General features: G+C 39.0%; 3 protein-coding genes and 2 pseudogenes across 3 annotated transcripts; all 5 read left to right on the top strand.

Moving 5' to 3' along the window:
• Nucleotides 1–26,087: 26,087 nt before the first annotated feature.
• LOC134576760 (formyl peptide receptor 2-like) lies at nt 26,088–27,143 on the top strand (annotated as a pseudogene).
• Nucleotides 27,144–30,559: 3,416 nt separating this feature from the next.
• On the top strand, nt 30,560–36,283 carry LOC134576758 (N-formyl peptide receptor 3-like; annotated as a pseudogene).
• Nucleotides 36,284–46,610: 10,327 nt separating this feature from the next.
• Nucleotides 46,611–47,807, top strand: LOC134576757 (formyl peptide receptor-related sequence 1-like). The gene has a single exon (XM_063435468.1). The coding sequence runs from the start codon at nt 46,611–46,613 to the stop codon at nt 47,667–47,669; it is 1,059 nt and encodes a 352-aa protein (XP_063291538.1). The 3' UTR covers nt 47,670–47,807.
• A 1,587-nt stretch (nt 47,808–49,394) lies between these two features.
• Nucleotides 49,395–51,803, top strand: LOC134577165 (formyl peptide receptor 2-like). The gene is made up of 2 exons (XM_063435835.1): nt 49,395–49,541; nt 50,474–51,803. Exons 1-2 carry the CDS (start codon nt 49,465–49,467, stop codon nt 51,543–51,545), a joined length of 1,149 nt encoding a protein of 382 aa, XP_063291905.1. The 5' UTR covers nt 49,395–49,464; the 3' UTR covers nt 51,546–51,803.
• An 18,824-nt stretch (nt 51,804–70,627) lies between these two features.
• LOC134577178 (chemerin-like receptor 1) lies at nt 70,628–138,551 on the top strand. The gene is made up of 2 exons (XM_063435847.1): nt 70,628–70,758; nt 136,981–138,551. The coding sequence occupies exon 2, from the start codon at nt 137,002–137,004 to the stop codon at nt 137,923–137,925; it is 924 nt and encodes a 307-aa protein (XP_063291917.1). The 5' UTR covers nt 70,628–70,758; nt 136,981–137,001; the 3' UTR covers nt 137,926–138,551.
• Nucleotides 138,552–144,179: the final 5,628 nt, after the last annotated feature.

Genomic DNA, 144,179 nt, shown 5'->3' with positions numbered 1-144,179 from the left:
TACTTAATAATTTCTCCACAAGTGCAAATAAAGAATTCTAATTTAACATAGATTCACTAGTTACTCCTGATTGTTAATTTTGTTTAAATTATAAAACAAATATTGAGAGGAGTGAAATGTAGTTTAGAAGCTTCAATTCTGGAGAAATTCAGAGAACACGTATTTCCCACTACTGTAAACAACCCAGTCTGCTGCTGTTCACATGTATACTTTTTTCTCTAATGGTGTACCTAAACCTACCCCTAAATTTGTACCTAATCCAACCTCAAATCCAATCCTTAATGCAACCCCTTATCCAACCCTTAAGCCTACCTATAATTCAGCCCAAAATCCAATCTGTAATACGACCCATTATTTAACCGTTAATCCAACCTCTTTTCCTACCTCTAATTCTACACTCTCCTGATCTCTAGTCATCTTAAACAAACACACAAACAATAGTTGCTACCATGTCCTTGCATTCAAGACCAGTGAGTTTCTTTAACACTCTTGGCCAGTGGCAGAACTACCACAGTCGCAGGGGTCACAGCTACAACTAGGTCCGGCACTCCTGGGTGCCCAGCAGCTCTGTCGACCTCTGCAGATTTATCTTCTGTGTGAGAGAGATCTGGATCCTCTTCATGTGCGCCAGACTCCAGGTGCCTGCTGGCAGGCTGTGAGCAGGGTCCAAAGGCCTGCTGTCTCAGTGGGTGTGCGATTACTTACCCTGACTGCCTGATAACAGCCCTCTACAAGGCGGCCTTAGCTCCGGTGTGAGCGTTAGCCAGGTTTTGGTCGCCCCCTGTCCGGCTGTTAGTGTGAGTGGGGTCTGGTTCCCCTTGGGCTTGGCCCCATTAGCACAGGCTGCAACTTATCATGCAGGAACCCACAAGAAGACTTCAAGCTCATCCAGAGTGGCATCTACAGCATTGTGTAAAAGGTAAACACTTAGCATGGGGCAAGAGGAGAGGGTAATCATCACTGTGGGAAATCTGTGCCTAGGACAGTGTGTGACAGAGAGCTATATGTAAAGGCCATCCATAAAGTCACATAAAGAAATACTGTCCCATTAGCAAAGCAATGGAAGACCAGGGAGGGCACAGGGGAAGCCTGCTGAGATCAGAGGGTGCCAGGGACAGGGTTACTTGGATCTGGATTGTGAAATTGTCTGACACAAACAGAACAAGGCAGGATCTCTGTGCATGCGTCTTAGTGTATGCATCTGTGCATATGTGTCAGTGTTTGCGTGTATCAGTGAATGTATCTGTGCATGTGCATCAGTGTTTGTGTGTGTCAGTTTTTGTCTGTGTAAGTGTATAGCTTCAAACAGCCTACATATATTATATAAGTTAGATTTTAATTTATATTGTAGTGACAGAACTCTCAATAAATGTTTTGAATCTATATATGCAGGATTTCCTTTTAACCAAACAAATATTAAATAAACTGCAGGGATAAAATCAGCTTACAAGACATTTTAAAAAACCAGACATAAACTCAAACTCACAGAAATATAAGTAATTGAGAGCAATATATCTCACTGCTCTCCATAACAAAAGAACATATTGTTTCAGTCTTTTAACTTCTAACAATGCATGGGGAATTTGATATGTTTTACAGTAGATGTAACAGGAGGGAGGAATTATATATCTCATTATTTTCATGTTACAGGAACAAACTGGCACAACATATTCATAGAACTGTACAATTTGTCCAAAACAGTTGTAAGCAATAACAACACTTTGTGATTAACTGGGAACTAACTTACAGAACACTCTGTCCCGACTCCAGCCCTAATAACAACTATATCTCAATAAAGTCAATATGGAGGTTGGAGTCTGTGGTTGCCTTTTACCTCATAAGTTTAAATCAATTTTGAGCCATTATTAAGTCATGACCAAGACGCTCTCGTACAAACTTCCTGAATGCTGCTGGGTAGCTTGCTCATAATGTCTGCACGAGACACATGATAAATATTCCAGCAACAATGGAGCCCCCAAACTGTAGATATCTCAGTGGAAGTTAGAACTGGGATTCGTAGCACATGCAGCCTGTGATAGTGTTGAAGAAGAGCAAGACAGAAGGTAGTGCTAATCATCACACAACTCGCCCTGCTACCCCAACACTAGACCATTAGACACAAGGGTAAGCAATGCAGTACCTCTCCACCCCTCCCTCTCTCTTCAGGTAGTAGGTGAGCTGGAGGAGAAGAAAGGTCATTTCAGCTGAATGTAGTTATAATTACTATATGTATATTAGCATGTGTGTTAGTGGAAGTGTGTGTTAGTCGAAGTGTGTGTTAGTGGAAGTGTGTGTTAGTGGAATTGTGTGTTAGTGGAAGTGTGTGTTAGTTGGAGTTTCAGTATAATTGTTAGCATATATGTGCACCCAGGGGCAAAGAAATGGCATCAAAGATTAGAAACTTAATGAGATGTAGGTTACTAGCTGGTCCACAATGAAGCCATTACCTTGCATTGAAGTCCTAATTCATTTTAGCTGTTATTTGATAGTGGGATCTAAGTAACAGACAATGCAAACCAATCTACAACAAAAACAACTTGTTTTGCTCTGTCAGGATACTTTGTGTTAAAGATTATGCGTGAAGAAACATTAAATCTTCTTTACATTGTAAAAATATATTCCAGAATGAACAGTATTTCCAGGATAGAGACACAAGAAATACGCAGAGTAACTGTGAAAATTAGACAGAGGTTATAAATAACCTTAGCAAGTAGTGTTGTCGCGAACCTGAAATTTTCGGTTCGCGAACGGCGAACGCGAACTTCCGCAAATGTTCGCGAACCGGCGAACCGCGCGAACCGCCATTGACTTCAATGGGCAGGCGAATTTTAAAACCAACAGGGACTCTTTCTGGCCACAAAAGTGATGGAAAAGTTGTTTCAAGGGGACTAACACCTGGACTGTGGCATGCCGGAGGGGGATCCATGGCAAAACTCCCATGGAAAATTACACAGTTGATGCAGAGTCTGCTTTTAATCCATAAAGGGCAGAAATCACCTAACATTGACACCTGTCCTCAAAGCCCCTGATACACACTGACACAGAGCAGAATAGAGACTGTTCCCCGTCCTCAGAGACCATGATACACACTGACACAGAGCAGAATAGAGACTGTTACCCCTACATAGGGTCACTTGGCAGATATGGCGGGGTCGTGGGAGGGGGAGGATGACTTTCACCTCTTCCCCTGTTAGATTCCCGTTGTGCTGTGACATCACCCTTATACGCTGTGTAAAGCATACTATTTAATTTGATCAGCATGGCCACTTGAGTTTTTATAGTTTTCACGCTGCTTGTAGTTTATATATGGTTCACAAAAATCAAACAAACGATAAAGTAAACATGTAAGGATTCAGAATATTCTTTCAAACCCTTACACATTGTGTGTACGTATTTTTTGTCTTAAGTTTGTGGCTTTAAAGAGGTTCACATTGTTTCTATGATGTGCATAACATGTTCTTGTAAATGTTTGTTAAATTTTTCCTGGAATTGTAATTTTTCAATCTGAATAAAGATAGTCAAATCCCTGATACACACTGACACAGAGCAGAATAGGGACTGTTCCCCCTACATAGGGTCACATGGCAGATATGGATTGACACCTATCCTAATGATCCCTGATACACACTGACACAGAGCAGAATAGAGACTGTTCCCCCTACATAGGGTCACTTGGCAGATATGGATTGACACCTGTCCTCAAAACCCCTGATACACACTGACACAGAGCAGAATAGGGACTGTTCCCCCTACATAGGGTCACTTGGCAGATATGGATTGACACCTGTCCTCAAAACCCCTGATACACACTGACACAGAGCAGAATAGGGAATGTTCCTCCTACATAGGGTCACTTGGCAGATATGGATTGACACCTGTCCTCAAAACCCCTGATACACACTGACACAGAGCAGAATAGAGACCGGGGGTCTAGTAGCGTGGACACCCAGCACAGGTTGTTCTCCTTCAGCCTTTTTATACGAGGGTCCCTCAACAGGCACAACAGCATGAAAGACTCCATTTGCACAAGGTTGGATGCCGAGCTACTCATTTCCCGTTCCTCCTCCTCACTGATGTCATTGAAGGTATGTTCTTCCCCCCAGCCACGTACAACACCATGGGTACCAGATAGGTGACAACGAGCACCCTGGGATGCCTGTTGTGTTTGGTCTTGCTCCTCCTCCTCCTCCTCAAAGCTACATTCCTCCTCTGACTCCTCTTCCTCACAATCCTCTTCCAGCGTTGCCACAGGTCCAGCAAGCAATGCTGATAAGGCTGTTTCTGGTGGTGATGGTGACCACAACTCTTCCTCTTCCTCTTCACGCTCATCTACAGCCTGATCCAGCACTCTTCGCAGGGCACGCTCCAGGAAGAAAACAAATGGTATGATGTTGCTGATGGTGCCTTCGTTGCGACTGACTAGGTTTGTCACCTCCTCAAAAGGACGCATGAGCCTACAGGCATTGCGCATGAGCGTCCAGTAACGTGTCAAAAAAATTCCCAGCTCCCCAGAGGCTGTCCTAGCACATACAAATATTAATTAACAGCTTTTTCTTGTTGGAGCAGGCGGTCGAACATTAGGAGTGTTGAATTCCAACGTGTAGGGCTGTCGCAAATCAAGCGCCTCACTGGCATGTTGTTTCGCCGCTGGATATCGCCGCTGGAGCCATGGCCGTGTAGGAACGCCTGAAATGGCCACACACCTTCCTGGCCTGCTTCAGGACGTCCTGTAAGCCTGTGTACTTATGCACAAAGCGTTGTACGATCAGATTACACACATGTGCCATGCACGGCACATGTGTCAACTTGCCCAACTTCAATGCCGCTATCAAATTTTTTCCGTTGTCACACACCACTTTGCCGATATCCAGTTGCTGCGGAGTCAGCCACTTTTCCACCTGTGCGTTCAGGGCGGACAGGAGTGCTTGTCCGGTGTGACTCTCTGCTTTCAAGCAAGTCAAACCCAAGACGGCGTGACACTGCCGTATCCGGGATGTATAATAGTACCTGGGGAGCTGGGGGGGTGCCGTTGATGTGGAGCAAGACGCAGCAGCACAAGAGGACTCAGCCGAGGAGGTTATGGAAGAGGATGGAGTAGGAGGAGTAAAGGAGGTGGCAGCAGGATTGCCTGCAATTCGTGGCGGTGTCACCAACTCCTCTGCAGAGCCACGCATTCCTTGATTGTCAGCAGGTTTACCCAATGCGCAGTGTAGGTGATATACCTGCCCTGACCATGCTTTGCAGACCAGGTATCAGTGGTCAGATGGACCCTTGCCCCAACACTGTGTGCCAGACATGCCATGACATCCTTTTGCACAATCGAGTACAAGTTGGGGATTGCCTTTTGTGAAAAGAAATTCCGGCCGGGTACCTTCCACTGCGGTGTCCCAATAGCTACAAATTTTTTGAACGCCTCAGACTCAACCAGATTGTATGGTAAAAGCTGGCGGGCTAATAGTTCGGACAAGCCAGCTGTCAGACGCTGGGCAAGGGGGTGACTTGGTGACATTGGCTTCTTACACTCAAACATGTCCTTAACAGACACATGACTGTGGGCAGATTAGCGGGAACTGCTCAAGGCGGGAGACGGAGTGGCGGATGGTTGAGAGGGGGCAAGGAGGACAGCAGTGGTTGACGTGGCTGAAGATGCTGGACCAGGAGGAGGATGGCGGCTTAGAGTAGGCGTGCTGCTTGTACTCATGTGTTGATCCCATAGGCGTTTGTGATGTGAGATCATGTGCCTACGCAAAGCAGTTGTACCTAGGTGGGTGTTGGACCTCCCACGACTCAGTTTCCTTTGGCACAGGTTGCAAATGGCATCACTGTTGTCAGAGGCAGACACACAAAAAAAATGCCACACTGCTGAGCTCTGCAATGACGGCATTCTGGTGGTGAACACAGCATGCGTTGATTGGCGTGCTGTCGGGCTGACCCCGGGTGCCGATGCATGCTGTCTGACTGTGCCACTAGCTCCTTGCGACGAACCCCCCCTGCTTCCAACTCGTCTCCTCCTCCTCCTCTCTGTCTCCCCATCTGAACTTTTGCCCTGTTCTTCTTCTTGCCGAGCGGGCACCCACGTGACATCCATGGACGCATTGTCATCATCAACCGCTTCGCTTGTATCTGACAACTCAGAAAAGGAAGCAGCAGCGGGTACAACATCATCATCATCACACCGTACCTCCATGTGTTTAATGCTGCCTGCCTGAGACATATCCCTGTTATCTACATCCTCTAGCAATAATGGTTGCGCATCACTCATTTCTTCAAACGGGTGTGTGAATAACTCCTCTGACATACCAAGTAAAGCGGCTGTGGTGCTAGTTTTGGTGGTGGTGGCAGGTGGGTGAGTGGTATCTTGAGAGGTGCCTGAAGCTAAGCTGGAGGAGGATGGTGCGTCAAGGTTCCGAGCGGAGGCTGTACAAGATTGGGTGTCCTGTGTTAGCCAGTCAACTATGTCCTCAGAACTTTTCAAGTTCAGGGTACGTGGCTTCTGAAAACTGGGCATTATTCTAGGGCAAAAGGGAATCACAGCACCACGACCATGACGGCCCCTGCGGGGTGGCCTGCCTCTGCCTGTCATTTTTTGGGGGATTAGTGGTACTATGCGTGCAAGCTACTGTGAGACCAGATATGATTGGCAATGTGAACTGTAACAGTTCTGCAGAGCACACACTGTAGGCCTGACACACCCGCTTGAAGACAAGTAACTGCTATTCAATCTATAACAGTGAAAAATAAATTTTGGTTTTAAAAGCACGCTATAGAGACACCAGATATGATTGGCAATGTGCACTGGAACAGTTCTGGGGAGCACACGCTGAAGGAAGGCCTGACAGAGCCGCTTGAAGGACACTGACTGGCTGCTATTAGCTTACACTGGAAACCTTTTTTCTTTGTAAAAGCACGCTATAGAGACACCAGATATGAGTGGCAACTGTCAAAGTACGCTGGCAGGGTTGTGCAGGGCACACGCTGAAGGAAGGCCTGACAGAGCCGCTTGAAGGACACTGACTGGCTGCTATTAGCTTACACTGGAAACCTTTTTTCTTTGTAAAAGCACGCTATAGAGACACCAGATATGAGTGGCAACTGTCAAAGTACGCTGGCAGGGTTGTGCAGGGCACACGCTGAAGGAAGGCCTGACAGAGCCGCTTGAAGGACACTGACTGGCTGCTATTAGCTTACACTGGAAACCTTTTTTCTTTGTAAAAGCATGCTAAAGAGACACCAGATATGATTGGCAACTGTCAAAGCACGCTGGCACAGGTCTGCAGAGCACACGCTGAAGGAGGCCTGACACCCAGACGCTTGCAGACAACTAACTGCTCTTCTATTACAGTGAAATTTTTTTATTTATTTTAAATCTAAAGCTTAAGCTATTGTAAAAACAGATATGAGTGGTGGCACTGGGCAAGAGGGCACAGTATCCACTGTGAACGTCACACAGAAGCTGGCAGGCAGGCAACTGCTCTTCTATTACAGTGGAAACAAAATTTTGGTTTTAAAAGCACGCTATAGAGACACCAGATATGAGTGGCAACTGTCAAAGTACGCTGGCAGGGTTGTGCAGGGCACACGCTGAAGGAAGGCCTGACAGAGCCGCTTGAAGGACACTGACTGGCTGCTATTAGCTTACACTGGAAACCTTTTTTCTTTGTAAAAGCACGCTATAGAGACACCAGATATGAGTGGCAACTGTCAAAGTACGCTGGCAGGGTTGTGCAGGGCACACGCTGAAGTAAGGCCTGATAGAGCCGCTTGAAGGACACTGACTGGCTGCTATTAGCTTACACTGGAAACCTTTTTTCTTTGTAAAAGCACGCTAAAGAGACACCAGATATGATTGGCAACTGTCAAAGCACGCTGGCACAGGTCTACAGAGCACACGCTGAAGGAGGCCTGACACCCAGACGCTTGCAGACAACTAACTGCTCTTCTATTACAGTGAAAAAAAAATATTTCTTTTAAATCTAAAGCTTAAGCTATTGTAAAAACAGATACGAGTGGTGGCACTGGGAAAGAGGGCACAGTATCCACTGTGAAACTCACACAGAAGCTGGCAGGCAGGCAACTGCTCTTCTATTACAGTGAAAAAAAATATTTCTTTTAAATCTAAAGCTTAACCTATTGTAAAAACAGATATGAGTGGTGGCACTGACTGTGCAAATGGGCAAGGCATCCAGCCTGACACAGAAGCTGGCAGGCAGGACACTGCTCTTCTATTACAGTGAAAAAAAATATTTCTTTTAAATCTAAAGCTTAACCTATTGTAAAAACAGATATGAGTGGTGGCACTGGGCAAGTGGGCACAGTATCCAATGTGAACCTCACACAGAAGCTGGCAGGCAGGCACCTGCAATTACATTACACAGGAAAAAAAGGGCTTTTTGGGGTGCTGTCCTTACAGCAGAGATCAGATGAGTCCTTCAGGATTGTAGTGGACACTGAATACCCTAGCCTAGCTATCAATTTCCCTATCTAATCAGCAGCAGCTAAACTTTCCCTCCTCTCACTAAGCATGCAGCTTCAGAATGAATCGAAAATGGATGCTGGGAGGGAGGTTGGAGGGTGTGGAAGGGAGGGAGTGCTGCTGATTGGCTGGAATGTGTCTGCTGACCAAGAGGCACAGGGTCAAAGTTTGCCCAATGATGACGAATAGGGGGCGGATCAAACTGCGCATGTGTCCGCCCGCCGCGGCGAACGCGAACACGCTAAGTTCGCCGGGAACTGTTTGCCGGCGGACAGTTCGGTAAATCACTATTAGCAAGCCCCGGGCACACATAATTATCTTAAAATGACATATAAAATGTAGTCTTGTGTAGGAAAAATGAAATCTGTTTACTTTAAAAAATGTTCTCATCAAATACAGACTCATAACGCCCACATGACAAGGTTTAAAAAAATGGATGTCACCAAAGTCACTGACACCACACTCATCCCATTGTTATTAGAGCATTTTTAAGGGATTGATCCTGATACCAGCACCTTATTACTACTAACAATTGAATGCCAACATCGATTGATGCTTTTGTTCTTTTGAACTTGTGGGGTTGGAGCAAAACAGCCAGCTGATGGTAGTTTACATTCTGCCAAATCCATAAGAGACCAAAATGGCTGGATCCCTCCTTCATCTGGTTTTTATTCAGTGTATTCCTAAAGTAGGCTGGCCTGTTATGTCACTGCCATAAGCACATGACTTAAGGAAACCATATAATGGCCTACACACTGCCCCCAGTGGTGCCTCTAAAGCATTAACCTCATTATGCTTTATTTTATGTTATAAATCATTATAATAATATCATTACAATAAAGTGCCAACAAATTCCACAGCGCTTTACAATATCATTAAGGTTTTTTTTTTTTAAAACAAATTAGACAAACCATGACAAATTTACCCACGATAATAGGTTGATAAGGACCCTGCTCAAAAGAGCTTACAATCTTTTGGAGATGGTATATAATAACACAATAGGAAGAGAAGCTTGAGGGATGGGAACCAAATGACCAAGGGAGGGACAGTGGCAGAATTGGAAAATGAGAGTGCAGTGTAGAATGAACCCACTAATTAAATATAGTGAGTAGTGATAGTTACCCTTGGAGTCTATAGGCTATTCTGAAACGGTTGTTTTTTTGGAACTTCTTAAAGGATTGAAGCATTTAGGAGAGTCTGATGGGGGAGGAAGACTGCCCTGAGAAGTCCTGTTAGCATGAGTTAGCAGTACGGGTATGAGCAGCAAACAGGAAAAAGTCACCAACGGAGCGGCTGAGAAGCAGTGTACCTATGAAAGCAGATCTGCAGTGCAACTGCATAGAGCTGTGAAGTGCATGGACATAGACACTGCTGACACTAGAGAACACCGTTTCTACTTTCATCAAGTGATCTCCAGGTTTAACACCTTCCATAATGTTCTTCCTTAAAGTCTTTGCAGTCACATTCTGTTGGAATTATTGCATTTTCAGAGTATCGGTTTTCTTGTTCTTATTAACAATTGATTCATGCAAAACTTCTATTACAGGCTTAATGGAACATGCCTTGGTGTCATGGAGTAACACTTCAGGGTTAAGTTCTCAGCAGTGAGGAGCCTGACTCCACCCCCCTCTGACACAGCTCTGACAGTATTTAGGGAGACTGGGCCAGAGGGAGGGGGCTTGGTGATTGATTGTTTGAGCTAACGTGTGAGCTCCCTCCTGGAAGCTCCATAGGTTCAGCTACTGGGAAACTTGGACCAGACAAACCCTTCCAGCCTTTGGGCAAATGCAAGGATTGCTGCAAGCCATAAAGGATTACTGGAGAAAGGAAACTTTGCTACTTTACAAGTGGACAATATGTCTGGACTATTGGAGGACTACCCATATAAACCTTAAGTATATCTTTCAGCTAATTGATTACAAAATCATTTATTCTATGAACTGTTTCTTGCATTGCAAATACTTCCACTGCTGCAAGTTACTAATCATGAAGGACAACTCCCATCATGCTTATTCACTATGAACTGTTCTTGCTTTGCAACTATTCCCAGCTAATTGATTATTGTTCCTATTGAAGATTATTCTCATGAACTAATGTTACTTAATGCATCTCTGAAGAAATACTTAATACTGAACTTTGTGTTGTTGAATTACTTGCAATTCTTATTATTGGATTATTGCCTAAATGCAATTCATTTAAGTTTAACTCTTATTAAAACTTTGGTTGAATCAAGTTACCAGTGATTCTCTCTTTTCTTAAAGCTACAGTATTGATACTTAAGGATTATCCATTTCTTTACTATTGTAATTAGGGAGTTTACAAGCTGCAGTTGAGTTCCAACCCAAATCACCCCAAGTAGCGTAACAGAATCACCAAGCCTCTAACAGAATCACCAAGCCTCTAACAGAATCACCAAGCCTCTAACAGAATCACCAAGCCCCTAACAGAATCACCAGGCCTGAAAATGGAACCAGCAGAAGTGAATTCCCAAATTACCTCATTAACCCACAGAGTTGAAATACTCACACAAGGCATGCAGGATTTGCAAATTGCTAATGAGAGACTTCTTTCTTATATTAGATAAATGCAAAATAAAGTTACACATTCTTCAAGTGACCCTGCTGTCTGCAATCCTGGAAAGTTTTATGGAGATCGCTCTAATTCATTTTGGAAAAAAACAAATCCACCTTTGCGCATATCTACTAAACCCTTGCAACCAAGTGAAGCTATGGAAGTTGGGTTTATCAGGGGACCTTTATCTATAGAAGAAAAAACAAGAAGATGAAATTTAAATCTCTGAATCAACTGGTTACAGACTCATAACCCCTGCATTCGTTGGACTCCCTTCTCTATCACCTTTGACTCAGGATACTGTAAGGATAATTGTCTCCCACAGATTCCTACACTTCGTTTAAGTCAAGAAAAATTAAGACCTGGATCTCGTAACAAAAAAGCTGATGCTCTCTCCAGAATTCCATTTAAGCCTGCTTCAGAAAAGAGAACCTTTTCAAAATTATCAAACGATAAAATTATTGGACTTACAACTACTATATGGGATGAACTAAAACAATTATCTCACAAAGAACTTGAACTACCTTCTACTCCTAAATTGTGCAAAAAAGATGGAATCTTTTATTTCAAAAATAGAATTTACATTCCTCCAAAACTCTGAAAGAACCTCTTAAAATTAATTCATGATTCTCACCTTGCTGGACATCCTGGAATGAAAAAGACACTTGAACTCTCTACTAGACAATATTGGTGGCCTCGTCAAGACAAAGCCATTGAATCCTATGTTAAGTCTTGTCCAGTATGTCAAAGGTCCAAAGTGGAACGTCACCTTCCTTCATTGTTTAATCAATCAAAGAGAAACCTTGAAGGTTCTATGTCGTTATATAAAAGAAATAATGATAGTAAAAGGAGAACTCATCCTAAATATAAAACTGGTGATACTGTTTGGCTATCTTCAAAAAATATTTCTAGTAACCGTCCTTCTAAAAGTCCTCTTTTTCTTGGACCTTTTCAAATTGAATCCATTGTTAATGAGAATGCTGTAAAATTGAAACTTCCTCCATCACTTAAATTGCACCCTGTTTTTCATGTTTCACTCCTAAAGTCTTTTCTCCCAGATCCCTTCCATAGGGAACAATTGTGGAAGCCTGACCCCATTGAAGTACAAGGAGAATTGGAATATGAAATAGAGAAAATTCTTGACTCCAGACTTCATAGAGGTAACCTACAGTACCTTATTAAATGGAAGGGTTATGGAGAAGAAGATAACACATGGGAGGATTCCTCTGAAATACATGCATCGAAGTTGATTACTGCCTTTCACAGGAGATACCCTCATACACCGAGGTAATAGCACCCGGAGAGTGCTCCTTAGGTGGGGGGTCCTGTCATGGAGTAACACTTCAGGGTTAAGTTCTCAGCAGTGAGGAGCCTGACTCCACCCCCCTCTGACACAGCTCTGACAGTATTTAGGGAGACTGGGCCAGAGGGAGGGGGCTTGGTGATTGATTGTTTGAGCTAACGTGTCAGTCCCCTCCTGGTAGCTCCATAGGTTCAGCTACTGGGAAACTTGGACCAGACAAACCCTTCCAGCCTTTGGGCAAATGCAAGGATTGCTGCAAGCCATAAAGGATTACTGGAGAAAGGAAACTTTGCTACTTTACAAGTGGACAATATGTCTGGACTATTGGAGGACTACCCATATAAACCTTAAGTATATCTTTCAGCTAATTGATTACAAAATCATTTATTCTATGAACTGTTTCTTGCATTGCAAATACTTCCATTGCTACAAGTTACTAATCATGAAGGACAACTCCCATCATGCTTATTCACTATGAACTGTTTCTTGCTCTGCAAATATATTCATTGCTACAAGTTACTAATCTCATGAAGGACAACTCCCATCATGCTTATTCACTATGAACTGTTCTTGCTTTGCAACTATTCTCAGCTAATTGATTATTGTTCCTATTGAAGATTATTCTCATGAACTAATGTTACTAAATGCATCTCTGAAGAAATACTTAATACTGAACTTTGTGTTGTTGAATTACTTGCAATTCTTATTATTGGATTATTGCCTAAATGCAATTCATTTAAGTTTAACTCTTATTAAAACTTCGGTTGAATCAAGTTACCAGTGATTCTCTCTTTTCTTAAAGCTACAGTATTGATACTTAAAGATTCTCCATTTCTTTACTATTGTAATTAGGGAGTTTACAAGCTGCAGTTGAGTTCCAACCCAAATCACCCCAAGTAGCGTAACACTTGGTATGAAATGTCCTCTAAGTGTTTTTCAATACATTTTTCTACAAATGAGCAGAATTTGCAAAAAAAATAATAAAAATGCAATTCTGTTCCCATCTCCATATTATTTACTGTTCTTGCCTCTTCGGACACGTTGCTTTTTCTCAACATGTTACGTTCTGCACTTTCCTTCCTTCTCTTCATTCACACATACTATTATGGACCATTTTTGTGGGTTTAATCTTCCCTGGATTTGATATTTACATTTTTTTAACACATTTTCCTTTTCAATCCTCTTTCCCATGCTGGTATCTTTCAATGACTCATAGACAGTCTTCCACAACGCTCTGAATCCACATGCACTGTTAGGGTATACATGGGTATAGGGTATATGGTATAGAGTCATGATTTCTTCCTCTGTCAATCAGTTCTCACTTTTAAATGTGTGAAAGTTGAGTTCCAGTTAAACCTGCCATGGGTTATACATTCAAATTCTAGTTAAATGAGAACACTATTAAAACATGCACTATTCCTCGAACACTGAGTTGGGAACAACTACCCTATTAGATTTTCAGTTCTTATGAGCATGGACTTCAGTTCCTTCTACATCTGTTATATTATCTTAAATGACTGCTCTTCACAACACAATGTTTATGCAATTGATAGCTTTTGACCTGAATAATTTGTTATAATTTCTTGCATTCTAATTTCTTTCTAATAAAAAAATATGAGTCTTTCTTCATCTTGGCCATCACTCCTCTGCCTCTACCTCTCCCATTCAGAAATACTTCCTCCTTACTTGATAATGTTTAGCTATACATGAGGTCACAGTTTGTTGGTGCTGGACAAGGAACATCATGTGGTTAATAATAAGTTATATAAAGTGAAAGTAGTCGATCTGGGCAGGTTAGCATTTAAAAGTGCACTTAATGCATTTACACTTGATGCAATTGTAAGTTAGTTCACTGCTAGTTTTTTTTTTTCTAAGCTAATTCTTTTATTAATGTTGTTCAAAGGTTTTTTGTTAGAATAATAAGCCCATCATAAGCCCATCCCACAGAACACCTTCAGATCCTGAACAGCCTGGGGATTTGCAGCATATATGGGAATTTCAAACGTAGCTCTATTTTATTTAAATTAATTTAAATTTATTGTGTTTGTATATATTTTTCATAAACTATGTGTTTACAAAGAAAATCTCAGAAACACACTGAAGGAATAAAAAGATCGGGGAGTTAGGTAATAGAACATCTAAGCACAATAACTGTGGACTGTTATGATTAAGATGGCCAGCATCAGCAGGCAGGCCAAGATGATTTGGGTGATATACGGGTTGTGACTGTACAGCTTGGTGGTCAGTCTCTGTCCCAGTATTGTGAGCTTTTATATATTTTATTTTTAATAGAGCAGGCACACCAAATCATGACATGTTATAACCAGTGTGGACCACGCATTCCTAGTACCAAGCTCATATTTTCTTATTCTCTTGCCGAATATGTTTAATCTCCTGTAATAAGCACACACTTCAAGATAACATTGGAATCTGAGGGAAGCTACGATAGAGGTATGTAGGCAGTAATAGACAAAAAGTCATACTTCAATAGATGTGAGGGAAGATTAGAAACTCAAGAAGACAGGTGGTCTACAAGTAGATGTATGTTTTAGGACCCAATAACATTAAAATGAATCTGTAAACATTTTCAATAAAATCATTTTGCCTCCAGAACAGCATTTTAGTGTTTACGGTATATTTTAAAGTTTTTTAGTTTAGTTACTTTTTATTTTAATTAAAATGCTCTGAATTAGTTGTTTTAGAGCTAACAATAATGTTGCATTTATGATTTTCTCTTTTTAGTGTTTTGATGTTTTGTAGTTTAGTCGCTTTGTTGTTTTAATCAAAATGCAATTAATTTGTTTATTTTAGTAATAGCAATAATGTTGCATTCATGATTTTCTCTTTTTACAAATGACAGATCTTTCTGAAATGGCAACACCTGACCCTCTCACCACCAACAGTACAATAAATGACACCCTAATGGATGATTACTCAGGAGATAGTTTACTGTACTTCCTTAGAGTACTATCCTTCACATGGCTCAGCATAACTTGCATCTTATTGATTGTTGGGAATGGACTGGTTATCTGGATCACTGGATTCAAGATGAAGAAGCCGTCTTCATGCTCTTGATAACAGTGAGGTCTATGGAACGAAAACTGGCCCTTTGGTCAAGTGATGTGTAAACATATATATACTATCAGACACCTAAACATGACTGTTAGCACTTCTTTCTTAAAGCTTATTAGTGTTGACCATTGCATCTGTATTCGATATCCAGTGTGGTTCAAATATCATAGGACATCCAGATTAGCATCAATCATTTCCATGATGACTTGGCTGTTAGAAAAGCAGCAATATTCCTTTAAAAGGTAGTCAGGAACCAGATGAAGTTAAAAACTCTTTATTACACATAAAACAAAGTAATAAAGTGTTAAAAATGCTTATTTTTTCTACTCCTTCTAATTCCATCCACTCCCCACTACCCTTCTCTTTTACCATACCAAGTTTTAGTCATTTTAATTATGCTAATTAGTTCTGGTTATGTGACCTGTGATATCACAGAACAAGTGTTTTTGAATCCTCCCCCCCCTCCCCCCCGCTCACTCCCTTTTTAAGTAGCTTAGGTCCTGTAAAACACTTTTGAGAAAGCCTTTTGCCAGGTGAAACGTGTTAAGTTTATTTATTTTTATCTACCTCACTTTGAGTGTATTATTTCTTGTTTTATATTTTAATACTAATTACCTTTAAATAAAAGTATTTTTTTATTGGACCAACCTTTGCTGCTATTCTGCTTGAACTACCATATCCGTGGTGGGGATTGTTCCATCTAAGCCTGAGGGATAGAGCAGTCCACATCTGCTCTTTTAAATGTGAGTAAATTTCTTACCACTTTAATTGTATTCCGTGCTTTATGGTACACACTATTTTTTTTTTTTTTTTTGTTGCTTTTTCCCATATTTCTCGAGGGAAAAGACTACCATCTATACGTACAAGTGGGCACTACACTATCCTAAGCCCATAACTGCAGAGCTGCTTATGTTTCTACCATTTGAGTGACCACAACCACCAAGAACCACACTATATCCATATTGTCGGGGATTGTTCTGCCCAGGCATTCAAGTTGGAGCTAAAATTTTAGCTCCAGGAAATTGTGAGTGTGTTTCTTTTGTTTTATTCTATTTAATTGGACAGTGACACACTACGCTATTTTTTCTTTTCTTTTTCTCCCTGCTTTTCATATATATTTTTAACCCCTTAAGGACACATGACATGTGTGACATGTCATGATTCCCTTTTATTCCAGAAGTTTGGTCCTTAAGGGGTTAAAGGACACTTTAGGCGCTGCACCACTCCTTGTTCTTTCGTAAAACAAAGTAAAGCTATAAAGACACTTGGACAATGCGTTTTGACCAAACTCAGAGTCTTCCTCAGGTGAATATCTAAGTAAAACAGTACCCCCCATGTTCTATGGGGCTTTGAAAACTAACAGGGTCAAATATAGCAACTTCTCCTTTTCAAACACATTTTGTTTATTGGTTATGTTGCCTTTGAGACTGTATAGCAGCCCAGGAATGAAAATTAACCCTGTCATGACATATCATTTCAAAAAGTAGACAACCCAGAGTATTTCAAATGGGGTATGTCAAGTCATTTTTAGTAGATACTTAATCACAAACGCTGCCCAAATTTAGCATTCATGTTTGTTTTTTGCATTTTTCACAAATAAACTGCCCTTTCACCAATTATATCATCAGCATTATACATTTTACTGCTCTAGAACACTAATATTTACGTTCATCAATGTCTCATGAGTAAAACAGCACTCTGCATGTACATTTTTATGGGGTTTTTCAATGTTACAGGGTCAAATATAGGGCCTGCCTATTTCATTTTTCACGCTTTGAAATTTGCCAGACTGGTTATGTTGCCTTTGAGACCGTATGGCAGCCAAGGAATGAGAATTACCCCCATCGTGGCATACCATTCACAAAAGTAGACACCCCATGGTATTCAAAATGGGGTATGTACAGTCTTTTTTAGTAGCCACTTAGTTACAAACTCTTGCCGAAGTTAGTTTTTCATACTTATTTTGCATTTTTCCTACAAAAATTGTGCTTTCACTGATGATATCATCATCATTACAAGGTTTAGTATTACTCATATTTGTGATCAGCAAAGTCTCATGAGTACAATGGTACCCTATATGTATAGGTTGTATGGTGTTTTTGGAAAGTTACAGGGTTAAATAGGGCTTCCAAATGCAATTCTCATGGCTTTCTGTCTGGGTTGTCAGCTAGGTCCCTCAAATTATAATTAGTACAAAAGTTTTATAATTCTAAGTGTATTTGTGTATTTTGATAACTCCTCCCCCCCTGCTATCAGTCAGATATCTAGTCATGTTACTTCCTGGTTGTTTAGCTCAGTGGAACTAAACGCAAAGGCAGCAATTGCCCAGAACACCTGCCTTGTCAAGACTCCTCATTGAGATGCATTGTGTAGTCTGCGATTGGACAGCAACAGAAGGTCTGGGTGTGCTTAGAAGGGGATGGCTTGCAAAGGCTGCAGAGACGAGAACTGCAGCTTTTGCAAGCTTTGTTTAGATACACTCCTATGAAAGAGTGGATAAATAAATGCCTGCTTGTATTCATTTTGGGATATATGTACCATACAGGATTTTTAAAAAAAAAATTTATTTGGTAGTGGAGTATCCTTTTAAATTAAATATTCAGTCATTTTCTGTTTTGTTTTTACTTTAAAAGAAGGTGCCAGAAAACAGAATAATGTGTGGAAATTCGGCATTGTTCATTAAGATAAAAAAGGAATTGAAAAGTGTTAGAGTAACTATTTAAATATGTCCCCCATGTTGATCTGACAATTAAAAACTTCCCTTTTGTCTTTCTAAACATAAAAGCAGGAAAATGTACAACCAGGGTATTCAGTATATATCTTATATCTCCACCTTGTCTATAGGATCTTTCGGTTTGTCCTGAACCCTGTACTTTGTGTGCTTTGGTGCCCTCTACTGTTACTTTTTATGTAATAATATTCTTTATTATTTTAATCTTAATAATTTGGTATAGCAAACAGAAAATTGACAAGATATATTATGAAACAAGTCTTAAACTACGTATAACTCACATGACATTCTTATTAAACTCCAGAAATATAGTTAAGTATGAGTATAAGTGTTCCAAGTTACATCTTATTTTATATCTTGTGTATACATATTGCCCTATGATGGTCTTTTATACTTGTACCTTGCAGATATCAATTCAAGAACTACTGTATACCATTGTGTGCGCAAACCACCTTTTTCTCTGTACCCATTCGTCTATGTAAGTGTTTTTTGGTGACATAACACTGGGGTGAGTTTAGACGCACTGGGATATATTATTTGCTATTTTTTATACTATACATCTGATTGGACTCTGAGCGCTATTTTTTCATCTTTTGTATTTATTAAGTATGACTTTGCTTTTGGTTTTCTGTTATTTCAAAATTGAATTAATATTTCGTTAAACTTTCATATATCTGGCAAAGTAAACACATGAAACCATAACATCTGCTTTAATGTTTTAATTCAAATCACTTTCTTTAATCACTACATTGTCTATTTTCCTAAAAGATCTGTATTATGAGTTCTGTTTTATTTAGCATTTAGTATTACTTGTGTTTTGTTATTTGTATTTTATTAGTTGGCCAGACAAGTTTGCTTCATTCTGTTAATATAATCTTTGTGGCTTCAAATGGCAGAACTACGTTAGAAATGGAAACACTCCCCCAATCTCTTCTCAGCACCAACACAATTATTAATGGCATCATACTAGCTATATAATCAGAATGTGTTAAATGTATTTATAGAAATACCATCATGGAAGACGTTATATTGCATAATTTTAAAGCATAACATCATTCGTCTTGGGGACTGTGGAGAATATATTAAATGAAAAGGATGTGTTCATTGTATGAATTCTGAACGTGGCAACGACTTTACATTCATTAGAGTATTATCTGTCCTTAGAACAAAACATAATATTAAAGTATCATTTTATTACAGTAATTTCTTTAAACAAGAGAAGGAAAAGCAAACAAACAAATTAAACTGTGGATAACAATGCAAAATAAAATATGTTATTTAATTTCATTCTTTTTTTCTTGTTATTATTTGTAATAAAAGTCTTTTAGTGCCACATCTGAAAGTGAAATGAGTCGCAACAAGGTACAAAATGTTTTTTTCCAGCTTTGCACTAATCCAATATTTTGATTAACCCCTTAAAGGACCACTCTAGTGCCAGGAAAGCATACTCATTTTCCTGGCACTAGAGTGCCCTGAGGGTGCCCCCACCCTCAGGGACCCCCTCCTGCCGGGCTCTGGAAAGGGGAAAGGGGTTAAATCTTACCTTTTTCCAGCGCTGGGCGGAGAGATCTCCTCCTGCTCTCCTCCTCCGATCCTCCTCTTCTCCTCCCCGTCGGCTGAATGCGCACGCGCGGCAAGAGCTGCGCGCGCATTCAGCCGGTCACATAGGAAAGCATTCATAATGCTTTCCTATGGACGCTGGCGTGCTCTCACTGTGAAAATCACAGTGAGAAGCACGCAAGCGCCTCTAGTGGCTGTCAATGAGACAGCCACTAGAGGACATAGGGGGAAGGCTTAACCCATTCATAAACATAGCAGTTTCTCTGAAACTGCTATGTTTATGAAAAAATGGGTTAACCCTAGAAGGACCTGGCACCCAGACCACCTCATTAAGCTGAAGTGGTCCGGGTGCCTAGAGTGGTCCTTTAAGGACATAACTTCTGGAATAAAAGGGAATTGTGCTGGAATATTTTCGTCATGTGTCCTTAAGGGGTTAAGAAGAAAAAAACAAAAACAAATGATGGCAGAGATATAGACAAATGATACCCTGCAAGGCATGCCATTGAATAGCAGTGCATTTTTTAATGGAGGGCCAACCAGTAAAATCAAGCTCATTGTATCATGTTTCACCGAAGACCCCAGACAACAGGAGAACCACGTGAATGTATTACATCAATCAAATATCTCAATAAAAGCAGTATGTATAACCAGTGCCAAGAACCTGGACCTGGAATGGAGGTAAAAACTGGAGTGTTTGAAATACAAATGTCTCCATTAAATATGATGCTTAATTTTACATTTTTACATTTTTTTAAATGTAAAAAATGAGTTTAAGGTATCTCTGATAAGGGATGAATGCTAAAGACACATACGGGAAATCCTAAACAGGTTCTGTGTTGAATGGGAGCCATGACATAAATCAGACTAAATGTAGATACCTGGGAACTAAATGTCAGGAAAAGTATACAGAGAATTGGATAAAATGTGTCTCATTCTTGATCCCCAGCATTTTATTTAGTAGACTTCCATGTTTAAATTAACAACAAAGGATTTAAGGGATTTAAATAAATACAGTTTAAATAAGTAATAAGGATAAACCTAATTAAATGTCTGCTTGGTAGAAACCTGGTAGAAACGTTTATACAGAAAATCCCGGATATTTTTAGAAACTGTAACAATAAGGAATTTTCATGACCATGAATGGTTAAAGTTGAATGGTATCTTCCAAGAAAATCACTCTACTGTAGACCAATGACATCAATTGGATGAAAGTTAAAAAAAAAAAGCAAACAAAACAGTTTTTTTGATATCTAACAGTTGAATAATTTTATGCACAAGCATTGCTCTATCCTCTGGAGTCCATTGCCTATGTACTTATAAAACTGCTCTAATATTGAAAAAAGGACCTATCGGAGAATCTGAAAAGAGACAGCTACCAAGCAGGTAAGAAATAATGAAGTTTAAGACTACTAATAAACAACATGCTTGTTTTTTAATAATTCACTTGTATCTGTTTTTCTGTATTACATTTAAAGGCAAGGTGAATGGTCATCTGTTCAAAAGAGCTCTGTGTTTTTTATTTTTTTTTCCTGGACACCTTAGCTTTAACTATATTGGCTCCATACCTAATTCTACTCAGAATTAAATATTTATAGAGCCTGAACAATTGACAGTGGTTGAAAACTAGATCCACTGCTGTCATCTAGATCAGTGGTTCCCAGCCCAGTCCTCAAGTACCCCCTAACAGTCCAGGATTTATGGATGACCCAGTTGTGTCTAAGGTGTTTTTAGAAGGAAAAAAAAGAAAACTTAACACACAAGAGGGTAATCTCTAAATCCTGGACTGGTAGGGGACACTCGAGGACTGGGTTGGGAACCCCTGATCTAGATCAACTGATGGCCCTTTATTGCCATATTACTATTCAGAAATTGTGGGGTCCAGGTAATTGAGTGGACTTTGCTTAGTGTAAGATGCTAGCTGTGAATGTGCCATTGGGGGGTACTTCCAAACAGTTTGCTCTGGCTTACAATACATTTAACTTCAAGCACCCTCCATACATTACATTATATTTAAAATGTATATTGTAGTCATAGAACACTCAATAAATGCTGTGAATCTATGTATGCATGAATTCCTTGTAACCAAATGAATACTAAATAAACTGCAGAGATAAAGTCAGCTTACAAGACATTTAAAATACTAGACATAAACTTAAACTCACAAAAATAATTGAGAGCAATAGATCTCGCTGCTACCAGGAACTACAGAACAGATTGTACAGAACAGATTGTTTCAGTCTTTTAACTCCTAAAAATGCAGTGGGAATTGGAGATGTTTTACAGTAGCTGTAACAGGAGGGAAAATTATATATCTCATTGTTTTCATGCAACTGGCACTTTAAGATATTCATCTGTGACCGTTCGATAGGAAAGTGATAAGCAAGGACAACTCTTTTAACCTCAGTACAGTACAGTATCTTTTATTACTAGCTTTTATTCGTTAGTATTATTCAAGGTATATTTTCTATTTATGTTCACTAAATGGTTTATCAACTAAACAGTGTATTGTTTTCTGATTGACTTACAACTGAATTAAAGGAACACTCTGTCTTCACTCCAGCACCCATAACAATTATATCTCATTGAAGCCATTATGGAAGTTGGACTCTGTGGGTGTTTTTTACCTTATGGGCTTGAATAATTTTTGAGCCATGGTTAATTCATGATCAAGTCAGTTTCATACAATCATCCTGGGTGCTGGGTAGCTTGCTCAGGAGGTCTACATGAGACACTCTATCAATTCTCCAACAACAATGGAGCCCCCGAAGTGTAGATATTTCAGGGGAACTTAGTGCTGGGATATAGTGACACATGCAGTATGTACTATTATTGAAGGGGAGCAATACAGAAGGTTCTGCAGGTCAGCACACAACTCGCCCTGCTACCTCAAAACTGGACACAAGGGACAGCAGCCTGACCTATCTTGTGAGGTAGTAGGTAAGTTGGAGCAGAAGGTATGATAATACAATTGAATGTAGTTGTAGTTAGTGTATGTATGTTAGCATGAGTGTTAGTCGACGATTGTGCCTGTTTGAGTTTTAGTATGAATGTTTTTGTACGTGCACACCCAGATCCCCTTAGATACTGGGATCTAAGAAGCAAACATTACAACGCAATGTACAAAAAAAACAACAACCACTCTTTGCTCTGCCACGATACTTTGTTTAGCTGGTCATTCTTGTAGAAACATTAATTCTCCTTTCCATTGTTTAAATACATTCCAAAATGAACAGTATTTCCAGGATAAAGACACGAGAAATATGCAGAGCAACTGTGAAAACAAGACAGACGTTATAACCTTAGAAAGCTCTGAGCAAACATTATAATCTTAAAATGACATGAAAAAAATGGAATAGTGGGTAAGCAAAATTAAAACCATTTACTTTTGAACATTTTCTCATCAAATACAAACTCATAATGCCCACACGACTAGGTCTAAAAAATGGATGTCAACAAAGTTTATGATATCACACTCATCACTGAGGAAAAAAAAGAATACACTTAGCATATGCAATAAATTAATTATTTTTGTGTAAAGTTGTAAAATTGTAAAGTTTATATTTTTATTACGGAAATTTTTTAGGGGTCGATCCTGAAGCAGTTGAGTGCCAATATCGTTTAATGTATTGTCCCCTCTGATGAGCCAGATTGGCGAAACGTGCGTCAAGGGTTCTGACAAGCACTCTTCGTATCCAGTGTATCACCAGTGAGCTCACGTTCGGCTTATAATGGCAGAAATGTACTAATACCTCTCCTCATATATTGAAGGAGTTTAAGCATGCGTGGGATAGGCATAAGGCTATTCTAGATATAAGATAAGGCCAGGGACTAATTAAAGTATTTAGAAAATTGGGCAAACTAGATGGGCCGAATGGTTCTTATCTGCCGTCACATTGTTTCTATGTTTCTATATAAGAGGAAAAAACGGCTATAATTACAATCTCCGGCTTTCTTTCATAGTATCTATTCTAGGGGTGGGAGGCATTTCTTATACATCCATTAAGGAGTAACAGGAATTTTGTGTTAAGGAGTGCCCTCGAAAGCACAGAATTAATATTTGCTTAACCTCTCCGTGTCATCACTCCTATTGCTACAGACATGTATTGGCTACATTGTTTGGCAGCAACTATTGGCTAATACAATGTTGGTTTTTTGTTCCTACTACATTGCTAGACTTTTTTACTCACACTATCTCTAGTAAGACCATTTATCTCATAGCAGTCAGAATATGCCCCTTAAACAATAGATTGATGGTGACTGCTCAAACAAGCTTACAATCTAGAGAAGGTGGGGGATAAAATCAGAATAGGAAGGGCAGTTTGAGGAATTGGAACGAAGTGACAGGGTGGGATAGTGGCAGAATTGAAAGGTGAGAGTAAAGTGGAGAATTAACCCACTAATTAAGTTGAGTGAGTAGTGATAGTTACCTTTGGAGTCCATAGGCTATTCTTAAAAGGTTGTTTGTTAGGAATTTCTGCAAGGATTGAAAATGTTATGGGGGAGGATGACTGTTCCTAAGAATGAAGTTCACCCAAGAAGTCCTGTAGTCCAGTGAGTACAGGTATGAACAGCAGACAAGGGAATGTGGAGCTGTCGAGATGTGTTGTACCTGTGAAAACAGATCTGTAGTGCAACTGGAAAACATTTTTCATTCACACATGCTATGGTGGGACATTTTTAGTGAGATTAGTATGTCCTGGATTTGATAGTTGAATTTTTTTGAAAAAAGCACCACATCTTCAATATTCTTTCCCATGTTGGTATCTATCAACAACTCTGCCTATAGACAGTCCTCTAAAACCTTCTGACTTCACATGCACAGTTAGGGTATACAAGTATACATGCTGGCTTAATATAGGGTAAAGGAAAGCTGCTATAGGAAATATCTGTCAATCATAAGCCCAGTTCTCAATTTTGAATTATGAGTTCCATTGAAGTCTGCCATGGTTTCTACTTTCAAATTCTATTTCAATGAGAACACTAATAAAACATGGACTACAGGTGGTCCTCATTTTTACGACCTACCTGTTTTGTGACGGCTCGTACTTACAGCCAGTTCTCTAGCATGGGGGTAAGTGCGTGCCTTCGTGGGGATTAAAAGGATTTCCTGCTCTTCTGCATTTGTGTATGTTCAGAGAAATTTCCCTGAACATAGACAAACGCACCAGAGCAGGGAATCTCTCAACTCCTCACTTACCGACCAATTTGTTCTATGACCGGGTCGTAAGAACGGAACCCAATTGGTAAGTGAAGAGTACCTGCATTCCTCAAAGACTGCATTAGAAACAACTACTCACGAAGTTAAAAATAAGTTACATATTACAAACAGTGAAATCAGCCAATCTTGGCAGGTAAGTATTTAAAAGAGCAAATCATGCACCTACACCTTTTTTTTTGCAATTGTAAGTTCCATTCACTTTCTCATAATGGTATCTGCTATTGCTACTGCTATTTTTATAGGAAATATATTTTATTAATCTTCTTCTAATATTAATCAAGATTTTACTCTAAACCCACCGTTTTGCTTCATAAGCCCATCCCATAAGAAGGGAATTTCAAATGTATCTCTATTTTTTATTTGTTCATTTGAATTTATTGTCCTTGCATATATTTCTCATAAACTATGTATTTACAAAGAAAATCTCAGATACACACTAAAAGAATAAAAATATCTCGGAGTTGAATAATAGAACATCTGAACACAATAACTGTGGACTGTTATTTAGAAGGCCAAACCAGTGTCAGAAGACCAGGATGAGTAAGCCTAAGGTATGCACCAAAGTGCTTGCATATTTGTAGAGCGATCATTGTCTTTCATACATGGGAAATGATATGTATTTGAAAAGAGCCTATATCATGGAAAAATCACGTGGTATGATTGTATAGCTTGGCGGTTAATCCCTGTCCTGGTTTTGTGAGCTTTTATTTTAGTTTTCAAATCTTGACATGTTATAATCAGTGTGGACCACGCATTCCCAGTACCAAGCTCGTATTTTCCTATTCTCTTGCTGAATGTGTTTTATATTCAGCAATAAGCACGTTTCCAGAAAAACATTGGAATCTGAGGGAAGCTGAGATAGAGGTAAGTAGGCATTAAAATTTTAAAAAGTAGTATCTCAATACATCTGAGGGAAGATTAGAAACTCAAGGAGACTTAGGTTATGAGGTGGTTCACAAGTAGGTGTATGTTTCAGGTCTTAATAACATTAAAATAAATCTCTTAAATCTCTCAATAAAATTATGTTGCCACCAAAGAAAACTTTTAGTGTTTTGATGTTTTGTAGTTTAGTCGCTTTGTTGTTTTAATCAAAATGCAATGAATTTGTTTATTTTAGTAATAGCAATAATGTTGCATTCATGATTTTCTCTTTTTACAAATGACAGATCTTTCTGAAATGGCAACACCTGACCCTCTTACCACCAACAGTACAATAAATGACACCCTAATGGATGATTACTCAGGAGATAGTTTACTGTACTTCCTTAGAGTACTATCCTTCATGTGGCTCAGTATAACTTGCATCTTAGGGATTGTCAGGAATGGACTGGTTATCTGAATCACTGGATTCAAGATGAAGAAGACGATTAATATTATATGGTTGCTTAACCTGGGAATAGATGACTTCACTTTTGATATCTTCTTAGTGCTATTGATAACAGTGAGGGCTATGGAAGGACACTGGCCCTTAGGTCAAGTGATGTGTAAACTTATACATACTATCAGACACCTAAACATGACTGTTAGCACTTCTTTCTTGATGCTTATCAGTGTTGACCGTTGTATCTCTATTCTACACCCAGTGTGGTCCAAAAATCATAGGACACCCAGATTGGCAGCAGTAATTTCCACAGTGACTTGGCTGTTATGTTTAGTACTTAGTTCCCCATATTGTGTTTTCATTGATGTTATATCTGGAATTAATGGTGCTGTGTACTGTATTGAAATCTATTCTCAGGAATATGAAAAGTTCTATCTGAGATACAAGGCTATGGTTCTAACTAAACTTGTATCAATGTTTGTAATTCCATTTTCTATCATTCTAGTGTGCTATGGCCTCATTATGATCCGACTAAGAAGAAGGAAAATACATCTTGGGTCTAACAGGCCTTTCAGAGTCATTGTTTCTATTGTTTTATGTTTCTTCTGCTGTTGGTTTCCTTTCCACTTTTGGCCTTTGTTACAATTTTTGGATATTGAAATAAGTTGGTCTGTAGATATTACTATGTCTTATCTAGTATATTGCCTGGCTTATTTCAATAGCTGTCTTAATCCCATTCTGTATGTCTTTGTTGGTCGTGACTTCAAACAAAGTTTGAGAAAGTCAATTCCTTTTCTTATGAAAAGCACATTCAGAGAGGGGTGCGACATAAATTATTTTCAGCAACATGATCAGATGACAAGAAGAATTGAACTGGCAACTTACAGCGCATAATTTGTTCCGGAAATAATCTTTTCTATATTGTGAATATAAATAACTGTATTGAAAGTAATAATAAAAAAAAAACACTAAAAATCAAATGCATACTGGAGCACTCTCTCTATTATGTTATTGATTGTGAATGAGCTTGCAACAGTTATGCATAACACCATCTTTTGGTTGTAAATAATCTGCAACAGTTATGTGACGCTACACATGTTGGTTGTGAACAAGCTTGCAAGAGGTACTTGTATTAACTGAATAGAAAAGCTCATTAATTAACATATTATGCCATTACGCAGGTAAATATATATATCATACTAGTGTTTGTCTTCCCAAACCATTTTATATATTTTTTTATTTTGTTAATATGATTATGTTGTTTATTGCCTGTTATCCCAACAATGCAATACGTATCATGTTGCTTGTGCATTTTACCATTTGTTTAGTAGAGAGTATATAAATTAATAAACATGGACTGGCAGGGGAGGGGTTAACAGTGGGTAAGAAGGTTAGCTGTCATTTACTGACAGTGGAGGGTTTAACAGTGGGTAAGGAGGTTGGTTGCCAGTGAAGGGGTTGACAGTGGGTAAGGAGGTTGGCTGACTAGGACTTGCATGGAAGGGGTTAACAGTAAATATTGAGGTTGGCTGACAGGGAAGGGGTTAACAGTGAGTAGTGAGGTTGACTGACAGTGAAGGGGTTAACAGTGGGTAGGGAGGGTGGCTAACAGTGGGTGGAAGAGAATGTGTTATTTACATTACATTGAGGGAGGGAGAGGAGCACATATGGGCTCTAGGCATGTCTGTGCAGTGAGCATCTCTTACAGTAGCTAAGACATACCTCTGTTTTCATTGGCTGCAAAAGGTATGTTTCTTTCAGAGACTGGGAATCAGGAACATGTTGAAATTTGAGAGGGGCTGCCTAAGGAGGCTGGTTTACACTGCTGAAAACAGCAAAACATTTTACAGCACTGCAGGAAAACTACACAAAATTAAAAGAAAAGAAACTAAACATAGGTATTTTTGAGCTTATTATTTACGCTTTACTTGTTTAGCTGCCTGGAGTATCCCTTTAACTATCTACCCTAACTGGGCTCCATCACAGAACTTCCATGGTAGTAGAGAAATTGAGCATTTATAGATCTTTTATGATCCCTTCTGAACCTCAGGGAGGTCACCCTCCTGCTGCAAACAGGAGGGCAGTTTAAAATATATTTAAACATTTGTTCTTGAGACTACAGGTCTTGCACTGTGAGTTTGTATTAGTGTTTATGTGCTTCTGGTAAAATGTGTACCTGTCTGACAGTGTGTGCATATTTCTGCCAGTGTGCATATGTGCCTGGTAGTGTGACATGCATATATATGTCTTACAGTGTTTATACATGTATGTTTCTTGGAATGTGTGTATATGTCTGACTGTGAGTGTTTGTGTGTATGTGTCTATCAGAATGTGTATGTGTTTGGAAGTGTGTGCATGTGTCTTATAATGTGTCTGGAATGCATGTCTGTGGGTGTGCTATCTGTTTAGAAGTGTGTCTGTTTGTGTGTGTGTGTATATGTTTGTGTGTGTGTGTGTGTGTGTGTGTGCGTGCATGTGTTGGGAGTGGGGAGTGTTTGAAATGTGCAGAAGGGGTGGGGTGGCTAGTTGTAATTGGCCTAAAGAGTTCTGATAGCAGCCCTGTAACTGTAGTATCACATCAATAATGCAAGATTAAATATCTCAAGTTATCTGTAAATCAGTTCTGTGACATACTAAACATCAATCACCCGCTTAAAAAAAAAAAAAATCCCTTTTCTGTAAAAATACATCACATTTTCTCATGAGTTGTCAGTCTGAACTAATGCTTTAGGAGTGGATCTGGGAACATTAAATCACCCAACATTTGGCCAGGTAGGAAGCATTTAACGTTGCTGTCAACAAATATTTATATGGAGAGAGAACTTAACAAATAGGTGTTTTAAGATGAAAACATTGACACTTGCTATTTTAAATATGTATTTTTTTTATGTGTAATAACCTTGCACATTCTGGTTTAATGAAGTAAATTCATATAATACCAATCAAAGAGTTTTATAATTCACTTCCAACAAAAAAAATGATATTAGAGAGTTTTGCAGCATTCTATATGAACTCTCTATCTAGAACTAATTTAACTCTTGCACTGCCTTAGTGAGAGTGACAAAGCATTGGTCTCGGTGCAGAATACAATATAATATAATATATATAAATATATATATCAGTGTAAATGATACCAGGTAGAAAACTCCATTTGTTCTGGTTTCTCATTGACATCCATGCAGACATTGCTAAAATGTGAGTTTATTCATAAATATGTGCAAATAAAATTGGATGAGTGAAGCATTTAGTTAACTATTTCTGAAGCCATTGCCTCTCCACCTAATGCTGCATTTTTAATAATTTTTTTTAAAATATAATTTTATTTAAGCAGAATGAAAAATTAACAAAGTAACAAATAAAAAGCACAAATTAAATTAAATTATTACATGTGTAGTATAATTTTGAAAAAAGGAAAATAGAAAAATAAAATAATACTATAAAAACCACAATCAAAAGCAATAATCAGTCGAGCAAATACATAACAACCATACAAATCCATACAAAACGATACTCTTGTGTTGTATTGTTAGTGTATAACAGCATTGTTACAACATTAGAGTTGCAATGTTCATCGTTCCTCTGCCTGCTTCTTTTACATGTAATAGAATATTAATACATCGTAGAGTTGGATCGGTAGTGATAGATAATATGTAGGCAATATGAATGAGTCTGGACGAAACCATAGAGTTCAATATTGTACAGCAATATTTTCCTTATGCCACTTGATGTGTATTATATTTAGGTGACATAGTGATGGTAAGAAATTGTGTAAAAAAAAAAATCATTATATGAGAAGTTATGTCTGATCATTCCAACATTCACTATTACTGTTACTGGACTAAAAGATAATTGTCTTTGAATTCTTGATCATCTTTGGTAATTCCATAGCGTAAATCCCAAAGGCAGTGTCAACTGTTAACTGTAAACACCATAGATATCAATCAATAGCAACATTATGAATGTTGTTCCAAGAGGTACAAGGAAAAAATACAGAAACATAGAGGGAACATAGAACGAAAATAAATCAAGTGGAAATGAATTCACTAGATAAACACAATGAAGACATTTACCATAAGGAATCTAGAAAACGCCCCTGTTCACTTGCTGTCTTGACTTGTCACAATCATATAATAGCTTTTGGAAATTGATTAAGAATTTCTAGGGTATGCGTTTCTTATTATTTCCCCAAAAGAATGCAGTCTCAATTAATTTCATAATAATGACTTTAGGTTTTTTTTCCCTCTGGAATTGTACTAAAAGCACAATTTTAATGAGCATTTTATATTAATTATATAACAATTTTACGAGGCATGATTTTAATATTTTCTTCTGTTACAAAAAACAGAGTTGTGCGGAAAATGGAAACATCTGACCCTTCTCTACTCTACGCCATTTCGACTATAACTACCCCTGCACTGGGGAATAATTCAGATTATAACGCTTCTATTAAATACAGAATAATTCAAATAGTACTCATCACATGCTATAGCATAACCTCCATTTTTGGGATTGTGGGAAATGGACTGGTCATATGGACTATTGTATTCAACATGAAAAAGACGGTTAATACAATATGGTTTCTGAACCTGGGACTGGCTGACTTCACCACTGATATCTTCTTACCTCTCCTGATAACAGAATGGATTATGGAAGAACACTGGCCATTTGGTCAGATAATGTGTAAACTTGTATATACTGCGGAATTTTTAAACACGTTTGTCAATACCTCTTTCTTGATGCTCATCAGTATTGATTATTGTATCTCCATCCTTTACCCAGTATGGTCTGAAAATCACAGAACTCCAAGACTAGCAGCAAATGTATCCATATGCATCTGGCTGTTCTGTCTGACCCTCAGCTGCCCATATCTTAAATATTATGACCTCGAACCTGACGAAGATTCGGATACTTATATCTGTAATGATGTATATTCCAGTGACTCTGACGAGGACATTCAAAGGAATAAGACTATTCTAATAATACGCTTTGTATTTATGTTTGCAATACCATTTTTAATCATTCTAGTTTGTTGTGGCCTCATTATAATTCATCTAAGGCGAAGAAGACATCTTTCTCGGTCTCATAAACCATTCAAAGTCATTATTTCAGTTGTACTTTGCTTTTTCTGTTGCTGGTTTCCTTTCCATTTTTGTCCTTTGTTAGATATCATGGACCTTAATATTGACTGGAATGTAATTATAATCATGATTTTTCTTGTATATTGCTTGACGATTCTCAAAAGCTGTATTAAACCTCTTATTTATGTTTTTATTGGTTGTAACTTCAGAAAATGCTTTACTAAGTCATTTCCACGCCTTCTGAAAAGTACATTCAGAGAGAGGTTCGACTAAAATCGTGAGCAAAGATATGAGAAAACAGTCAGTGAAATTGAATTGAAAAATCATTGTCCATGATTTATACTAAAGATGGTTTCTCTTCTGTAACAGATGGTTTCAGATCTAGAAGTATACGAATAAAACAACATGTGTGTTATCTTAACAGTAATTATAAGCAAAAATAAAAATTATGTACATTTTGTGGTCTCACAGTGTTGGTTGTAATCTGTAACCGATAGGTATTTTCGATTGTAAAATAATGACACCATTTAAAATATTTACATGGCAACAGAAAAATAAACAAACAAAAAAAAAGTGCATGTGAAGAAAAAAAAAGAATCAGGATGGTGTACTACAATTTAAGTAATGGCATAAAATGGCAACATTTGAAGTGAGTGCTCGCCAAATTAGGAAACAGCTAATTCTTACTTAAAGGACAACTGGCATCTCAATTTTCCTTTTAATATAATAATTCTTTCATCAAGTTGTAAAATAAATGGATTTATATATAAAATCTTTCTACTATATCACAGAATCCTTCAGCCATATACATGCACATTGTGTAGTACAATGTTTTAAAACCGTCAGTTAGTCTCTATGGTCTTCCTCGGTACTTTGCAGGCAAGGTCATAGAGACTAACTGTTGGTTTTCAACACTGCCTGACCCATGATTCATCCATATGACTGAAGGTCATTGTATATAAAAGGTAGGGAGACAGATAATACTCTTACTGAGATCCAGTGGTACACCAAAGTTTAGTGTTTTTTAAAGTGCAGGAATTAAAATACAACCTAACAGTCTCTACTCCAAAGTTGTGTTGGCACTTTAGAGAAGAGGCTGAGTTGAAACACCACATTTGGTGACGCTGCTCAATGACGTACTGTAGACTGATTCATGTCGTGGTGGATGAGATTGTTCCCCGGGCATGCCGTTTGTTCTTGAAGCCATGCTATTACAGCTCCTTTGTAGCTTTTTTCCAAAATTGCTCTGAACAATTTAGTCTGAATTGTCTCCCACGGTCAGACACAACACTTTGATAAATCGTGATGGTTGGCTCTTTATTCGCATTTGGCTACTACTGGACATACACTAAAGGGAGAAAAAACATGATTTTACAAACCTCAGTTTTTATTTTTTTAAATATTATTTATATTAATAAAGGAGGATTTTATAGCATGTTGGGGGTCTTCTCTATTCGGCTGAAAAGAATGCTGTTTCTGTTGATTTGGGTTTCGTCCACATAGTGTTTTGCAGAAAATGATTTGGATAAATGCAAAGTGCACGAAAATCGGCCAATCAGTGAAATATAAATAGTATGCATATTCTTTGCAGTAAACAGTTTTGGGCTATTTCACAGATCGGTGAGAGGAAGTAACCAACAGAGTGAATAGCAGTAAAAAAAAAACAAAAACTATATTTGTATATTTATATATTATATATAACATATAATTTATGCAAAATTTATAAATATAAAAATATAGATTTTTTTTTTACTGCTCTTCCTTCCCCCCCCCCCCTCTATTAGTCACATCTCACTTGATCTGTGAATGAAATCAGCATTTAGTGGATGTCTAGCAGCCATCAGTCATCTTTTTTTGGTACCTTGAATGGAACTGTGACTCAAGAAGCAAAGGTAACTGTGCTACCATTGTCTGTTTCATTTATCTCATCCTTTGGTTGTATGGCGACTTGCAGTGATGGAATTCGAATGACCTGCTGATCGTTTGAAACAAAATGCCCAAGTCTAATATTCACAGATATATATATATATATTCTCGTAAAATATTGCAGAATTATTCTTTTACATTTCTTTGCTAATTGTTCTCTTGTTTTTTAGTAATTTATCTTGCTGCACATGTTATACCATACTTTATGTGTTTCCCAATAGAGCAATGAAGAGTCTCCACTCCTCCAACATGGGATGTAGGCACAGATCTTCTGCCACTGCACCCAGTAAAGCCCAATGTCAGAGACATACAGAACCCAATATAGCTCCTTACTTACTTTGCACTAGTTAATGCGGCAGACCTCAGAATGACGACAGATCTGCTTAAAAGGGCGCTATTGGCACCCAGAACATCTCATCTCATTGAAATGGTCTGGATGCAGTGTCCCTGCCCACTTAGCCCTGCAATGTAAAACATTGCAGTTTAAAGAAAGACTGCCTTTAGTGGCCATCTACCACATAGCCACGAGAGGCAATTTCTGCAGTTCTATGGAGTTTGACTCTTTAAAACGACGCTAGATGTTTTGCATGAGGATATGTAGGGTCTTCAAGCATTGCGGCAATGCTTTCTTATTAAGAAGGCCTAATGCACATTTTGGTGCCCACCATCAGCTGACATCGTCGAAGAAAAAGTCCAACCCAGTATTAACGGATGTCAACTGTGGAATCATATAAATTAAACAAATGTTTTAAATAATTTTGCAGTCAAGTAAAGAGGGGGTCGGGGTGGGGAGAGGAGGGGGTGCAGGGGCAGAGGAACACTTTAGTGTTAGGAATACATCTTTGTATTCCTAACACTAAAGTGATCCTTTAAAGGAACACTATAGTCACCTAAATTACTTTAGCTAAATAAAGCAGTTTTAGTGTATAGATCATTCCCCTGCAATTTCACTGCTCAATTCACTGTCATTTAGGAGTTAAATCACTTTGTTTCTGTTTATGCAGCCCTAGCCACACCTCCCCTGGCTATGATTGACAGAGCCTGCATGAAAAAAACAACTGGTTTCACTTTCAAACAGATGTGATTTACCTTAAATAATTGTATCTCAATCTCTAAACTGAACTTTAATCACATACAGGAGGCTCTTGCAGGGTCTAGCAAGCTATTCACATAGCAGGGGATAAGAAAACCTTAATTAAACAGAACTTGCAATAAAGAAAGCCTAAATAGGGCTCTCTTTACAGGAAGTGTTTATGGAAGGCTGTGCAAGTCACATGCAGGGAGGTGTGACTAGGGTTCATAAACAAAGGGATTTAACTCCTAAATGGCAGAGAATTGAGCAGTGAGGCTGCAGGGGCATGTTATATACACCAAAACTGCTGCATTAAGCTAAAGTTGTTCAGGTGACTATAGTGTCCCTTTAAGCAACATATCTCTCTATTAGAAAGACTAACAGAACCGGTTACTATGTTCATCATTTTAGTTGCTAAATAGGACATGGATAGTATTGAGTTAATATAATAAAACACTGATAGTGGATGCAGTGGAAGTGGGGGTTAGTATACAACTCACTATTTGCTCCTGACAGCTACTGGTCCTGTAAGATATTGGTCAGTTTAGCCTCATTTAGCCTAACAGACATTTCTTTGTACAAGAGATAACGATGCTTTGTGCCAGTTTGATGGGGAAGTGATAAGCAACTCTTAACAGCAATGAAGACAGGATATATTTATGTGTATCAATTGATATTATGGTTTAAAATATATGTTATCGGGGGCGTGTCCGAGCAGCGCATGTGAGCGGACGTGCGGGACGAGTGCTCTCCAGAACAGCGACCTTTACAGCCTGATTTAGCCACAAAAACACCCCGAAAACGAGCCGACTAACGAGGGGACACACCACAAGCCGACATGTCATCGAGATCAACGAAAAAATATGAACAACAAAAGCTAAACTCACACTTCGGAGTGCAAAATTCACTAGACCATGATGTCCAAGATGGCGCCGACGGGCCCACCTCACCGGCTCCTGACTCCGACATAGGAGACCATACTGCAGATCAGGCTGAATTTTCCAACCCAGCAACTGACCTCTCGGTGAGAACAATAATGCAGGAGCTGAAAGCTTCCTTTAAAGCAGACATCCAGCAAATGACTGCAGAAATAAAGGCCGACATAAACAACATCGGCGAAAGAACGGCAAAACTTGAAGAGCGCACGGATGAACTTATCGACGCCCACAACTCCATGGCTTAGGCCTACTCCTCGCTCAAAACAAAACTTCAATCTCTGGAGGAGAAAATGGCAGACCATGAAGATAGGAGCAGAAGAAATAATGTCCGCATTAGAGGCATACCTGAATCTATCCAGACCTCTGATCTCCCTCGGTATGTACAGGATTTATTTAAATCACTGATACCCTCTTTAAACACCCTGGACCTGATGCTGGATAGAACACACAGACTACCTAAACCTAAACACCTACCTCCAGCTACCACTAGAGACGTAATTACAAGAATACATTTCTATACAGTAAAAGATAAGATCATGCAGGCTTCCAGAAACCTGTCAAAATGGCCGGAATCCTACCAACACATCAAAATTTTCACAGACCTATCCTCTGCTACTATGCTCAAACGACGTACCTTCGCACCTATAACCACTGCACTGCGAACTGCCAACATCCCTTATAAATGGGGATTCCCCACCAAACTACTTGTGAAGAGGAACGGAGTGGACAGAGCCATCACCGATCTTAAAGAAGGCAAGCGTCTCCTGCAAGAATGGCAAGTACCGCTTCCCCCCGCGGGTGCAGACCATCCAACCGCTACTGGTGCCTCCGCACCGCAACCGCTGACCAAGGAATGGTCACAGGCCCATAAGACCCACGGACACTCCACGAACTCTAAAGCTCCGACTACCTGATCCTGCTGAGGTCAAGCAGACAAGATTCACCGGAGAAAGTCATACCACCTTGACCTCTGATACTGTAACGTATAATGCTTTAATGCACCAATACTTACGGATTTAATTGCTTTATAGCTATTTTATATGTATACTCCTTGCTTTTCCCCCCCTAACCAATGGCTAATTCAATGTTTATTTTGTTACGCTGTTATGGGCGAGATGTAACCCGCTCCTTGTTAACTTACTTAACTGATTTGTTAGACTGTATAACTTTTATACAAATGTCACTATCGAATCACCCCCAAGGCCTACTAATGGCCATGTTTATCCGTTGCTTTAAGCAGCTGCATGTCACCTCCAGTGACATACGGAATGTTGTACATAGTTTTACCCCAGTTATCCCTACACTCGAATCCAAGGGCACATTAAATATGAACCATAGATTATCTACTACTGTTATGGCACAACTAATAGGCATCCACAGGTCCAGTATAATAATATCCTGGAGGGAACGAAAAATAAGATGGAAAGGGAAGGCAGCGAACCTACGCCTTCGCAGTAGCACACCTTTTATCCGACCTTATGTCGATTAAAATATTATCTCTAAATACCAAAGGACTTAACTCCCCAAATAAAAGGAGACTAGCCCTACTTGAAGCCAAAAAGTGTAAAGCCCTTATAGCATACTACCAAGAAACGTACTTCACCTGGAAAGGCAGACCAAAATTTAACTCTAAAGACTACCCTCATGACTTTCACACTTGTTATAAATCCAAAAAACGTGGTGTGTCGACACTGATAAGTAAAGATGCTGCATTCACGTTAATACGCAAGATCAGCGATAAAAAGGGCCGTTACCTAATCATTCAATGCCTCATTAATAACAATCCTTATACCCTAATCAATGTGTACAGTCCCAATACCAATCAACATGAATTCCTGCTTATGGTTTTAGCACTCGCAGATTTGTACAAATATGGAGAGATAATCATAGGTGGTGACACTAATTTTTTGATTGACAGTAACATGGACTCCTCCTCCACAGCCGATATCTCAGCGGCCTCTCTCACCCATAGAGCAGCACTGACATCTAAGATATGTGACACCCTGGCGGCCCACCAACTGGTTGACCCATGGCGCATCCAGCACCCCGCAGAGGTGGACTTCACCTGCCACACTGCGGCACACAATAGCTATTCCCGAATTGATAGGTTTCTGGTTCCAGCCACTTATATGCCTAACATAGAAGAAACCACCATTGGGTTGATTACGTGGTCAGACCATGCACCTACCACAATGAGCCTAAGAGCACCCTTCCCTAGCAAAGGCACAGGTTCCTGGAGACTCAACGAGTCGCTCCTGACAGACCCAACCGTTATCACACAAATAAAGGTTGACCTCACCAATTATTTTAACGAAAACACAAACAATGAGACCTCGGTAGACCAAATTTGGTTAGCGCATAAAGCGTGTATCCGAGGAAGCTTCATAAAACAGGCAAGTCGAGCCAAAAAACTGAGAACCGCAGAATACAGTGCCCTCATAACTGAAATTGCCCAATTAACGCATTCCAACAAACGCAACCCCAATCCTAAGACGCATACACATCTTCTACAACTGCAATCCAAACTTAGAAATATAGAAATGGCCAAAACAACTTATGCTCTCCGTAAGGTTAAACACAACTTTTTTGCCAATGGGAATAAAGCGGGCGCTAAACTAGCAGCGCAGCTCAAACGTAGAATGACGGCCTCTAGAATAGCTTATCTAGAAGACAAGAAAGGAGACCGCATCATCGACCCACAGGGTATAGTTTCAAAATTTGCAAACTACTACGGGGACCTATATAACTTAGCGACCGACCCCAATGTCGCTCTACCAAACCCACAACTCATTCAAGACTTCTTGGGCGACTTAGACCTGCCCAGCCTGACAGATGCAGACAGAGAAACCCTACAAGGCCCATTCACCCTAGAAGAACTGACCGAAGCCATAGCTCACTTGCCTACTCATAAATCTCCAGGCCCAGATGGCCTCCCCAACGCATATTATCAAACCTTTACCTCTCTCCTTTCTCCGCACCTCTTAAAGGTCATGAATGAGAGTTCACAACAAGGCACCCTACCGAAAGAAATGCTACTAGCCCATATCTCGACCCTCCCGAAACCAGGAAAGCCCCCGACACAATGTAAAAATTTCAGACCTATCTCCCTTCTGAACTGTGACGCTAAACTCTATGCGAAACTCCTTAGCAATCGACTAGCACCACTACTACACAAACTCATACATAATGACCAGTCAGGTTTTGTGAAGGGACGACAAGGCTCAGACAACACTAGAAAAATCCTCAACGTAATAGATGCCATACAGAGACAGGGATCAGAGGGTCTCTTCTTGGCGCTGGACGCCGAGAAAGCCTTCGATCGCCTCAACTGGAAGTACATGACCGAAGTCCTGAAAAAGTTTAACTTCCCGGAGAACGTCATAACAAGTATTATGGCCCTGTACAGTTGCCCAGCGGCCAGAGTGTCCCACAATGGCTTCTTATCCCAACCGTTCACAATCACAAACGGCACCCGACAAGGGTGTCCACTATCTCCCCTCCTCTACATTTTATCCCTAGAACCCCTAGCTCATAAAATCCGGACCCACCCTGACATCCACGGAATTACCATAAACGACAGAAAATACAGCCTGGCGCTTTTCGCCGATGATATTTTTATAACCCTCTCTAAACCACAACAGGCTTTACCCCCACTTATGGCTCTTTTAAAAAGTTTTGGTGACATCTCCCATTACCGCTTAAATCAGGATAAAACACAGGCATTACCAGTAGGAATGCCGAAATTAAAGGTAGACTCACTAAGGGACCGCTTCCACTTTGACTGGAGATTAACATTCATTACATACCTAGGGATGAAGATAGCATCCACTATATCTAAAACGATAACGCTTAACTACAATACCCTAGCCCTTGTGTGTAAAACGGAACTAAATAAATGGAAACATGTCATGCTCTCATGGTTGGGAAAAATTAACGCATATAAAATGATGATCCTCCCCCGTATCCTTTATTTTTTTAGAATGTTACCCCTGAAACTCCCCGCCCAATACTGTAAAGATTTACAGAAAATGTGTAATACATTCATTTGGGCAGGTAAAAAGCCTAGGGTGCCGATACGACTTCTCCAACTTGCACCCAAACTAGGAGGTGTGGGCCTGCCGAACATTGGTCAATACTATAAAGCTGCTGCACTAACCGGTGGTGTCCTCCTCCATGCCCAGCCCAACCTCTTACAATGGACAGACATGGAGAAAGCACATTGTCCAAACTCACCCCTCATTGAATATATGTGGACACCTCGCTGTCTTCGGACACGGAGACCCATGCTCTTTCCGACTACCTCCCATACCATTAATACATGGGACAAGTTCCTCTCGAGCTTAGGCCACCACGAAAAATTCCATCCAAAAGCACCCATTTCAATTGTTAAATCTGTGTCACAAAACATCCCACTTCACCTCTGGACCAATGCAGGGATCACTCACATATCTCAACTAGTGAGGAATAAAGAAATGATTCCCTTCCCTGAACTGCAGACCCATTGGCAATTACCAAGCAGGGCCATCTTCTCCTACCTACAACTGAAGAGTATCATACTAGCATACATGCCACATAGCGGCACCACACCTGACTCCAGTTGGGTTACCCCTACTCTACTCTTAAACAGGTGCTGGTCCGCACCGACGAAACCAAAGACCCTAGCACTATGCTATAAAGCATGGCAAGAGATTGCACCCTCGCCACCCCTATCCCACAAAACCCAATGGGAGGCGGATTGTAATGAAACCCTTACACAAAACGAATGGCTGAAAGCCCTAAACGGACTCTCTAAACAGACCCGTTGTTACTCTCACATAGAAGCTCATAGGAAATTAATGTACCGCTGGTACATAACCCCACAACGTCTCCATCGCATATTCCCCAACACACCACCCACTTGCTGGAGGTGTAGCAATGCCCTGGGTACATTAAAGCATATTTGGTGGTCCTGCGAAACTATCCAACCCCTATGGACACAAGCCCGTACCATATTAGATGAACTGAATATTCCGAACTTTCCCTTGACCCCCACAGTGTGCCTACTCCTGCTCCTACCCCCGCAGTTAAATCCAGGTGAAAAACAAATCACTGCACTTACACTGATGGCGGCAAGGAGCCTCTTAGCACAATGCTGGAAATCCCAGCAATGTCCATCCATACCTCAACTACGAGCAAAGTTGGATCAATTCTACTATTCTGAAAAATTATCCCTCGACACAGTAGAACGCAAGCAACGATTCAACGACACGTGGCATATATGGGAAACCACATACCACAACAAACAGATGACCCAACCAACCATGCTCACATCACCTCCCACATACCCTTAAAACAATAAAATTCCATCTCACACACTACTGCATACTCTACAAATCAAATAGCCAACCTGGCTGCCAGCCTGTAAATAAATCCTCTGATTACTACTGGCTCCCTACATTAGTGATGCCCTACCCTTCCTAGTTATCCAAGTTCTACTCCTTCACCGAGAACCACTCTCACCCCCCAAACTTAACTGTCCCACAAGGTACTAACTGAAGATCATAAGGTTACTCTACCACATAAAATGTAATGGTACACTAATAAGCTCACCTCTGAAGTTTGGGACAATGAATGTAACATGTAATTATGCTGAAATTGATCACGACATCGGATGAGACTGTAACATACCTGTTATATTGTTACTAACAATGTTGCCGCTAACTACAACACTTGCAAATGTTCCTTCACAATGTACCTTAATGATGTTTCTATCTGTGAACCATGTAACCAATGATGACCCCTCCCTACTCTTCTTTCTGTATCCCTGATATTATTTCAAAATGCAATAAAAATCTAAATTTGAAAAATATATGTTATCTATTTATGTTTTACAGGGTCTTATTCACTAAACAGTGATTTCAGGTCACCTAATTATAACATTCAGGAAAATACAAAATGGAAAAATAGCTGATTTGAACAATTAGCTATTTTTTCTCTAAATCGGATAAAGTGCATTTTTAGCACAATTAACTGTTTACATAGAAATATAGAAACATAGAATGTGTTTTGTTAATGAATAGACTTGTTAATTCAGATTAAGCCAAAATACGATTTGTCTGAGCTTTGGGCAATCAGTGAATTACATGAAATTCCTAATTCTGAATGCCGTATAAACCGAATCATGATGCAAATGAAACGGACAATGGATAAACACTTTTTCTTATTATTTAATTTTAAGTGATTTGTGATCATTTATCCACTAGCAGTACTAGCTAAAAAAAAAAAAAAAAAACCTCACCATTGCCTTTTTTTTAATCAAATATTTTTATTTTATTTTTAATAGTCATGTCATTTATTTTGGATTTTTATTTGCCCTTTTTTTGAGGTTTAAGAAAAGATGATTTAAGAATAAAGATGGTAATTATTACATTTTCTTTGATAGATATTAAATGTATGCCCCCCTACCAGATGTAGAATATAGAATCTCTGAATTGTGGTTCAGGTTGCTAGAGGCTTGTATAACACTAGACACCCTATTGGGGGTGCGAACTTGGTTATACTTTCGGGGGCACAACAATATGTTCTACACCCCTATTGTCACCGATACCCCCAAAACCTAAAGTCTATGAGTGGGAGGTAGGTGAGGAACAAAGGCATGTTGAGTTGTTGTCAGTAAGGACTGTATACAATTTTTACTGCCTGCCATATTTATATGTTTGTTTTTTTAATTATGTAAGCATTTTTTTAAATTTAAATAAAGAAAAAAATTGCATCTTTATTACAATTGCAAAATTTCGAATTCAGTGATTTTTTTTTATGTTAATACTTTGGTTCCATGCCTGCCTTCCCATTTTATCTTAGGGAAATATATGGACAATGACAGATTGCAGGAGAACCCTGATAATGGACAACAACTCAAATAGCTTGCCCACTAGAGGGTCTTAGCTTTGGTCTCAAGCAAGTTCGAACTATTTTTGGCCAATATAGAAAGATCCATAACACTTAAACATTTTTTAAAAATCACCATTTTATTAGATACACCCTGACGAAAATGTGCATGTATTTAAAGGACCACTCCACATCCCAAAAGCACTTCAGCTTGATGAAGTGCTTATTGGGTGAAGAGCACCCTAATTAAACCTTAGTTTATAGAAGTTCTGATTTCTATGAGAAATCAACCGGCTGTCAATCAATCAGCCAGGGAACAATAACTTCCTACTTCCTCCTCCCCGAGCTTACAAAAGTAGCAGGCATTCTCACAGACCTCTGAAAGTGTAGAGTGGTCCTTTAATTATGCATTTTTTTTAATTTAATTTTTGCATATGTCTATAAACAGCCTGCAAAAGCTGAAGATCTCTTGTCTGTAGACTTTGCAAACCCTTCCCTTCTACCCCCGCCCAGACTTTCTGTGCCTTTCAAATCTGAGGCTTCCCAAAGCAGGTCAAAGAGAAGTCTTTGCAAGGCAGCTGGTCTGGGCATTTACTGCCTCTTGAGTTTATCTCCACTGAGCTAAACAACCAGGAAGTAACAGGACTGGTTGTCTGATTGACACTTTTTGTAAAATAAAATAATGGATGTATTTTTCACATATGAAGCACTTCAAGAAGCTAAATTGCTTTTGGGCAATGGTAACTCAATTCGAATCCACTTCATCAATTCAAAATCAGCGCAGGGAGAGAAGAGCAGACTTCACAAAATTCTCGACCGCCGTCAGATCAGTATAATCCTAAAAAATGATAAAAACATATACATAAAGTATAGACAGGAAATATGAGCTTTAGTGTAAAATGTTTAAACTATTTTTCTCAACACAGAAATAACACTTACAAAAATAGGGTAAGCTCATAGTGAACGTGTGTTTCACAATCACATTAAAGTTAAAAACTATTGCAACAACAGCAAAAAAAATACGTAGGAGATTAGCAAGCAGATTTGATGTTAATTTTAGAAAGAAGAAATGCACACTTGTGAAAATAAATAGCATTCTCCTCTGTTACTGACAGACACTGCTCTTCCACATGTGATCATCACTCACAAACTCGTAATTTACATTTTGAGAGTGGATCAGAGAACAGTAAGCCGGCCAACAATTGGGAAGGTAAGAACACACACTTCATACTCTAGTTTAATCGGTGAAATACATAAAAGCAAAAACTTAAGCAAACAATAAATAGTTGAAGCAAGGACACTTGCAGGGGATGTTTTTGGATTCTAGATTGCATTCCTAGCACTTTATTTATTGTAAGACACTTTCTAGAATTTTTTTAGCTCTTCATCTGGTTTAATATATTTAAAGGATAACTGTCACCTGAAAACAAATTTTTATTAATCCTTTCAAGTTTTGAAGAAAAATTATTATTTTTTCAAATGTATGTAAAAACTGTTTTAAATAAATGTAGAAAAAATAGAAAAACTTAACACTACTTTTAGCATATGACTGGATCCTTCGGCCATGTACATGCATCTCGGGTCTGAGATAGTTAGTCTCGAGAGTTTGTCTTATGGTCTTTCCTGCTTCACTCCCTGCACAGAAACAGAACATATTTTAGAGACTGATTACCAGTTTTCAAACACTGTCTGACCCAACATGCATGTATATGGATAAAGGATCCTGCACAATGACCAGCCACAAAGTTAACACCACTGATAGGAGAAGTGAATAGCATTTGTCATATTGTTACAATGTCACCTGTCAAGGGGTGAAATATATCAAGCAGCAAGTGAACAGTCAGCTCTTGAATTTTATGTGTTGGTAGCATGACATTGACAAAGGCCAAATAGTGAGGGTTAGACAACTGGGTCTGAGCATCTCCAAAATAGCAAGTCTTGTGGGGTATTCCCAATATGCAGCAGTTAGTACCTACCAAACATGGTGCAAGGGAGGACAAACAGTAAACCAGCAGTAGGGTCATAGGCGTCCAAAGATCATTGATGCACGTGGGGTGCAAAGGCAAACCCATCTGATCCTATATCACAGAAGAGCTACTGCTTAAATTGCTGAGAAACGTAATGTTGGTCATGATAGAAAGGTGTCGAAAAACACACTGCATCACTGTGTATGCGGCTGCATGGCTGTAAGAGCGCCCATGATGACCTCTGTCCACTGCCAAAAGCACCTTCAATGGGGATGTGAGCATCAGAATTGGACCATGGAGCAATGGAAAAAGGTTGCCTGTCTGATAAATCACTTTTTCTTTAAGATCAGGTGGATGGCTGTGTGTGTGCGTTGTTTACATGGGGTAAAGATGGATGCAGGATGCATTATGGAAAGAAGCCAGGCCAATGGAGGCAGTGTTATGCTCTTGGCAATATTCTGCTGGTAAATCTTGGGTCCTGGCATACATATGGATGTTACTTTGACATGCACCCTCTAGTTATAAATTGTGAAGGGTTGTACAGACCAAGTACACCACTTCTTGCCAGTTTGTTCCCTGATAGCACTGCCCTCTTTCAGCAAAATAATGCACCCTGCCACACTGCAAAAATGATTCAGGAATGGTTTAAGGAACATCAATCAATCCCACTAAGCGAGACAAAAAATTAAAGTGTAACTATCACTTCTCTGAATAAAGCATTGATGTCATTTATAGCACTGTGCTGTGTTTTCTTCTACATGTTTGGTAAAGATTTAGGAAAGGAACCCATAATCCAGCTCAGTCCTAGTACTGGCACCAAAAAGCAGAGTTTCAAGGGAACTTGAAGAAGGAGTTGATGGAGTCATTAAAGATTACTTAAAAATGTTATGGTTATAGGTCTTTTTATTTAGTTTTGTTTACCTGACACCCAAGACCTTCAGTATTGTATGAAGGGCCGGTGTGTCCATAAGGCGGCACAAGCGGCCACCTTAGGGCGCCAGAGCAGGAGGGCGAAAAAATCTGAATCCCCTGCCTCTAGCTGGGGAATCATATTTTTCACCTCGCCTATCTCCATGCAGTCAGCATAGTGATATCGCTCAGCCTCTCCTGATGATGTCAGGACAACGGGGCATGACTTCCACTGCTTTTCTCCCAGACTCCTCAGCAATCCGCTGGGGAGTCTGGGAGAAGAGCAATGGAAGTCACTCCCCCTCCTCCTGACATCATCAGGAGAGGCCGTCCGATATCCCTGGCTGCTCTGATGTGCAGGCTCCAGGCTCCTGCTCCTACTCACCCCTCCCCCCTCCGTGGCCCAAGGTAAGCCTGGGGGGGGAGGATACATTACAAAAAATTTTATTGTATTATTATTTACAACCCATGCCCCCTCTACTGCCCCTGTGCACCCTCTCAGCCCCTATCCCCTCTGCAGCCCTCTTCCCCTTTCCATAGCCAGGTACAGTCCCTGTGCCTCTTCTACAGCCCCTGTGCCCTCCCTTCTACAGCCCCTGCCCACCCCTTTCTATAGTCTCTGTGCCCTTGCCCACTCCTTCTATAGCCCTGTGCCCTCTTTACAGACCCTGTGCCCCCCACCACAGTCCATGTGTCCTCCTTTTACTCCCTGCCCCCTCTACTGCCCTATGTGTGTGTGTGTCGAAAAAACACTCGTAAAATAGCTGTGATCCTTCCAACCTTCCTTGACTTTTACTCTTGCTGACCTTTGAGATATTTATCTTAGCTATTTGAACAGACAGAAATGTTTAAATACTTGATAATTTTTGTTAATTCCTTTGCGTAAGTGATAAGCAAAGTCAAGTGCAACTGTTCACAGAGAAGAGATAGTGAACAGTGAATTTTCTTTTTTTTTTAATGAGAAGAGTGCAACTTTCGAGAGGAAAAAAAACAATGGTCCCAAAATAGCAACAAAAAAAAAAAAATTTCACTGTTTAGTAGATATATCAGAAATGAAAACATGAATGTGTTTAATTGTACATTTTTTCAATGGAGGTATATAAAAAACAAAATACAAAAACTGCAGCTCTCGTATCTGCAACCTTTGCAAGTCCTCCCCTTCTAACCCAGACCACACTTTCTGTGGCTGTCCAATCACAGACTTCACAGTGCAACACAGTGAGCAGTCTTTGCAAGGCAGTTGCTCTGAGCAATTTCCAGTTGCCCGCCTCTTGAGTTTTGCTCCACTGAGTTAAACAACCAGGAAATAAGAGAGCCGATTGTTTGATTGCACTGTTTGTAAAATGAAAAAAAAAAAACAGAATGCACCCTTCGCACATAAAGCATTTCAGCAAGCTAAAGTGCTTTAGGGGTTCTGAGAGTGCCTTTCCAGTTTAAATTTAGATTAAGCTTTTTAATTACTTTAATGTATTATTTTCCATTTGAGTTTATATTGAGATTGAGTGAGATTTTCATAGGTGTTTTTTTATTTATTAATTATGCAATTTTTATACAAGTTGTCTTATTTTAATGTTTTCTCCTGTTATGGCAGAGCTGTGATAGAAATGGAAACATCTAACCAAAGTCTTCTCAACACCGTCAATACCACATACTTCACAGTGCCGGAGGATTATTCAGATGATGATATTTTTTTTGTTATTGAAAGCTTCATTCGAGTAGTAGCCATCATATGTTACAGTATAACATTCATCTTGGGTACAGTGGGAAATGGATTGGTCATCTGGATTGCTGGATTCAAGATGAAGAAGACAGTCAACACTATATATTTTCTGAACCTGGCACTGGCTGACTTCTCCTTCAATATCTTCTTACCTCTCCTCATAACAGAGTGGTCCATGGATTTACGCTGGCCCTTTGGTCTGGTGATGTGTAAATTGGTATACACTGCTGTGTTTCTAAACATGTCCGTCAGTACCACTTTCTTAACGGTCATCAGTGTTGACCGTTGTATGTCTGTCCTATACCCAGTGTGGTCAAAAAATAATAGAACACCCAGAATAGCAAAAATAATTTCCATATTTACCTGGATGACCTGTCTGGTCCTTTGCTCCCCTTATATAAAATACTATAACCTTGACCATGACATAGATAACGATACCAATGGAGCGTACTGTGATGCAGTATATTCCAAAGACCATGAGAATGTGCAAGAGAGTAATGCCATGGTAGTAGTCAGATTTGTGTGTATGTTTGCAATACCATTCTCCATCATTTTAGTTTGCTATGGCCTCATTATGTTTCAACTAAGGAGAAGAAGTATCTCCCGGTCAAACCGACCTTTCAAAGTTATCATTTCGATTGTACTTTGCTTCTTCTGCTGCTGGTTTCCTTACCATTTTTGTCCTTTGATATATATCATGGACATTAATATTAACTGGAACATAAGTATAGTCGTACTTTATCTTTCACATTGCTTGGCTTATTTCAACAGCTGCCTTAATCCCATACTCTATGTCTTTATTGGTCGGAACTTTGAGAAACGCTTATTAAAATCAATTACGTTTCTTCTGGAGAGCACGTTTAGAGAGAGGTGTGAGCTGAGCTGTGAGCAGCAATGTGAGGAGACGGTAAATGCAACTGAACTAGAGACTTATCATGCATGACTTGTCATATATATTTATTGCATGACTTGTCATAGAGTTTATTTTACTTGAAGGGACATTTTAAGCACCAAAACAGCTTTAGCTTAATTAAGTGGTTTTGGTGTATAGGTCATGCCCCTACTGTATCTCTGCTGAATTCTCTACCATGTACTGGCTCAAATTACTTTGTTTTTGTAGCACTAGCCACACCTCCCACCTGCCTCAGGGCCTTGCTACACACTTCCTGAAAAAAAGGTCTAATTGTTTTAGCTTCTCTTATGTCATCATATGTGTGTAGCTTAGAAGTTTGCATATACATCTCTGTTAATTGCATGCAAGAGTCTGCAGCAGCCTACTATGTGTGATGAACGTTTAATTAACAAAGCAGGAGATAAAAACTTTCAAATTGCACACACTGTGCAATAAAATTGGATTGAAGAAGAAACCTTTTTTTTCCATGGATGCTTTTGTGAGTCACAGCCAGGGAAAGAGTGGCCAGGGTCATTTAGGAGTTAAAAGTGATTTAACTCCTAAATGGCAGACTGTTGAGCAATGGCACGGCATGGGCATGATCTATACACCAAAAACTGTTTTGCTAAGCTACATTTTTTTGGGTTATAAGAGTATCCCTTTAACGTTCTTATGATAAGTGATAGAAGTATGTAAATAGCATGTTTCTAAACAGGAATTGTAAATAGAAATTAAAATGTTGTTTGTAGTGTTATATTGTGATTTGAAATCTATAACTTTAGATCATAAAGCATACTCAAAACTCAAACCATTTGTATGGCAATAAAGGAATAAGTATGAATAGATAATGAAGCTACACGGCCAAACTAGATGCCTAATCACTGTGGTCTTTAAACTTGAAATTTAGTGATACTGGATCTACGTTCCATTCTGGAACAGTTTAGCAGGCCACAATTCAAATCTACAAAATGCATACAAACTGTAGCATGCCACATGAGCTATTTTGGTATATCAATGTGACCAATTTATTATCAATTTCAGCAAAATGTTGAGGTTTTTGTTCAAACTTTATTCATAACCTATAAGCATACAAATACAGATGTTGTCCGAAGATAGGAACCAAAGGCCTACCAAGTCTCTCCATAAAACATATAGATAATAAACTGTAGTAGTTTTTAGGATAAACTTATGTATATCCAAGGTCCCAGTATTTCTTGAACATAACTCCCCATATTTGTTAGTTCCTTATAAATTGTGTAAACAGATTTTATTTTTCCCATGCAAACAAAAATGAATGAATTCACATGGAATAGAAATCCTTATCTGGTTTTGCAGACCCTGGTGTGGGGTTACAATTTCCAAGTGAGCTTCTGAAATTAAATACATGGATGTTATGTGTGCTATAATATTAGTCAACTGTACCTGGACTTTACTTTACTTGCAGATAACAAAAATGTGTCTCTCTGGATACAAGGTGCAGTTGTTTAAGTCCACTGGAGCCCATATCAGTCACTCTGGTAGTTACACTTAGCACCTAAATGTATTGCTGTATAATGGCTTGATGGTAAAATATGATGGATGATAAGATTTTTGTTTTTCATTTTTGTACAAACCACAAGAAAGTTGTTTGTGCACATATCTCTTGAAATCATAAGGTCAATTACAAATTTTTTCTTTAACCAGATCTTTGTAAACTCAGTTGATGCCAGTGTAATCTTAACAACAACAGGCATTCAGTTATCATTTCCTTGTTTGGTTAAAGTTGTTAGAATATCTTAGAAGGAAATCACATGATCCAGCAGATTGCAAATCACTTAAGTAAAAAAATGCTCAAGGCAATGAGACTATGGCCACAAACTCCTGCTTGGAAGAACAGACCTATTTGGACATCCCAGGTGTTTTAATCAAGACATTAAAGAAAAGGTAATCTGTGTGATCAAGGTGTCTGAATTTAATTAGTGAGAAATGCATACCTGATTTAATTTGGCATTTTATACATTGTTTATATTTAAACACATTTTAGTGTTGATAATTATGGTTCCATGTCAATTATGTAGACTCTAGTTTCCACTTATAAACTATTGAGTCTGTGGAAAGGAAATAGCTAGCTTTATCACAGGAGCTATTTGTCAGAAAGACGTTAGCTCTGTCTAGTATGCATACATCCATAATAAGAGTTAATTATTATTGCCCTAGAATAACACATGAAAGAATCCCATTTTTTTATTATTTTTTTTTCAATTTATTTAGGAGTCATTTATGGATCAGCATTAATCACAGATATAGGCAACTGTTTTCCATACTGTAATCTCTACTTTGTCTCGTGATAACTTTGAATTGCGCTAAAATTGCCGTGAAATTCCAAAGCAGTCTTTACAAATATTTTTATTAGTAAGTTTTAAATATTTTATACAACAATAAAGAAGTTAATAACATAGAAAATAATAACATATAATAAAAAAAATCCCATTTTAATTGTAAAGAAATTTATTTCCCCCCCTGATGGGGTTCTTCATTTGTTTATTCTTACATTGTCCACAGATTTTCTTTATGGTTATATAATGTTATGGTTATTTGGTGATATCTATAAGTAATATTTCATGTAAGAATATTTAGCATTTTTGTTTCAGTTTTGTTTAGGAAGTGTACAGCATCAGAGTCAACATTGTGGGGTTGTCCCCATATAGTGACCACAAGATTGCTTTCTATACTTGATCAGATTTTTTTTTTATAAAAATCAGGATATGAAAATCTAATCAATTCCTTGGCTATCCCTTTACATAATTTTATCATCCACCAACTTGTGGTAGAATTCTATTGTAATTATAAATCTGCTTTTTCTTTATCCATGGCAGGGCCATTATGGAATTTAAATTTAATATGTCTTATTTGGATTTTGAATACGATACCACCAAATCCACTATACAAGAGGAGTTTGATGAAAATGGTGTGAGCAATAGTGCTTTTCTTTACCTACAAATAACAAGTATTGTATCCTTCAGCATAACATTTATCTTGGGAACTCTTGGGAATGGACTGGTCATCTGGATTGCTGGATTCAAGATGAAGAGGAACGTGAACACTGTATGGATTTTGAACCTGGGTATAGCAGACTTTGTCTTCAATATCTTCTTTCCATTCCAGATAACAGAGTGGGCAATGAGGGGGCATTGGCCTTTTGGGGAAATAATGTGCAAAGCGATATTTTTTCTTCTTTATTTAAATATGTTCAGCAGTATCTCATTTTTATTACTCATTAGTGTAGATCGTTGTACCTCTGTCCTGTATCCAGTGTGGTCTAAAAATCACAGAACACCCAGATTGGCAGCAATCGTTTCAGTCATTACCTGGATGTTATGCTTTGCTCTCAGTTGCCCATATCTCCCTTATTATGAAGTTGTGCATGATCCATATACAAATTTAGAACACTGTGTGCCAATGTTCGAAGATGGAGATGGCATAACAAATTGGAAACGTAATAGTATGCTTATAACTCAATTTTTGTCTATGTTCTTGATCCCTTTTTCCATTATTTTAGTTTGCTACACTCTCATTATGATCAGAATAGGAAGAAGAAAAAGTCTCTCTGGGTCAAATCGACCTTTCAAAATCATCATTTCGATCATTCTCTGCTTCTTTATCTGCTGGTTTCCTTTCCATTTTTGGCCTCTCATACAGATCATGGATATTGGATTAAGCACAAATTTGGATTTCATTATGTTTCACATTTTCTGCTGCCTGGCGTTCTTCAACAGCTGCCTTAATCCCATTCTTTATGTCTTCATTGGTCGTGAGTTCAAAACAAATTTCATAAAGTCCATACCGTTCATATTAGAAAATACATTCAAACGGATGGACACTGATGGTGAAGAGCTCTGTGATCAGAGTGGCACTACTGGAACCGAAGCATCCACTTCATACGTATGAACTATAAGTTCGCCTACTGTGTGTCTGTGTCCTTGTACATTGTGCTGTGATTATGTATATACATATATATCGGGATTTAACTATTAAGCATTGAAGTATTGTACTGTTATATATCTCTATTAAACCAGATTCTCTACCTTATCATACCAATCACTCAGCTCTTTTTATACATTCTTTCTCTATTTTAATCTCTATTTTATTCACTTTCCCATTGTCTCCCTGTGTACCCAATCTCTCTGTCTCTCTTACACTCATCCTCTTTTTTTACTTCCCTCTCTCCCACTATTTAAACTTATCTTTCCTCCTTTTCATACCTCTTCTCTTTTCATCCCACTTTCTTTATTTCTCTCCTTTTCTTTTTCTATGTTTCCTTTTTATCTCTCTCCCATTATGTTTCTACTTTTCTCCCTCTCTCTCTCATTTCTGTCTCATAATTTCATACTCTCTCTTCCTCTTGCTATCTTTCATTTTCCTCCCTATCTACCACTTCTTTCGGTCTCTCTTAGACTCATCATCTCTCCAGCACATCCACATTCCCCTTCTCTGTCTTTTAATATTTTATTTCTCTCCTTCCTCCCTTTGTCTATCTCACTCATGATCTCTCTTCCACTATCCCTTTATTTTTTCCTCTTTCTCTGGTGTCTCACACATTCATCTCTTTTTCTCTTTTTTAATTTAATTTCCCCTCTCTCTCCCATCTTTTTCTCTTATATGACCCTCTCTTCTCTTTCATGTGTCCCCTTTCTCTCCCTCGCTCCCATCTCTCTGGCTGATAGTTTCATCCTCGCTTTCTTCCTCTTTCTGTCTTTCATTCTTCTTTTCTCCTTCCTTTCATTCTCTCTTGCACACTTTCGCCCTCTCTCATGCTCCTCTCACAGTGCCATATAATGTACACGGGTTAAGTGAGAACAGCCCAACAGGCCAGGAGGTTGGATTTACAAATTTCAGGGTGAGGTAGAATTCGAGGGGTAAAGTTTAGCACCCCATAATTCTAAAACTATGCCAGCTGCCACTTCTTGTGCATTTGCAAAAGTAAAAAAAACAAAAAGCAACAGAACTCCTTGCAGCTTAAATTGCCAGGAGGTAATGGAAGAAAAATTATGACAGTAATAGCTTCATATTAGTATGCAGCAGTTATGGCACTGGGGGATTTTTTTTAAAATAAAAATTTAGAAACGCTAGCATATAATAATAAGGGCTTCATTTAAAGTTCAGTGATATGTTAATACATTTTATTATATATTCTATTGTGTGATTTTTAAAAAGTATGTATCTGTTTTTTGTTCTTTTATAAATATGTTTTTTATGCTTGGATAAAATAAAATGTTTAAAATGTTCGTGTAGCTTTCCTTCGCGTCTAAATTTTTGTTTTTAAATATATTTAGTGCCTTAGCACTATTCTTCAATTGTTCTATCAACAAAAAAATTAATTCTAAAATAGCGGTGTTAAACCTAGCTATATAGCACATTAAGCGGTTAAAAAAAAATAATTCAACGTTAGATAACAACTGTCTTGGCTCACTTTTACAAGATACATTTTTGCAAATTAATTAACTATATTAATTGTCCCTAAATACAATACAAACCAGTCTTTCAGGGATTTTCACTAAAGTGAGAATTCATAGCGAATTTAAATTGTAAGCCAAAATGTCTGGACTGGAAACATCACAAACGTTTTTTAAAAACCAGCTATTTTAGCCTTAAAAAAAAATGCAAACTTTGAAATTCAATTTGAATTCACTTTAAATTTCTGACAATTCAAACTTTACTAAATGAACCAGCCTGTGTTATTACATCCACACAGATAGTTATGCTTATTTCCTGAATTTATCTCTATGTATTGGCTTGAGGGAAAATTAGATGGATGATAAGATTGTGCACTTTCAGTTTTGTAGACATCCTTGACAGATATATACTGTTAAAAAAAAATCCTTTGTGTGTGTATATTTTTAAATCATAAGGTCAACAACAACAGCCACTAGAGGTGGAATTAACCCTGCAAGGTAATTATTGCAGTTTATAAAAAACTTAAATAATTACACTTGCAGGGTTAAGAGTAGTGGAAGTTGGCACCCAGACCACTCCAATGGGCAGAAGTGGTCTGTGTGCCTACAGTGTCCCTTTAACCAAATAATATATGTGTGGAGCAATAAGAAGCCAACCCACTACTACCATATTACTGGAACTGCACGTATATATAACAATAAACCCCTAGATTATTATAATTACTACCCTCACCAAGAAAAAAACCTTCAAGTAACATGTATGTAAAAAATACATACCGACAATATGTATTTTTCACATACATACAAAAATGGGCGATTATATTGTGCATATATCACAGCCCATAATTAACTATGTGGTTTGGGCCATCAGGATAAGACAGCTGCCTTTTCACATGGGCAATGTTAATTGCTGTATATGGTCTGATTAGCTTTGAAGTGTAAGATTGAGGTCTGTGGACTGGGCAAACTGACTTCTAATAAAGAAATAATCTCGAGGAACATGTACTGCATTGCACTGTAATCCCAAAGCAATACATGTATTAATTAAAAAGTATGGACTCCCCATGGACTTCCTTGTCACATTTTCTAAATATGTTGGATTGGTGTATTGCAGTATGTACTTCCAGTGTGTAATATATACCTAATGTCCAAGTGACAAAAGATCTTTTGAAAGTTCTGCAGTTTTGGGAAAAGTTCTAAAGTATGCTGTCCTCAGTTGATCAGACAGTGAACTCAATGGTTTTGTAGAACTGTAACATCAAACATTGTCATCTCTCTTTTGGGTAGTAGAGAGTTATGGGATCTGTAGGGCACTAAAAGTTCTTCAACCACGCTCTAGTGGATTACAGAGAATACATTGTGTGGTCTATGCAACATAGATTCACTGGGCCACAAGTTGAAGATCCATAAATCCATGGGGGGGTAGTATAAGATGGGGTGAAAGTGCCATCAGATTTTGACTGTATGATGAGGAACATAGGATTTTTAGCTGTGAAACAGACTACAGATTCACTGGGCCACAAGTTGAAGATCCATAAATCCATGGGGGGGTAGTATAAGATGGGGTGAAAGTGCCATCAGATTTTGACTGTATGATGAGGAACATAGGACTTTTAGCTGTGAAACAGACTACAGTATATGACTACAATTGTTTTAGTATATTAAAAGGGGAGAAAATAACTTGTAGAATATGGAGTATACCTTGATCTTAACTATGGGCTAAATTCACTTAGTTGCGTAAGGGTTTATTCTGCTTATGAATAGCAATTCCTGAAAATGGCTTTTCAGTAAGCCCTTTGCACTGTCGCTTCCAAACTTTCTGCCCTTCAATTAAGTCTGCATTGAAGTAGTATTACCACTAGATGTCGCTGTTCTTCTATTTATGAATCTACTCCACTGCAATGGAAGTGTTTTTTTTAATACATTGCAAAGCACATTACTATCTACATGTGTCATACAAACTTTAATTTGACTTTCTATTATATTTGAAGATTGGCATTCTGAAATAAAGCTGCAAAATGTGCATGTTGCAATTCACACATTTCAATTTATCGTTCAACATGTTTCAAAAGTTTACTATACGATTTCTCCTTCTAAACTGTAGGTACCGGTAATTAACCCCTTAAAGGGTTATTCACAAAAGTGAGAATTGTTGGAAATTCCAAGCGAATTTCAAATGATTTTCAAAAGTTTGGCCAAAATAGATACATTTGATAAATTCTCCAGGCATTTTTGTTTTCACTATTTTGACCCTTACATTTGAAATTGACTTTGAATTTACTTCTATCAAAATAAAATCAGTCTTTAAAGCTATTTTATTGAAATGGAATGACCTTCATTTAACGAATGTCAGGTTGCATTTGCAAAAAACGAAGGACATTTCATCCAAGCGCACAGTTATATGGATCAGATTTTGATATTTAAAGGTTTATTGCTGTGTTTATTTTGATGAGTCAAAACATATCACCTCCGACAGAGTGAGTTACAGCGGGCTCTGTCACCTTTTGGGGTCTTTGTTTATTTTTGTGACCAGATAGTGACTGCTCCGCTTGCTGTGCAGTATCTGGGGTGTGCGCGGGAAGGTAGATTTTACTTACCTGAACTTGTCCATTGCAGTTGCTGCCATCCTCTTCTACAAGGCCCTCTTCAGCTCCTGATACTTCATCTGCCAGGGGCGACAACTATTACTAACGCCCTATATATAGAAGGCTTTTTGCCTGAAATTGTGGGAGGGATTTACAGCCCTATATAAGCTAACTAGTCCCCACTCACCTGTCTTCGTCGATCCGGAAGTTCCCCTCCCACCACACCCTCTTATCAGTTCATCTTAACCAGGCGGGCCCTCTTTTTTGCAGGCCTAGCCTCTCGTCGGTTTCGGCACACCTCAACCGACTATTATTTGTTAAAACTAAACCTATTGGGAATATACGCCCCTTTCCATAATCCCGTACACAAATATATATATATATTTACGCACATATTTAATGCACTACACTATATTTTTTTTATGTAACCTGATACATGTTTACTAACACAGTTCCCAAATTTATATGAAAATTGGCAATACATTTTGTGCATGTTTTCATGGTGATTTGATTGATCTAATTCATCATTAGAACTGTATAACTTAAGATATACTTTCATTCACTTTTCCCGTGTTTGTGACATTTGAATGTTTCTTTTTTGTTTAGGGTATTTTAAACCTTTCATGTGTCCTCACTACTTTGAACACATTTGTATTCCTGACACATTTGTATTCCTGGCACTATTCCTATAGTGTCAGGAATATAAATGTGTATTCCTGACACTATAGGTGTGAAATACCATTTAGGACTTGGCCTCACCTGCCCCCCATTTTACTTAACCTTTTTCCAACGTTGTGCAGGTCTCCACGCAGCTGACGCCTAACATGCTCTGCCTCCTTGGCTAAGATTATCAATTTTGATCATCTCAGTCAATCTAATACTTTCCCACAGGAAAGCATTGGGAGGCTAATGCGCACGTGTGGCGAAACACTGCACCAATCAGCATGTTCTAATAGAGATGCATTGAATCAGCATATATCTATGAGAAACATTCAGTGCCTCCATGCATAGCATGGAGATGCTAAATGTCAGTGCTGCACATTGTGCAGCACTGACTCAGGAAGCACCTCTAGTAGCTGTCTGAGTGACTGCCACTAGAGATATTCCAAAGCAGCAATGTAAACCATGCCATTTTTCTGAAACGGCAGTGTTTACATTAAAATACCTATTAAACCCATTACCCATTAAAATACCTGCAGGGACACTCTATACACACCAGAACAGATACATTAAACTGTAGTTGTTCTGGTGACGGCAGTGTCCCTTTGAAGGAAAATTGACTACTTAGGTAGATTTGCTTATTATTGCACAAAATTGTAATCTGTCTGTAAAAAAAAGTACAAGGCTTTGTCCTATATTTTCCTTATACACACGGATAGGTATAGACACAGTAACTGAATTGAATATTTAAACTGTCCCTTTGAAGTACAGTAGGTGGGAGAAAGAACAAGATTCTTTATCTGAACTTGTAGACAAAGGTCCAAAAATTAACAATGAAATCAATACATTCTACTCTCAGAGGACCAGCAAAGTATTTATCTCAATCATACAGATGTCTGTTCACTGTAAAAGAAACCAATACATATTCAAATTCTAAAATGGTCTTGCTACTTACTACTTAAAATGGGGACGGCAGTGAGTTGTAGGGGTTTTGATGCTTGGAGTGTTTCTTTAAGAAATGATAATTCAGAAGCAAACACTTATCCACATGATGATCACTCTGCTAGTCTGCTTTGCCTTGCAGTGCATTCATAATAATATAGCTGAGCAAGTATGTGCTGTTTCTCCTAAGAATCTGCTGCTCAGAAAATACAGATATTGAGTTGGATAAGAGGAAATTCCCAAACGAAGATCAATTAAATGACAGCGCCCAGTAAGCTAATTTCATGGGAGAAGTTGGTTTATCATTAACTCATGAATGTGGTAGAAGAATCCATGAATGATGTATGTTACAGCATAGGGGAGGGAAAGAGCACATTCAAACCCTTTATATAAAGGTGTTAAGTTAGACAAGAGCAAGGAAACCTGACCTTCTGTTTCCCTCTTGCAGACTTTGTTTGTTTAAAACACAGATAATCATATATTCAAGTGGATCAATCCACGAGGCAAGAAAATCAGCAAATTGCACATTGCACCTGTCACCTATGCTTGTCTCTGAATTTGCCAGATCTTTGTGTTACCTGCTGCATACAAAATGTTGAGTCTCCCACCTGCTTCCCTGATTTATGCTCTAATACCGGGGATTAGGAGACGATGGTGGAGAGAGGAAAGAGAATCGCCTAGATGCAAACCTGACACTGAGACAATTAAGCTCTGAAGACAAATTGTCCATTTTGATGTGCTTGTCAAGGCCCTCCTAATCCTCTCATCCAGTTTCCCGTTTCTTCCAAAATGCAGTGTTTGTGTAAAGAGAAATCACAATACCATTGTTTGTCTTGAGAAGACGTTATGTTCTTTACTATTTCATTTTAAGGTTAATTAATTTGATGTCAACATTATGTAATGACTTCTTGGGTCATTAGATGACATTACTACTACAAGGGGTCAGTCACAGCTTTATAACAGATGACATGAGCTAACTGTGATGGTAAAAAATAGTTAACTGTTGTAGATAATAAATACATTGGCTTTTTTTAGTGCTTATAATAGAGCACTTTTATTTTTATGGTATTATATTCATGCTTTTGTGTGTAGAAAACACTTGAACATTTTAAAATATTTGCATATTTAAACCCGAATACTACATAGCGTATGTGTAAACACAATATAGAATATAACTGTGGAATGTTTTTGCTAAGTCAGAAATGATGGACAACTGAAATAAAAATATATTGCAATTCCAAGCCAGAAGAATAGCTGGGTTAGATAATTTCCCTATCCAACTGTTTTGACTTTAAATTTGCAGACCCCCTACCAAGTTCCTACAATTCTTTACAAAAATGCTAATGGGTAATTATGTATTTGAACAATTCAGATTTCTCTTACAGACAAGTAGCCATCTAAAGTTTGATTAAAGTCTTGCTTCCTTCACCAGGAAATGGGCTATTGAACACCCCCTAGAAGAAACAAAAGAATAACGAGCAAGCACTGTCCTTTGATCTCTGTCCTTCATCTGTTTGCTATTGGAAAATCAAATCAATACTTGCAATTTACTAAGCTATGTGGGGAAGGTAGTGAGCTAATCATGACAAAAGTTTGGCTCACACATTAACACCCCCTGCATACTAGAGTGTTACATTGAAAAATAAGTTTAAAACCAAAAGAACTGAGTCAACAAAGTCAGGAATTAAGGTCTTTCCCCAACTTCCATATTTTAGTACTTTTGAAATTTTATTTTGTTAATTAATACAACATAATGGAGTCTAACTGCAAGGCAGCCACCTCGAACCCAGCTTAATTAGAGTAATAGACTTATGCATTCTGTTTCAAACGAATTGCAATGCGTCTGATTTTGGTCAATCCCATGGTCGCATGAGTCCTGCAAATCCAAAGCATTCAATGGACAGATCATGAATAAATGATCTACACAAGAGGCTAACTGATTCGTTGATTCAGGATTCGGAGTTGCGTCCTTGGCATCAACCAAAGAGATTACTGAAAGAAAAAAAGATGATTGGCTGTTAGGGGACAGCAACTAAACTTTGATAGTATTCACAGATCAACTGAGAAGTGACCAACATAGGGAAAAATGAAGGAACAGCAAGAAAAAAAATAAATATATATATATATATATATATATATATATGAAATATATGAATAATATATCAATATAGTTATGTTTATTGCTCCTTATTTTAACCTCTATTGGTTATTATTCTCACTTAAAATGCCCCTTTCAGTGTATTGCAAAACATATATATATATATATATATATATATATATATATATATTAATATTTATATTATGTATATATTTTGCAGTACCCTACTTTGCTCATATCTGCTCTTCTTGTTCATCCGACCATTTATTTTCTAACTCATTGACGTGTATGACACTTATATGACCTGAATCGCCAAATGATGAATTTCGGACTACCCGAATATTTTTTTTTTTTTATTGTATGAATTTATTTGTCCCAAAAATTTTTTTCCCACACAAGTTTTTTGCAGTCTATAATTTAATTTGTGTAAAATCTCTAAAGTAATGAAAAGTGAAAATGACTATGGCTCATCCAGTGACTTCAATTACAAAAGTAAAAAGATTCATTGTATATACGTAAACTCTCCAAAACTTTACACCTTCTAAATAAACATCTTGGCAATGAATGCCACAAAAAGACACCACTCATTTTGGCAATATGAAAGCAATCACGAGTCAGGCAAGATTAAGTATCAAGCATTTCCAAAAGGGGAATTTTAAATAAATAAAAAAAAAAAAAGCTAACGTTTTTCAGCACTAATCTACATTACTATACAAATAACGTAAATGCAGACCAAAAATTCTTTTTTTAATTATGGTATTTTGAAAGAAAACTAATTTGGAAAGCTGACAAGCCTGTGTGAAAACTTTTCCACACAGGAAGAAGCTATTTATTTGTTTTCTAATAATATCCTGAGGAAGGAAGAGCAAATAAATGGAATGTTACAAATCATACTAAAACGTATATTTTTGGTCTGGCTTTATTGCATGCAGGTAACAGACAATTTCACACTGGGCTCAACGCTTATCTTAATGATAGAGAATCCTGGACATGTTGTAAATAAATCAGGATGAATTAATGGGTTTCCCCAGGCACCATGGCCACTGCAGTGATTTGACGTGATCTGTATTCAGTGTATAAGTATGAAAGGCTGCGCATATGGAGTGTAACCCTTGTAAATCCACCTCCGGCAGCGTCATTAGGGTGCCATAATCTAGCCCAGAACAAGTTCTAGCTGATGTCAATTCTGTGCAAATTAGTGTGCTCAAAATGTCATCCAATCGCAGCTGAAGTTCTTAGTCAATGAATGGCAGTTGCAAAAAGTCAGAAGAGCCTGGGAACCTAGTCTACTATGGCAGTTGTTTGTGTTATATAGGTTGTAGAGAGGCTGGGAGACTTCTGCAGAATCTTGGCCTAGGGCCCCATATATATTAAAGAAGGCCATGTCATAGAAATATAGGAACATACATATAATTTCTCTGATTTAACTATGCACAATTTAATCTCCTGCAGCTTACTTGTGTTAAAATTGAGTGTGGAAGAGGAGCTTCAAAAGTGTATTTCTGGTGTTGGGAGGTGGGGAACTTTTAAAGGACCACTATAGTGCCAGGAAAACATGCTTGTTTTCCTGGCACTATAGTGCCCTGAGGGTGCCCCCACCCTCAGGGCCCCCCTCCCGTCGGGCTGGATGGAGAGGAAGGGGTTAAACTTACCTGTTTCTCCAGCGCCGGGAGGGGAGCTCTCCTCTTCCTCTCCGCCTCCTTTCCGCCTCCTCTCCGCCTCCTCTCCGCCTCCTCTCCGCCTCCTCGGCTGAATGTGCATGCGTGGCAAGAGCCGCGCGCGCATTCAGCCAGTCTCATAAGAAAGCATTTACAATGCTTTCCTATGGATGCTGGCGTCTTCTCACTGTGATTTTCACAGTGAGTAGCACTCAAGCGCCTCTAGCGACTGTCAATGAGACAGCCACTAGAGGCTGGATTAACCCTAATATAAACATAGCAGTTTCTCTGAAACTGCTATGTTTATAGAAAAAATGGTTAAACCTAGCTGGACCAGGCACCCAGACCACTTCAGAAAGCTGAAGTGGTCTGGGTGCCTATAGTGGTCCTTTAAGTCTAGACTGGACAACACTGACTAACTGCTACTTCCCTTTTGAATATTACATATTAAAAAGGTTCTTCCTAAATGTGAAGATGTAATGGTGTTACTAAAAGTAGTAAAGTTTTGGTGAACCTAGTTGCATGACAGTCAGCTTGAAAATGTTCTTCTCATACCTTCTTATAGTATAACCTGGTGCCTGGAATCCAGGAAATTGGCATTTAGGTAGCTGAGAGGGACCAGCAATGGAGTACAGGGATAGAGCAACATTGGGAAACATCTGTCTAGCGCTGGGGTAGATAAACTTTGACAGTCCAGGTGTTGTGAACTATATCTCCCAAAATGCTCTTGCTGCCTTAATGCTGGAACAACATCACATGAGATGTAGGCCACAACATTTGGAGTGCCAAGGATTGCCTACCCCCGGTCAAGTGTAAAGGAATCTGTGAAGATCTGTGAAATTTAAAAGCCCTCTAAGTGCCTTTTGGTCTTGGTCATGAAATATGCAGAATATTACATAATTGCATCCAATTATATTTCCAACACTGAGCAATGATCCTTTTAGATTGCATGTGTTTATAATAATCTGTACTTTCTTGTTTGCTGCTTAAAATACTTACACATATTACACAACAAATTGTTGAAAGCAAGAAGGATTTGTTTTTAGTAAACACATTTGTATTTAAAAGCTAGCCATTCGGTCTTAAAACCAAAGTGATGAACACAGTTGACAGGAAATCACCAACAATAAATTTATTTGGTTCTTTTGGGAGTTTCTCATAGGCATAAATCCTCTGTCTGTTTTTGGCAATTACAGGACTAATATTAGAAGTTGTATTTCAAGGTTTCCAAGCTAAAAAATTTCCACTGTACTTCTTCTGTGAAACTGTCACTAGTAGACTCATGCACAATGGAAAAATTTGGTTCGACTGAGCCAGTTTTTCCAAAAATTAAATTTAGTTCAGGACCTCCAATACTCTGATGGTTTGGCTAATATAATTATTGTCCATGAAAATATACAGGGAAACAATTCAGACAAACCAAAAAGGGCATGCAAATGGGCCAGTGTATTGAAATATATATATATATATATTGCAGTACACAATAGGCACATTTTCCAGATCAAATAATAACAAATATTCTGTACAGCAGGGGTAGGCTTTGGCATTCCAGATGTGGACTAGATTTCCTCTGTAGGTTTGACAACATAATGGTTGTAAGAGCATTATGGGAGATGTAGTCCACGACACCTGAAATGCTGAAGGTTGCCTCCTGCTATGGAGGGAAAAAGAAGAGCAGAAAAAAAATCTGTATTTATGTATTTTTATTAATTATATAGTATAGAAATATAGATAATTTTTAACTACACTTTCTTTCCCCTCTATTGGTCACTTTTTTTACATTGGCGTCAAATGAAGTAAACATTTAGTGTCTGTTACCTAGCCATCAATTATCATTTTTACCATCAATCATCTCTTTTAAAAAATGTTTTTTAGCGAATTTTCCAAATAAAGTTCCTGGCAATTGTCGAAAAAAATCGATGCTGAAAATGTCGATTTGTTCACATAGGAACCAAATCAGAATTTATCTGAACTGAATCAGAATCATCCAAAGTCAAATAAATAATTCATAAACAAAACAGTCGTGTTTCACTGAACAATGCCCCACTTCGGTAGCAAACTACTAATCGAACTAGAATGATTCCATCCCGGCATTAATTCAGACACATCCCATCCTTGTACGGAATTGTGCCTGTCCTCTCCCTGGTGGATCCCACTCACTAGCTATCATAGTTACATAGTTACATAGCTGAAAAGAGACTTGCGCCCATTGAGTTCAGCCTTCCTCACATTTGTTTTTTGCTGTTGATCCAAAAGAAGGCAAACAAAAAAAAAAAAAACAGTTTGAAGCACTTCCAATTTTGCAACAGGCTAGGAAAAAAATTCCTTCTTGACCCCAGAATGGCAGTCAGATTTATCCTTGGATCAAGCAGTTATTACCCCACATTGAAAGATTATATCCTTGAATATTCTGTTTTTGCAAGTATGCATCTAGTAGCTGTTTGAACATCTGTATGGACTCTGATAAAACCACTTCTTCAGGCAGAGAATTCCACATCCTGATTGTTCTTACAGTAAAAAAAACTTTCCTTTGCCTTAGACAAAATCTTCTTTCTTCCAGTCTAAACGCATGGCCTCGTGTCCTATTTAAAGTCCGGTTTGTGAATAGATTTCCACACAATGGTTTGTATTGGCCCCGAATATATTTGTATAATGTTATCATATCCCCTCTCAGGCGATGTTTTTCTAAACTAAATAGGTTTAAATTTGTTAACCTTTCTTCATAGCTGATATGTTCCATTCCTTTTATTAATTTTGTAGCCCGCCTCTGCACTTTTTCTAGTGCCATAATATCCTTCTTTAGAGCAGGTGCCAAAAATTGCACAGCATATTCAATGTGTGGTCTTACCAGTGATTTATAAAGAGGTAAAATAGAAACATAGAAACATAGAATGTGACGGCAGATAAGAACCATTTCGGCCCATCTAGTCTGCCCAGTTTTCTAAATACTTTCATTAGTCCCTGGCTTTATCTTATAGTTAGGATAGCCTTATGCCTATCCCACGCATGCTTAAACTCCTTTACTGTGTTAACCTCTACCACTTCAGCTGGAAGGCTATTCCATGCATCCACTACCCTCTCAGTAAAGTAATACTTCCTGATATTATTTTTAAACCTTTGTCCCTCTAATTTAAGACTATGTCCTCTTGTTGTGGTAGTTTGTCTTCTTTTAAATATAGTCTCCTCCTTTACTGTGTTAATTCCCTTTATGTAATTAAATGTTTCTATCATATCCCCCTGTCTCGTCTTTCCTCCAAGATATACATGTTAAGATCCTTTAACCTTTCCTGGTAAGTTTTATCCTGCAATCCATGAACCAGTTTAGTAGCCCTTCTTTGAACTCTCTCTAAGGTATCAATATCCTTCTGAAGATATGGTCTCCAGTACTGTGTACAGTACTCCAAGTGAGGTCTCACCAGTGTTCTGTACAATGGCATGAGCACTTTCCTCTTTCTACTGCTAATACCTCTCCCTATACAACCAAGCATTCTGCTAGCATTTCCTGCTGCTCTATTACATTGTCTGCCTACCTTTAAGTCATCAGAAATAATGATATTCTTGTCCCGAGAATGAATGCCTTTATTCATGCATGACAATACCCTACTGGCCTTGGCCACTGCTGATTGACATTGCACAAATTAATCTTCGATACAAAAAATACTTTGTGACAAACTTTGCAATATTTCCATCTTTCTCCTTTCTAGATTCAACAGAGCAGTATGAAAATTCCCAATAAAGGATTTATTATAAGAACCACACTTAGTAATTTATTTATGAACAATTACAGATGTATTGTAACTGTTTACATGCTGTGTTGCTGATATCTCAATGGCTGAGCACAAGGAGTGTGCCTAGTCAAACCAGGATGTCTGGTCAAACTGCCCCCCTGCCCTGCCCATTACCCAAAATACGTCACTGAACCAGTTTGGTTGTAGAAGATAATCAATGAAATTTGCTTTATTCTATACATCTCGCTGACACTACAGAAAACATTATTTTCCTTCTCATATTTAAATGTTGTAATTTTAAGTGTAATTGTGTTAAAGGTTCTATTTAATTTATACTTGTTTGATGAAAAAACTGTGTCCTAAACAACAAGGGAATAAAATATTTTTTGGACGTACATGCCAATTTCAAATGCTGTGTGTGCTATTTATGTACTGATACTGTAGAGAACATATGTACGCATGCAGGGAATAAATGTGAGTCTTTACATTTGTATCTAACATCTAATAGTAAGTCTGGAGTGTGGAACAATCCACATGTAAAAATAATTGGCAGAATTAAAATATCTAACACTGGTGTCTATCTCTAATCCCTGACATAAGGAGGTTACGTAGTGTGAGATCTTTCTAATTAAAGCAGGATCAAGACAATGAGCACACAATTAAACTAAAAACAGAGTGTTTAAAGAGCAACCTATTCAATTGAATATAATGGGATTAGATATGATTTAATACTAATCTTATATATGAATGATTCTTTTTTTTTTTTTTTTTTTAATTCTTTATTTTGTTGTGCATGAAGGTATAACAGTGCATATGTGGTACCCCGACGGCATTCCACACACGTTTTAATGACAAAAATAACATTGGGGTACAGAGGCAAGTTTGCACATTTTTTATATTATTATGAGAGGTCAGCTGTATGAGCTGTAGCTTAAGGGAGTATTCAACGCTTGAGACAAGATATAAGTAACGAGAGTCCACCATTTGTAAGCCCAGCTAGGTGTGGGTCGGTATTGGTCAGGCAGTCCTCTTTAGCCAATTCCCACTCTGTAAGGGGGCCACTGGGTGTTCTGAGAAGGTGTCCACAGAGGTGGGTAAGGGTGATGTGGGAGCTGTAGTGGGAGTCTTACCGGATATGGGTCTGGCACACAGGTCACCCAGTTCTGGGTCGGATCAGTGACCGAATTCGTGAGGCTGCTTGCTCGGGCCCCCTGTCTTGAGGCTATGGCTCTGTGAGAAACTTGGCAGCTGGAGCTCAGTCCCATTTTGTCCCTCAGGATGGGGGCTGCGTTTGCAGCGTGTGTAGCTTTGCGGCTCCCTGCTTTGCGGCTGTGGCTTGAGAGGGTACACCAGCTGTGCCTTCCCCTGATACCCTGGTCGGGTGAGTGGCTTGAGTGGCGTACTGGACTAGTGATTTCGCTCTCATGGATGTGGGGGTAAACATGTGGCTTGCCAGTATAGGTCTCCGCTTAGGCGCAATCCCCAATCTCGCTTGTGTGCTGTGTGTTGCTCCCACTCAAGTGCCTTGCTGAGAGGCTGCAGCTTTCCCTCTGTCCTGGGTCTGGTGCGGTCGCTGTATCTGTGTTCAGACGGCTGTTGTGGCTCCATATCGCAGGAGCCGTTATGCAGGTGCTCTGAGCCGCCGCCATCTTGGGTTTGGGCCTCGTGTGTCCAGCGCCCTGAAGTCTGCTTGCAGGTCGGCTTGAGTGCGCCCCAGCGTGGACCGGGATGACCCCCCCGGCCCAGAGGGGGGGGGAACAGGAGCCGGCAGGCATTCTACTATCCAGCGTGGGGCAGTATAGGAGGGAGACAGGGCAGCGGCCGTCCACCCCGCTCCCCCTAGAGTAGGCCGCGGCCTCCGAAGTCCCGTGCTTCCCGTGGGGGGATCCGAAACTCCCGATCTCGGGGTCCGCTACCCTTCCCACTGCTGTGTGAGTAGTCCCCTGCAGTTTGCTAGTTTGGATGGTCGCCTATGGTGGCTCAGAGATCGGGTTTCTCGGGAGCCCATCCGCCATGCGACCGGTCAGCATGGCGGTCCGGCCCCGCCCCCCATGAATGATTCTTTTTCAACAATTTAAGCTGTAAATAAGAAAATGGTGGACCCGTTATATGGTTTTGTCCTATCAGTGTGTAATGAGAAAAAGCTAGCAATTGGAGTCCATTGCATGACTTTCTCTAAAGGTCAATAAATGGCAATATGGATCAATTGGGTACATGTAGGGAATGTTTAATAGAGAGTTCATCATTAACTTACTCTACCCAGCATGTTCTAAAATGTTTTTTAAAGTGGTAACATGCTAAATGTTATTGGTATAGGATCTACTCATCTGAACACTAGGAAAGGACAGAAAAGACTGGCATATATTATATTGCAAGACCAGTTAACGGGGCTTTAGAACAAAGATGGTGCCACATCCAGAATGCAAAACCTCAACAATTTGTTAGTTAAATAAGGATGCCATTATCGGGTTCAGCTGCTACATTTGTAAGGGCTCCCTGCTTTGCGGCTGTGGCTTGAGAGGGTACACCAGCTGTGCCTTCCCCTGATACCCTGGTCGGGTGAGTGGCTTGTGTGGCGTACTGGACTAGTGATTTCGCTCTCATGGATGTGGGGGTAAACATGTGGCTTGCCAGTATAGGTCTCCGCTTAGGCGCAATCCCCAATCTCGCTTGTGTGCTGTGTGTTGCTCCCACTCAAGTGCCTTGCTGAGAGGCTGCAGCTTTCCCTCTGTCCTGGGTCTGGTGCGGTCGCTGTATCTGTGTTCAGACGGCTGTTGTGGCTCCATATCGCAGGAGCCGTTATGCAGGTGCTCTGAGCCGCCGCCATCTTGGGTTTGGGCCTCGTGTGTCCAGCGCCCTGAAGTCTGCTTGCAGGTCGGCTTGAGTGCGCCCCAGCGTGGACCGGGATGACCCCCCCGGCCCAGAGGGGGGGGGAACAGGAGCCGGCAGGCATTCTACTATCCAGCGTGGGGCAGTATAGGAGGGAGACAGGGCAGCGGCCGTCCACCCCGCTCCCCCTAGAGTAGGCCGCGGCCTCCGAAGTCCCGTGCTTCCCGTGGGGGGATCCGAAACTCCCGATCTCGGGGTCCGCTACCCTTCCCACTGCTGTGTGAGTAGTCCCCTGCAGTTTGCTAGTTTGGATGGTCGCCTATGGTGGCTCAGAGATCGGGTTTCTCGGGAGCCCATCCGCCATGCGACCGGTCAGCATGGCGGTCCGGCCCCGCCCCCCATGAATGATTCTTTTTCAACAATTTAAGCTGTAAATAAGAAAATGGTGGACCCGTTATATGGTTTTGTCCTATCAGTGTGTAATGAGAAAAAGCTAGCAATTGGAGTCCATTGCATGACTTTCTCTAAAGGTCAATAAATGGCAATATGGATCAATTGGGTACATGTAGGGAATGTTTAATAGAGAGTTCATCATTAACTTACTCTACCCAGCATGTTCTAAAATGTTTTTTAAAGTGGTAACATGCTAAATGTTATTGGTATAGGATCTACTCATCTGAACACTAGGAAAGGACAGAAAAGACTGGCATATATTATATTGCAAGACCAGTTAACGGGGCTTTAGAACAAAGATGGTGCCACATCCAGAATGCAAAACCTCAACAATTTGTTAGTTAAATAAGGATGCCATTATCGGGTTCAGCTGCTACATTTGTAAGGGCTCTTCCATGTCTTCTGTAACTCACTATTAACAGGGATGTCATTGAAGAAACTGTACTCTGCTGATGCATTGAGATTGCCTTGAGAAGGCATGAAGGTACACACTACAATGCCCAGAAACCCATGCTGTTCCCAGAAAACACTACTTATGGACTAAGCTTAGTAGCTCAATGAAAAGGTCAGTGATCACCTATATGACTATATGAGGCACATTCGGGTTAGTAAGAGCGCATAGCACAACCTGTACAGCCTGGTATGTATGTTTTTTTTTATTATTATTACTATGTCATTGTTTATGGAACAATGGATCAACTTTGGCCTGGAGAATCTCTTTAAATGAACATGCTAATCACCATAAACACTGCAGTGTGCCACACCATCATGCTTAGCTCAGACAGAGAGTTCCCAGGCTCTCATTGAGGCAGAAAGAGTCACCCAGCGGGCAGCAGGTAAGAAATCAAACCATTAAAAATACGGCTTTGCTACTTACATTGGGGCTACCAGCACCATAACTACTACAGTGATCTGTAATGGTTACAGCGTTTAGTAAATGTATCTAATATGGCCTGATATGTGATAAAGTGTAATGAGGATTGATACAATGTTTATAAAAAAGAACCGAGGAAGAAAATCAAGGGTCGCGTATCTTAACTGTATTTAAATTTTAACTGTGTCTCTGGCTGAGATACTACAGTAGTGTAGTAGTGATCTGGGTTTCTGGGCATATATTGGCCAGATTATGGTGATGTCATCACTGCCATTATTTTGTGTAATAAACGCACTCTGGAACCCTAACTTTGGCCAGAACCAGGACATCCAGGCCATGTCTCAGTCTCATTGTACCAGAAGATTTAGAATCCTGATCTACAGCATCACCAGGGATAATAACGTGTCTTCTAAATTCAAACAAAAGGCAATTCATTCTGCAAATTTACATGAAGTGGCCGAAAAAAATCCATCAAAATTGAATTACTGGCAAGTGGTAATTAATGATTGTTATACAAAGATGGAGAGACAATCGAGAAAGAAGAGAATGGCTATAATGAAGGAGATTATTGAAAATTCGAACAAGAATGGAATGCACAATGCGTAGAGTTAGAAGACAGACGTTTTTACCTGTAACCTTTTATCTGCGTTGCCAAGCAGGTATCTGCAACAAGCAAACATACGTTTAATTGTACCCTCTCTTCCTGCATATAATAATACATTATTTTTTACCTTCAACACGTAAGACAAATATAAAAGCAAGATGTTAGATATGATACTGAGGCATGTGCTATAAATCAACAGCTGAAAAGATAATTTAAAAAATAAAATTGAGGGATTGTCTTCAAACTGTAACAGTAAACATAATTACACACACAACAAAAAAATAAACTAGTAAAAACACATACATGAAAAAAAAGCACGAGCGATGTTATTTTAATCGAACACTACGAGTTAATTTCCACACTGAGGGGTAAAATCCAGCTGTTCAGTATTGTTAAAGCCTACAGCCAGTAGATCAGTGTAGATAAAAGGTCCTTCCATCGGTATTGCCTGCACAGTACCTCCACCTGCCTCCACTGGTACCGACCACCGGTCAGCATTTACTAATTTGTAAACATTGTTATTGTTCCGATTAATAACTATAACAACTCCGCCAGAACACTGTAAAAGGCTCACTCAGCATAAGTGCGCTTCATCAGAAACTGTCTGAACGAGTTGCCTTTAAGAGTTTATTCACTGCATTGTCATTGAAGTGGGTGTAAAGTTCGGTGAGCTAGCTACTGTGGCGGCAGCTAAAAATGGTGCGAACGAGGTTTAGAGAACATGTTCGTGATAGCCGAATAATACATTTACACCTTCCAAAGAAAACAATGCTTTATTTGTACTTTGTATTCACATTTAAAGCAAAGATAAATACTTTTTCTATCAAAGAGTTCTACTTCAGTATGCATTAACAAAAAAATCAAACAAGTAGTGATATTTATTTTTCCTCTAAATACACTGGGTGCAAACACCGTCAGCAGCTCTGTATGCTTCGATTACAGGATAGTTTGTTATCCAACACATATAGTGCAATTGATGACTTTTTAATTGGTCACAGATGAGCTTTATCCTTCTGCCTGCATCTGTTTCTAGCTAGACTCCATATATTCTCCCAGAGAGGGAAGGGTTACAGGGGATGGGCAAGGAGAGTGGATCACACACTTCAGATGAGCTAGGAGTTTTTCCTGTTCTATTTGCAGCTGTTTAGGACGCTGAACACTGCTCGCACTACAATCCCCTTAAGCTGGAGAAATCAGCTGGGAGAAAGAATCTTTACTTGTCAAACGATACATCAAGCCTCACCTGTCAAACACTACATTAGCGTTTGCGGAGCCAGGTAAGCGACTGCGCCAATCTCTATTTTAACTCCGGCTAGGATTGTAGTTGCCAAACTTTGTGCTGTTCTTACTAAATCCTAGTTATATCAGTATTCACAGATACGGGGTAAATAAATTATTGTCTAACAGCTACAGAACATTTCGTAAGATAGAATTTTATTTTTAGTATCTTGTTTCAGTTAGCGTTGGAAGTTAACCAGTTCTGAGCTTAGTACATTGTTCCTTATTCTGTATAACAGGATAATCATTCATAAGATATGAATAACAAAGTGAAAGGAGCAAAGACAGTGTGTCAGACAGACAGTGGGCAGGAAATGCTGCATCCGATGATGGGGGTTTATTTATTAAGCGTTGAATTGTACTGAATCGAAAAACGGAATTGAAATATTTTGGTTAAAGTAGTTGATTTGTACTAATTCTCCAACTCAACTGCAGCCACAGATGGACTGTTTTAGCCGGTACAATGCAATTTGGTTTTCAATTTGCCACCTGTAGTGTTCTGTAAAAGATTGACAAAGCTACATGCGTGTACAAAAAGGAAAAAGTATTAACCATGTAATAATGGAATTATAAAATCATTTTAATAATAGAAAAATAATATATTTCAGTATATACTTGAAGTCTAGTAACAGCTAAATGAGCCTAATTACTCGAATATGTGATTATTGTAATTAATTGTTTATTTGTATAAACATAGAAACATAGAAACATAGAATGTGACGGCAGATAAGAACCATTCGGCCCATCTAGTCTGCCCAATTTTCTAAATACTTTCATTAGTCCCTGGCCTTATCTTATAGTTAGGATAGCATTATGCCTATCTCTTGCATGCTTAAACCTCTACCACTTCAGCTGGAAGGCTATTCAATGCATCCACTACCCTCTCAGTAAAGTAATACTTCCTGATATTATTTTTAAACCTTTGTCCCTCTAATTTAAGACTATGTCCTCTTGTTGTGGTAGTTTTTCTTCTTTTAAATATGGTCTCCTCCTTTACTGCGTTGATTCCCTTTATGTATTTAAATGTTTCTATCATATCCCCCTGTCTCGTCTCTCCTCCAAGCTATACATGTTAAGATCCTTTAACCTTTCCTGGTAAGTTTTATCCTGCAATCCATGAACCAGTTTAGTAGCTGTTCTCTGAACTCTCTCAAAAGTATCAATATCCTTCTGAAGATATGGTCTCCAGTATTGCGTACAATACTCACCAGTGTTCTGTACAATGGCATGAGCACTTCACTCTTTCTACTGCTAATACCTCTCCCTGTACAACCAATCATTCTGCTAGCATTTCCTGCTGCTCTATTACATTGTCTGCCTACCTTTAAGTCATCATTATTAATTACTCCTAAATCCCTTTCCTCAGATGTTGAGGTTGGGACTCTATAAAATATTCTGTACTCTGCCCTTAGGTTTTTACATCCAAGATGCGCTATCTTTCACTTACACACATTAAATGTCAGTTGCCACAACTCTGACCATTTTTCTAGTTTACCTAAATCATTTGCCATTTGGCTTATGCCTCCTGGAACATCCACCCTGTTACATATCTTAGTATCATCCGCAAAAAGACACACCTTACCATCAAGACCTTCTGCAATATCACTAAAAAATATTAAAGAGAATGGGTCCAAGTACAGATCCCTGAGGTACCCCACTGGTGACAAGCCCAAGCTTCGAATATACTCCATTGACTACAACCCTCTGCTGACTGTCACTCAGCCACTGCCTTACCTATTCAACAATATTGGAATCCAAACTTAAAGATTGCAATTTATTGATAAGCCTTCTATGTGCAACAGTGTCAAAAGCCTTACTGAAATCTAGGTAAGCAATGTCTACTGCACCACCCTGATCTATTATTTTAGTTACCCAATCAAAAAAAAATCAATAAGATTAGTTTGGCATGATCTCCCTGAAGTAAACCCATGTTTTCTCTGATCTTGAAATCCATGTGTTTTTAGATAAGGCTAACAACATTGATATTACATTTTGCTATAGTTACTTGGGGTTTACTAACTAGTGTTGCATTAAATAGAACATTTTAATATTTCAGACTGTCAGATGAGAGGAAAAATGTGTCGACGGTGTTAGTATAAATTCCTGTTTAATGGTTAAATTGTTTACAAGGAAATGGAATCCATAACCAAAATGTTCCTCTGTTTATTTTTAATTGAAGTATTATATAATAACATGCTTCCCAAACTGAATGTGCAGTGTTTATAACACCATTGTAGGAAGAATGTTTGCCTGTGATAAGGCTCAGCAAGAAGTAAATGGACCCCATATGTTTTGTGGTTTGCGATTCATGTTTTATTATTTGATACATGTGTGTAAGTATTAAATCCATGTGTGCCTTTTCTTCCTTGGAAAATCCCCAAATAGAAGCTGCAGCAATACGCTTTTACTGCTAGATTTTTAAGGGACATTCCAGGTAACCTCAATTTTTACACTTTTTATATAAAACATATATTGCATATCTCTCTTCTCATTAGAATTTTTCTACATTAGCTGCCCCAATATTTTTAGTTAACTCTGCCCAGACCAGGAAGCGTTGAAAAAGCTTTTAACCAATCCTGGAACCATTATTTTCAATGGGAATACTAAGCCTAACCTATAAATCTCTGCTCACAGAGGGATAACTAGTTCAGTTTTACTTTTGAAATTGTATGAGTGGGATTGCTGCCCAAGCTGAGAGTCACAGTAAGTTTTACATCAGGTTAGCAATAAAAAGGTATACCGACATTTGATATAGAACCACCAACCTCATACACTTAACTCTGATTTAGGGCCAAAACCAAAGTTTACTCTCAGCCCAGCCCTCCTTTGCTGATGTCACTCCCACTAACTGCCAGGGGGAGAATTTGTGGGAGAAGGGCCTTAGGGGAGGACATGGGTAGTATGGCGGGAGCTGTGTCGCCATTGGACAGTTGTGACCAGCATGCTGTGTGCGCTGATGTCAGACATCCAATATGCACAGAATGGATATCACTGAAACCAGAACTTTTGTTCTCATATGGCTAAAGATGCCTCTATACACACACACTGACACACACATACAGATACACAGACACTTACAGATACACACACACTGACACACACATACTCACAGATACACAGACACTTACAGATACACAGACACTCACAGATACACACACACTGACACACACTCAAGCTATTTATTCACAAAAAAACACATAGAATAGTCAAGCAATGATCATCTAATTCTAATTTATTTGATGGCTTTCCAAGTCCAAAGGTATGTTCCCAAATATGTAACTACAGGTAAAGCTAAAAAGTGTCTAACAGCCTTGTGTATTCTTTAATGTGACAATGTAATGGTTAATTCATTCGAGTACAGCTTAGAAAATAAAAGGTTTGTTTGGGGGTGTTTAGAGATGCTAAATTGCCAGTTTTGTTGAAAAACTGTTGCAACATAATTTGTTGTTTTACTGTTCTAATGGGTTTAAAAACAATGGAATAAAAGAAAAAAATAACCTGGCAGCCTTTAGTGTTAAGTCCCGCTGTTTATGCACATCTATTGTTTTCAAACTTTGTTTGCCAGAGAAAATCACACGGCACAAGTCACGGAAAAGGAAAGTTTGAGAGATAGGATTAAGAATTCCGTCTGCACAATGTTAAAATGAGTCGAGTTAACCATTGCACCTATAAACAAAATTAATTTACCTCTTGGGTCGACCTCGTGGACTGTTCTCCAAAATGAATCCTTAGTTTGATATTGTTTACATTAAACAGAGGCTGGTGTCTGTGCTTTTGAAGTGATATACTTCATCGCTTTACATGCACTCCTTCTGAGTCCTTAAATTGGAACAATTTCATGATGCAAATGCTGTCTCTACTCCCCAGTAAGTTATAAATCCTGTATTCAGTTTGTACCAAAAATTTCAAAAGGTATCAACCACCCTGTGAGATCAACAGGGTTATCCCCTTTAAACTGCAGCACATTTAAATCAGAATGACCAATCCATACAGAATCCAGTTTACAATACAATGTGTGTAGGCAACAATTAATGATTTGAAAGAAATTGCAATTATCATTCCATGTGTCCTAATGCTTTTTAAAGACAAGCATCTTATTGGATTCAAGTAATCAGGATTGATAACTGCATTGAAGGAAAAACCTTTAAAAAAATACACATATTATTAGTATTGTTTTTTTTATTGAATTGTCTTGTAAACCAGAATAGAATTGTTTGTATTTTTTCTCCAATGCTTATTATACGTAGCTTGTGCAATATATATGTGACATATTGCATATAAGAACTTAGCAATACATGATTCCTTAAGGAACAGGTTGAAACAATAAACAAATTAACAAAAAACTGTTATTACACTCAAATGGCAAATTTGCATCTATCTTAGAACTATAATTAACACAATGTTCTGTTAGCCTTTAGCCTGACATTTGCTGACTAGGGTTGATAATAGTCAGATTCACATTTACGGTCTCTGGAACAGGCGGAACCAGTTACTGTTTGGCTGTTTCATGATGGATGTTCCAAGCCAAGAATTTTATAATATTGTTAGCATCACTTGCATAATTTCTCTGCTGCCCATAGAGGTAATGTAATCACTGAAGCAATAATCTCTCCAAACTGTTAACCCAGCGGTTCCCAAACTGTGTGCCGCGGCACCCTGGGGCAACGCAACGGGCACATAGGGGCGCAGCAGAATGTTTCCCTGTTGCTATGATTATAGCACAGGGAAACATAACTGTTGACCGTGACAGGGCCCTTTTAGTGTTTGCCGGATGAGAGGAAGTGACATCCTGTCACTTTCTCCCAGCATCATGCATGGAGACAGCATGGGAGGGAGAGGAGGCTCGCTGCCTAGGTGTTCTCTTTGACTCCGACCTCTCCTTCAAGCCTCATGTTCAATCCTTGCCTGCCTACAATATAGTATAATCGTACCTTTCTTCCAGTCTGCTGGTGCTGGCTCTGTCCCAGAACTGCCTACTTGGCTGAAATCGTCAGCAGTGATGTTTCAACCTTTTACATAAAAAAGCATTGGATTGACTTATATTGTCAATTCTGATGATCTCAGTCAAGGAGCTGGACTGGGGGAAGAGCCAAATGCCACCCTGGCCAGTCAGCATCTCCTCATAGAGATGCATTGAATCAATGCATTTCTATGAGGAAAGTTCAGTGTCTCCATGCAGGGGGTGGATACATTGTACAGCAGTGCCCCAGGAAGCACCTCTAGTAGACATCTGAGGAGTGGCCACTGGAGATGTCTCTAGGCTGTAATGTAAACAATGCCTTTTCTCAGAAAAGACAGTGTTTACAACGAAAAGCCTACAGGAACTGACTATACTCACTTCCCCACTTCCTCTCATCTAGCACTCCTTCCCTTATACTTGGGGATTTCAATATCCCAATCAATAACCCCAATTGCACTGATGCCTCTTGTCTGCTCTCTGTAACCTCCTCCTTTGGCCTTACGCAATGGTCCAATTTAGCAACCCATACAGCAGGAAACACGTTTGATCTTGCCTTCACCAACCTCTGTACTGCCTCTAATCTCTCCAATATTCATTTTCCTCTATCTGACCACCATTTGCTGACTTTTGACATTGGCATACCTAAGACCCAATTGACACCACCGTCTGAACATCACTCTCACAGAAACCTCCAATGTCTTGACCTAGAGCATTTCTCCACTAATCTCCAAACTCTCCTTTTACCTATCTCAAACCTCATCTGTCCTAGTTCTGCAACCTCCTTCTACAATTCCACCCTCTCCTCTCAACTAGACATCATGGCACCTTGTACATTTAAACGTCGCAGGCCCCCCCAACAACAACCCTGGCACACCAAGCTCACTCGATACCTCCAAAAATGCTCCAGAACTGTTGAACACTGTTGGAGAAAGTCTCACTGTGCATGTGACTTTCTCCACTATAAATTTATGCTGAGCTCATACAGCTTGGCTCTTTCTTCTGCAAAAGGTAATTACTTCAATACCCTCATAACCACACTCTCCCGCAAACCCAAACGACTATTTTACACATTCAACTCTCTTCTTCGCCCTGCTGTTCCTCCTCCACCTACTAACTTGACCGCCTCAGACTTTTCAACTCACTTCACTGACAAAATCTCTACAATCAGAGAAGAGATCTCTCATCTTTCTTCTTCCCCTTACAATACTTCCCCTAACTTCACTCCCTCTGCTGTTCTATGTTCATTCGCACCCGCTACATTGGAAGAGGTTTCTGCTCTGCTCCAGTCCTCCCGCCCCACCACCTGCTCCCTAGATCCAATTCCCTCGCATCTCATCCGTACTCTGTCTTCTTCTCTTTCTCCACCTCTAACTAAAATTCTCAATCTCTCTCTCTCCTCTGGTATATTTCCATCGCCCTTCAAACATGCAACTGCAACCCCAATTCTAAAGAAGCCCAATATTGACCCTAACTCCCCATCCAACTATCGACCTATCTTGCTACTGCCTTTTGCATCCAAGATCCTTGAAAGAATTGTGTATGCGAGATTGACAGACTTCCTCGAGTCCAATTCTCTGCTAGACCCAGTCTGGTTTCCACGCTAAGCACTCTGTGGAAACGGCACTGACCAAAGTATCCAATGATCTACTCGCTGCAAAATCTCGTGGTCATTACTCTATCCTAATTCTCCTTGACCTGTCTGCGGCTTTTGACACTGTTGATCAACAACAGCTTCTTCTCATCCTCCGCAATATTGGTCTAAAAGATATTGCTCTCTCCTGGTGCTCCTCCTACCTCTCCCAGCGCTCTTTCAGTGTTTCTTTCTCTGGCTCTGCTTCTTCTCCCCAACTCCTCTCTGTTGGTGTCCACCAAGGTTCAGTCCTTGGTCCCCTACTGTTTTCCATCTATACTGCCTCCCTTGGTAAACTCATTAGCTCCTTTGGCTTCCAATATCATTTCTATGCAGATGACACGCAAATCTACCTGTCCTCTCCTGATCTCTCCCCGCCCCTCTTGACTAGTGTTTCTGACTGCCTCTCTGCTGTTTCTAACTGGATGGCTGCCCACTTCCTTTAAACTAAACTTGACCAAAACTGAAATTCTGGTCTTTCCTCCCTCAAGTGTTGTTACTCCTGTGTCTGTCTCCCTCCAAGTCAACGGTGCAACCATCAGCTCCACCACGCAGGCTCGCTGCCTAGGTGTTCTCTTTGACTCCGACCTCTCCTTCAAGCCTCAAGTTCAATCTATCGCCAAATCCTGTCATTTCCATCTCAAAAACATTGCGCGCATCCGCCCCTACTTAACGCCAGATGCGACTAAGGTGTTGTTACATTTCACTGTCCTTTCTCGCCTTGACTACTGTAATCCACTTCTCAGTGGTCTTACGTGCTCCCAACTTGCGCCGTACAGTCCATAATGAATGTGGCGGTGAGGATCATCTTCCTGTCCGCCCGCACCTCCCATGCCTCACCCTTCTGTCAGTCCCTACATTAGCTTCCTATAAAATATAGAGCTCAATTTAAAATTCTGGTTCTTGCTTTCAAATCTCTACATAATGTTGCTCCCACCTATCTATCCTCCCTTATACACAAGTATGTCCCGTCTAGGCCCTTACGATCTGCTGAAGACTTACGTCTATCTTCTGTCCGTACTCCCACCTCTTATGCTCGCCTTCAAGATTCCTCAAGGGCTGCACCATTCCTGTGGAACTCACTTCCCTCCTCTGTTAGATGCTCACCCAGTCTCCACTCCTTCAAAAATCATTTAAAACCCACTTCTTCATAAAAGCATATCAATTAAACTGTTAATAGCTCCCAACTGATTCCTCTTCTGCAACTGTCACTAGTCTAATACTATCCTTACCTTTTGTGTCATTTTACCCCACTCCCTCTAGCATGTAAGCTCATTGAGCAGGGCCCTCAACCCCTCTGTTCCTGTGTGTCCAACTTGTCTGGTTACAACTACATGTCTGTTCGTCCACCCATTGTAAAGCGCTGCGGAATTTGACGGCGCTCTATAAATATCATAATAATAATAATGAGAACAACTATATTAGGCTGGAGTTGTTCTGGTGACTAAAGTGTCCCTTTAAATTTGAAATTCAGTTTGAATTTTATATGAATTCCCAACAATTCTCACTTTTGTAAAAAGTGTATTCGGAAAATGCTTAGTGTGTGTGTTTGAACACTGCATTACATAGAGTGGGTTAGCATGAGAAGACATAAGGTAACGCTTGTCAGCAACGCAGCAGAACTAAGTGTGTAAGTGTGTAAGTAATTTTTTTTTTATTTTGGCAGGTGATAAATGACAATACAGCAGTTTCATTGCATCACAATATATCAGCATGTGCAGTATTTGCAAACAATGATGTCTAGAGTGTTCACCTATTTTTTGTTTAAGTGATAACTATCGGTAAATGAGTGGTGCCCAGGAGCTTGGTGGTGGATAGTCGAAGTGTCCGTCTTTTTCTTTGTGTAGGCTAGTGTCATGGCCGTTACTTGCATTGCCTGTCTCTTCCGGGTTGACGGACTGTAGCCACACCCCCCTCTGACGCGGTCTCATTGCGCTACATAATGCGACCGCGCCAGGCAACAGACGCTGGATTAATGAACAGTGTACCGCGGAATTATACCGGCTGCAACTTTTGTCTTCAAACCTTACCTGTGTACCGAACCGGACTCGTAAACGACTATCCTCCTTCCCCTTACTCGACCACGGCTAGCACTTGACTCCTCTCGACATCTATCCACGGAACCGCTCCGGAAGGCACTCTGGAACCAACTTCAAATCCTCTGGAAGCTAAGTCACCTCGTTGAATTATACGAACTTTCCCTAACTACTGAGCAAGCACAGCCTGCTCACTCTTCCTCTTATCGTAATAGGAGTAATTCCTAATCATTTACCATTCTACCACCATACAAGTAATCTAAAACGAATCTCTGCAAGTTCAAGCTAAATTGCTTCCTTCATATTATTGCTTCAATTCAATTGTATAATTAATCTAAGAATCAACTCAGCAACTTGAACCATTTAAAGAAACAGTACCTGTGTTTATGCAATCAAAATTATTAAAGACACAGTATCAGTTAAACTTCCTGGTGAACAGTCATCTCTTTATTTTCTCAACTTCTAACCTTCACATCTAATAAATCAGAAATCTGCAGTTGAGCTCCTTCAAACTCTATGTAAACGTTACAGCTAGGAAACATGAGGTCTATGTGTCTGTGGCATTAGTGGGTCTCCCGGGTGTTGTGTGGCCTCTAACCCATGAGGCTATGGGAGGGGGAGGATATTGTGAGCTTTAAACCCCCTATATATATGATCTTTTGGAGCGTTGAGAGCTAGCTATCTATTGGGGGTGTGTTTATGTCGCTATAGCAGCACTTGGTGGACCGCCGTGTGGCGGTTGTATGGTAATCAGTTGTATCTAGGCATAGGTATGCATGTGTAGGTAACAAGGTCAAACCTAGGTAATGTATAAAAGCATAAGATAAAACTAAAACAGAAACAGTTGGTTCTTTTCCAGACTTTAGGTACTTAAGTCAGTGAGTCCCGATCGTTCCCTGGCACAAAGGGAGTGATTGCCGTTACGTCCCATTGGTGATCGGGGCTCGTCGATGGGGTTGCTTCCGTTTTGCCCAGGGACTGAAGGAAGACCGGTCCCTCTGTGGGGCTTGTTGCTCGCAGGGCCTTTCCCTCTTGAAATACTGTGAGGCTAGTCCCGCAGTTTGTAGAGCTGCAGTTATGGGCTTCATTGATTTTCTCCACAATAGAGTGGGCCTGCTGAGGTCTTGGAAAAGGGTAATGTTGTGTGTTTCAAAGTGGAGCGGGGTTTTCCCTCTAAGTGCCGTGAGGAGCCTTTGCTTATCTGCAACGGTTTGACAGCACAGGATTATATCTCTAGGTGCCGTGATGGGCGCTTGTGAGGATTTTGTGATGCGGTATGCACCGTCGAAGGCGAATTGTTTGGCGGATTTCGCAGGTAAGATGGTTGCTGCCAAACGCCTTATGAAGTGGGAAATTTCTTCCGAGGGGAGCGAGTCTGCTACCCCTCGGATTTTTAGGTTACGTTGCCTTCCTCTGTCATCCAAGTAGTCCACTCGCGTGGATAGTGAGGTATGTAATGCTCTTAGTTGCTGGACAGATTCATTAAGGGTAGTCATCCCTTGATTGAGATCCTGTATGTCCTCCTCTGTAGCCTGTACCCTGTCAGTCACTGCCTGCACCTCTGTCTTGACCACAATGTTTTAGAAGTGCATAAGTAAATTGTAAATGTCCTGCTTTGTGGATGGGGCTATTCCGTTTGCTATGGCTGGGGCCTCAGGTATTACTATTCCCGCCGTGGGTGGCATTGGGGTAGTCTCTGGCTGTGTAGCTGTCATACCTCTTGTGCGTGCAGGGGCTGCCAGCATCTGGCCGATGTCTTGCCCGTCTTTTGGGGTAGGTGGAGTGGGCTTTTTGCGCACCATGTCTGGTTCTTTTGTTGTCTGGGTTTGTTGTCTGTTTGCCGTTTGCAAGTTACCTCCAGTGTCCAGGAAGCCCCAGTAGGCCGCGCTCAGGTCCCGCGGTATTCCCGCGCTGTAGGCCCTGTTTCCCAGCAGTCGGTTTTTGCCACTCGTGGGGAAAATTAATGGCATCTGCCTGCTCGGGACCGCTTCCCCTGTGAGATGGTAAGGTTTTTTCGCCGGTCAGGCTCTCGGTTACAGTGATTTTGTCGCTTTATTTGGTGGCGTGCTCGGAGATAAAAATGGAAACACAAAAAGCAAGGCAACAACCCCTACTAAGGGGACAACTGATGTGCAATAAATAGCATCTAAATAATTTAAACAAACGGTAAAAAGGAAAATAAATTTACTGAATGTTTAGCACATATACAGTAGTTGTATCTATGTGTGTGTGATGATAGATAGACAGAAACATGTTATTTATTAGTATCTCCAGAAGCCCTTGAATTATATTCCTTTAATGCTTGTTTTGCAGTTATCTATCTTTTATATTAGATGATTAAACAATTATTGTTTGTAAAGATTAGTTTTAGAGTGGTGAAGTGGTTAATAGTTTGTGTAAGGGTATTGTAGTGGCTTAAGTTTAGTGTTAATGTAGTGTAGGGGTTAATGTATAATGTAGGAGTTATGTAATGTAAGAGTTATGTTTAGTGTTAGTGTAGTGTAGGGGTTAATGTATAATATAGGAGTTATGTTTAGTGTTAGTGAAGTGGTTAATGTATAACATAGGAGTTATGTTTAGTGTTAGTGTAGTGTAGGGGTTAATGTATAATATAGGAACTATGTTTAGTGTTAGTGTAGTGTAGGGGTTAATGTGTAATATAAGATTTATGTTTAGTGTTAGTGTAGTGTAGGGGTTAATGTGTAATATATGAGTTATGTAATGTAAGAGTTATGTTTAGTGTTAGTGGTGTGTAGGGGTTAATGCATAATATAGAAGTTATGTTTAGTGTTAGTGTAGTGCAGGGGTTAATGTATAAAATAGGAACTATGTTTAGTGTTAGTGTAGTGTAGGGGTTAATGTGTAATATATGAGTTTTGTAATATAAGAGTTATGTTTAGTGTTAGTGTAGTGGTTAATATATAATATAAGAGTTATGTTTAGTGTTAGTGTAGTGTAGGGGTTAATGTGTAATATATGAGTTATGTAATATAAGAGTTATGTTTAGTGTTAGTGTTGTGTAGGGGTTAATGCATAATATAGAAGTTATGTTTAGTGTTAGTGTAGTGCAGGGGTTAATGTATAATATAGGAACTATGTTTAGTGTTAGTGTAGTGTAGGGCTTAATGTGTAATATATGAGTTTTGTAATATAAGAGTTATGTTTAGTGTTAGTGTAGTGTAGGGGTTAATGTGTAATATAAGAGTTATGTTTAGTGTTAGTGTAGTGTAGGGGTTAATGTGTAATATATGAGTTATGTAATATAAGAGTTATGTTTAGTGATCGTGTTGTGTAGGGGTTAATGCATAATATAGAAGTTATGTTTAGTGTTAGTGTAGTGCAGGGGTTAATGTATAATATAAGAACTATGTTTAGTGTTAGTGTAGTGTAGGGGTTAATGTATAATATAGGAGTTTTGTAATATAAGAGTTATGTTTAGTGTTAGTGTAGTGTAGGGGTTAATGTGTAATATAAGAGTTATGTTTAGTGTTAGTGTAGTGTTGGGGTTAATGTGTAATATAAGAGTTATGTTTAGTGTTAGTGTAGTGTAGGGGTTAATGTGTAATATATAAGTTATGTTTAGTATTAGTGTAGTGTAGTGTAGGGGTTAATGTATAATATAGGAGTTTTGTAATATAAGAGTTATGTTTAGTGTTAGTGTAGTGGTTAATGTATAATATAGGAATTATGTTTAGTGTTAGTGTAGTGTAGGGGTTAATGTGTAATATATGAGTTATGTTTACTGTTAGTGTTGTGTAGGGGTTAATGCATAATATAGAAGTTATGTTTAGTGTTAGTGTAGTGCAGGGGTTAATGTATTATATAGGAACTATGTTTAGTGTTAGTGTAGTGTAGGGGTTAATTTATAATATAGGAGTTTTGTAATATAAGAGTTATGATTAGTGTTAGTGTAGTGTAGGGGTTAATGTGTAATATAAGAGTTATGTTTAGTGTTAGTGTAGTGTAGAAGTTAATGTGTAATATAAGAGTTTTGTTTAGTGTTAGTGTAGTGTAGGGGTTAATGTGTAATATAAAAGTTATGTTTAATGTTAGTGTAGTGTAGGGGTTAATGTATAATATAGGAGTTTTCTAATATAAGAGTTATGTTTAGTGTTAGTGTAGTGGTTAATGTATAATATATGAATTATGTTTAGTGTAAGTGTAGTGTAGGGGTTAATGTATTATATAGGAACTATGTTTAGTGTTAGTGTAGTGTAGGGGTTAATTTATAATATATAAGTTTTGTAATATAAGAGTTATGTTTAGTGTTAGTGTAGTGTAGGGGTTAATGTGTAATATAAGAGTTATGTTTAGTGTTAGTGTAGTGTAGAAGTTAATGTGTAATATAAGAGTTTTGTTTAGTGTTAGTGTAGTGTAGGGGTTAATGTGTAATATAAAAGTTATGTTTAGTGTTAGTGTAGTGTAGGGGTTAATGTATAACATAGGAGTTTTCTAATATAAGAGTTATGTTTAGTGTTAGTGTAGTGGTTAATGTATAATATATGAATTATGTTTAGTGTAAGTGTAGTGTAGGGGTTAATGTGTAATATATGAGTTATGTAATATAGGAGTTATGTTTAGTGTAGTGTAGGGGTTTATATTTTATTTAGGAGTTATGTAATATGAGTTGTGTAGTGTAGGGGTTAATGTATAATATAGGAGTTATGTTTAGTGTTAGTGTAGGGGTTACGTGTAGTGCAGAGCGTTTGGGTAATATTGGATTAGAGTATAGTGTGATGCGCAGCGTTTTGTTTTTTTCTATATCGGTTGTATAGAATTGACAAGGTAATTCTAAATTTTTTACGATCTTTTGAATTAAAATTTGATTTTGCTCTGCCAGTTACTCCTAGTACTTGATTTAGTTAATACTCATGGATGTTGATTTGTAGGTCTTGTTTATAGCTAAATATGAAACACACACACAATTCCATGCCTTGTAAGTAACAATTCTTTAGGGGTTCATTTCTAATGGAATGTGTCAAAGTGTCTGCCAAATGGTGCTGTGAAGGGGCAGCAACATATTGCTATAAAAAGATTCAATATAAGATGACAGACTGAGTTTGAATAAGTCGGTAAAAAGGGTCGCGGTCATCAACCAAAACTACAATCTATAATATTGATAAAATGACCTCTGTACTATAAAATGCTAATTCTTGGAGTACATTTTTTGAAATTTTCCAAAAACGCTCATTGAGCTTAACTCATAACTTTCCAGAGAAAAAAACTATTAAAGGTAGAAATATGTCTATTACATCTGAAAAATGAGAACTTACTATGTGTGGGGGGTTTAATTACTAAACGCGGAATTGTGTTGTATTGAAAGCTTTATTGCTAAATTTAGTCTAAAATAGTCACTATAGCCGGAGTCGGATCATTTTTCTAGATCTGCATATTTTACCTAAAATTTTCCGTTTCGTTTTTGAGTCACTAGAATTCAGTGTCTAATAAATAGTTTTTCTTGCATTTTCCCATAATGTTTTGCTAATTGCTTTTTACTAAATTGAGATTAATGTTCTATATAGGGAGCAGTTTGGCTTCAATCCTAATGTTTATACTACCATATAATAGTAATGTCATTAGATATGGGAAATAATAAACATACATTTCTTAGAAACAACTACTAGAAAGAAGAAAATTGTGTTATTTTTTCATCACTTCTTCCCTTGTGCTAGTCGTCTATCTGTCATAAAACGTGTTATTATCATATAGCTGTGCTTAGTCCAAACTAAGCGTCACTACAGTTTGGAAAGTGCATACAGAGATTTATTTATAACACAATGTGGTTTATTAACTAGACAATGAGTTGTGAAAGGATTTCCCAAAATAGCTAAGATGGGAAAAAGCTAGATTTGAGAGTTTTCCAGTTTGTCTCTTTAAAGGGACATGCCAGATTGACTTTGATCCAAGCTGTATTTTGTTACATTTCGCTCAAACACTGAAAGGGCTACGTTAGTATTAGCAATGTTACTGTTATAACATTTAAGCGTGGCTAATCTGATTGAGCGTTTTATTTTTTCCCTTTAACAAGTCTTTAGTTGTATTGAGCTGAGAGAGAATCTTTTTTGTTGTTAAGTTGCCCATTTTTTATCTCCACCGGAGCTATTTTTAAATGTACAGTTTATTGACTTCTCTCATGTGGTTTATGGAGCAAAAATGGAACATCTGCCAGTAACCTTTAACCGAGATTAACTTGTGCTAGCAGGTGTTGAGTCAGGCATGTGCTATTAATTCCACTGTCTACAGAGGTGTGAAGTTAAATCTTACTATCTTATTGAATATGCTATAGTTCTTGAGTCAACTGGCACTGCCCCACCATTCAGTATTAAAGCATTTGTGAAGAGTTTAATGAGGCAGTAAAGGCACCAAAATAATTTTAGCTTAATGAAGCAATGTTGGTGTATAGATTATGCCCCTGTAGTGTAACTGATCAATTCTGTATCATTTAGGAGTTTAATCCCTTTTGTTTCTGTTTATGCAGCCCTCACCACAACTTCCCTGAGTGTGACTCACACAACCTGCATTGTCTTTTTAATTTCCATCAGATGTTGACTTGCTTTAATAGTTTTTATCTCTTGCTCTGTAAATTAAACTTTAATCACACACATGAGGATCGTGCAGGGTTTAGAAGTCTAATAACAGAGAAGGGGATAAGACATTCTAAATTAAAGGACCACTATAGTGCCAGGAAAACATGCTCGTTTTCCTGGCTCTATAGGGTCCTTGGGTCCCCCTCACCCTCTGGGTCCCCCTCCCGCCGGGCTCTAGGGTGAGGAAGGGGTTAAATTCCTACCTTTTTCCGTGCGCACATTCAGCCTGTCTCATAGGAAAGCATTCTCAATGCTTTCCTATGGACACCGGTGTCTTCTCACTGTGAAAATCACAGTGAGAAGTACGGAAGCGCCTCAAGCGGCTGACAATGAGACAGCCACTAGAGGCTGGATTAACCCATATGTAAACATAGCAGTTTCTCTGAAACTGCTATGTTTACAGCAGGCAGGGTTAATCTTAGATGGACCTGGCACCCAGACCACTTCATTAAGCTGAAGTGGTCTGGGTGCCTAAAGTGGTCCTTTAAACAAATTGTGCAATAAAGGAAGTTTTAACATTAGATCTCTCTTTGTAGGAAGTGTTTAGGAAGGCTATACAAGTAACATGAAGTGTGACTAGTGCATAAGCAAAATAATTTAACTCCTAAATGGCAGAGAATTGAGCAGTGAGACAGCAGGGACATGATCTATATACGCAAACTGCTTCACTAAGCTAAAGTTGTTTTGATGTCTACAGTGTAACTTTAACACTAAATGTGATGGTCCATGGCCACCCACAGCCCGGCCCCGACTGAAAGTATGGCTTAGACAGAGATTACACACTTCCTTAGCTATACCAATTCATACCAGCAATGGCTCGCTGTAATAGGCTGAGAGCAGTAAGCTGACACTCTCAACCAATCATAACCACCCATTGCTGCTTGAGCTAATACTTTCTCATTAGCCGGAGCAATACTGAAGGGATGGGCTGCTGGGGACTTTCATTTTGCATTAAAAAACAGTTTAAACATTCCAATACAACTTTACACCGAATGGTTAATCGAGTCACTATAACATCAACAAGATGAAGTGGATAAAATGTGCAGATTATCTCTTTAAGTCCAGGCAGGCCACTGTTACTTGATTGCATTATCCTCTTCACTGCCAACCATTTTTTGTTTGTATAAATAACAAGAAAACATATAATAATAGTAATGCAGCAAATTGAACTTCAGGAAAACGTAAAAATATATTATTATGTAAATGTACAGAATTTGTATTTTTCAGTCTAACAGAATGTTTCTAATATTGTGTACCTGTGTGTGTCTGACATTGCGGACGTGTGGATCTGTTTGTATTCTCAAAGAGATATGGTTATAACCGGTTATATGTATGTATCTGTGGGTGGCAAGGAGTGTATATCTCGGTTGGGGACACAGAGGCCCTAGGAATTCTGATGGCAGTTCTGCATGAGAGTATAACACATCTACAAAAAAAAAAAAAATTTCTATACATACAGCTCTGCCACAGAATCATATGGCAGTAGACCAGGATCTAAGGCCACATCTGCCTTTGCCCCCCCAAGCCCTGATAGAATGTTTAGGAAAAAAAATGCTTGTTAACTGAACCACAGGATATTACAGAGGATTTAGTCTTTTCCAAATCTTTCAAATGTAAATGATAGCTAGGCATAAAATGTCATTAAATTCAGCAGCTTTCTGGCAAAGCTTAGTGCATAATTAATTCACATCTTTAAAGTGTATATTCTTTTGCAAAATTACCAACTAATGGGGAGTCTCTAGGGAGCTCCCATGCATAAAGTAGTTTTTTGCTTTTGTGAAATACTCAAAAATGATTTTAAAATTTTCAAAACTATAGATGTAACCTGTTCGCTGGCATTATTACTATTTTTACCTTTATATAGTGCTAACTCATCTTCTCATATTGGCTAATTCCATCATATCTTCTCATTGGAAGTCACCCACTGTACCAACTGTGGGCGAGGTCTTATTTCTCATTTTTTAAAATAAAAGGTGTGAATTGGCTTTTTGTGATTCATCTACTTTCACATCTACTGTATATTGCAGCATGAATGGTCAATGATGTGAAAGATAAATTCAGACTTTAACTAGGTTCCCACCTGATTTAATACATATTCTTTTTTCTGATTGCATTTTTTTTGCATCATGCTGTTATTAATTAGTTGGCTCTTTATTTTATTTTTGTACATAGTTTACTTATTTCATATACAAATATTTATAATATTTATATGTATGTTATTTGATTGCTTGTTTAATTTTGACAATGGTTCATAATTAATTATATATATGCCAATGTTGCATGATGCGCCACAGTCAATAATAAAAAGTCCAGTTAAAAGGAAAAAGTCCAAATATTTTATCCTTACAAGTGGTCTTTGGTGATGAGGTCTTCTACTATTGTAGAGGATCCACTTTATATGAAAGATAAAAAGAGAGAAGGACAACCAATGGTGCAGTATGTAAAATTCAAATGTAGACGTAAAGGAGTAATAATATAAAACTCACATTTACCAGAGCTAATAACCAGCTCTGGGGTGAAGCGCATACAGCGGTTTAATCCCCGCTTATAGGATATAAATGGATACCTCTCCGTCAATGTTGTCCAATTCTCGGATAAAAAGAGACAACCAATAGTGCTCACTGTAGGGTAATGTTGATAAAAGAATAAAATAATGTACTTACAAGACAAGAGCAGACCAACTGCTCTGTGATGACAGCGTGGGTGGATTTATCCCCACCTAAGGATTTCTTTAGGTACAGGAAACTTCCAAAGATGTATTTCAAAGGTTTTGCATAAAACCAATAAAAAGTTAATAAAATAGTGCTAAATAGCCAGGGTAAAAAAGATTATGTGTCTATAAAAAAGATAATTGGCACAATAAAATGACCAAAACATACTTTAATATATATAAAATAACACAATATTAAATATCCATAACGCGTTTCGTCAAAAAGACTTTTTCAAATGGAATAACATTGTTGCATGATGTTTTATATTATTTTAAAGCATTAATAAAAATATTCGACGTATATAGTGCCAACTTATTCTATAGCGCTTTATATTCGAAAAATAGGGAAATTTAACAAGATGAGCCAAATGGTTCTTAGCTGCCGTCACCTTCTATGTTTCTATGTTTTAAATGTGAGCAAATAAATAAAACATTTAAGATATTGAATGCCTAACTAGCACATAAATGTATGAAATCTTGGTGTGCTAAAAAAGATTTTATATTCTAGGTGGGGTCGGAAATAATAACACAGGAGCAAAAATACCATTTGTGTTACACACAGTTTCTGATATAAATGTGCGTTGATCAGCCATAACATTAAAACCACTGGTGGAGTGAATAGCATTGATTATATTGTTACAATAACAATAAGGGATGTGATATACTAGACAGAAAAAATGGGCAAGCAAAAAGATCTGAGTGACTTTGACATGGGCCAAGTAGTGATGGCTAGTCAACTGGTTCATTGCATCTCCAAAACAGCAAGTCTTCTGAGGTGGCTCCAATTCAGAGTGGTTAGTATTTACCAAAAGTGGTGTAACAAGGACAACGGTGAACTGGACGCAGAGTCATGGGCGGCGAAGGCTTAATTATGCACAAGGGAGTAAAGGCTAGCCTGTCTGATCCAATCACACAGAAAGGCAACTGTAGCTCAAATTGCTGGAAACGTAATGCTTGCTGCAATAGAAAGGTGTCAGAACACACAGTACATTGCAGTTTGCTGCATATGAGGCTGGTCTGAGCAACCATGGTGATCCCTGTCCATTGGCGAAAGTGTTTTCAATGGGGACATGAGCATCAGAACTGGATCGTAGAGCAATGGAAAAGGTTGCCTGCTTTGATTAACCACGTTTACTTTAAGATAAGAGGGAAGACTGGGCGCATAGTTTACCTGGGGAAGAGATGGCAGGAGGATGCACTATGGAAAGAAAGCAGGCTGGCATTCATATGGATGTTACTTTCACACATACCACCTATTTAGAGATTGTTGTGGCCATTATGACAAAGATGTTCTCTGATGACAGTGGTCTCTTTCAGCAGGATAATAAACCCTGCCACACTACACAAATTGTTCAGAAATAGTTTGATAGTTTCAAGGTGTTGCCCAGATCTCAATCCTATTGTTTCAAGGTGTTGCCCAGATCTCAATCCTTTTGTGCATCTGAGGAATGTGCTGGCACAACAAATCGAATCCATATAGGTGTCACCTAGCAACTTGCAGGACTAAAAGGATCTGCTGCTATTGTCTTGGTGGCAGATACCACAGGACACATTCAGGGGTCTTGTGGAGTGCATGCTATGACACATCAAAGCTGTTTTGGCAGCACAAGGGGAACCTTCACGATATTAGGCAGGTGGGTTTAATGTTGTGTCTGATCAGTGTAGAAATTAAAAGCAGAAATACACACAATATACATGGGGTGATTTTGAGAGTGAAAGAATATAAAATCTATTTTTTGTTTACATTTTGTTTACATTACATTTTATTGACTTACTCAATCCACTTTTTTCTTGTCAAATCTATGCATTCTAATTAAATATTATGGAGACCAGTCATATTATAAAATAAATATGGGGAAGACACAAGCTCACCCATTTTAGATGGAAATATAGATACTTTGCAGAATACATTCTCATTTCAGTGGCACAAAGATTATATAGCATATTTAGGAAAAAAAATTACGGTAAATCCACGACTCCTGAATTATTCTAAGTTAGGTAAGGAAATCTACGATAAAATATATATATGGAAAGATAAATATATCTCTTAACTAGGGCGCATACCTTCAGTTAAGATGCCTTTGCTACCAGAAATGCTGTATCTGTTTAGAACTTTACTGATACCGGTCTTAAACCCTTTTTTCAATAAGGCTCAGATAGCTATCGAGAAATTTATATGAGGGGGGATCAGAGTCATGTTTTGAGGGCAGTGACTAGAGACAAGGTGGTTGGGGGACTTGGCATTCCTGTATTGAAGTGTTATTGCCATTCAACCAGTTAAGTCAAATTATTAGCAAGTCTGGAAAAGACTATGCCTGGCTTGGGTCCATATAGTGTCATTGTGGTCACCGCCAGAGGGATAGATGCAATGTGTTGTCTCCCTACACTGAAATGGCCTGCAGCAGCTAGTCCTGTACCAGCTAAAACAATAGAGTGCAGTGATACTTAGTGCATAACACTACAAACGCACGTGTAAATACTACAAACACTACAAACACACTCCTATATACACACAATTTAGTGTTGATAAAACACACCAAAAAAGCACATTAGAACAAAGAATGCTGGAGTGTGTATAAAACAATAATAATTAAATTACCTAAACAGAATATTGTGACTAAATACAGGAGTCATTAATATGTGGACCCTAATTTCCTTATAGGCAGATTCAAATGGATATAGCTTCACATTTAAAAAGAGAGAAATATAACAAATAGTGTGACACTGTCAATATTAAATGAAATTTTGATAAATGTGCCAATTTCAAAATCACATAAGTAGGGCCTAGTAAACCCAGCTCTGGGTGTAGTGTCTTAATGGTGTCTTAATGGTGTCTTAATGAGGTTTCACCACACCTTATTAGTATGTAAACTAAGGAACCGGCTAAGGAAGCTGACCCCGAACAGCGAAACGCGTATCCGAGGAGCAAGGGGCACTGGGACTCTATACTGGCTTTTTATAGGTATGCTTTTATTTGCAAATGTGGCTTCTTTTATACATAACTAAATAAAGCTTTTATACTTAATCCACTCTGCTGCCTGCTGTCTACTGCTGGAAACCTGCCCTTCAAAGCATTTTCCCTCCCTAGATGACATTATTAATCTAATATCATTAAATGACTCTGATGAAAAACTCTCACATGCAAATTTAGAGAGGCCAGAGGAACAAGTGCAATTATGGGATATATTGGATAGCTTCTTAAGTACCAAATATTCTAGCAAATGGGGACCCAATTAGGACAGATGGTCATGTATATACAACATTAAGACTAGAACACACCAGTGAGATGAACGTGCGTGATCCAAATATCGCTTTAATTTAGTTCGTTTTCATTATTTTAATTTCTGTGACTATCGCTTCTCTCCCTTAAGAATGGTGTTGTTTTTATAGGCCAAAATATTTTTTGGTGCAAGTCATGTAAGACATTCCATATCTTACAAGAAATGGCAAGTTTTGTATTTACCTTTCACCATTCGGCTACATATTAATGTTGAGGTTTTTTTGACTGTTATAAGTAAAGACTACCTGTGCAATAATGACATGTTATACAATGTACTAGATGATTCTTGTATTGAACACAATGTACCATATTGTTCATTTAAGCGGAAATGAGATTGTCAAATAACATGCTGTGATTTGAAAACAAATTTCAATAAAAAGACAAAACTAAAAAAACAATATTGATATGTGTCAGGGACTTGAAGACATTTTTGGTAATATAGCTTCTTAAAAATGTAAACAGAATATAAAAATAATGTGTAAGCATGATGCACACATACCATATGTATAATTACAATATAGGACATGGCAGACGACTGTTCATTTAGTGCAAGTAGTATGCTTAGACACATTAAATATAATATCCAATGGTTGCTGTAGAGAATATAAGGAGGGAGGGGTTTCACTATTTACGGTCCATCTGCAAATGAAGTAACCTCCGTATCACAGATTTTCTCAGAGAAGAAACCAAAGGGATCGTTTGGAGTTATAGGGGTCCATTGCAAGCAATATATTTTAAACATGTTTGCTAACTACAATAATAAAAATCTGTATGTGTTCAGATAGTGCTACATTATATCACTTGGCTTATGCATAAAGTATAATGTATACTTATGTTATACTTTAAGTATAACGATAATAACTCGCAATAATTCTACTGAGAAGTATACACAAAGTGTTTCTTGGGATATAGATTTGTTTTTTCCCAGCTCAGCGGTACTCATGTTATTGAACCTGGAAAGACAATAGGCAGAGTTTAACTTGAGACTTGGAAGGTCGAACAGATATTAGATGCAGCAGCTCGTACGCTGACTATATGAGGTGCTTGAACATCGATCTAATGATAAGCTTAACGAATCAAGAGCTGTTAAAGAGACCTTGATCAGAGGTATCATGGTTAATTTCAATGTTTCAGTGATTGAAGTTATTAAAACAGTGATAGATCAATTTCGAATAATCTATATAATAATCGGAATACTCATTGAAGGCTCAGGGGTTGTTTTAATCAATTTGCATTAAATAAGACTTAGAGTCAGAAACAGTAATCATCCAAAAATATAGTTCCCACCAGTCCCAGAACTCTTGAATACATCCTGATTTCGGGTCTTGCCCCTCTGCCCCAGATGGTTTCCCTGGTGTCCCAGGGATTAGTTCCCAGCAATGATAATACCAGGTCACTAGGACTGAGTGGGACTAGCCAGTGAGGCTATCAGTCACCAACCAGAGGTTCAGTAATGTCAGATTTACATGCCCCTTCATTTGGTAGCTCCACAAACTCCAGGCTGTCCAGGCTGGGCTGCCTTTTTTGGGCATTGCCAGTGACATACATACATGCCCCCTTGCATCCACATCCACTCATTCCTATTCACTATGTCACACCTCCCAATGTTGGAAAATATACAAGTGACAAAGAGCTTAAAGGATAAAAAAACATTTCCAGACTAGTTAATCAGGTATAAAGAAACATAAAATCGGTTACTAATCAAGCGTTAAACTATGTAATTTCGAATGTTATGTTAAGTCAGGTATTCTTTCCAATATTTCATATTTCGAAGTGAATTCCAGGTTTGAAAAATAATTGTGTGTGTGTGTGTGTGTGTGTGTGTGTTCGGAAGAGTTTGTCAATGTGAACCCAGTCAGTGGATTTGTGAGGGGCCCCATGCATTTAGACAGCAATCCTATGTGTACGTACCAATAACAAGCATAAACACCTTTATCTCATTCCAAAAGTGATAATTAGGGTTCTAATGATTGCTAAATTCCAAATTACTTTCACTTGACATTTGTCTTTTCGCATGGAACTGCGACATGTAACCACATGGTAAATGCGAAAAGACAATCGGCAAGTGAAAGTATTGTGTTGCTTTTACAGTATTCCCATAGAGTTCTAAAATTTTTGCTAAAAAAAGGGAAACGGTTGTTGGTTACATTTTACTAAGGTAATCATGTATAAACCTTGCTTTTCAATATAATAAACACGTTTGTTTTTTTCTCTCAGAAAACATTAACCTTAAAATCTTTCTGAATAGACTTTTCAGTACTTTTGTTCATCCTTGTAAATCATGTCAAATCTTTTAAACATGATTATTCCCTTTATTATTATTATTATTAATATTATTATTATAACACTATATAATATTTAATATGGACAGTGTGTTCATATATACGTGAATAGGATTGCATGTTTTATTATGTTTGCAAATCGACACATTCTTTTATCTGTTTTCACTCTTCAGACCTTCGAAAGTATTAAGATATTTTGTTATGTTAAATTAAACAGATGGTGCAAGAAATAAAACACATTATGTCTGATTCTGTTAGAGACTAGGAAGATGGAGAGCACGAGTCTAAACGTCAAACGGAAGAGTGTTAAGGAGTGATAAAGACTGATACATTAGGCATGAGAAGGCATAGGAGAAAAGGAAATAAATTGGCTGATAATTAAGTGAAGCAAGAAACAAGAGATGCAGTGATATTAATTAATAGAGGCACACGGAATGATAATTGTTCATTAGGACATTTAGTATAATTGTAATTAGCATAGAGTTTAAGATGCCCGCTGCTTTACTAATGTGATGGACTCAAGAGACATCATGGACGGTGGGCAGATTGTGTTTCTTCTAACCTGCGCTCCACAAACACACAGAGACTTCAAATTAAACAATAACATACTATGTGAAATAATGGTAGAGAAACTAAGTAACAGTAAATATCTACGGTCTAAATTGTAATTCTACATACACCCAGCATCCCATTCTGCCTAAATATATATACACCCCGCATCCCCACACTTTCTTATTCTATATACACCCCACGCCCCATCCTGTCTTATTCTATATACACCCCGCATCCCCACCCTTTCTTATTATATATACACCCCACGCCCCATCCTGTCTTATTCTATATACACCCCACGCCCCAAATAACAGGTACATAAAGTAAAACAGCATCCTAAAAAGCTAACAAGTGTTTGTTAGCTTTTTAGGATGCTGTTTTACTTTATGTACCTGTTATTTGATTATTGTTGAAAGAGGTCCCTGAGGAAGTCCTTTCTGTACAAGGACGAAACGCGTAGGACCAGCATCTCTTACTTATATTGTTTTTATGATTTTTATTTTGTACACCCTCTTAAACCTTTGTAAGTGAATAAATTGCCTTTGGAGTATTCCTTTTGGTTGCTGTCTTTTGGATCTTCTGGCTGACCTGGATCCCCTATTGGCTATCACTTGAGGAGGGTAAATTAAAAGTAAAAAAAAAAAAAACATTTCCATCGAGGGGAGGCACCCATAATACGCTTAACCTTTCTGGAATATGTGAGTGCATATTAACCACTGAAAGTTTTAAAATAATTTTGTAGCAATATTTGCATTATGTTTTGTCCTCTATTATAGGTATACTAGCAGATACCCAAAATAGCCCATCAATTACACAGTTCTGTTATATGGTTATCAGCTGGGAGATAACCCTGGGAAGCAGTGTACCTATCAGTTAAGTTTTCTGTTTTTATCATTTTTTCACGGGTGTCCGTGTGTCTGTTATCCTATATACACCCTGCACCCCATCCTATATTATTCTATATACACTCTGCACCCCATCCCGTCTTATTCTATATACACCCCGCACCCCATCCTGTCTTATTCTATATACACCCTGCACCCCATCCTATATTATTCTATATACACTCTGCACCCCATCCCGTCTTATTCTATATACACCCCGCACCCCATCCTGTCTTATTCTATATACACCCCGCACCCCATCCTGTCTTATTCTATATACACCCCGCACCCCATCCTGTCTTATTCTATATACACCCCGCACCCCATCCTGTCTAATTCTATATACACCCCGCACCCCATCCTGTCTTATTCTATATACACCCCGCACCCCATCCTGTCTAATTCTATATACACCCCGCACCCCATCCTGTCTTATTCTATATACACCCCGCACCCCATCCTGTATTATTCTATAAACACCCCGCACCCCATGCTGTATTATTCTATATACACCCTGCACCCCATCCTGTCTAATTCTATATACACCCTGCACCCCATCCTGTCTTATTCAATATACACCCTGCATCCCATCCTGTCTTATTCTATATACACCCCGCACCCTATACTGTCTTATTCTATAGACACCCAGCACCCCCTCCTGTCTTATTCTATATACACCCTGCACCCCACCATTTCTTATTATATATACACCCCACGCCCCATCCTGTATTATTCTATATACACCCAGCACCCCCTCCTGTCTTATTCTATATACACCCTGCACCCCATCCCGTCTTATTCTATATACACCCAGCACCCCCTCCTGTCTTATTCTATATACACCCTGCACCCCATCCCGTCTTATTCTATATAAAACCCGCACCCCATCCTGTCTTATTCTATATACACCCTGCACCCTATCCTGTCTTATTCTATATACACCCCACACCCCATCCTGTCTAATTCTATATACACCCAGCACCCCCTCCTGTCTTATTCTATATACACCCTGCACCCCATCCCGTCTTATTCTATATACACCCAGCACCCCCTCCTGTCTTATTCTATATACACCCTGCATCCCATCCCGTCTTATTCTATATACAACCCGCACCCCATCCTGTCTTATTCTATATACACCCTGCACCCTATCCTGTCTTATTCTATATACACCCCACACCCCATCCTGTCTAATTCTATATACACCCCGTACCCCCATCCTGTCTTATTCTACATACACCCAGCACCCCATCCTGTCTTATTCTATATACACCCAGCACCCCATCCTGTCTTATTCTATATACACTCTGCACCCCATCCTGTATTATTCTATATACACCCAGCACCCCATCCTGTATTATTCTATATACACCCGCACCCCCATCCTGTCTTATTCTATATACACCCAGCACCCCATACTGTCTTATTCTATATACACCCAGCACCCCATCCTGTCTTATTCTATATACACCCTGCACCCCATCCTGTCTTATTCTATATACACCCCGCACCCCATCCTGTCTTATTCTATATACACCCCGCACCCCATCCTGTCTTATTCTATATACAAAACACAGAATATAGGCGCTCACTATAGTGTAACAGGTGATATAAGATGGGCAGCAGTGATCAGCACAAGGATTCCCCACCTTATGAGAAAACAATAGTGAACAACAATAAAAGAAATACCGCGCCCTTATTTTGATACGAATATACGTACTCAAGTCCTTTTGGCCTTACAATTTCAACGGTATACCTCAAAAAAAGAAGAATATACAAAATAATAGTGCAACCCTGTGGGTAATCCGAGAGTGATAAAGAAATATATGGTTATACACTCACATTTGGCAGAGCTAAATACAGAGCTCTGCTGTTTTAGCGCATAGACGGAATGATCCCCGTCCTAGGATATATGTGAAGTAGTCCACGTCTTGATGGTCTCAAACAGAAAAAACAGACAGGAATATCCACATAGTGTAGTAAGTACCAATATTAGTATGAGTGATAAGTGAATAGAAAGTATCGTACTCACATTTACCAGAGCGTACCTCGCTCTAGTTAGTAGCGCATAGGTGGTATGATCCCCACCAAGGAATATAGACGAAAACCAGGAACAAAATATATCATGGAGATCTCAGAGTAATAAAAAGTAATAAAAAGTATATTAAAACTATTTATTTAACATATATATTAATAAAAAACAGGATGCATAAAATACTCAATGAGAAAGTCCATAAAAAATCCACTTTACGCGTTTCACCTATGGAGGCTTCTTCAGAACTAGAGCTACTAACTAGAGCGAGGTACGCTCTGGTAAATGTGAGTACGATACTTTCTATTCACTTATCACTCATACTAATATTGGTACTTACTACACTATGTGGATATTCCTGTCTGTTTTTTCTGTTTGAGACCATCAAGACGTGGACTACTTCACATATATCCTAGGACGGGGATCATTCCGTCTATGCGCTAAAACAGCAGAGCTCTGTATTTAGCTCTGCCAAATGTGAGTGTATAACCATATATTTCTTTATCACTCTCGGATTACCCACAGGGTTACACTATTATTTTGTATATTCTTCTTTTTTTGAGGTATACCGTTGAAATTGTAAGGCCAAAAGGACTTGAGTACGTATATTCGTATCAAAATAAGGGCGCGGTTTTCTTTTATTGTTATTCTATATACACCTTACACCCCATCCTGTCTTATTCTATATATACCCCGCACCCCATCCTGTCTTATTCTATATACACTGTGCACCCCATCCTGTATTATTCTATATACACCCCGCACCCCATCCTGTCTTATTCTATATATACCCCGCACCCCATCCTGTCTTATTCTATATACACTGTGCACCCCATCCTGTATTATTCTATATACACCCCGCACCCCATCCTGTCTTATTCTATATACAAAACACAGAATATAGGCGCTCACTATAGTGTAACAGGTGATATAAGATGGGCAGCAGTGATCAGCACAAGGATTCCCCACCTTATGAGAAAACAATAGTGAACAACAATAAAAGAAAACCGCGCCCTTATTTTGATACGAATATACGTACTCAAGTCCTTTTGGCCTTACAATTTCAACGGTATACCTCAAAAAAAGAAGAATATACAAAATAATAGTGTAACCCTGTGGGTAATCCTGTCTTATTCTATATACACCCAGCATCCCATTCCGTCTTATTCTATATACACCCCCACCTGTCTTATTCTATATACACCCCGCACCCCATCCTGTCTTATTCTATATACACCCCCTCCTGTCTTATTCTATATACACCCTGCACCCCATCCTGTCTTATTCTATATACACCCTGCACTCGATCCTGTCTTATACTATATACACCCCGCACCCCATCCTGTCTTATTCTATATACACCCCGCACCCCATCCTGTATTATTCTATACACACCCCGCACCCCGTCCTGTCTTATTCTATATATACCCTGCACCCCATCCTGTCTTATTCTATATACACCCAGCATCCCATTCCGTCTTATTCTATATACACTCCAAACCCCCTCCTGTCTTATTCTATATACACCCCGCACCCATCCTGTCTTATTCTATATACACTGTGCACCCCATCCTGTATTATTCTATATACACCCTGCACCCCATCCTGTATTATTCTATATACACCCCGCACTCCATCCTGTCTTATTCTATATACACCCTGCACCGCATCCTGTCTTATTCTATATACACCCTGCACTCCATCCTGTCTTATTCTATATACACTGTGCACCCCATCCTGTATTATTCTATATACACCCTGCACCCCATCCTGTCTTATTCTATATACACCCAGCACCCCATCCTGTCTTATTCTATATACACCCTGCACTCCATTCTGTCTTATTCTATATACACCCCGCACCTTATCCTGTCTTATTCTATATACACCCCGCACCCCATCCTGTCTTATTCTATATACACCCTACACCTCATCCTGTTTTATTCTATATACACCCCGCACCCCATCCTGTCTTATTCTATATACACTGTGCACCCCATCCTGTCTTATTCTATATACACCCTGCACCCCATCCTGTCTTATTCTATATACACCCCGCACCCCATCCTGTCTTATTCTATATACACCCTACACCCCATCCTGTCTTATTCTATATACACCCCGCACCCCATCCTGTCTTATTCTATATACACTGTGCACCCCATCCTGTATTATTCTATATACACCCTGCACCCTATCCTGTCTTATTCTATATACACCCTGCACTCCATCCTGTCTTATTCTATATACACCCTGCACCCCATCCTGTCTTATTCTATATACACCCTGCACCCTATCCTGTCTTATTCTATATACACCCTGCACTCCATCCTGTCTTATTCTATATACACTGTGCACCCCATCCTGTCTTATTCTATATACACCCCGCACCCCATCCTGTCTTATTCTATATACACCCCGCACCCCATCCTGTCTTATTCTATATACACCTCGCACCCCATCCTGTCTTATTCTATATACACACCACACTCCATCCTGTCTTATTCTATATACACCCCGCACCCCAACCTGTCTTATTATATATACACCCTGCACCCCATCCTGTCTTATTCTATATACACCCCGCATCCCATCCTGTCTTATTCTATATACACCCTGCACCCCATCCTGTCTTATTCTATATACACCCCGCACCCCAACCTGTCTTATTATATATACACCCTGCACCCCATCCTGTCTTATTCTATATACACCTCGCACCCCATCCTGTCTTATTCTATATACACCCCGCACTCCATCCTGTCTTATTCTATATACACCCCGCACCCCATCCTGTCTTATTCTATTTACACCCTACACCCCATCCTGTCTTATTCTATATACACCCCGCACCCCATCCCGTCTTATTCTATATACACCCTGCACCCCATCCTGTCTTATTCTATATACACCCCGCACCCCAACCTGTCTTATTATATATACACCCTGCACCCCATCCTGTCTTATTCTATATACACCCCGCACCCCATCCTGTCTTATTCTATATACACCCCACACCCTATTCGGCCTAATAATTACTTCTGCACGCTATACTGTCTGAGTTGCTTATTATTCTGTGAGCATAACATGCTATTCTGAACACCTTCAACCATTTTCTCTGCCATTCTGATTCCTCTAGGAATGTTTTGGTTCACATTGAGAAACAGATTAAGTCATTGAAATTCTATTGCTTACACAGGCCCTTAATATTCACTGAACGGCTGTACGTGGTAAATCTAGTGTTCTTTTTATTTGTGTCATTTTAGAACATGAAAGAATTGAAAGAGGCAATTTATCACCAACCCATTTATGTTCTTAACAGGTGCAGAGTTATTCTGCCCGTATCCACTGCCTGCCAATCCTTAAAATTTTACAAAGTACAGACATAATGCAAGATTGTTCCTAAACATATTGCTCTAACCTACACAATGGCTGGAACTCAATGTCTTCAGCATCTTATTGTGTACACAAAACTGTGATTCAATCTCATTCTTGATTTCAACGCGGAATGTTTCATTCACACAATACATGGGTTTAATGCCAACATACCTATCCTTTCATAAATTCTTTAGATGTTATATGCCATACTTTAATGCAAGATTTGCAGAGATCTTCTAAACACTGTGTTTAGCAAAAGTATAATAAAGTGTGCTATTTATAAATATCATAATGCATACCACTTCCTTAAACTAAACTTGACCAAAACTGAAATTCTGGTCTTTCCTCCCTCAAGTGTTGTTACTCCTGTGTCTGTCTCCCTCCAAGTCAACAGTGCTACCATCAGCTCCACCACGCAGGCTCGCTGCCTAGGTGTTCTCTTTGACTCCGACCTCTCCTTCAAGCCTCATGTTCAATCTATCGCCAAATCCTGTCATTTCCATCTCAAAAACATTGCGCGCATCTGCCCCTACTTAACGCCAGATGCGACTACGGTGTTGGTCCATTCCACTGTCCTTTCTCACCTTGATTACTGTAATTCCTTACGTGCTCCCAACTTGCGCCGTTACAGTCCATAATGAATGCGGCAGCGAGGCTCATCTTCCTGTCCGCCCGCACCTCCCATGCCTCATCCTTCTGTCAGTCCCTACATAGGCTTCCTATAAAATATAGAGCTCAATTTAAAATTCTGGTTCTTGCTTTCAAATCTCTACTTAATGCTGCTCCCACCTATCTATCCTCCCTTATACACAAGTATGTCCCGTCTAGGCCCTTACGATCTTCTGAAGACTTACGTCTATCTTCTGTCCGTACTCCCACCTCTGATGCTCACCTTCAAGATTTCTCGAGGGCTGCACCGTTCCTGTGGAACTCGCTTCCCTCCTCCGTTAGATGCTTAACCAGTCTCCACTCCTTCAAAAAAATTGTTAAAAACCCACTTCTTCATAAAAGCGTATCAATTAAACTGTTAATAGCTCCCAACTGATTCCTCTTCTGCAACTGTCACTAGTCTAATACTATCCTTACCTTTTTCTGTCATTTTACCCCACTCCCTCTAGCATGTAAGCTCATTGAGAAGGGCCCTCAACCCCTCTGTTCCTGTGTGTCCAACTTGTCTGGTTACAACTACATGTCTGTTCGTCCACCCATTGTAAAGGGCTGCGGAATTTGATGGAGCTCTATAAATAATCATAATAATAATAATAATACCACCCAAGTGTCCAGATTCAGGAGAGAGAGTCCCTGTTTTGAAAGTATATCATTGTAACTCTCCATACTGCTGATGTGTCCTTCTTTTCTATATACTACTTAACAGAATTAGCAATGAAATGTAGGGTAATGGATGTAGCGGAGCTTTCCGACTGGGTACCTCTGCCAAGGATTGTTTCCAAGCTGGAACCAGGGAAAACGGACACTCTTCTGCCCCAGTCGCTGTGGCTTGACTGGGGTCCTCCTGGAGCCTCTCTATCCTGGAACAGGATAGGGGACTAGCTTTATTCCCTCCTAGGGAATGGTCAAAATACAGTCTTGGGAGCTCTAGTCCTTCAAGGACTTTCCCCGCTGACTCCTCCATGAGCTGGAACAAGGTGCTCAGCAGTGATTATAGCCCTTCCTCTCCCAGTAACTAGATGACACATAGTTCTGGGAGAACAACTGATTTTAATGAGCCAAACTTGACCTTTTATGCACAGTTCCCCGCAGGGGGTCTCCATTGTATTCAGCACAAGCCCCTCCCAGGAATATCTGGGCCTGGGAGATAATTGCGTTAAAGACAGGTAAGCTAATTATCTCCCAGGAACAGAGAGTCAAACACAAAATATAAAAACATAAAAGTACCCCAAAACATAACAAAAACATAAAATAATCCCACAAATAATACATCCCCAAATAGCCCTGATCTGAGTTCCCAAGTTCTCCAAAGAGATCTATGCAGTGTAGGAAAAACGACACCGTGTTAAAGTTCTGACCAGCTGCACATGTGGTCCTATGCCCAAAATAGTTCCAGGGTGTTTGGTGCTTTTACCGGTTTTGGGAGCTCCTGCGGCCACAATACAATGTTCTTCGCCTGGCTCGTAGGTAGCGTTTGTTCCTCATAGTATCAGGCACATTCCCTCCAAAAAGTGCTCTCCTGGCAGATTTCAAAGTGGTTCAAAACCCGCAAACCAAGTTGTCTGTGAATCACCTCATGCCGAAAACAGTTCCATAACATTTGTGGCTATGTCCTGCTAAGGTCTATTTGTGGGTTTGGTTCACACAAACGGCCGCCAAAGAGCTAGCATTCGGTTCCATTCGCATGTAGGGAAAGTGACATACCAGGGGCACCCAGGCAAGCTACTAATGGCGGCTGGGCAGGGTAACTCCCAAACGGTGTCCCAGACCTGGACCATAGTCGGTGGGCAGGAGGCCGGCTTCCACACTCTTCCAGGAGTGCGTGACAAACGTATGTGGGAAGGATCGTTTCTCACAATGGATAGTTAACGTACAGTCATTATGTTTAGAAGTTAGTTTTGAGGAAATTAAGAAAACAATCTGGTTTTGTGCTAAATTAATGTTAATTTGCACAACTAGAGTCATTGATCAGAAAACCATCTAACATGTTCTGAGAGCTTAGCACTCTGGTCACACCTCCAGTGCACTAATGGATTATGCCTGCATGGGTTGCAATATATACATGCAATCAGTAACAGAGGCTACATACTAGAGACTATGTGATAGAACAAGGGTGCCCAAAAGGTAGATCCCCAGATGTTGTAGAACTACAACTCACATGATGTGTTGCATGCCTTTTGAATGACAAAGCATCATGGAAGATATAGTTTCAAAACATCTGGGGATCTACCTTTCGGGCACCCCTGTACTAGGGACTGTCCTTTTTTCCCGCCTTTGACCAATTCTGGTATCAGAGCTTCCTTGCATTAGAAATTAATCTGGACTGTGAACCTCTGTTTAAAGAACAACTCTATGAAGTGGAGAAAAATCTCAATACAAAACCATCCTATAGTGAGACATCAGGAGTGCAGTGAGCTGTGTACGCATGAGAAGAATTTCTCTATTAAAATAAATCACAAGGATAAATGTATGTGCTCTGCCAAAAGCCTCCTACACCTTCTTGGTATAGCTCAGTGTGTATCTGCAATATGGAATACAAGTAAAACCATCTATGTAACAGCAGATACGTTATATTAATAGCTACTATTACTTAATGCATTTTAATCACATGGGAATATTTTGTAATTAGGAGAAACATAACATCTGCTAAAACACTTTGGGCTTATTGAATAGCATTTCCTCCATTGAAGTTATTAGGATTGTTACTATTCAGTAAACCCTTACTTTGCTAAGAGAATCCAGCAGTTTGTGAGAAAGGGTGGGTTATTTCCCAGCTGAGTAGAGTACCTTCTCTGTAAGCAGCTGCACATCGGTCTTTCTACATTCGTCCCAGACATAGAATAGCTTGACGCAAGTTTCCTTTCTTGGAATAAAGTTTGGGCACCGTAAATTCTTGAGCTACAATAAGATTGTCAATTCTAGTTTTTTAATTGCAATGTATGATCTTCCTACAGTTGCGAAATCACTACAATTAAATGTTTAAAAATGAAAAACATGACTGTCAAAACGTCTCCTCTCATCCCTGATTGGCTGAATAGAATTCTATTTAGAATCCTGGAATACTATATGGAATAATATACTACCATGCAGAATACTGTTACAACCTTTTGATGTATTTACTTGTTCTGTAAACTACGCAATTATAAAATCTAACACACAACTCAATTTTTTTCTAAATACGTATCAAAAAGATCATAAACATGTGAATGGATTAAATAAATTAACTAATTGCTAATTACACTACTGGACTGGTGCCCTTATCTACTGTTACCATGTAATTTGTGTAATTTGTGGAATGTCTCATTAAAATGTCCTACTCTCGAAACTGGCTCTACTTGTTCCCACAATTTGCCAGTACACAGTGCTTTGATAATAACGAATACATCAGATCCACACAGTTCTCTGCTCACAGACAATGTATTATTGATCCAGTTTTGGAGTGTACTCAAGGCATTAATTCTGGACTTTAATATTAATGTATTTCATTTTGGATATCTGGTGGTACTTGTAAAACACTAGTGATTTAATTAGTTCTAAGTTCTTGAATATTTTAAGCAAGCTGCTACCTACTTCAGCCAAAATTACCAATTAGACAGAGAGAGAGTTTATACAAAAATATGTTGTACTGTTTTCTGGAGATTTATAAACTCCAGTACTCAATCTTTTTGTATTCTGGCAGAAGAAATTAAACCGCAAGGCTGAACACATTTCATAAGCACAACAACAAGCCCAGGAATCTACTTTTATGCCTCGCAATCATTTATTTGAGCTAGGGTTGTGGTTTATTTCTCCACTGAGGGACCAAAGGAAATGTCCAAGTTATAATTTATGTTTTGTGTTTTGTTTTTTTTATTCATTTGGCACATAAAATGTTTATTAAACATTAACCAAAGCAGTGCTTTTAGCTCTTAGAATTATTCAAGGCAAATATACATAACTGAAGGCCATTGGGTGTCTTTTTGGACCACAGTGGATTTGACTATCTGCCAGTATGGTTGGAAATGTTAAACAGTTTCATTGTTTAAAAGAAAAGCTTTTTTCCACCAGTGCTCTAGAATAGATAGATCAGCTCCAGCGTAATATGCATGAACCTTCTGCACTTGTGAGGTCAGATTGAAGTCCAGCAAGTTCAACAGACAATGGATGTCTTACAGGACACCTGCCGGAGGATGTGGTTTTCACAATTTTATAGTTTTTTTTTTGGATGGCCCTCATCTAAGAAATAAAAGTATATATATCGTAAAAATGTTACATAATTGAATTTTACAGCTTCCTGCCTTCCAAACAAAGCTCCTAATTGAATATGTATTTTACATAATTGGACTAGGCTACTTTTAATAATGAGATGTTTGCAATCTATGGAAATAGGAAGGGAAATTTAAAACATGTGCCAAGTTTCAAAGACAATTATTAAATCCAGAACTACGAGGGACATACATTATTCTGTGCTACAATACATTTATTGTGTAAGAGTTTATTTTAATTTTAAAAACCCATGCTTGATATGTAATGAAGCATCTCGAACAATATCCCATGTGTGACTTGTAGCCAGTTTGTTATTTCAGAGCATTAAATCACAAGAGTAACATAATAGACTCTTTGTATCCTTAGAGGAAGGACCTAATGTATGATATTTTAGCAGTGTCCTGTCTCTGTGTAATATGGCTTATGTGGACACAGTGCTTCTGTCACCATAGATAGACATCGAAAAAAACGGTTTATCGGTTTCTGCATCTTATCCAATTCATACCGTTTGTGTAAAATTGACATGAGTAGTTATTGCTCGCTTTTGAAATCATTGTTTTTTAGTTTGAATCTATTTGAGCAAGTGAGATCCTGTTATTTTATCACTTTGCGTGCAGACTAGTTCTGTACGAGTGGGTTCTAGTTTCTATTAGATTGGTCAAAGTTTCCCTGAAGCCAATCTCTATATTAAGGCCATCTTAGAAATCTAGTCAAGGAAAGGGCTTTCATAATTTGTCTGTTCTTCGGCAAAGCAAAAATTTTGTTCTTACAAGTGAGGTAAAAGTAAAAAATATATTTTGAAATTAAAATAATTTATATGTACAATATTATACTTTTAAATATAGTACTGCCATTTTGGAATACTTTCATATATCAAGTTTTATTCACAAGTAAAGAGGTGTTTGGGGAACTACATCCAATGACTCTATGACATTTTACAACTCTTACCTTGTTAAATAAAATATATAAAGATACAGAGGGAACACAATAAAATAATGGGAACAATGTATTCATTTTCCTTTTTAAACTAGAAACCCTTTAATCAATTTGCCATTGTTCATTTTTAAACAGAGAAAGGATAGGGGGCACTCCCGAGACCTGAATTTTGCATGAAAGGTGCTGCCGCTGTGACCAAAATTCCATGAATGAGAAAATAGTGCAGCGCACTCAGACTACAAAAATACAAAAAACAAAGAAGGCTACTAAAATGCCTAACTAAGTACAAATATGGGGATTTGGTTCCACCATGTCCCAAATCCCCATATTTGTACTTAGTTAGGCATTTTAGTAGCCTTCTTTGTTTTTTGTATTTTTGTAGTCTGAGTGCGCTGCACTATTTTCTCATTCATGGAATTTTGGTCACAGCGGCAGCACCTTTCATGCAAAATTCAGGTCTCGGGAGTGCCCCCTATCCTTTCTCTGTTTATACTATATTTGGAGTCCCGACCAGATTCCTTAGGGGTTAAGCACCCCGCCCAGGCCCCCCCAGCTTCAGAGTCTCCTTTAGAGGTGGCCACAGGTGTGTATATTAAGGAGGAGTTTGTCATTAGTCAAGTCACTTTTATTATTTTTTCCAGTGAACACAGTCATCTGCATTAGTGAGTATACTCATTTTCAGCACTAACACATTAATTATCTAGTTTTAACACTGCTTTTAATTGCTTTCATCACTTTTGTTTGTATACTCACTATGCTCTTACTAGTATTTAACACTATTTTATTTATGACACTATTACTATTTATTTGTCTCCCACATTGTAGTGTAGGACCCACCGATAATGGGGTACTTTGAAAGTAGTGGTGGGCTTAACAACATATGGCCATATGGTGGAACCAAATCCCCATATTTGTACTTAGTTAGGCATTTTAGTAGCCTTCTTTGTTTTTTGTATTTTTGTAGTCTGAGTGCGCTGCACTATTTTCTCATTCATTGTTCATTTTTAAGTGACAATATAAAAAAAAAATCTGTCTTAAGAAACAGAAATTACATGGTATCACTTGACAGCTCATCACGAACGTACTGCCAAAATTATAGATAATTTGCTGCTAGAACACCTCTATTCCATTAAGGTAGTTGTTTGAATGTAAATATACTTGGATCCATCAAGCTCCTTTGTTTTATGATGCCTTGGCAGATGGTATTCACAAGTCCATTTCTTGTAATAAAATTGTAGTTTAATGTGAAACTGATACTCACAAGTCATGTAGATCAGTGGTTTCCAACCCAGTCCTCAAGTACCCCTTACCAGTCCAGGATGTTGTGTCTAAGGTGTCGTTTTTTTTTTTCTTTTCTAAAAGCACCTTAGACACAACTGGGCAATCCCTAAATCCTGGACTGGTAGGGGATACTTGCGGACTGTATTGAGAACCACTGATGTAGATGACAGGTTTACATTCAGATAGGTATGGATACATTTAAAAAAAAATTAAATGGTAAGTTCCTAGCACTTTTGGTGGAGTGTAGAAGGCAGCTCAACAACCCAAATCAAAATCTCTATATTATGGTCCAAGAAAATGTCTACAAAATTACTTTTCAAGGTGCTACTCTCCCTCTCTTCTAATCAGGTATGGATGCATGCTAAGGATATTCTTACCTAAGGATCACTCCCTGTAGACTTTCTCTATACACAATGCATGGTGTCTAGGACTGGAGAGAGCAGCTATGCATGCACAGCTTACAATTTCTAGTTCATTCACGCTTTTTGTTGAGAGTTGTGGGATTGCTTGGAGTATCCTTGGATGCCGTGGTTGTTGCTATGCTGACACAAGCCTTGAACATCAAAGGAAATTTGAAAGAAGTCAAATTACATGAAGTAAATAACATAAATGTTATAAAATATAAAATAACTTTTTGTATACACATTTTTTTTAGCAGTTTGCACGTTGTGTTATGTTCTCGAACATTAGCAAGAGAGGTGCACTTTAATATTGAATGACAAAGTGACCTAACGTGTGCAACTTCACCGAAAGCATGACCCAGTCTACATTCTACATTCTATTGTTCAGCGAACAATAAATCAAGATAATTCACACTCTGTGATTTGGGATTTCCCTTGCTCTGTAAAAAGACATTAACCTGTTATACTAATTTCCTTAAAAAAAAAAAAAAAAAAAAAACTGCCTGAACAGAGTGAACAACATATTCTCTATGGCATTGAAGACACATGTTCATTTTCCAGACAATCAGCTTTAAGAAACATCAAGGGACTAACTGGTAGATACATCGATACTGGGTCAGGTTCTCTAAGCATCTAACAACATTGGATGGAACGTGATATGTCTGGTGTTCTATCTAACATGACGTAGATGCTTAATAACTATTTTATAAGATGCATTTCATAGTGATGGCTCCAATTTGAATATTTTGCAATAGATTCATAGGATCGTATTGACTTGGATTTGACCCTTAATGTTGTGGGCAGTTGGTCCATCCTAAAATGAGAGGAGATGAGGAGGAGGGAAGTGGGAACGTTGATCACACAGAAAACGAAAGAAAATAAAACATTACAGACATGATGTAGATATATAGAATGTAATTAATAAAAACAGACTGAGATTACAAACTGGAAATGTATCTAAAACAATTGTTTCTTATATACTGTCATAAATGTCCATTTATATTTTTTATGAGAATATCTGCTTTATCAGTGTATCACATTTTATCATACCACCCGGAGCCATATGTGCTTCACAAGCTACTTCCGATATTGTCTGCACTTTTCTTTTCACTTTATCTCCTTTCTGTCTGGGATCTCCTCTTTTTTGTCTTGCGATGGAAAGTGGGGACTTCCCTCCACAAGACAAACCCTGTTCAAATGAAACAGTCTGTGCCTCAAGGTTCATAACCTTATGCTGAGATGCCTGATAACACATTGCAAACAGGGCCGGATTTAGATGAAAAGAGGTCCTAGGCTATTCCAATTATGAAGCCCTTTCACCTCCCATTTTTAAGTTTGTAAATTACATGAGAGACAATAAAATACATCATTACTGTGATATATATCAATATGTTAAATGAAACATGTTGTGATTGGTACTAACCTTTATAAAAAATGTGGCACGGATAATAAATTAAAAAAAAGTTGAGATGAGGAGGGGGGGGTGAATGTGAGAGGGAGGGGGTGATGAGGAGAGGCGGTGATTGTGAGAGGGGGAGTGATTGTGAGAGGGAGAGGGGGGGTGATTGTAAGAGGGAGGGGGGTGATGAGGAGAGGGGGGTGACTAAAAAATTACCTTAAATCCCTGGTGGTTCAGTGGGGGCTGCCTGGTGGTCCGGTGGGGTCCTTGGTGGTCCGGTGGCCTTCATTTCCGGTCTGCAGCTCCGCCGAGCTGCAGACCATGGATCTCGCGAGACCCAATCAGAGCGTTGCCGTGGTAACCCGCGGCAACGCTCTGATTGGGCAGTGCACGCGAGATCCATGGTCTGCAGCTCTGAACATTGTGGAACTGCAGACCGCCGGTCTCGGCAATCGCGGCAGGAGGGGCATTGCAGTCTGCCCCGGGCACCCCCCTAGTAAGTGGCACCCGGGGCGGACCGCCCCCCCACCCCCTCCCTTAGTACGCCACTGGTCATATCATATGCGTAGAATTTCTCCTTATTTTCGGTTCAGTGTTTTAGTGTTCACTGTTTTTAGAATAGTATCATTTTAATTTTGCTAACAATTTGAATGTAGGCCCCTCTTGATCTTGAGGCCCTAGGCTGAAGCCTAGTTAGCCTATAGGAAAATCCGGCCCTGATTGCAAATGAATATGGCTCTATAGCCAGATATCTAAAACAATTGATACTTTGAGAAAGCATTTGACATTCTCAAAATGTGATGGAAAAAAGTTTAGGATCTTATTGTGTTCTTTACCAAGATTCTGATAAATAACCCACCTATGTGCGACACATTGATGTAGTAATTATTGTTATACAATAAATCCCTCATAGTTTTTAGAAGTCCTATTAGTGCTCCAACTTTCTTCCAATCTTCATTACACACATACACACACTGACATATACACACAAAGCAAGCACACACAAACAGTTGTACTCTGTTTATTCATTGCATGATCTATGAATCCACCTGACCGAAATAAATACTGTGTATACCAGTACAGAAGCTGAAGGTGAAGGAAAGTAGAAACCATTAAAATAAATAAAAACAAGTTAGCACAAGTATAATTGTTGATGGGAGGAATGAAGTAGCAGAAATAAAAGAAGATTGATTAAAATAAACAATAAAGAATAGCTGCATAAAACTAATATTTTTGGTTATCTTAACAAATGAATTATTTACTTGAATCATCATGTCCAGGTCTACCATGAACGTCTATAAAAAGAAAACATTTAGACCTAAAAAACTGTTTACGTTACTGAACATATAGACAGCCTGACAATGATAGAACACAAGTCATAATGTGTCGAAAGATTTCATTTAGTTATGTTTTTTTTTACTTTAATAGAGACATTGCATTAGCATGTTACTTTCTTTAAAACGTTACACGTTATTTTTGATATATCTAATTGCTTTGTTGACATTCAAATAATTTGTCTTCATAATGTTTTCACCTGTTCTGATTCAATATAACTTGTAATAACATTCTAATAATTATATTAAAACTTAGAGTACGCATTGATTGGCTTAGTATAATTTTCTGTGTCAGTCTGCTACCACTTTTCATAGAATATAATTACTTTATCGCATTATTAAAATTACCTTTTTACAGTTGTGACATTACTTGAAATTACCTTTTTTGCCTTTGGGATACATTTATTTAGAGCTTCAATTTGTACGGTGCTGTAATTTGTGTTCTCTCGGATCTTTAATTAATCTTTAACGATGTGAAAACCTCTATATGACAGTTAAAAGAGGTACATTCTTGAATGCTTTGTAGGAAGCAGTTTACTTAGTTTTGGTTCTTACAAAGCACTATGATTAGATAAATGGAGGACAGTGATTGGCTGAGGGGTGGCGTCAAGTCCGCTGCTCGGTTCACACTGATCTCTCATTGAATGAGCTGTGTATGTACACTGTGTACTTTCAAGCACGTAGACATTTCGTTAAACAGAGAGGCGTGGATAAGTGGGTGGAGTAATATGACAGAAGGCTGAAAAAAAAGGTTTTTTTTTGTTTTGTTTTTTATCAAAACTAAAGAGATTTGAGTGTGAAGAATATTGCGGCATAGATATGAGGTGTCCGAAGTGACTCAGAGTGTCCCTTTAACCATCATTAATCTAAAAGGTATAATGTGTTATTTTAGTGACATTTCACATAAAGCTGAAAAAGTTTCCAATTTCAGTACATGGACTTGTCCTTTTTAATATAATTTAATTTACGTCATTGGAAGGCAAATTGTTTCCTTTGCCAGATTATATGTTGATTTATAACAGAGTATATTTTCCTGAGGGTATTAGTTAAAGAGTAGAAGTTTAAAGAAACCAAGGGGATGGACAAAAACATGTATTTGGAATACAAAAACCAAAGACTAAATATAGACAGAACAGAAAGTTTAAATACAGTATTTGTTATCCAATGGGCATTCTTATCACCATAACCACTATGCCGCATTGTTGTGGTTATAGTGCAAATAGTTTGGGTTGAACTATTATTGAGTAGAAACGTCAAACATTTAGAGACCAACTTCGCTGGAGTGGCACAGCTACTGTGTGATTAGATTTTGGCATTAGGTCACCCACATCCTCTTTGCATCGCAACCACCAAGTTGGCTACAATGGTTATAGTGCTTAGAGTGACCTATTTAAAAATAAAAATAAAAATAAAAAACTGGAAAAGTAAGTCTAACATTAACAGGAAAGAGTACCTATGATGATACATACACAGGAAGGAGTACCTATGATGATACTTCATGAATCTTTTTTTTTTTTAATTCTTTATTTTTGTCATACTGCATGTGAATTGTACAATACATTTCCAAAAGTAAGCAGCAACACAGAAATAAGCCCCACAACGGCAGCACTTCGGTAAGCCGTGGACTACATGCACCGTGATATTTTATAATGTGAAAGAAGTATAACATTGTATAACCTAGTATTTAACTAGTGTCCCTTACGTGGGCCGGAGGTCTCAGTTAATCTTAATTTGTGTACATGGTTGTTGTCCAGGAGGCAGAGTGTTATCCTGAATTATGCAGCTAAGGAGCCGGCAGAAGGGGGGATTACGGTAGAAGAAGGGAGATATCTGAGTGGTACTTCTATACCATGCAAGAGGTTTAAGAGCGGAACACTATACCTCGGTCTGTAAAAAAAAAAGCTAAAGAAGTGGCACAAAATAAAAGAAATAACGCAAAAACATTCACATACGTTATCTAAAAATAACAAATTTGTAATGGTGAAAGGTGGGATTCCCCAAAAGGACATACAGCTCCTCACAGACATAAACTGACTTTCATGTTGGTGCTCTAGCAGGTAGGCACGCTGAGACATTTGGGGAGTAAATTCTGCAATGTTGGATGGGTCCAGCTGGGACAGACCCTTTCCAGCTGTTGTCGGGGGAACCAGGAAACCCAAGGCCCATGTGTGTGATTCCAGCTCCTGAGAACTTCATGCTTCATATGTAGTCCCTTCATAGGTAAAGAGGAGTACACATGGGGCTCCCCATCTGTAGAGAATTAGAGAATTTTCTTGGTGCGAAGGCTTTGCAGAAGTGGTTGAAGGGCTTTACGCCAGGTGAGCATGCTTTTAGCTAGGTAAGGGAAAATCCTTACAATGACGCCCCCAAAAAAGGGCAGTGGGGTCTTTCCCCAAAGTGCAGCTAGAAGTAAATTCTTACCCTGTACAGACTGTAAACATTTCCATTTGTCCCACTAGATGGGCAAAAAGACACATTTTGATTGTGTGTATTTATATATTTGGGCAGAAATGGTATTGGGTTAACATGATGGAAAATTATAAATATTTAAAAGAATATTAATTAATGTATTTATTTATTTGAAGAAGGAGCTTTAAAAGGGTTATTAGATCTCCCAATTTCTTTTGAATAAAAACTCTTGCTTATACCTAAAATTTACAATTCACTCTGATTTTACTTTGAATTCTTGACAATACACACTTCAAGGGAAACTATAGTGCCAGGAAAACAAACTTGTTTTCCTGGCACTATAGTGTTGACCAGAAACAAAGAAGATTCGGGATATGGCTATATAAATCTACAGAGAAAACATAAAACGAAACGCGTAGGACAGCTTTTTTGTTACTTATATCCTATGCTGAAATGGTGACTACACCTTTAATTTGAATAATTTTTTTTTTTAACTACTGAACCCTGACCTGTGGATGTCTTTTGGTGAAACAAGGATCCAGAGGTGATCAGAAATACCGGCTAGCCCCCCATCACATCGGGAGAGGCACCCTAAGAGCGCTTTTATCGTTTAAATCCTGTGAGTGCAAAGATTGCTGCGCATGAAATATTGTGTTTTGTAACAATATCACACTATGTTTTGTTTTATGTTTTCTCTGTAGATTTATATAGCCATATCCCAATCTTCTTTGTTTCTGGTCAACACTATATATGATATAGGTTGCTTGTTTGGGTAGCGACCTAGAGAGGCTGTCATACATCTTTATAAGCTAAGTACCATTGCTTTTTATATTATTAATTTTCTGTATATTGTTTGAGATATACTTGTGAGCTATTCCCTGGCACTATAGCTTCCACCTCTGTCACGTCCCCCCTCATTCACCCACCCTCCCTTCTGTCACTTACCTGGTTCCAGTGCCGATGTCCCTCATTGCTGGCTTGGGTCCACCTTCACTCCTCCTCGGACGATGTCAGCCTGAAGGGGAGATCTAATACACATGCGTGGCAGGTAATTATTGCAGTTTATTAAAAACTATAACAATTACATGCTCAGGGTTAAGGGTGATGGGGACGCTGCACCCAGACCACTTCAATGAGCTGAAGTGGTCTGTGTGTCTACACTGCCCCTTTAATTGATTTTTTTTTTACCAATAGTAAATGGCAAGATTGTTTTAAGAAATATACTTACCTCTTGTTCATGAATAATATTTGCCATATAGACTTCAATAAAATAACTACTATTGAGTTAATAAAATAAATTTTGTGTCTGATAATAGAATCCATCTACTCCAGCTCAAAATTGCTGTATGAATTACTGCTTTCTGTTGCTTTTTCTTGTACTCGTTCAATGACCTGAAACCATAAAGCTGTAATGTCAGAACAGATTATTTTTTTTTTGTTACAAAAATAGACGAAATATTGATTTCCCAGCAATGGTGGATAGTACTAATACAGGGGAACAGTTCTAGAAAACTAATAGACACTCTGCTGTCTTAAGTTTAAAAAAAATGAACTCCTAAAGCACTGTGGAATATATTGGCCCTATATAAATGATGACAGTAATGTCAGGGTGCATAGACAATGACAGGCGGTTACTGCAATATTGGGGTGCAAGACCAGAGTCTAAGAGTCCATAGAGTTTTTCTGCCACTCAGGGTCTGTAGTCGGGTTTTAAATGGTTTCATGGTCAGAGTGGACAGATTCTCTAGGAGATCCTGTAGAGGTAGGGCAAAAGGTCTGGTACAATAGGACTTTAATTGAATCTTACCTTAACTTGGCAAATTATATGATGTTTTGCAACATCTGGAGGGGAAATGCAAATATTGTTTAGGGTTTTAGTCTAATCGTATCATTAATAGGGTGGCTTTATTTAGTTTACTGCAATTTCAAGGCAGATTCCATGGGGGTTTCAAAGCAAGTGAGCAGATTATTGGGTACAAACAGTTTAGCTCTTAATCCTTTGCATGAAAAATGAATTTGAGGTTTGAATTATTTATTATTATTATTATTATTATTATTATTATTGCCATGTATATAGCGCCAACAGATTCCGTAGCACTTTACAATATTATGAGAGGGGATTTAACTATAAATAGGACAATTACAAATAAACTTACGGGAACAATAGGTTGAAGAGGACCCTGCTCAATCAAGCTTACATTCTATAGGAGGTGGGGTGTAAAACACATTAGGACAGGAATTTGCAGTCAAATAAGGTGGGTGACAGGTGTGTGAGGTAGGGATTAGTCTTGGAGGCCATAAGCTTTCCTAAAGATATGGGTTTTAAGGCATTTCTTAAAAGATGCAAGACTAGGAGAGAGTCTGATGGCGGTAGGCAGGCTATTCCATAGGAAGGGAGCCGCCCGCGAGAAGTCCTGCAAGCGTGAGTTGGCCGTACGGGTGCGGACAACGAACAGGAGGTGGTCACAGGCAGAGCGGAGAGACCGAGAAGGGACATACCTATGGATCTGTGAGGAGATATAAGAGGGGCTAAAGTTGTTCAGGGCTTTATAGGTGTGAGTTAGTACCTTGAATTGACTCCTATAGCATACAGGAAGCCAGTGTAAGGACTGGCAGAGGGGTGAGGTGTGAGAGAAACGACTAGAGAGGAAAATCAGTCTAGCAGCAGCGTTCATTATGGGCTGTAGGGGTGCAGTACGGCTTTTGGGAAGACCAATCAGGAGAGGGTTACAATAATCCATGCGGGAAATTACTAGAGCATGGACAAGCTCCTTGGTAGTATCTGGTGCAAGAAAGGGGCGGATGCAGGCTATGTTTTTAAGATGGAATCTACAGCATTTGGCAACATGCTGGATGTGAGGCTCAAAGGTGAGACCAGAGTCAAGTATGACCCCAAGACAGCTCAGTTTTAGAGAGATTGAGTTTCAGAAAGCGAAGGACATCCAGTCAGAGATGGAAGAAAGGCAAGCAGTGATACGTTGCAGGACGGCAGGGGAGAGGTCCGGGGAGGAGAGATATAGCTGGGTGTCATCAGCGTACAGGTGGTAGTGGAATCCAAAAGAGGTAATAAGTTTGCCAAGAGAGGCAGTATAAAGAGAAAATAGAAGGGGACCAAGGACAGAGCCTTGGAGGACTCCAACCGAGACAGGACGAGGGTAGGAGGTATCATTAGAAAAAGAGACATTGAATGAGCATTGGGAGAGATAAGAGGAAAACCACGAGAGGACAGAGTCACAGAGACCAAGCGATTGAAGAGTTTGAAGAAGGAGAGCATGATCACGGTGTCAAAGGCCGCTGAGAGGTCAAGAAGAATTAGTATGGAGTAGTGGCCTTTGGATTTAGCTGCGATTAGGTCGTTAGTAACTTTGATAAGCGCAGTCTCTGTAGAGTGGAGAGGGCGGAAGCCAGATTGAAGGGGGTCAAGGAGAGAGTTGGAATTGAAGAAATGAGACACACGGGTAAAGACAAGTCTTTCCAGAAGCTTTGAGGAAAAAGGGAGCAGGGATATGAGACGGTAGTTAGAGGGGGTGGACGGGTCAAGGGATGTTTTTTTTAGTATAGGTACTACAGTGGCATGTTTAAGGTCAGCAGGGACGATGCCAGAAGAGAATCTACTGACCACTCGTTCAGTCCAATCTCTGATTTATTTCATTCCATTACTGTCCTACTGCCAAAGATCTGTTCCATCATTCTGAATGGTCAAAAAGTTATAAACGTGATTAACACTTCCTATCACTGAGTTATGAAGCCAACGCTGTTTCTCATCATGCTTCTCATTTCACTGAAGTAGTTATGGTGCCTGAAGTCTCCTGACTGTTTGATGTTAAACTGTTTTTAAATAGTTATGCACTAAGGGTCCCCAGGTGCCTAGATCCCATGCCCAATCTGCTATCTGGTCTAATGCCAGACAAGTGATGGGTTGTGAGAGGTTGAGAATATCAGCTGAGGACTCTAATTTTATCCCTGCCTGTATCTGGTATGGATTGATGTATGGCTAATGTGAACTAACACTCCACCATAGCGCGGGTCGGACCCTCAAGTGCCCAGGGTCCCTCCTTCTGTATTAATCTGAATTAGAACACATTAAACACGTTAGCACTGAATAGCAGGCTGACACCCGGGGACTCAAAGCACCATAACGACTTAAGTGATGAGATGAGTGTGATTATGGTGCCTAGAGGAGCCTTTATCTACAATGTATTATTAGTGTAATAAATATTTCAAATATATGTAGAATTGTATAAACAAATGAAAAAAAAAAAAAACATTACTGCATAAGGCCAGGTGCATGGTGTTTGCAAAAACCCTTTAAATCATAGATTAAGCACCTTGTGACTCTAACCAGAAGGAAGCGGTGAAACACCTAGCAGGAAGCTCAGTTTCCCGAATGCTCTGCTCTGCATTTTCTAATTGAAGTGGTTGAAAAGCTTCTGCAACAAGGTCAAGGGTGTTTTGTCATTCATTCTTAAAAATTGTCAACTGCTTGCAGAAAATGAACAGAACATGTTGTCTTTGTTTTCTACGATGAGGGATTAGAGTTCATGCAGGTGTGCAATGTTATGTAATGTCAGACATGTTAGTGAATTTAGAATGTATCTTTCCCTTAACCTTATTCCAATCAGTTTTATATTTTTGTATAAACACAGTTTCAGCATTACATAGAGTGAACACATAACCCACAATATTACCTGCTCATGCAAAGTAAATTTTAACTGATAAGAGAATTATAGGAATGCCAGATTGTCATGTATGTAAGTATGAATTTGGAAGTAAATTCCAAACTTGTAGAATTTTTTCATTTCAAATATTGTCACATGCAAATGTGTAACTCATGATGAATTTTCAATAATTCATACTTTAGGAAATAAAATGTTTACATACACACACACAAACACACACACACACACACACACAAACAAAAAAAATACACATGCCCACGCACCCCTCTTTGAATTTGCTTGTGGCTTTACGCATGTCTTTAAAATGTTCATGAATAAAATGTATAAATGTAAACTATTTAAATTAACTTTAATAAAATATTCTAATCTTTGTGTTGTTAGTAATCATACAAATTAAACTATTACGGTAATATTGGAAATAATAAAAGGGACAATGAAAACAAGATGCAACTGTTTTGTTTTAGTATAATTGAGACATGTTTACAATGCAAATAGGGGGCCGATGAGGGAGAGGACGGACTGAGAGGCGAACATGTGTACAATCAAACAAATTAGTTTGTAGCGGTGAATAACCTGCTAATATCAGTTATGGGATTCTGAAACCCTGGCTGTTCATGACCTTGTTTCGCTGCATAATATCAATATTTGCATTTAAATGTTTAGTGAGCTGCATACACTTCAGCAAATTAAATATTTTTTTTGCGCCAGACATGATTACATTGTATAATCTCTTTTGGCCATTTTTGTGATGGGAGATGCATCAATTTGTCTCAGGCTCTGCCCTGTAATTAAATCCTATGTGTATATATTACAATTGCTTGACAAAAAAAAAACACACTCTCCATCGCAGATAGAATGTAGTTTCAATGTTCTATTCTGTTGAGAAATTAAACACTGTTGAGAAATGTTGAGAATTAAACAAAAGATACAAAAAAAAAATAGAAAAATTTTAAGGAAGATTTTATACTAAAATAGTCATTGATAGATTTTGTTAACTATAACAAATAAGACTGTTTCCCCTAGAGGCCAAAAAGGTTTACTGCACCGCCTTTCTTTTAAAAGAAGCTCAGAGCCTTTTAGAGTTAAATACTCTAGCATAATATTTCAAGCATAACTATTTTATTATCGGGAGTGGTGAACCTGTCCCTATTATCCTTTTTTTTCCACTTTTCCGCTACTCCAACTTCCTTTTTTTTTTTTTTTTTTTTTTTTATATTTGTATGCTCTAATCCCATTTGGCTTTTTATTATAACTCCGGTTTTATTTATCTGATGCTGCAATTAAAATAAGTAAGAGAACAGCCAGGGCATTTCATGCAAATTAGTTGACTTTTCCCACAATCCTCTGAAAATGAGATGTGACTCTTTAAAAGTGTTGAACCATTAAAAAATGTACTGTAACGCTACCAGTTTTGTTTTCTTGAATGTGTATCTTTGTTTTTAAGTGGCGAGTCTGCTTTATCAATTTTATAATATTTGTCTTGTTTGAGCCTCAGGTCCACAATTAGTTTACCAGCATGTGCTTTTATTATATTTCACCCCCAGATGGATGCAGATAATGCTTTAACATTAAACTGGAGATTTGTTTTTAACATATCGCTGGGATCTTTAAACAAAACAGTTTCAATAAAAATATGTCTTGTTTCTGAAATAGATATTGCCAATTAGCCTTCTGGGATTTTATATTTTATGAACAAAAACTTTCAAGACATGCCTTCACCATAAATCACGTAACTGCTTTTATTAATTTAAATTCTCATATTGATCGAGTCATAGACACAAGTTTAAAGTTTAATCTTTAAATGTTCCATTATTTTAGTGTGGTTTTATCTAATGTGATTGTAACAACAATTTTGAGTAGCAGGATTGATTATTACAAATTAGTGCATAATCACTTTAACATCAAACACATGGTAGGAGATGGAGATGGTTGGTGGACAGATTGACAGACACATACAGGTTTTTTTTTTTTTTTTAAATTAAGTAAGAATTCAAAGGAATTTCATAGTGAATTTTAAATTTAAGGTCAAAATAGGTATATTTTCAGTTTGACTACTCTGGCGTTAAACTTAAAATTCAGTTTGAATTCTCACTTTCATGAATAGTCCTGTTCAATTTAGGTTAATGATTGGAATTAAGGCCTTGGTTTCCAATAATCATAGGGCAGCAACAGGTCTTCCAGTAGTGATATACCTTTCCAGTAGTGATATACCTTAAGAGAAGCCAGGGAGACAGAATTGCATGGGTTATATATCCTCAGCTCCTCTCCCACTATGTCATTGTTGTAAGAAGTCTAAACATAAACAGGCATTCTAAGCATCAAAACAACTTTATATTAATCTCACTGCTCGTTTTTTACGGCTATTTAGTAGTTAAATAAGTTTGTTTATGTAGTCCTAGCCATACCTTCCCTGCAGCTAACCCACACAGGCTTTCTAAACACTTCCTATAATGAGAGATCTAATGTTTAAACTTTCTTTATAGCACAGTGTGTTTAATCTAGAATTTATTTTCGCCTACTGTGTTAAAAGCCTGCAATCTTCTTGTATGTGATTAAAGTTCAATTAGAAAAGCAGGAGATAAAGTAAAACCGCTATGCTGTTTTTGGAATATTTTTTTTTCATGTGGGCTGTGTGAATTACAGAAAGGGGAGATGTGGCTAGGGTGCATCAACAGAAACACAATTCTTATATGGCAGGGAATTGTGCTGTGAAACTGCTGGGGCATGATCTATGCACCAAAACAACTTCATTAAGCTAAAGTTGTTTTGCTGCTTAGTGTTCCTGAAAAATGCAGCTCCCTCCTGAGAGTGTAACGTGCACTTATGGCCCTGTCCTGAGTTACGGGGCTCTAGGGCACAATGCCGATCAAACCCCATATAATGAGAATGCATGGATAATACTTTATACCATGCAGTGACATTTTCTTAATGCCAAAATGCAATTCACTAGCTGTAATTAAACCAAACTGGGCAGCTGAGAACTGTATAAACCGAGACACCATTTGGTATTTAGCTGAAATAAAACGCTAATTCGCCGGGTAACTTGACCCTGTATACTTTCCATCCAACAAATCATTGCCAGTGAGGCTTCCTTACATAGTCTGAAAGGGTATGAGTGCCAAGAATAACAACTAACCCTTTCAGTGCTTTGCAATGCTCTCTTTAACACTCATTGTGACCCAAAAGGAAAAATACACTAAAAAAACGTACACCTTTTAATTTAAAGATAGGAAGAATGGGAAACCATGACAATGTGCAAGCTGGGGTCCTTTTACAGCTTGAAAAGAAACCCTGTAGTGTGTTCAGACTCCGTTTATCGTCCTCCCTGGCTACTGACGTGGTCACCCCATTTTGACATACCAAAATGTCTGGGCCTGAATCAGTTCAGTATTTACAGTGAGCATAGAGGGATTTAAAAGTGTCATTGTGAAGAAACTTACTGTGATGTTGGAGTGTCAGTGGGTCTTTGCAGGACAAACATATTTCATGTAAAGAGTTAAATAGAAGATACCAGTTGCGCAAACTTTGCGATAAAAAAAAAACTATAATTCGGCATTGGAGTCAGTTAGAGACTCTTTACAAGAAATATGTTTATTTTTGATAAATAGAATGACTGTCCACAGGAAGTGTGCTCTTGGATTGTGACACGCACACAAGCTACTGAAAACACGTAACTGCTCTAGGAGACGTCAGGAGTTATGAGGGGACTGTTACATGTTTGTGGAATTAGAATCATTGAATAAAACATTTAAAAATCACATATAACGTGTTAAACGCATTTCCGGAGATCTTCAGCTTCTTTTTGAGCTTTTATTAAATACTTCGTAAATGACTTCACAATCTAGTTTAGAAAAGATAACGTCAACACGAACATTGGAAATAAAACTAGGAGTCTGTACTGACTGCCAGGAGAAAAGGACAGAGCTTATAACAATAATGGAAAGGGAGCTAAGATGGCGGCACCCAGTTTAAGGATTGGGGGTTGTGTATTTGTAAATTTAATTTATTTTTTTACATCTATTATATACATATTTGTTAAATATATTGGGTAATTTAAAATAGTATTAAAAATCCTGAGACAAGACGGTTCCTCTTTAAATGGACAAGGAAACTGAAAAAGAAATGTGTCTGCCAACAAACATTGAATACATTTCAACACTGACAATTTTACTCTATGTCTCGTGTTAATCATTCTGTCTTACTGTAATGCCAAAATTAAATGTTAAATAAATACAGTGGAACAAAGACTACAGCTTAAAGGGAGACTATTGGGATTTATGTTTATTATGAATGGGGCACTGTTCAAGTTTTTTTTTTTTTTTTTTTTGTAAATTTTTATTTTTGCAGTGCAGAAAACGTTACAGCGTAACACGGGGTACCCCAAAGGCATTCCTCGCGTTAATCATACAATAATTACATTGGGGTATACGTTTGTACTTGCACAATTTTATGTTAAGGTTGCGTGCTGACAAAAAGATATACCTCGTTATTTAGTTAGTTTGCTAAGACAAATATTGCTTGTTCCTTAAGTGGGGCGGCCTACAGCTGGTCAAAGTATTCATGATACGCAGTATATGAGACAGTGTGATCAGTGTTGTCCTGACTAGTGGGTCTCTGCTGGTGTATCCTCGCTGGTATGTCTAGGCATATAAGACAAAATAGGTGTTAGCTGCCGGATACTGGGCTGGCTGAGGCTGGCCTGCTAACCCTAATCTTGGCTCTCAGCTCCTGGGAGGCGTTATATGTGCTGCTCAGCTAGTCTTTGGGTATACTAGAGAATAACTTGACGTTGATACATGAGAGAGTTAATAAATACCGCTTGTTAGTATGGGCTAAAGAGTATATATGGGCGTCTGGTTTCAGTAAGAGGGCATAAATGGATTCATACCAGCAGAGAACACAGTATACATGTTTTACACAGACCTATCATATCCCGCTTGTCACTACCCGCAGTCCAGAAAAGTAAGCCCTCTGTGCCTCTGTGTGTGCTGGCCCTGCCCGCTAAGCCCTGGAGTGTGTGCGGCCCGTGGGCCGGATATGTGGAAGCCTCTTACAGACATGGTTCGGCTGATAGATAAAGGGTATGCGGCCCAAGTCCTGTAATAATGTTGTTACGTCCATATGGTTTTGGCTAGTGTGCCCATCGTGTCCTTCGTACTCCATCGGGTTTATGTTGCACCTCGGGAGGAATTGGTGCAAGGTGTCCCGGTGTTGTGGTGGGTCTGTGTCCGTGGGCCACCAGCCTTCAGCCCGGGGCCTTAGCAGGCGCCCGTGCCCTTTAGCCATTGATCCCATCAGCAGGATCGTGGGTCCCGGGTTCTGCCAGATCTCGGTGTTCTCCCAGGAGGTATGGCAGGCTTCAGAGGGGTTCCTCTTGGTGAGCGCCCAGCCCAGAAGAAGCGCCGGCGGTCTCACGGGCAGCTCCATCCACGTGAGTAGTGTGTCGCATAGGGGCTTTAATGCTCTGCATTCAATTTGTCTCCGGACTTTAGGGCCGCTGGTGTGGGTCGTTGCGTGTTTGCAGCCTTATGTACCTTGCTTGGTGGTGGTTGTTGTCCGCTTCAGTTTCCGTAGCTCGGTCCCCGCACACGTGGCCTCCGCCATCTTGGCCGCGGGTCTTGGGCCTGCATGGTGGTCTGAGAACGCCTCCGCGTGTAGTTTGGGGCACGGACCGGGATCACCCCCCCGGTCCAGAGGGGGGGGGACAGGACCGGGCCCGTCGATGTGCCATGTGTGTTCCGGGCTCCGTTGGGCAGGATAGTGGAGCGGCGGCCGTCCGCCCCACTCACCGCCAGGTAGGTACCCGCTGAATGCTGCAGGGGATCCTTCCTCCGGGGGACTGGAACTCCGGGAGCGAGCCTCTCCCCGGCCCCGGTAGCCCGTATACTGTGCAGGTCGGGGTTATTTGCCGCTGAATTTAGCTAAATTCTCGATTTATCGTGTAGTTTGGGCATATTGAGCAGGAGCTGGTCTTCCCTGCGACCGCTCGGCTCGGCGGCCCGGCCCCGCCCCCCTCTGTTCAAGTTTTTAATTAACATGGGCACTGACAGAACACATGCAGGCATAGGGCACAAAAAACCAGCCAGTACCACTCTGCGGCACTCAAAGTAGGTCTATAAACATGTGATACAATACAATTAAAGCTTTAAAGTAACACAAGAGGGATGGCAGTGAGTCCCCATGGAAAAAAACAAAAAAGTGTACCCAAACAATGACGTCCCTGGCAATCAGCTCTTTAAAAAAGGAAAATAGGGTTCTCTAGGTACATTAATTTAAATGTAGAAATTATACATTGGCGGCTATTATAAACTACATTTCCCATGCGGCTGTGCGGTTTCACTTCCGAAACGCGGAAGTGCCGCAAGTCACGTGGGAGATTTCGATCGTTTAAATTTATATCTTCCCACCCTCGTTTTAGCTAAATATACATTTAATTACATGTCATGTTATCATATATTATCTTTTTATGACACTATTTATGAGTTTCTAGCTTTTCTATTCTATTTAATTTTGATTGGCTGGACCATTTTGGCGCCAATATTCTAATTACTTGTGTTCTTATATAACACTAATTTGCCAGGTATTGTATGTTATTCCATTTGAAAAAGTCTGTTGACGAAATGCGTTATAGAAATTTTATATTGTGTATTTTTGTATTAAAAGTATTTTGGTCATTTGTTTGTGCCAATTATCTTTTTTTATATGCACATAATTTTTACTCTACCCTGGCTTTTTATTATTTTATTTATTTTTTACCGTTCTTGGTTTTATAACCCTTGGAAGTTTCCTGCACCCCAAGAAATCCTAAGTGGGGATTAATCCACCTATGCTGATATCAAAGAGCAGTCGGTCTGCTCTCCACTTGTAAGTACGTTTTCGATTAATTTATATTGACACTGTCATACAGTGAGCACTATTGGTTGTGTCTTTCTCCTTTCTGAGAATTGGACACCAGTGACGGAGAGGTACCCACTACATATCCTATAAGCGGGGATTATACCGCTGTACGCGCTTTACCCTAGAGTTGGATATAAGTTCTTATAAATGTGAGTTCTCTACTGTTATTTTCTATTACGTCCATATTTGAGCTATACAGATTGCACTATTGGTTGTCTTCCATATAAGTGGAACCACTACAATACCTGAAGATCTCATCACTGCACTTACTTCCCTAAAGACCATTCGTAAGGACATATTATTTGGACTTTCTTTCATTTGGACTTTTGCTTATAATTTTTTTATCTAGTGTGGCGCAGCCTTTTTTATTGTTACATTAATTTAAATGCCCCTTCTTTAGAAGGATAAGGGTCAATGTTTGCACCCTACCTAGTATTTCTAATTTTCCACTTCAACACACATGGGCCATTCCTTGAACTGCCTTAAAACAGGGGGTTTGTAGAAAGTTGCATTGGTCTGTTTTGGGTGGTAGCGCTATTTGATGGACCTGCTGGGGTTTTAAGAACTCTTCTAAATCTCTGCCTGTGTTTGGCTGGGGTACCATTGCAGGTCTCCTTACGATATTTTAACACCTTAATAGTGTCAAATGTATTTTATTATACAGTACTGCCTCTGAGTGCCCTAAAAGAGTTAAGAAACTGTTAGCCATGTCACTCATGCATAGTGAGGTTAGAGGCAATCAGCATTTAATTTTTTTTAATTTTTTTTAATTATCTGTAATTTAATTTCCTTTGATATTGAGTCTAGTGAGAGTTGTTTAGCACCCAGAAACAAAAGTTTTCTTAGTATTCTGATACATTATTACCTGATACACTTACTGTTGTAGGTAAGGATAGGAGCTAAATGCCATGGCAACAATTTCAAAGAAAGACTGCTAAGAAAAAAAGTACTGCCTGGTTTACTGCCTTTAGATAAATATCCCATTGTTCTCTATCTGGCTTAGGATCTTCACATACATCTGTTTCATTTTAGCAGCTATCTCCAGCAGGTCACCTCACCTCAGGAAGTGGAGCACTTGCCCAATTATATAGAAGCCTCTGTTTGAAGATGACAACTAGAGTCATATGTCCACGGATGTAAGGGGGGGATTGTTGTGTAATGGATGTTATGAACTGTTTGGTAACTGGAAGGGATTTTATTTTGACACATTTGATTAATAGACAGAAATACACAACAGAATATGCAGTTGGAGAATAAAGTAGAAGTTGGTAGCATGTAGAGTAATTCTTTGATAGAAAAACTCTAAAGCATGAGGATAAGATTTGATAATTTTTCCGTTCTGCAAGTAAGTATGAATATCTGGGAAAATCAGGAAGTCACTATGATTTTTTTTATTTTAGTAAACTCAAAATGTTAGCTGGAAAAATATCTCCATCTTTACTATGTTCACAGTTTGATTGCTTTACTTTGTAATTTGCAATTCAAATTTAATTTAGCCACATATAAATAGAAGAGGGGTTACGGCAGTACCTCTAAAAAGACAAACTGAATAACTTTGTGCTGCTGCCCTTGTACCCTGTTGCTCAAATCCAAATGTATAAGGTGAAGAAAGTGAAACCAGATGCTAAATATGCACACACAGTGTCACATGAAATGTATTGAAGGAACAAACAACATATGATTCTGGTTTCCCCTTTATCAATGCCAGAAATGTTCTTCAATAAAATAATAAATAATGAAACCCTAAATGCTATACTGGCTTTTTCATCTTTTTCACTGATAAATCATTCTAGGATCCAACCTATGAGCTGGCCCAGGGCTTAAAACCTGATGTCCTATGCTGCTAACCAGACCTTACAGGTTATACACCACTGCTAGCCGTAGCGTACCCACCAGGGGTAAATTTCTACTTGCCAGGGCTAAAGATTCACTTGCCAAAGACTAGCGTTGAGTGGAAATTATGAGAACTGGGCTGATTCCTCCAGAATCATGAACTGAATGGGTCTAGGAGACCTCATCACATAGACCACAAGGATGACTGTCAGAAAGTAGACTTGTGAGAGACAGAGAGTCCTGGCTCAATCCAGAGTTTCTTCTTTTTTTTTTAATGTTTGGTCTGCTTGGGCAGAGCTGTAAAGTGATTTACAAGAAATAGAGGAGTTAACCAATAACCTAGTTACCATTTGCTCCAAGCCAACGGTCTCCCACTCAGTTCCACTCAAGGTATGCATCGAAACTAACAAAATATCTTTTAGCCATCCATCTTGATTACAATATATAAAACATAAAATCTGATGCATTTCATCTGCTTTATGGCTTAATCGTGATTTAGTTGGGAACACCGTTCGAAACGCGTCAGATTTGATGCTTTTTTTAACTAGATTGTTACTATATTTTTAAATGTATCCATAAAAGCCCAACTTGCCATTCCCTTTACTCTAGCTCTAATTTTTACTTTGAAGAGGAAACCATTTATCTCAAATAGCTACATTTTGCATAACAGTTTAAAAAACATTTCTCCTCCTTCACAGCCTTAATGGCTTCTTTCCAGTATCTAAAGAGGGAGGTGGAATAATGTAGATCTCTAAGAACATTGAGCATACTATAGGAATTAATTGCAAGCTTTAATAGTAACACTATGTACTACCTTGTACAGTACAGCTGCTTGGTGTAACTGTACATACCATGTCCACATACATTTTTCTTTTTACTTTCTGGTGTTTAGTATAACTGTGCATTCAGTTTTATACGTATTACCTGAACTCCAAAACACTGGATGGACCAATCATAAAACAAGCAAAACATACAATTAAACAAAATGTTTTGTTTGATTCATGATTCGAAATTCATCTGTGAAATTAATCTGTGTTGTGATAAAAACACAATGACTGATAGGAAAAAAAATAATAAGTGATGGTTAGGGGACAGCCACTAAATGTTGATTTTATTCACAGTTCACGTGACAAGGGATCAATAGAGAGAAAAAAAAGAGGAGCATTAAAAAAAAAATCTATTTTTTATATATTTTTAATTTTTGCACCATTTTCATTAGTCCAAATCGTTTTTCCTGTAACTATTGCATCGACGAAATGTGTCTGGCCCGAAATGCCACATGGACGAAACCCGAATCGCCTGAAACTAAATTGAATCAAATCTAGTGTTTAGGTACCTGTATTTTCGCAAATGCCTTCTAGTTCCTTACAATTTATAGTATTAGTAATAATAATAATAATAGTTATTATTATTATTATTATTATTATTTTGATTAATAAAACACCATGGAATATATATCTAAAAGATGAACAAAACAATTCAAAATTTTAATTATGTACATTCTTAACATTTAAATACTTTTATTTTTTGAATGTCAGAGAACGTCAATCGATACAGAAATAAATGCATTGTATTAATATTTTATGCTATGATTACATGCTAGCCAGTGGCGTACATACCAGGGTTGCAGGGGTTGCGGCTGCGACCGGGCCCGGCCCATGAGGGGGCCCGGCCGCCCTGCGACCCAGGTATGTACCCACAGGGCCAGCCTCTTCTGCTGGGGGGCCCAGGAGCCGGCCACCTCTGGGCCCCCCGAGGCTGGCCCTGCTGTCACCCGGCTGGCTGTCGGGCGCGCGAGGGAGCACTGTCCCCTGGGTTCTCCCTCTTCAGCTCCCTCGCGCACCGCACTGAAACCGGAGCCGGAAGATGACGTCATCTTCCGGCTCCGGCATCAGTATGCGGCGCGCGAGGGAGCTGAAGAGGGAGAACCCAGGGGACAGTGCTCCCTCGCGCGCCCGACAGCCAGCCGGGTGACAGCAGGGCCAGCAACACCACTGGACCCCAGGGAATCCCGCCAGCTCTCCCACAGGTAAGGAGGCTGGGGGATTAAATTAAAAAAAGTTTGAGTGTGTTAGTGTTAGTGAGTGTGTGTGTGTTAGTGAGTGTGTGTGTGTTAGTGAGTGTGTGTGTTAGTGTGTGTGTTAGTGAGTGTGTTAGTGTTAGTGAGTGTGTGTGTTAGTGAGTGTGTTAGTGTTAGTGAGTGTGTGTGTTAGTGAGTGTGTTAGTGTTAGTGAGTGTGTTAGTGTTAGTGAGTGTGTGTGTTAGTGAGTGTGTGTGTTAGTGTGTGTGTTAGTGTTAGTGAGTGTGTGTGTTAGTGTTAGTGAGTGTGTGTGTTAGTGAGTGTGTGTGTTAGTGTTAGTGAGTGTGTGTTAGTGTTAGTGAGTGTGTGTTAGTGAGTGTGTGTGTTAGTGTTAGTGAGTGTGTGTGTTAGTGAGTGTGTGTGTTAGTGTTAGTGAGTATGTGTGTTAGTGAGTGTGTTAGTGAGTGTGTGTGTTAGTGAGTGTGTTAGTGAGTGTGTGTGTTAGTGTCAGTGAGTGTGTGTGTTAGTGTTAGTGAGTGTGTGTGTTAGTGTTAGTGAGTGTGTGTGTTAGTGAGTGTGTTAGTGTTAGTGAGTGTGTTAGTGAGTGTGTTAGTGAGTGTGTGTGTTAGTGTTAGTGTGTGTGTTAGTGTTAGTGAGTGTGTGTTAGTGTTAGTGTTAGTGAGTGTGTGTGTTAGTGTTAGAGGGTGTGTGTTAGTGAGTGTGTGTTAGTGTTAGTGAGTGTGTGTGTTAGTGAGTGTGTTAGTGTTAGTGAGTGTGTGTGTTAGTGTTAGTGAGTGTGTGTGTTAGTGTTAGAGTGTGTGTGTTAGTGAGTGTGTTAGTGTTAGTGAGTGTGTTAGTGAGTGTGTGTGTTAGTGTTAGTGTGTGTGTTAGTGTTAGTGAGTGTGTGTTAGTGAGTGTGTGTGTTAGTGTTAGAGGGTGTGTGTTAGTGAGTGTGTGTTAGTGAGTGTGTGTGTTAGTGAGTGTGTTAGTGTTAGTGAGTGTGTGTGTTAGTGTTAGTGAGTGTGTGTGTTAGTGTTAGAGTGTGTGTGTTAGTGAGTGTGTTAGTGTTAGTGAGTGTGTGTGTTAGTGTTAGAGTGTGTGTTAGTGTGTGTGTGTGTGTGTTAGTGTTAGAGTGTGTGTGTTAGTGTGTGTGTCTGTTACTGAGTATGTTTGTGTGCGTCTGTCACTGAGTGTGTGTCTGTCAGTAAATGTGCGCGTCTGTTCATGAGAGTGTGTGTGTCTTAAGCACTTACCTTTCTCCAGCGCCGGCCTCCCTTAACGCTGGGGATCTCCGTCCCCATCTGCCTCTCAGCTCCGAATGCACATGCGTGGCAAGAGCCACGCGCGCATTCAAACCGCCCATAGGAAAGCATTACTCAATGCTTTCCTATGGACGTTCAGCGTCTTCTCACTGTGATTTTCACAGTGAGAATCGCAGAAAATCCTCTAGCGGCTGTCAATGAGACAGCCACTAGAGGCTGGATTAACCCTCAGTGAAACATAGCAGTTTCTCTGAAACTGCTATGTTTTCAGCTGCAGGGTTAAAACTAGAGAGACCTGGCACCCAGACCACTTCATTGAGCTGATGTGATCTGGGTGTCTGTAGTGGTCCTTTAAGTGTATGTGTTTATGCATGCACTGGCATACATACCGCGGTCGCACGGGTCGCAGCCCTGCGACCAGGTGCCCGCCACCATGTGTTGCGGCCCCAGCCTGCACAGAGTAAGCGCTCGCGCTGGGGGAGGGGGGGGGCCCGGATCAGTTTTCGCACCGGGGCCCCATGGGTTGTGTGTACGCCACTGATGCTAGCTACAAACTCCCGGTTGAAATATATTATCTTATTTTCGTAACTTGGTAGAGAAATAGTTAAGAAACATTAATACTCATTAAATATATCTGGATATCTGATGTGAGCATAGCTAAGCAAAAAAAACATACTACAGTTTTTTTCCAAGAGAACCAGGATTGTAAAACTACTTAAAATTTATTTTAACAATAATTCCATGCACATTGTACTATGAGAAAACTCGATGTAGCCATCATATTAGGTAAGAAATGTTCTGATTGATAGAAGAATAACACAATAAAAAATGATGACATGTTTTACGAAGTGGTTCATAAGATGAACTGAACATGCTCAGCAAATGAGTCAAAAAAAATACGCATACGTGTACGAATGAAGGCTGATTTTTTATTCTGTGTTTTTTGTTTATATAGCTGTTTAAATATACACTAGACACTTTAATTCTAGGATTAAAACGCTGGGAATGCCATTTAGATTGTTTCTTTTTCTTACTGGAGTTTTGACTTCATATGCACTTATTCCAGGAATATAAATTAATCCAAAGTGACTCATAAAATGTGCAATTCTTCTGACCCAAGAGAGATGTTGCTTTCTGATGCTCTCTTCAAAAATTCAGTCTTGTGGACACTGATGGCTTGGAATAAAATGTACATTATGTTCTCTTCTTACTTTTGTCACAAACTGTTTTTTGGTCTTTTTTTTGTCTCTCATCATAATTCAGTAGCAATGCGTGTCTATCTATCTATCTATGTAATAAACTTCCTTTAAAAATCTTGTTCTTTAGAAACATACTGCCAGGCAACTACAGATGACTAGTAAATAACAAAAGTATTTTTGCAGGTCCTTCTGACCCAATTTTCCAAGTCATCTCATGGTGATTATTTGAGTGATTATGTAACCCTTACTTTTAAATTAATATTTTTGGGGAAAAAAAATCAAATTTTCTGTTAAACTCAACCATATAGAAACCAGAAAAAAACACAAACAATGAGCTAATGATGGAATTGCATAATTTAAAATAAATTAGACACTTTGAAAAGATAGTCCATCTTGCATTTTTTGACCTTAGTGTTAAGAGTACCTTTAAAAAGGCCAAGTTAGGTATCCAAGATCACTAAATATGTTCTAAACTAAATAAGAACGATAAGCATACTTGGTTGTTTATTCATCTTTGTTTTCTAAAAGAAAGTACATTTTGTTTAAAATTTTCCAACATTTGTAACTACAAATTCAAGCAATTTGTAGTAATGAAATTCTCCTTATTCCTCCATAAATATATAACACTTTCTCCTTGTAGGCCACTGATCATCAGGAGGTATGGTTGATGTGTCTTGAGATATACATATTCATTGAACCCTGAGGGAACTCAGAGTGGGGACACTGACATGTTTGTACATCCATTGCCAACATAATAAAAGTGTGATTTATGGATTTATTTTACTATTTTTACTTTTGTTCCAGGCTGGATAATAAAGCTGTTGGTAGAATTACACCGTGACAGTTAAATTAAATATATCTGTATGTACATTGTGCTACACTAAAACAAATAGTAATGGGGTAAACTGTAGTTTTCTTAACTAACATTAATATATTTCCAATATATTGACTGACCAACCATTGTCCCAGTCAACCTTTAAAACTCTTGCTTTTGTGGGCTGTTCTGGTGGCAGCATTGTGACCTCGATCCGAAACAACATAATGATGTTGGCGTCTCGGTTATCACCGCTACATACAGACAGTGAGTCGTGGTCACTCTGTAAGAGTCCAACAGGAGACTTGAACCTGTGGTCTTGTGCTTTCCAGGTCTGTGTCTCTGCCTCTGAACCACAGAGGTTCAGTTCTTGCTTTCTGCCTGGAAGTTAATTCCTGCCCTGTCTAGTATCCAGCACTGGGGGGCTGGACATTATTTGGAATTACTCCTGGTACACCTGTTGTGGATAGTCTTGTTAGCCAGGTATAAAAAAAACTGCCTCTCCCAGAAGGCAGTGTCAGTTCCTTGACTCTGGCGATCGGTTTGTGGTTTCCTGTTCCCCAGAAGTCTCCTTGTTCCTGTGTTTCCTGTTTGTTCCTCGTTCCTGACTCTGGCCTTGTTCCTGACTTCGCTGATCTCCGTTCTCCCGATCCTTGCTCGTCTGACTACCCACTCTGGCTGACCCCTGCTTGCCTCCTGGACTTTGCTTTTGGTTATTTCTTTATTTGTTATTTATTAATAAAGGTGTTTTTGCATCTAGTTCTGTCTCTGTCTGGTTCCTGGTCCCTAACAGTTGGCCAGTTTTGATTTTAGGTATGCAGATGTCGTTCAGCTGATCACCTAGGAGACAACTGCACAACCAAGTTACTCTGCAATTTAGCAGGAAAGTGAATAGGAGCATGAGATGAAATTTTCTCTCAATGTCCCCAAAGTGAACTTTTATTTAGTTATTCTTTCCAGTAATGGAACAGTTAAGAATGTTCTACTAGGTAAGGATACCTTTAGGCTAAGGCATTGGTCATATCATTTTTATTATTAAGCTTTACGAATGCACTTGGAACTCCCACATGGATACAAGAGGTGACCGCACTGTAATATATTCAATTATGCTTCCTTGTTCTGTGTACACCTTCAACTATCCACAGGACTTGTACTCCCAAAAGGCCTACCTCAAGATAGCTTCCAATCCAGAAGTTGTGACAAGAAAGAAAAAAAAAACACAACAAATATCAACACTAACAATATAAAAAATGTTGTGTGTGGTTGTATAGGACACCGTAAAGAGAGAGAGTTGATGCTTTGTTACCATTGCAAAAAGACCACTAATAGACCTCTGCACATTGTTTGCAAACATTCTAAATGATTGCCCAATCCTTAATCGTATTACATTTAGATTAAATGTATAGCCCAACCATTATTAACCCCTTCCATTATCGGTCCTGCGATCTCATAAATGGTTACCTTCTAATGGATGTGACAATGATTGCAGGTTGATTATTCCCTGCTATCCAATATAACCAACCCTGCTTTTTTGTGTGATTTTTGGATGGATATCTCCAAGAATACACAGTATGTAGGCTAGACTGGAACGCAGGTGAAGGAAGAAATTGATTATTATGTAGATTTAAAATAAGAAAAAAAAAATAGTAAAACCGATTCTGGCAGCTGAAGGAAGCTAATACTAAAATTAACATATAAAATAGGAAGTGAAATGGAGATCATGAACAAGGTCAGCATCAAGTGAAACTTGGATGTAAGCCTTGAATAAGAAAAATGATGAAAGCTCATCAAATAAAAACAACTGCTCTCATAAACAGAACAAAAATGGATTTACTCATTAAACATGGAATTGCAATCAACACTAGTTTTAAAGTGACTGGTGGTGTTGTAATCTAAGAGGATATACAGTTTTTCCTTAAAAATTGCATTTACTGTTATATAAAAAGAATGGCAATTTTTTTTATCATTGGATGTTTTTTGTTTGGTTATTAATTATGTCCAACAGAGAAGGTACAGCAAAGTCTTTAAACAATTAAAGGAACCACTACAGCATACTAACCACTACAGCATACTTTTTAGAACAGTTGAACGTCTTATTTAGGGGTCAGCCAGGTGTCGCTTCCCACCTCCAATATAATCTCAGGCTGCGCTAAGTCCAATGGTGCAGGGCATAGTTCATGGGCTCAGAGTTATCAGCTGACATTGACAATAATCTAAGTCTTAAGCCTTAGCTAAGCTCTGGAGAGCTATGTAATTTATTGCTTGGGTGCTTCCAGCTCTCTGGTGGCTGTAGTAGAGGCAAGGCATGGTCCTTCTACTAAAAAGTCAAAAACAGTTTGTTTACATTGGAGGGTTGCCAGGGCACTCCTGGCACCATAACTACTGCAACACATTGTAGTGGTTATTATGTTTAGAGTACTCTTTTAAACTTGAGTGTACTGAATTTCGTGGAAGATTGAGAGATAACAAATAGTGCTTGTTTGGTTTCTACAGTAACATTATGTAACATTGCTACATTCTGGGAGGTTGCATTTTAAATAGAAAATTTGAAAAGTGTGTTTTGAGGTTTCTGTTGAAAGATCATAAATATAAGAAATGCTTTTGTTTTCTCAATCTCCTTCACCCACAAAGAAAATACGTTTTGTATATAGTAATACGTTTTACGGAAAATATCTCGTACGTAAAGTCATGCAGATCTAAACTACATGTAGCCACACAATTTAACAAAATAAATAATGCATTACTATGATAACAACGGGCAACAAGATTAATAATATTTAAGGTCTAGATGCCTAATTACATTTGCAACTATACTATCACGCAGTAAATTGTAGCCTAATATAATTATATTAATTTGTTTAGTTATCAAAGTAGAAACAAACTACATTGTAACTTTGTCTTAACTGTGACATTTCCTCTTTAAGTACTAACTCAATGCCTCAAAGGTGTGGACACTGAGTAGGTGAAAAACTGGAGTGAAACAGGAGTAGGAACAGCCAACACAAACAGCTGGGAGACACATTATAGTCAAGGTGATTTCTTTCAAACCTCCCACCACCACTTTCATGCCAAGCATAAGATTGAAGGGCATCCAACAGACAAAGAAAGATACAATTGTATTAAAAGTTTTTAGGGTTTTTTACCGGACTGTGGTAGCATGTCAGTAGAAGCCTTCCATACTATTGTGCGGCTGAACTGTTATATTCAATCTGTCATTTGAAACTGGAAGTTATTTGATTATCTTGTTGCTTGGGTGTCCGGCGTTCACTGTCCACCCCCTGACCTCATCTGTGGTCAGTGGGTGTGGACTATTAAATTTGAAAAAATGGGGGGGTGACATCCTTATGTCTCTCTCAGCTCCCTTCCATGGTGAATTAGTGGGGTTACTTACTAAAATGGGGGATATCCCCACTCCAACTCCTACACCAGCAAATGAAGCTATTGTAATATTAGGAGAGAATATAATGTTCCCACCCCAGATCCCACCCACTAGCAGCATTATAAAAGGTTAGTTATAAAATTAAGGGGGGGGGGGCGGGGGGTAATGTTCCCAGGCCCAACCATTATCATTTATAATACTCAAGGGAGGGGACCTAGTGTCCTGAGCCCACACCTATGGACAGTAGGGAGATACTCTAATTGTAATATACAAAGGGGGGATAGGAGTCCCCAATATTCTAGCAACCTGTCCATCTGAAGTCTTCTTTTTTGTAAATCTTCCTATATGCAGCCACCCAAAAAAGACCAAATAAAAAACTGTAATACCACAACGCACAATAAAAAATAAAGTAGTTGCAATTCTGACCTCGTTTTTGTTCAGTACTCAGTCATTTTGGCGAGTTGAAAATATAGGATAAAAATGTACACTTACCTAAATGACATGGAGACATGAGATGGAGACACAGTTCAGTTCAATTTGGCCTAGATTTTGTCATGTCGTTGTAACTTTCTTCTTAGCTAAATAAATGCTCCTAGCCAACAGACAAAAGGTATTGTATAGGCATTGGTAGATGTTGGGCAATTCATAAGATAAAGTAAGGAGATAGTATACCAGATTTAATATCCTCTATAATTCGACAATTTGTTTCGAACATGATTTGGAGAACTTTTCATTCGGAATTCATCTAAAACAGACTGACTATACTAAAAGTACCACAAATAGCTTGAGAATTCATCAGGAATTTTCAAATGATTACTGACCTGTTTCCTAATTTATTAAATAACTGCTTGTTGTAGGCATGGGTGGAATATGTAGACCAACATTTTTATTATTTTTATCACCCATCCCACAACCATCCTGGAGGCATATCGGAATGATATATTTCTAGTGCATTTTGTAAATTTTCACTAAATGTATCATTTTGTTCCAAATTAGATGATCACAATAAATGCAATTCCCAATGCCATTATTTCTGATTTGTTTTTAATAAATATTTGATTTGTCTTTTGTTTTGGTTAAAAAAACAAAAAATTTTATGCTCCAATATTTAACTCTTCTCTGTTTTCATACAGAACTTATATTTAATTTACGGGATGAACTCCACGACAAATTCAGAAACTGCACAGCTGCGTCATGTCGTACAAGTGGTGGTCACAGTGATCTTCAGCTTAATTTTCGTCCTGGGAATGATGGGGAATGGTACAGTTATTTGGATAACTGGCTGTCGACTGCAGAGGAGCATCAACACAGTTTGGTTTTTCAATCTAGCCCTGGCTGATTTTATCTCCACCTTTTTGGTCTTGGTCACTGTCCTATACTTGTTACTGGATCTCCACTGGCCTTTTGGACCAATTCTGTGCAAATTAGTTAACTGCATATTCGGTCTTACAATCTATGCCAGCATCCTCCTGCTAAGTGCTATCAGTATTGACCGCTGTATTCTGGTGATTTTCCCAGTCTGGTGCCAAAATTATCGCAACCCCAGAATGGTATCAATTACTTGCTTGGTGATTTGGTTAGTCTCTGTTGCCCTGGTGCCTGGCTCCTATACCCTCTCCGAGATGTCCACGGAAAGCAACCGTAGCTCCTGCAAGAACCTTGATGTTTTTGAAGACTGGGAAAAAAGAGAAGCTGCCATCTTCACAGTTTGCATTTTCCTCTACCAGTTTCTAGTACCCCTATGTGTTATATTGATTTCTTATGCCATCCTCCTACTTACATTACATAAGAAAAAACTGAACAGGTCAAGCAAACCATTTCTTGTTGTTACAGGAGTGGTTTTCTCTTTCTTTCTCTGTTGGCTTCCCTATCATGCCTTGGCATTGACTCGTGTCTTTCTGGGAAGCCTTCCAGTTTTGGTTAATTTGGTAGCTGTACCACTGTCCAAGTGCTTAGCAATGTTTAATAGCTGTATTAATCCAATACTCTATGTATTTATCGGAAGAGAATTCAAAGATGCTGTAAAGAGGTCATTGACACAAGTCTTTAAAACAGTTTTTGAGGAAACTCCGCAATAAACAAAACAATGTCAATGTTTACAGACTCAAAACACTATTACGGGACAGAAGTTGTACATCCTTTGACTGCAAAACCTTTACCAGTATATATATTTGGACATTGCTGCTACTAGACTGTAGTGTATGGATTAAACTGACTGAAACAACTTTAATCATGTTTGTGTTGGCCAATGACATTGATCCACTCTATTGTTGTGCAAGAACGATTTTGACCATCTGGAGAAGTTTTGTGTGCAGTAGTCAGGGAAACAGTTTGCAAAGATGTATAGATGACTTGTACTTATTGCTGTCACTTTGGAGCCAAGAATTCAATATAATTCCTACCATAATTTTCTCTGGTTCATGATATGGATGTATTTGTAGAAAGTTACGTACTGTATTTGTGTCATGAACTAGGAATTTGAAGTCAACACTCGGTGTCTCAAGATCACTAAATCCATAGTCATCATTTGTAAATGAATTGTAATTTCAAGGCTCCTCTGCAAAGTGAATTCATTCAAGAAGCTTACTATTTGTATTGTGTAATAATTTGTAACAGTGCCATAACTGTATTACATACATGGACCTCATTGCAAAGTGCATTTTTTCTGGTTAAGTCAAATAAATTATCTGTGTATACTGTGAAGTCAAAGAAAGCATGTGACCACTCATTGTATGGTCATACCCTAAAAATGTAGACAAAAAAGATATCCCGCTAGGCATCCAGGAATCTAATGAAGTCTTAAAGTGTATATTTTTTTACTTATCATCCCATTTAGAATGTGATATATGGACACCTTAATTATGAGGGAAACCTTCTTTATACTACATGTCGCAATAGACGGTTAGCAGTGGCGTAACTATCACGGTTGTAGGGGTTGCAGCTGCGAATGGGCGCATTCTGATGCTGACCTCAAGTGATATGAGTCAGGTAAGGGGTGTCCCTTATATAGGGGAGTGAATTAATTTAAGCCCCTCCCACAAATACAGGCCAAACGGCCTTAATACATATATATATATTTTAATGTTTTCTCTATTTAGCGAGTTGAAAATTGCCCAATAGCATTTTGTACAGTGAAGACTGGTGTGAGATTAAAAATATGTAATTCTCAGGTAATGACCAGTATTTATGACCACTACATGGATACCAGTAGATACTGGAAAACAATTACAATAAATATTCGAAACTAGCTGTCTGCAATGAGTAACATTACAATGTAATCCCATCCTTTGCTTTCTGTAGCAACAGGGGAAATACATGCTTAGTGTTCATACTTGACTTGACCATAAACATCCTGCCTCTTCTCATGAAAATTAACCATCATAACCATCCTGCCTTGGTCTTGGCTGCTAAAGCTATATTCTAGTGGTTACAGAGCGCTATGGTGCCTGACTGTCTTAAACAGAAACTATACCTCTCAGGCATATTGGGGGTTCTAACATCCTACATATCTAAGCATCAACGTGCACAGTCAGAACCATAGGCATTCTGGGAGAGGGGTTTATGGGTGCTGAAGCCCCGGATGTGGGACTCTAAATACTTCTATTTGTACAGTTGGTTGAAAATGTTGGTGCATATTAGTGTTTTTTTTTTTGTTTTTTTTTAAATATTACATCAGACAGCTACTTCTCAAAGCAGCCACATTTTATAAAAAAGAAAGATTGGTGGTATAGCCCTCTGTTAAGCTAATTAGGGGGATAGGATGGTACACCCACCCCACCAGTGACTATGCCGAGAGGCTTCCAAGGAGCATAGCTTTGCTGTACACCCCTATGTCAGCTAGGTAGCATGGTGGAATCTCATTAAAGATCTAGTTGTGCTTGTGTTGCATGTGCTCGTTTCTAGCTATGCCTTCAATGAGATTCTGGAGACTGTCAACAACACACTGTAGAAAAGGAAAGGGTACAGGGAGGCAGCACCTTGTGGGTGTCCTCAAACTCATATGTTAGTCAGTCAGTATGGAGAATATAAGGACAGAAAACAGAATATAGTGTAGTATATCCTATAGGTGGTGAGTTAGAATAAGAGAAATGTCACTTACAATTTTCTGGAGCTTATGTTCACTTCCTGATGTCTGCGCCTGAACAGTATGATCTCCTCCTGTGGATATGTCACTCAGCTTGGTTACTTGTAGATGAGTGACATCTCATCCCTGCACCCTTTCCTGGCCTATAATTAGTTATGGCCAGATAGAAGAGACTTTGGTTTGGGAAGTATCAGCTGCCATACCCAGATCTAACAAGCTCTAGGAACCTCACCATTGAACATATGTAATACACTGTAGGAAGGAAGAGTGATAACATAAAACGGTAGGGATATCTCGCGATACATTACTAACCCTCTGGACACCCTGGTCATAGCTCTGTTTATTACATGATGTGGAGCATTGACTAATTATTAATAAAATCATGTACCGTATCAACCAATCTTTTTTTTTTTTTTACATTAAGGTTAGTAAGTTTGTTTTTAGCAGCATAAAAACATACAGATCTTTAAAGTGTGGTTTTAGTGGCTTAGTCAGTTTCAATTTTGCAAACTGATAAAAGAACATGAACTATTTCATGAGAAGTCATAATGATAATTAATTTCCTGAATACATAATCAGAATTAACAAAGCAAGATTTGCACGAAAGATATCATGCAAAAACACAGACAAAAGCTGTAACATTTTAAAATACTTTCTGTGTTCAACAGCCTTTTTCATTGAAGAACCACCATCGAAATGAAGTGGTCTGGGTGCAATGGTCCTTTGGTTTTAACTCTTCTACTGCAAACATCACAGTTTAGTCGATACAGATACAGATAAGTGCTACGGAATCTGTTGGCGCTATATAAATGGCAATAATAATAATAAATCAATGTTTTTTTGCAGGTTTAAACACACCTCTAGTGTCTGTCTTCCTGAAAGTCCCCATGAGAACCAAGTCAAACTCAGTTTTCAATCAAACGCTGGTCCTAGAGCAGCATTTGATTGGTACAGCCCATTGATTTGCAGTGTATGACCACTAGCCTCCCAAAGTTTCAGTTTCTCCATATGGGGAAGCATTAGATTTGCTTAGATCATCAGTCTTGATAATCTCAGCCAGGGAGGAGGGGTGGTAGGACGGTCAGATCAGAAGTTAAAAATGCATGGGGGGAGGGAGTGGGTGGTCGGAGTCTTTACTATTTGTAGGAAGTTATAGTGTTGGACTGCACGGTTGTATTCCTAATGCTATAGTGTTCCTTTAACGAAACAGGAATTTGTTATTTTGCTGTATTTTTCTAACCATCTATTGACAGTCCTGAGTCTGAATCACCAACTCTTTCAATCAACATTTTTATTCTTTAATCAAAGCAAAACAAGCCAGTATATGCTCACTCCAAATAATATAAAAGTAGCCTATTTAGCCGTTAGATTGGCATAATAATGAATTGTCAGGATTGACAAAGACCTCCATGAGTTTAGCATGTTGTCATGTGAGTCTTACGGCTAAATAAACTCAATTTTTGAGAACTTGGTGATTTGTCTTTCCATAACTGTGGACCTAAAGGTGGGGATCTACTCCTGAGAGTCCAACAGTATGTGAATGCCACCAGCCAGTGATACATTCTTACAGTTTATTTCTCAAAGAACCCATTGTAATGAGCAATAAACATCTTTATCAAAAAAAAACACAGATAAAAATCAATTACTTGAAATAGAAAATTAAAGATTACATATTGATTTAACTATCTGAAATTTCAAATTATAAGTTGTTTACATTCACTACAGAGATAGATAGATAGATAGATAGATAGATTTCTCAAAGAACCCATTGCAAATATTCTATCTATCTGTCTGTCTGTCTATCTATCTATCTGTTTGTATATCTATCTATCTATCTATAAAAAGTTTGAATGCATTAGTTTTTTTTTTTTCCATTTTGTGGTCTAGTCTACGCTGAGATAGGAACAGTCTACGCTGAGATAGGAACATGACATAAAGTGAAACTCACAACAGGGTTAAGAGATCGTACCATTAAATTAGGCGCTTTGTAATAACATACAGATGGATGGATTCTGAATGTGTAAGTAAATTCTAAAACTCAGCCAAAATTCCTTCTGTGATGGGGGCTTACAGACACAGCATTCAGCTGTCACAGAGTAACGTAAACTAGCTGTACCCATATTCCCACAGTCAGAACATGTCTGCAGGAGAATAAAGCTCATCTGGCAGCATTAAAACACTATAAATATCAATGGGAAAACATAGAAAATAATCTCTTTTTAATGTTAAGTCTAAATGAGATCAAATGAGACCCCCTCAAGAAGCATCCCAAAATAAAGCTAAAAATAAACTAACAATGTATTCATATAGGAACACATAACAATAAAAACACAAACATAATGATTGTGTTGCTTTACAGTAATGATTGCTAAGACTATCGCCGCAGATGTCTCACATTTCCCATGATGCCCAGGAAATCTTCCGGCTACAATGATTGAAAATGTACTTTATAAATTTCTGCGGGCCGGCTGGGCATTCGCTGTGGATTAAAGCACTCAGATACATTGCTGCAGAATTATAACGGTTTTGCTAAAAGTGTGTTAAAGTTGTAAACGTGAAGCAATCGCTCTTGAAATCAATGGAGTCAGCGGAAATAGCTTTTTTTTTTTAAATCAGTTATTCACTAAAGTGAGAATTGTCATGAATTGTCATAAAGGAATACGTTTGAAAGTGAATTTCAAATTTAAGGCCAAATCAACAAATCACATCTGTAATCTGCACACCACTCCATTTCCTCTCTCAGATCACCACCTCCAATAATTTGTTCTGATGAGAGCCCTCACCGCACATCTGCAACCTAACCCCCCTCAATTTAGAAGGAACATGAATTCTGTTGACCCCCAGCAACTCTCAGCCAATGTCCATTCCAAACTCTCATCCATCCCTACCTTCTCATGTCCCTCTATGGCTATCTCAACCTATAATGCTAACCTCGCGTCTGCCCTGAACGTTGTAGCCCCACACCAAACATGCACCTTGAGGAAGACGTGCCTCCAACCATGGCACACTAAGTCGTCCCGCTAACTGCAGAGATGCTCCCATTCAGCTGAACACTGCTGGAGGAAGTCCTGCACCTTGTCAGACTTCCTACATTATAAATTTATATTGTGTTCATACAGCACAGACCACACCCTTGCTAAACAATCCTACCTTTCCTCTCTCATTAGTTCATGCTTACGCAATACCAGGCGTCTCTTTAATACCTTCAACTCCCTCCTCCGCCCACCTACTGACAAGATTGAATAGCTAAGGAAATATTTCTCCCCCCTTTGCTCCTCTCTCTCGCAACCTCACCTAGACTGTACCTTCCTTACCCATCAGGCCTTCTCCCCAGCTACAGAATAGGAGTGGGCTGCGCTTCTCCTGTCCTCTCATCCCACCACCTGTCTGCTTGATCCTGTACCTTGTTTTATACCATCATTAACAGGCATCCTCACTGCTCTCTGTCACCTTGTGTTGTCCCTGCTCTTCTTAAGCATGCTACTGTTGTACCCTTTCTCAAAAACCCATCCTTAGACCCTTCTTCCCCTTCCAACTATCGTCCCAAATCGCTGCTTCCATTTTTCTCAAAGCTTCTAGGAAGACTTGTCTTTACTCATATGACTCACTTCATAAACTCCAACTCCCTCCTCGATCCTCTTCAATCTGGCTTCCACCCCCTCCATTATGCCGAGACTGCTCTTATTAAAGTCCCTGCAAGCTTGTTGTCTTGGTGTTATCTTTGATCCTGGCCTCACCTTTGCACCTCATATCCAGTATATTGCTAAAACCTGTTAATTCCTCCTTAAAAGCATCGCCCAGATCTGCCCCTTCCTCACACAAGATGCTGCCAAGGAGCTTGTTCCTTTTCTGGTAATCTCCTGCATGGATAATTGTAATTCTCTCCTAGTTGGTCTTTCCAGAAGGGGAACAGCCCCCCTACAATCTATAATGAATGTTGCCACCAGGCTGATCTTTCTCACCCGTCACTCCTCCCATACCTCGCCCCTCTGTTGATCCTTACATTGGCTTCCTGTATCCTATAGGTGTCAATTCAAAATACTAACCGTTATCTATAAAGCTTTAAACAACTCTTATCCCTCTTACATTTCTTCACTGATTCATAGGTATGCCCTTTCTCAGTCTCTCTGCTCTGCCGGTGACCTTCTCCTGTCCGCTGCTCGCACCCTTACTGCTAACTCGCGCTTGCAGGACTTCTCGCGGGCAGCAGAATTGACAATCTCAGCCAATACAATGCTTTCCTATGGA

This window comes from Pelobates fuscus, chromosome 11, assembly GCF_036172605.1.
Source record: "Pelobates fuscus isolate aPelFus1 chromosome 11, aPelFus1.pri, whole genome shotgun sequence".
NCBI lineage: Eukaryota > Metazoa > Chordata > Amphibia > Anura > Pelobatidae > Pelobates > Pelobates fuscus.
The sequence above is the reverse complement of the archived record's forward strand: the minus strand, read 5'-3'. Positions and strand labels throughout refer to the sequence as shown.

What these genes read in the sequence shown, in the direction of transcription:
- LOC134576757 (XM_063435468.1), top strand. Translation starts at nt 46,611, where the DNA reads ATGGAAACATCTAACCAAAGTCTTCTCAACACCGTCAATACCACATAC.
- LOC134577165 (XM_063435835.1), top strand. Translation starts at nt 49,465, where the DNA reads ATGGCCACAAACTCCTGCTTGGAAGAACAGACCTATTTGGACATCCCA. An exon ending in ATCAAGACATTAAAGAAAAG is followed by an intron (nt 49,542 to 50,473) that starts GTAATCTGTGTG and finishes TATCCATGGCAG; the next exon opens with GGCCATTATGGAATTTAAAT.
- LOC134577178 (XM_063435847.1), top strand. Translation starts at nt 137,002, where the DNA reads ATGAACTCCACGACAAATTCAGAAACTGCACAGCTGCGTCATGTCGTA.